This window comes from Lutra lutra, chromosome 1 (assembly GCF_902655055.1).
Source record: "Lutra lutra chromosome 1, mLutLut1.2, whole genome shotgun sequence".
Lineage (NCBI taxonomy): Eukaryota > Metazoa > Chordata > Mammalia > Carnivora > Mustelidae > Lutra > Lutra lutra.
In genome coordinates, this window is record NC_062278.1 from 90,631,787 (window position 1) to 90,775,965 (window position 144,179).

General features: G+C 33.1%; 1 protein-coding gene across 3 annotated transcripts; it reads right to left on the minus strand.

Moving 5' to 3' along the window:
* Window positions 1-13,520: 13,520 nt before the first annotated feature.
* SI (sucrase-isomaltase) lies at window positions 13,521-117,481 on the minus strand. 3 transcript variants are annotated; one of them, XM_047729540.1, is made up of 50 exons: window positions 117,354-117,461; window positions 115,059-115,105; window positions 114,492-114,609; window positions 113,105-113,247; window positions 107,763-107,880; window positions 107,360-107,469; window positions 106,274-106,425; window positions 104,702-104,873; window positions 102,957-103,056; window positions 101,692-101,804; window positions 98,974-99,099; window positions 97,697-97,828; window positions 97,489-97,608; window positions 95,716-95,829; window positions 90,332-90,416; window positions 89,272-89,389; window positions 87,722-87,893; window positions 83,930-84,046; window positions 81,842-81,996; window positions 80,896-80,980; window positions 80,058-80,114; window positions 78,174-78,298; window positions 70,027-70,115; window positions 66,846-66,895; window positions 65,946-66,116; window positions 63,539-63,694; window positions 61,055-61,261; window positions 58,239-58,393; window positions 56,199-56,367; window positions 54,321-54,417; window positions 54,114-54,226; window positions 53,901-54,026; window positions 51,988-52,116; window positions 51,141-51,251; window positions 48,849-48,911; window positions 45,184-45,300; window positions 37,096-37,183; window positions 36,038-36,176; window positions 30,857-30,990; window positions 29,800-29,834; window positions 29,598-29,714; window positions 26,267-26,415; window positions 24,192-24,276; window positions 24,050-24,106; window positions 23,322-23,446; window positions 20,212-20,300; window positions 17,730-17,779; window positions 17,354-17,521; window positions 13,807-14,102; window positions 13,521-13,755 (listed from the first exon to the last, which is right to left on the minus strand). In XM_047729540.1, exons 3-49 carry the CDS (start codon window positions 114,607-114,609, stop codon window positions 14,034-14,036), a joined length of 5,490 nt encoding a protein of 1,829 aa, XP_047585496.1. In that variant the 5' UTR covers window positions 115,059-115,105; window positions 117,354-117,461; the 3' UTR covers window positions 13,521-13,755; window positions 13,807-14,033. The 3 variants fall into 3 exon arrangements, with proteins under 3 accessions (XP_047585496.1, XP_047585490.1, XP_047585502.1); XM_047729534.1 differs by lacking the exon at window positions 115,059-115,105 and having other exon boundaries at window positions 117,354-117,481; XM_047729546.1 differs by lacking the exons at window positions 13,521-13,755; window positions 13,807-14,102; window positions 17,354-17,521; ... (7 more) ...; window positions 29,800-29,834; window positions 115,059-115,105 and having other exon boundaries at window positions 30,834-30,990; window positions 117,354-117,481.
* Window positions 117,482-144,179: the final 26,698 nt, after the last annotated feature.

Here is a 144,179-nt window from a genome sequence, read left to right on the forward strand (position 1 = left end):
CCAAGAGAATAGATAGAGGACAAGAATTGAGGAAAATGAAGAAGGCTGAATAGTTAGTGAGTTATTAGGGTGTTTCAGAAGAGCATAGACAATGGCTTATACTATGAGGGTAGTAAGAGAGATAAAAAAAAAACAGGAGACAGAGTCAAGAATGATTTAGGACGTAGAATTAGGATTATTAGGATTTGGTGACACATTAGAGCTTAGATATAAAAGAGAAGCCACTGTCAAAGATGACACCCAAATTTAAATTGTCACGAACTATTGGATGAGTGCTGGGGTCCTATTCTGAAATTAGGATTAGATGAAGAGCTAGTTTGGCAGTTAGAGTGGAGTTGGGGAAGTGTGCAAACTTATGAAGTTAGTTTTGAAAAATTTGCATTTGATATGTGTGAGATGTCCAAGGAGCTGCTAAAAAGGAAGGATTTGAATAAGTAGATATGAAGCCACAGATAGGACCTGGCCTTAAGCTGGAACAATAGACAAGCAGAGAAGTGGTGTCATCAGGGATCAACCAGGCTTCAACTGGGGACAACAAAATGTGCTGAGGAAATATTGAGGAGAAGTTGGAAATCTGGGCATCTGATGACTGTGAAGATGGAATGTGCTAAGACTCAGAGAAATGTTAGGAGGTGAGGCAAAGATCTGTGACAGGAAAAAGGAAAGAGTGAGCCTTTGAGGGATGTGGAATATTTCTAAGATTAATTTACAATTTTTGTTCTGCAGTATCACATATTGATTTTAGACACAATTTTATTTTCATATTCTCAAGGTTTGCCTTACAATGACTTTATATGTTGATAATAAATTTCACATTTTAACTAAATACACCAGAGGGAATATAAGGGTAAAAATAGGTAAATGCTATTGAATCTCATTATATTTCAAGAAAATTATTTTTCCAAATAACTATCACCTATTATGATTGTGACTTTTTTGCATATTACATCATATTTATGCATTTCAAGTATGAATATTACCCAAGCGCACTATATTTTTTAAACTTACTAATAAGAAATGAAATACCTACTAATAATAAGCAAAAAGATCACAGTGATAGTGGGGCCAAAGTACAGGAATATGTGTGTTCTTTTCCACTTAACCTATTTTATTGTAGTCTCATTTTTATTTATCTATTATTTAAATTTTTGTTAACATATAATGTATTATTTGTTTTAGGGGTACAAGTCTGTGATTCATCAGTCTTGCACAATTCACAGCACTCACCATAGCATATACCCTCCCCAATGTCCATCACCCAGCCACCCCATTCCTCCTACCCTTCTCCCCTTTAAAAGTAAAGTGTTTCACTACATACTGTTAATATTCATATCAAAAGTAAACCAATATGCAACTCCATAGTAAACAAAAAGCTACATCAAAGAGCCTTAGGATATTTACTAAAGTGACGTTAAAAAGCATGAATAACATATGTTACTGGAGGAAAAGCTTAACCAGGCATTTGGCAGGAACATAAGTCAGGAAGCCCAAGTGACGAAGAAAATAATTAACTGAGTGAAAGATTGATAATTTCAGTTTGTACACAATACGCTGAGTTTATTTATTTTTTATTATTTTTTTTTAATTTATTCGAGAGAGAGACAGAGTGAGAGAGCATGAGAGGAGACAGAGAGAGAAGCAGACTCCCCACGGAGCTGGGAGCCCGATGTGGGACTCGATCCCAGGACTCCGGGATCATGACCTGAGCTGAAGGCAGTCGCTTAACCAACTGAGCCACCCAGGTGCCCCAATATGCTGAGTTTAAAAGTGAACACACCTATATCCAGCTAGAGAATTTCCAGAATTATTGAAATACCTAAGACTATGAGAAGGAGCAATAAAATCAGACAAGAAGCAGAAGGAAAATTATTTTATTAAAGAACACATTTCAGGGGCGCCTGGGTGGCTCAGTGGGTTAAAGCCTCTGCCTTCAGCTCAGGTCATGATCTGAGGGTCCGGGTATCAAGCCCTGTATCGCGCTCTCTGCTCCGCAGGGAGCCTGCTTCCTCCCCTCTCTCTCTCTGCCTGCCTCTCTGCCTACTTGTGATCTCTCTCTCTCTGTCAAATAAATAAAATCTTAAAAAAAAATTAAAAAATAAAAGAACACATTTCAAAAAATTGTTCAAACTTTAATTAAGGACTTGGAACAGAAAGTACAATTTCACTAGGAGAAAATGTAAGAAGAAAAATATTTAAATTTTGAGAGAAAACTAAAGATGTATTTTGGAGCATAAAAAAATGAAACCTATCAATAAGTAACTACAAACCATAGTACTCAGTAACCATAAGATAATACATGTGCTCTCAAGAGAGATTACAAGAGGATTTATTTATTAGCTGATCACGTCAATCTCTGAAATCTAAGAGTTGTATATTGAAAAGCAGAACATATGTGATCAAATAAGATAATTAATTATAATAATTAATAATATTAATTTTGAAACATACATCTATAAAAAACTGAAATGACCCAAATACAAAAGCACCTCAAACTCCTCTTCAATTTGTCACCTGCTCAAAACATGAGTCTCCATATTTCCTACCTAGTTGAACCAAAAGAAGTCCGAGGGAGAGTCGTCAGTGCAGTGTCCATCTGCTCTTACATCTTTGTTGTAAGTGAAAACATGAACTTCACATAGACTAAGTTAAACATATTATGTTCCCTATGGACAGTATGATACAGATTAGTTTGCTCCTCCTTATTCTTGGATTTCTTCTCACCTAGCATGACTTTCTGAAATCTATGCAAGCAAACAAACAAAAACCATTGTCTCATTTTTTACTTATTAAAAATTCCATCTCTTTTTTCCTAATCTATCAATTTCCCAACTGCTATTTCTATTTATGTCACATGAAGACTAGCCATTTGAGTGTCCCAGTAATCAGAGGAAAATACATTAGATATGATTTAATTTCATGCTGTGTATGAAGGAGGAAACAGAAATGTGCACAATATTTATAAGCTCAGACTTAATTTCCACATGGTTGCCTCTTTTCTTTGTGTGTGTGTCATTCTCATGTTTTTAACTTCAAATTACTTAGGAAGATTACTAATAGATAATTAGAATACAAATTATCTTGCTAATAATGGAATCTTGCTTAATATATATAATGCCCTATACAATTTCTCCTAAATATAAATCCCAGTAAAAGGAATACTAAGAAGGCAATGAAGATTTTCAATGCCAGCAATGAGGCAAACAACAGAAAGGAGAAGCTGGAAGAAAGAACATAAAACTCACAGTTCTGGTAGCTTACCAATTTGCCACCCCTCCATGGAAAAACTGTATTTCTTCACCTCCTTAAATCTGTTCTGTGACTGTTTTTACTAATTGTATCACTTCCTGTCTCTTGGAGCTCTGAGCTTCCACATAAGAAATCCAAACAACTGAATTATAAGTCATCCATGAGGAAGAATAATGAGACACCACAAGTAAGTGAAGGTGTCATCTTGGATTTCCAGTCAATCGAGCCTTCAAATGACTCATGTTCCAATCTATATCTGGGCACCACATGGCACAACCAATGTAGGTTCATAAAACCATGAGATACTATTTTTTTTTAAATCACGAGATGTTGGGGTGATGAACAAACCAATGGACAACATCATGTTTTCCTTTGGGACTGAAACCAACTAATATAGAGAGAAGTTGGAACATGCAAGTCATGAGTAAGGAGAGGAAAATGAGAATTGGTAAGGTTAACCAAGGCTATACAACGTACTGGTATAGAGTGTGGTATCTAGAGTTAGATGGATTTTATCTCCAGTATTTACAATATATATATGACCTTGGGCAAGTTATTTAACTTTCTGTTCCTTGCTTTCCTCATTTATAAAATAAGGATGATGATATTACATACCTATTAATTATTAATGGAGAAAAATTAGGATTTATGAGTATCTCATACAAAGTAAAGGTTTTAACTATTAAGATAGCCTATGATCATACAACTATCATTGTGTAATACCAATGCCAAAACAGGGATTCTGACTTCAAAAAGTTCTTAACTTACTATACCAAGTTTGTCCTTGGTTTGCAGAAAATCTTTCAGAGTAGACTATGAATATTGACTTTACCTGTGTTGGCAAAAGAAAAAAAAAAAGGAAAAACTTTCAAGTATGCTGAGAAGGAAACAGAATCATGAAAGTTAAATTTGGGAACAATTTTTCTGAGGTGGTGATCATGGTAGATTATAGGGTTGAGAGATTGAAAGCTACTACAAAATAAGTATTTTAATGATACAAAGTTTGAGGAGATGAGATAACTAGGTGCTTGTTATTGCAAAGAAAAGAAGGGACAAGACTGGCAAATACTGTAGTACAGAAGGAAAAAAAAATACAGACAAGGCTGGAGGGGTGAGTTGGAAGAGATTGTAGACAAAAAATGGCATCAAGGTTTTCAAATATCTGAGAAAAGAACTGTGACCCATTCAATGAAAGAAAGTTAGGAAGGGTGTTTTGGGGGAGAAATGTGGGAATGTATGTGCTCTGTGTCCTGTAAACATCTTTCTCTTTTATGTTATGTGTTCAAATTTTAATTGTGTGAGTTTGAGAAGAACAAAGTACCTACCAGTCTGACCACTTGTGTAACTTAAAAGATGGTGGAGGTGGGAAAAGGGTGTATAAACAAATGTGTTTCTATGTATATATACAATATCCAGAATAGTTTATAAAAAAGCTAATACATTGCCTGGAGGGGAAATGAATAAATAGTGCCAGGTATTTGAGAGAGAAATTTCACAAGTTATGTGCTTTTTATTTTCAAGCCATATTACTATATAAAAGTGCATTAAATAAATAATAAAAAATATGTCCCAAAAGCAGATTCAAATTTGAGTTTTGGACTGAGCAGAAAAATGTGTGGGAGATAATGGATATGATAGTTGATATCACTGAGAGAATACTGAAACAGAAAGAATGGATAAGATCATCAAGACAAAGAATCATGAATGAGACCAGCATAAGACTATGACCTGAAAACACCAACATATTTGGAAATAATCCTTGTCCTAGATATAACAGTTCTGGTTAAGTAGACTTATGGATAAAGCCTTTTTCACATGAGACAGAGACTTGTTTAAAAATAAAATACCAGGGGGCTTCTGGGTAGCTGAGTCAGTTGGGCATCCAAATCAATTTTGGCTCAGGTCATGATCTCAAGGTAGTGAGAACTGAGCCCCGTGTGGGTCTTCATGCTCAGTGTGGAGTCTGCTGGAGATTCTCCCTCTCCCTCTCCTTTTGCCCTTCCCCCTGCTCACACTCTATCTCTAAATAAAGAAAGAAATAAATAATTTTAAAGAGAAATAAAATACAGGAACTAAATCAAAACCATCAAACATGTTTCTAATTATCTCATCTGTGAAGTCCTTCAATTTTTAAAGTTAACTATTGACAGGTATGTATATAAATACAAATAAAAAACTAAATGTAGAACTAAAATAATTTCCACAAAACTAAGTCACCTTTGGAACTAAAATTTTCCCAAGCAAAAGAACATTACCAGCACCCAAAAACCACATTTATATCCTTCTTATCACAATCCCCACAAAGGTTAGCACTATCATGGCTTCTATCACTAATTGATTGGTTTTGCCTGCTTTTGTATCTTTATATGCTTGGGTTTGTATTACATATTTACTTTTGTATATGGAGTTTTTAAATTTTATAGTAAAATCTACCTTTTTAAGTATGCAGTTTGCAACTTCTCAGAAATATATACCTCCATGTAACTGTCACAAAAATAAGGATATAGAACAATTTCATTGCCCCAAAGTAATTCCCTGTGTCTCTTTCTAATCAACTCCTTCCCCCTCCTCATGTCCCTGACAACTTTGGTCTGTCCTTTGTCTCAGCTTTGCTTTAGCAGAATTTCAAAGAAATGAATTTTAAATAATGTGAATTTGTTCGAGTTTCTATACTTAATATAATGCATTAGAGTTTCTTCCATGATTTTACAGATTTTACAAGTCTTAGTCATTTATTTCTTTTTTAATGTACACATAATTGATTTATGTATCATATAGTAGAGGTATATTTGGGTGTTTTCCAGACTTTGGCAATTATGAATAAAGTCACTGTAACATTTCCATATAGGCTTTCCTGTGCACACAAGTCTTAATTTAGCTTGGATAAATATGTAAGAGTTTGCTCGGTCACATGATAGGTGAACACTCAACTTTTAAAAAAACTCCAAACTGCTTTCCAAAGTATCTATACCATTTTGCCTTCTCAACATCAATGTTTAAGAGTTGTGGTTGCTCTTCATTCTTGTCTGTACTTGATGTTGTTAGTTTTAAATTTTGTTATTCTAATAAGTGTGTCATGGTATCTCATTTAGTTTTAAATGTGTTTCCCTAACGATTAATGATGTTGGGCATCTTTACAAGGGCTTCTTTGCCATCCATATACATCCTTTGGTGAAACATTGACGAAGTCTTTTATCTATTTTTTATTTTATTATTTTATTTTATTATTATTATTATTTTTTTTTTTTGAGAAAGACATTGAGTGGGATGGGGAGGGGCGGAGGGAGAGGGAAAGAGAGAATCCCAAGCCATCTCCATGCCCAGTGTGGAGCCAATTTCAATTTCAAATTAATGTAATACAGGAAGTCCTATTGGAACATGGAAAAAGAGAGAATTAATTTTGCTTCAAGGAGTAGAAAATCATGCCCATTAATTTGACAATGAAGCTTAACTATAACATAACAGGAATTTGTTAAGAGAATAAGACATAAAGAAACAGAATTCTGAGTAGTGAGGGAGGAAGAAACACAGTGAGTGTGAGAGATTAAGTTGAAATTAAACTTCTTTATAAAAAATAAGGTATTTCTTTCCAAAATGTTTAATTTCTGTCTGTTATTTTTTTAAAGATTTTTTATGTATTTATTTGACAGAGAGAGATAACAAGTAGGCAGAGAGGCAGACAGAGAGAGAGGAAAGCAGGCTCCTGGCTGAGCAGAGAGCCCAGTCCAAGGACCCTGAGATCATGACCTGAGCTGAAGGCAGAGGCTTAACCCACTGAGCCATCCAGGCACCTCAAAGCTTTGTCTGTTCTTTAGTAGAACTTTACATTCTTTTAAACTTTCAGTTGGAACCTTGCATATAACAGTAAGAGTTTGGGATTTTATTTGAAGGGGATCACTGGAGAAGTGTGATCAAGAAAATAAAATTATATTTGTAGTTTAGACTTTTACTATATTGTATGGTAATTGGAAAAGATTGGAGGAGATGAGGGGAGAAGCAAGAAAAGATATTTAGGAAGCTCTAAAAAATTGTTTCCAGATTAGAAACAATGGGGACTTGAACGAGAATAGAGGGGAGATAATAGACTGGAGAAGGATTTGAAATATCAAATATAAGGCTTTTTAATATATTGGTTATTTTATTTTGGATTACTACAAAGTAAGTCTCCTTTATGTAAACACCAAATTAATCTTCTTAGCCCCTTGAGTCAGATTTACAACATTGATTTTGTGAATCACTAGGGAAAATAGTGAATGTCATGTAGTTTCTACTTTACAACTTGTATGTTTTGAAACACAACCATTAGTCACTACTTAAGAACAATAAAGATAGCCAAGATTATGCAGCAGATACCACCCACTACATGTCACACCATTAAATGTTGGAAGCTGAATTTAAACTCATCTATTTAAAAAAAAAAGATTAAAAAAATAAACTCATCTGTTTGGCTCACAATTTTATATTCCTTAGGTAGCTAAATGCATAAGTCACATAAACTGTAACTAATATGGATGAAATGAAGATAGGGTAGAAGATTTAACCTGCTAAATCTTCCTCTTTCTGGAGAAGACTTTACAGAAAAGCCAGGGCTCTGTTGGCGGCTGCATTTCTAAATCATTCATCAATACTTCTCTGTATTTTGTATATTATCTCACTTGCAAGAACATTAACTAAATAAAGTTATTTTAAGTAGATAAATACTCATAATTTGAACATATGATATATCCTGTGAAGCAGGTTCTTTTTAATTTTTAATTTTTTATTAACATAAAATGTATTATTAGCCCCAGGTGTACAGGTCTGTGAATCACCAGGTTTACACACTTCACAGCACCATGAAACAGTTTTTAATTGCAGGATACTCATTTTGAACATTTTTTTTTTTTAGTGTCAATGATATGTGCTGGCTTTCTAAGCAGTGAAGAACTGATTGTCAGTACATGTTAAGTTTCTGTCTTCACCTGAAATTTGGTTCCAAATGCCAACATGATGTCTTATACAGTTTTATGTATAATTAGTATAATTAGTGCTGAGTAGATACTTGTTAACTGATTATCATAGAGCTTATAATAGTTTGTTGGGTATAGACATACTTGTCTTTTGTGTATGGTTTTTAAATCCATAGTGGATTCTTACTTGTCTCAGTTTGATAACATTCTGTTTGGCACATGGGTACCTCTAGGAGTGTAGCAGGCAAAATTTCAGATGACTTCCATAAGCATCACTTTCTAGAATTCACACTTTTGTGTAATTTCCTACCCTTGATAGGGACAGGGCATGTCAGTTATTCTAATCAGTGGACTATGGCAAGTTGATGAGACATAATTTCCTTGAGTATGGTATGTCACACTAGACCCCACCTTTACTAGCAGACTTGCTCCAGAGACTCTCCTTGCTGCACTAAGTTAAGTGGCAACGTAAAGGACGCATGCATAGTAAGGAACTGTGGGTAGTCACTGGGAAGTGAGGGTAATATCTAAAAGCTGAGGGTAGCCTGTAGCCGGCCATCACAAAAAAAAAAAAAGCAGGTCCTCAGTCCTGCTGGTGGAAGAAAATGAATTTTGCCAACAACCCAAGTGAGCTTGGAAATAATTCTTTCTCAGTCTAGTCTCAGGATGAGAACGTAACGCAGCCAACCTCTTGATTTCAGCCTTGTGAGACCTGAGCAGAGGAGCCAACTAAGCCAGGACCCATCTCCAGACTCTTGGAAACTATGAAATTATAAAACTGAATTCCTTTAAACTGCTAGATTTGTTACAAAGCACTAGAAAACTACTGTGGGAAAAGTTGTTTTGATATCCTGAAGTTTCCCAGAGTAAATCGGTTCCTCCTTGTCCAGACAGGAGAAAGTTAATGTCTGTGGAGGATATTATAAGGTGAAACAGCAGTGGTACAGAACAGAAACATAGATGGCCTCAGGTTGTTTAGGAGAGACAAATGTAGGCATCTCATTTTTATGTAAACAGCTGCAAGTAACTTATCATTCCCTCTTTTTTTTTAATTTTATTTTTTATAAACATATAATATATTTTTATCCCCAGGGGTACAGGTCTGTGAATCGCCAAGTTTACACACTTCACAGCACTCACCATAGCACATACCCTCCCCAATGTCCATAATCCCACCTCCCCTCCCAACCCCCCTCACCCCATCAACCCTCAGTTTGTTTTGTGAGATTAAGAGTCATTTATGGTTTGTCTCCCTCCCAATTCCATCTTGTTTCATTTACTTTTCTCCTACCCCCTTAACCCCCCATGTTGCATCTCCTCTCCCTCATATCAGGGAGATCATATGATAGTTGTCTTTCTCCGATTGACTTATTTCGCTAAGCATGATACCCTCTAGTTCCATCCATGTCGTCGCAAATGGCAAGATTTCATTTCTTTTGATGGCTGCATAGTATTCCATTGTGTATATATACCACATCTTCTTTATCCATTCGTCTGTTGATGGACATCTAGTACTCATGAAAGAAATTGAGGAAGACACAAAGAAATGGAAAAATGTTCCATGCTCCTGGATTGGAAGAATAAATATTGTGAAAATGTCTATGCTACCTAAAGCAATCTACACATTTAATGCAATTCCTATCAAAGTACCATCCATTTTTTTCAAAGAAATGGAACAAATAATCCTAAAATTTATATGGAACCAGAAAAGACCTCGAATAGCCAAAGCAATATTGAAAAAGAAAGCCAAAGTTGGTGGCATCACAATTCTGGACTTCAAGCTCTATTACAAAGCTGTCATCATCAAGACAGCATGGTACTGGCACAAAACAGACACATAGATCAATGGAACAGAATAGAGAGTCCAGAAATAGACCCTCAACTCTATGGTCAACTCATCTTCGACAAAGCAGGAAAGAATGTCCAATGGAAAAAAGACAGCCTCTTCAATAAATGGTGTTGGGAAAATTGGACAGCCACATGCAGAAAAATGAAATTGGATCATTTCCTTACACCACACATGAAAATAGACTCAAAATGGATGAAGGATCTCCATGTGAGAAAGGAATCCATCAAAATCCTTGAGGAGAACACAGGCAGCAACCTCTTCAACCTCAGCCGCAGCAACATCTTCCTAGGAACATCGCCAAAAGCAAGGGAAGCAAGGGCAAAAATGAACTATTGGGATTTTATCAAGATCAAAAGCTTTTGCACAGCAAAGGAAACAGTGAACAAAACCAAAAGACAACTGCCAGAATGGGAGAAGATATTTGCAAATGACATATCAGATAAAGGGCTAGTGTCCAAAATCTATAAAGAACTTAGCAAACTCAACACCCAAAGAACAAATAATCCAATCAAGAAATGGGCAGAAGACATGAACAGACATTTCTGCAAAGAAGACATCCAGATGGCCAACAGACACATGAAAAAGTGCTCCATATCACTTGGCATCAGGGAAATACAAATCAAAACCACAATGAGATATCACCTCACACCAGTCAGAATGGCTAAAATTAACAAGTCAGGAAATGACAGATGCTGGCGAGGATGCGGAGAAAGGGGAACCCTCCTACACTGTTGGTGGGAATGCAAGCTGGTGCAACCACTCTGGAAAACAGCATGGAGGTTGCTCAAAATGTTGAAAATAGAACTACCCTATGACCCAGCAATTGCACTGCTGGGTATTTACCCTAAAGATACAAATGTAGAGATCCAAAGGGGCACTTGCACCCGAATGTTTATAGCAGCAATGTCTACAATAGCCAAACTATGGAAAGAACTTATCATTCCCTCTTAAAATGTATACCTGGAAGCCTCCACAACCTCATATATGAAATATGACATTGAGAATAATTGCTGGAGTAATAGTTACATTACACAAGTTAGTTTTATATTTAAAGCTAACATATTTTGACTGGTTTCATCATGCAGTCAAAATTTCTTCTTACAAAGTGACTAAGGATCCCTAGAGAGTATCGTCCCTGAGAACTCTACTAGGACAGACACTATCTCCTCTTCTTTGTTAACCACAGTCAAAAGTGATGCCTTTTATATTACTGCATTTTTTTTTTTTTTTCTCTAGGAGGTGGAAGGTTTGGAACAGGACTACAGCCGCAACTGATTAAAAAAAAAAAAAAAAAAAAAAGCAAATCACTCATATTTTCATATTTGTCCGGAGAAGCAGGTAAGCAGGTGTTGGGTATTTTTGTGACTTAGAGAGTGTTTTTATTGTTTCCTATCCTCAAAAGTGATTATGGAGTAGTCTTGTTTTTATCTTGCTCCACTGTGGTTGGGTATCTGTGGAAACATTTATTTTCAGTAGAAAAACATCATGGCTTATTTTTTAGAGCTCCAAACCAACTCCAAGCTGATAGCAGTCCATGATTTTTTTTTTTTTTCTTTTCAACAACAAGCAGCCAATATGCTTGTATGTACCACTTTGTGCACCTCTGTAAAAGTATCTCAGGGTTGGAACTCTGAGTTGAAAGGGATACACAAATTTAATTTTACTGAACACTACATGATTGCCATTCAGAAATGGCTATGCTCATTTATAATCTCATCCTTGGTGACTGGATTCCTTGGCAGCACCTGATTTTATAATTTATATTCTGTTTATAAATTCTCCTCAATTTCTATTTCTTTACAGTAAACTTAATTTTTACTTTTTGTTGTTGTTATTATTATTATTGCCATTATTATCATTATTGTTGTTTTCCCTGGTCCTGGTAACCTGAGTTATGAATTGTCTTAATATTCCATAATAATAGTATTCTAACATTTTTCTTTTCTTTACCCTTTGGCCCTCCTTTCCCATTTCTCTCATCCCCCCAGTTGTCCCCCACCTCTGGCAACCATCAATCTGCTCACTACATCTATAAATTTTTTTGTGTGTTTGACTTTTTTTAAGGTCCACATGCAAGAAATTATATGATATTTGTCTTTCTCTGTATGATTTATTTTATTTAGTATAATGTCCTTGAGGTCCGACCATGTTGCCAAAAAATGGCAAATAAGATTTCATTGTTTTTTCATTGTTGACTAATATTCTGTGGTGTGTATATATCACAATTTCTTTATCCATTCATCCATCAATTGACACTTAAATTGTTTCCATATCCTGGCTATTGTAAATAGTGCTATAATGAACATGGATTGTATATATATTTTTGAGTTAATATTTTTGTTTTCTTAAGATAAATAAGCAGAGGGGCGCCTGGATGACTCAGTTGGTTAAGTGACTGCCTTCGGCTCAGGTCATGATCCTGGAGTCCCAGGATCGAGTCCCACATCAGGCTCCCTGCTCAGCAGGGAGTCTGCTTCTCCAACTGACCTCTCTCATGCTCTCTCTCATTCTCTCTCTCTATCAAATAAAGTCTTTAAAAAAAGATAAATAAGCAGAAATAGAATTGCTGTATCTTATTGTAGTTTTATTTTAAATTTTTTGAGGAACCTCTATATTGTTTTCCATAGTGACTACACCAATTTACATTCCCAGCAATAGAGCACAAGTATTCTCTTTTCTCCACATCTTCATCAACACTTACTATTTCTTGTCTTTTTTTAAATAATAACTATCATTATCTTTATTATTGTTTCACTAGTCCTTGTATTCTGAGCTATGAGTTGTCCTAAGGATTCCATTATGATATTTTTAAAATTTTAATTAGAAAAGAATTATATCAAGTTACAGATATTACTTAAGTAAATTCAAAGAAACCTAAGAGTTAAAAAAAAAAATGAATACTATTTTAGACCATGATTTAGAGCCTTCCAACCTACATGAATGTGCTAGAATGGTTTATTTAACCAAGTAAATAGAATAAAAGCTAATGTTGTTGTTTTTTGTTTGTTTGTTTGTTTGTTTTTTGTTTTGTTTTGTTTTTTTTCCAGTACATAAAACAAAGCTAAAAAAGAAATTTGGATTTCTGTTATGGACTGAATGCTTGAGTCCCTCCAAAATTCTTTGGCTGGACCTCTAATCTCTCGTATGATAGCTCTTGGAGATGACACATTTGGGAGGTAATTAGGTCATGAGAGTGAAACCCCTATGAACAGGATTAGTGCCTATAAGAAGAGACATCATGGAGCTTGTGCCCTTCACCATGTGAAGATACAAAGAGAAAATGGCCATCTGCAAAACCAGAAAGAGGGTCCTTACGAGACACCAAATCTGCTAGCACCTTGTTCAGGGCTTCCAAACCTCCAGAACGATAAGAAATAAATGTTTATTGCCTAGGCTACTCAGTCTATGAAAATTTGTTACAGCAATCTAAACTAGGACAATTTATTTTTGGAAAATAAAGAGAAATGTACACTTTCTATACTTATATGCATTTTATTTTCTGTTTTTTAATTACATGTACATACTAAGAAGTAATTAAATCTGATGACAACTATTGTTACATGACTTAAATTTACTAAACTTTGAAGAAAATATGGTATACAATTACACAAAAAATTCATTTACAAAAACACCTGTTTTAATTATGTCTTAGTGACACATGTATATATTTAGTAACTGGTTTACAGTTTTGGCTGATACTTAGCAAAGTAACTAGAACTCTTTAAATCCTATTTTTAGTATATGTGCTGCCGAAGCGAGCACATAGAACTCTTTAAATCCTAATAAATATGTTAAAAATTAGATCCAGAACACATTAACATAAAATTAGTATTAGTATTATTGTACACTGTGGAATAAGTTTAGATAGATGTTATGAAGTTCATATTTTATACAATATGAGAAACCAACAAAAAGGGAAAACTGTAAGTACAGAGAAACTTAAATCCAGGTGTTACTATCCCTTTGACAACTGGAATTGATGATGATCTTCATGACCAGCTGATTTGTATTGGTTCATCTAGAGTAACATTATTCACTGTCAGATCAATATTTAATATCTGAAAAGAAAGCAAAATGGTAATTATTGTTTAATCAGAGCAAGATTTTTTTTGTTTTTTTAACAAAGACTATTTCCATGTATAAATTTTCTCTAGTAGAAGTCTTTGTTTCTCTTTTTTTGATGAGTTCTTATTCTAGAATGTTCATAACTATTTCAGTAATAATGTCACCCAACCCACTCATAATACAGATAAAAATAAATCCCAGAGAGGTGGAATGGTTGTTAAAAGACTGTGAAAAACTAAAACTATTTACCAATTATCTTGATTTCTATTATTTTATTCTTTCTCCATATTCCTAAACATGGAATTATTTATAATTCTATTACATAAATCTCTATGCTTCCTGCCCTCAAATATTAGGACATATTTATACATAAAAATTAGACTGGAAATATGCTTCCTTTTGTGTCAATCCCAAAATGCTTTAGGATGCACAATAATTTCAGTTCTGTTGTGTTACTTTCTTTCACTGGACAGAATCTCAATTAGACTATGTAGGGACTAATTTTGGAGGTTACTGAGCAGCTCTAGCCAATCGTCTGTAATATTTTTATGATATGATGATTTCATTAGACCTTACCACTGCTTTTTCTCCAACACATTACATGATTTTTCTGTGTCTTAGCTCAGAAAATTTAGATTCAATCATCAAATATGCAAGAGAAGAGGAAGACAATCCACATTCCTTTACTGCTTACTGAAAACCAGGTACTCGCCTAGCGGCTTTATAAAACATATTCTTCACTAAAACACAAAATTCTAGGATTTATTTCCCACACTGTATAATAGAAGAGTTTAAAAGGTAAAATTAAATAATTTTTAAAAATGTATATTTGCCAGATTTGAAACTGATCCATCTTACACCAAAACCTAACCTAGTTTTTTTTTTTTTTAATATATATCAAAAGTGAAAAGGAACAAGTACATCAGATAGCTTCTAATAACTGTACAAGAGGCAACAAAACATAATTGTTGCTAGGAAAATGTTTTTAAAATTGTATTGATAGAGAGGTGCCTGGGTGGCTCAGTCAATTAAGTGTCTGGCTTCCACTCAGGTCATTTCATCTTGGGGTCCTGGGATTGAGGACACCATCGGGCTCCCTGTTCAGTGGGGAGTCTTCTTGTCCCTCTCCCCCTCCCCTTCCCCCTGTTCATGCTCTCCCTCTATCAAATAAGTAAATACAATATTTTCAAAAAATAAAATAAAATGGGGTGCCTGGGTGGCTCAGTGGGTTAAAGCCTCTACCTTCAGCTCAGGTCACAATCTCAGGGTCCTGGGATTGAGCCCCACATCTCTCTGCTCAGCGGAGAGCCTGCTTCCCCCTCTCTCTCTGCCTGCCTCTCTGCCTACTTGTGATCTCTGTCTGTCAAATAAATAAATAAAATCTTAAAAAAATAAAATAAAATTGCATTAATAAAGTAATTAAATCACGATTTGCATATAATTCCCACACTGATGGAGAAGGCCAACAGAACAAAGAAAGAAACTGACCACTCTCTACTTTTAGCATGTATCTATAAAAGTTTGAATCCCTAGGTACTCATAAGTATTTGTTCTATTAAATGAATTTAGAAGGAACTGCTCAATTGTTAGTAGTTAAAAATAATATTTACTTTTGGAATCAATGAGGTAATAAAATATTGTAAAAATTCCTTCTTAATATTTAAAATTCTTTGTGAATGTGTTTGGAAGCAGTGGAATGAACTTTCTTTATAAATTATGTGGAATGAACTTTCTTCATAAATTATGTGTTTTTATACCAAGCATCTGGTTAAAATGAACTTAAAATAATACTTGATATGTTTAAAATATCTTATTTGACATTGTTCACCTTAGTGTTTATTTTCATAGTAAAAATTACGAACCTTATTTTTACCAATGTAGTACTAAATAAGGAGCAAGAAAATATATATGTCAAATTGTCCTTTTTAATCTGATTGAACATTGGGCAGTTCAAAAACACTGATTGCTAATTGTGATAGGTAACCATTGACTATCTATTCCTGGAGAAATAACTTTCCCTTTGAAGGACTCAGTTTCTTGGTCTGCCACATGAGACCACTGGCTTAAATCAGTGATTCCCTTACTTTGTAATTTTAGAAACCAGTGAAATTTTAAAAAGAAGAAAAATGGGGATGAGGCACTGAGTTATCAACTTTTATTTTACCAAGGAAGGACATTAAGTATACAAAACTCTAATTTTCCAACCTGGATATAACTTAAAGAAATAAAAGAATTTTGATGCCAAAATAGCAATTAGAACATAGTTCTATATTAAAGGGGAAATAACATTTGCCTACAAAACACCAGTAACAATAGGGCAGTATTAAGTTTCAAGTGGATAGAATGATCTTCCAGGTGCTATTTACCTCTCACCTTTGTAAAATTCTATGAGGACATAATACTGTGGCTCAAGACAAAACCATTATTTTTTTAAGTTGAAGTCAGTCAAATAACTGACTGTTTTTAAGTTAGGTATTGGAAGTACTTGTTGATTAATGGCTAGTTATTTTTATTCAGTTCTAACACTAACAGGTAATACACACACACAATTTTAGTATTAGAGCCAGAGCCTTGTACTTGGATCATTTCTAACAGTTAGCTGTTGACTAGAATATATGTTCTTTGAAATCCACCTTTTTGGGACATGGATTCCAGAATTTAGAATTGGAAGGAGCTGAAGAGACTGTTCACTTGCATATTCTTACTGAGTTTGAAAGAAAAAGAAGGCTTAAAATTATTTGTCCAAAATAAAAGAACTAATTACTGGTAGCAATGTAAATTTAACATAAAAATTCCAATACCTTGTTTAATGTATGAATTATATCCTTGTATACCTGTATGTCAAATTATTCAAGTGCCAATAGACAATTCTATTAATCTTGCAAGGATTTCCAAACGTATTTTATCCAAGGTGTATTAAATACTTAAATGTAGACATTTTATATTAAAAAAAAATTGAGGCATTTTACCTTATAGGGATAACAATGACTTAGAGGCTTAATGTAAATTGAATCTTGCTTTGATTACATCAGGAAAATTGTAACACAGTTGCCACTAGATTGATTCATATGACAGGTTACTATGGATGATAATATGGAGATTAATTTGGAAGTTTAAGGAAAATAAATAAGCAACAGAGGTGATAGGTGACCCATAATTATGTTTCATTAGGGTCAGGAAATAGAAGACATCCATATAGATGTTTTAAAAACTCCATTATTTTTTTTTTTCTTATATCACTTACCTCCTTGTCTAGGTCTTCACTAAATTTAACTACTTCTCTATTTCCATTATATATAAGAATAACCTCATTAACAGCAGTCTTTCCTTTCCCCCATATGTTGATGAATCCAAGCCTCATTTCATTTTTGTTTATATAACCATTTTTCAGTATAGTGCTTGTCAAGGTATTCTATAAAGACAAAGACAAAGAAGTAATTTAAACCCTCACTTTCAAAAGCAATTAAATCTTTTAAAGCATACATCTGTTAACCAAAATGTATTTCATAGTAAGGCAAATTTTTATTCATATTTTTAAAATGAGGTATGTTATACAAAAATGTAAAATATGTAAATATAAAATATGGAACAAAACTTCAAATATTATTTAACTGACATACCTTATTTAAATTGAATTGTGCCAAGAAATATAAGCCTTTTTCATAGGTGTCTGTAGAGAGACAAAAAGATAATATATTTATATTTCCAAAGAAGAAAAATAATAAAAACTAGAGTAGTTTGGTTCTCTTTCCTAGTATAAAGTGTATCAAATACTATCAATGCATATCTAATTTTTCTCTAAGTTTATTTAACTTGTTCAAAAACTGTCCAAGGAGCACTTTAATATGAAGGATGAGTCCCCAGAGAGGTTCCTAGAAGAAAAGGGCAGGTTGGTGTGTGTGTATTTATTTGTTGGAGAGTAACGCTAAAGAGTGACAGGTCTAAAATCACCTTAACATGGCTCTGGCAGGGTGAAAAAAGTATATGAATAAACAGAATTGGGTGGTGATATTGGTGGACACTTACCGGCCATTTCAATGACTGACAATATAATAATATTTATAAAGCAAAATGAACATGATGGAAACTTACTCTAGTGTCATTTGGCAAAAATATTCAATTGCTGGGGATTATTAGAGATCTATTGAACTCAAACTGATAAAACATGGGTTTTATATTCATTTCTTTACCTAGTTATAATTTTACCATATTTAAAATCAATTTTTAAAATAATTTAACAGCTAAAATTTAAGTGCTTACTATTTGTCAACTTTTAAGTACTTTATCACACTGCTCTAAGAGGTATGTCCTTTTATTGTTCTCATGGTTGAAGAGGAATGTGAGCTCCAGAGAAGTTAAATAAATGGCTGAAAGTGAGTCAACTAATTATTAACAAAATCTGGAATAAAGTCCAAATTTCCCTGTGTTTATATGTAACACAAAGACTGTGTTTATATGTAAAACAAAACAAGCATAGGTAAGGCAGAAAGGCAAAAGTAAATTAAATGCATGACTGAAACAAGTGTTAAAATAACATTAAAAAAGTAACAAATTTTACTTTCCTTTTCAAACTTATACATGCCAGCATTTTGTTAAATAATTATTTTTAAAACTGCTTAATCTGTAACTAATTTTGCCTAATCTACAACTTTATTAGGTAGAATGGTCAAACTTTATTTAATATACACAAATTTTGAGATAATTTTATAATAGTCTCCCTTTATGTAGGGGTATACACTCTAAGATCCCCAAGCCCTGTATATACTAAGATTTTTCCTGTAATACTTATCTCTGATACAGTTTAATTTATAAATTAGGCACAGAAAGAGATTAAAAGTAACTAATACTAAAATAGAACAACTATAACAATATACTGTAATAAAAGTTATGTGAATGTGGTCTCTCACTCTCAAGATAGCTTACTGTGCTATGCTTATTCTTGTTGTGATGATGGGAGATAATAAAATGCCTAGTGTTTTAATTGATAGCAGTTGATTCTTCACCTTAAATCACAAGATACTAGGAAAATTTTGTTTTGTTTTTAAGAGTCTTGCTTTGATTGACTCATATGATTCTTGTATCAACCTTCCAATATACTTTATTTACTAGTAAATTGATACCCATTTCTTAGGGTTGCAAAATATTAACTATGATATACCTAAAAAGTTGAAAAATACATGTCTTGGCTAGTAATGAAAGATCTCTCTTCTGAAGATAGCTTATTTTCATTGCACTGAACTGCCCTGTGAGAACATCAGCTCCACACGGATGTTAGTTTTTATGACTGATGTTTGTTTGAAGAGAATGTTCAGAACTCCCATCTAGTAGAGTGACACTGTTAATGACAGTCAACAACCCTAATCCACAACTAGTGTTTACTTAACAGCATACTAATCACCTAAAGGTGATACCTGGGCTTCTCCCCAAATTAATGGAGATTAACTGGTCCTCAGGATCTGCATCTTCAATAAACTACCCTAAGTGATTCTGTGACAATGGTCAGCAAAGCACACAGGTCTGGGAGCCTAGCAGTTCTGTCTGGTCTTAAGAAATGACTTTATAACTCATATTACTCTATGACTATAGAGTAAACATAGATCTAGGTTTAAATCCTTAAACTCTTCATGTAAATAATATTGAATTAAAAAGACAAATAGGCATGAAGTACAGAGACCAAAGTCGAGTTTTGTTTCTAGGCTATCTCATGTTTTAGAGGTACCCTTTATGCATTGCCATGTGCACATGGAATGTGGCGTTTCAGTTCGGGTGACCTCACACATACTGAATGTCTCTCATGTGAATGGCATGAGTTACTTTCTGGGAGTAACAAATGATCAATATACATTCTCTGTCCATACATGTTTCTTAGTTATTCAGACATTTCCCGTAGGGATTAACTACATTTAGGGTAAGAGGAAAGTCTTTGATGTTTAGAACACTACGTTTTAAAAGTTGATTCAGCTAATTATTAAGCTACTTTAGCTCTGGATAATATTATTAGCCTTTCATTCAGCTTCCAAGGTACAAAAATAGATAACATAAAAGTAATGTGAGATAATATGTATGCCATCAATTACATTATCTATTAAATGGAACACTCACCGATACTCTCTCCATCATCCCAAAACAGAGATCCCTGTGCCGTCTGATTATTATCTGCAGCAACAATGAGCTTCATGTAATTTTGTCGACTAAAAAAAAATATATATAATTTTACCCATGTTTATAGAATACCAGATCTTTAGTTATGATATAGCAGCCATATGAACAACCAAAGGAAAATAAGTAAGAATATTAACAAGGAGAATACAAACTGTTTTCAACAGAGAAAATGAAATGCCTTCCCTTAATAATGAGTTACTGGGAATGACATAAACCATAAAATCCTTCATATTTAACAGAAAATATGCTTGCCTTTTGATCTCAAAAGATCACCTACTTAAAAGATCAAAAGGGGCTTCATTTATAATGGTTTAAACCATATTAAGTTAATTGATATACTTATTTAGTATTCTCTCTGCTAATCTGGCCACTGACCATTAAACATGAATATTTATATATTAATATTTAATATTAATTTAATATAATTATACTATATATTAATTAGCATTTATTATATTAATATACACTATTATATATAGCTACTATAGCATATATAATAGTGTTTTTTATCTGTTATAATTTAAGCTTTTCTTGCATTTCCATACACGAATCACTGAGTTATCATTGGAAATTATTAATAAGAATGTGAAGAGTAGAAAGTTATAATTTCTATCCTTGAAATGGGCAATACATCTCAAGCTGGTGCCTACACAGACCCATCTGTGAACTAAGATGTGCTTCCTTGCTAACTGTACAAATGACTTGGTTTGACAGCCTCATATTTTTAAGGAAGGATTTATCAGACAAATTATGCTTAGATATAATTGTCTTTCCCAATCACAAATGTTGAAATTTGTACTGCCATGTACTGCCCTAAAATATCCAGAACATTAAGTTCAAATCTCTACAGCAACTTGGTAAAGACATTATTATGTCTCAGCATGAATACATACATATATTTACATGTAATGTATATATTTCAAGTTCATAGTTAAACAGGGGTAAGAGATAAATATATATTAGCAACATTAAAAATCTGGTTTAACTCACAATTTTCCAACATATTTAAAACTTAAGATTAAAAAGTGTTTCACGGGGCGCCTGGGTGGCTCAGTGGGTTAAGCCGCTGCCTTCGGCTCAGGTCATGATCTCAGGGTCCTGGGATCGAGTCCCACATCGGGCTCTCTGCTCAGCAGGGAGCCTGCTTCCCTCTCTCTCTCTGCCTGCCTCTCTGTCTGCTTGTGATCTCTCTCTGTCAAATAAATAAAAATTTAAAAAAATCTTTAAAAAAATAAATAAAAAGTGTTTCACAATTTATATCTATCTATATATACCTGTATCTATCTATATACTTATCTATATACCTAGCCCTAATAACCTATTTACTGTACCCCTCTAAACAAGCACGCACACACACACACGCACGCACACACACACACACACACACACACACTGGCCTCTCTACTTTTCTCTTATAACAAAAGGATTCTTTGAGGTCCAATTTATAAATGTTCTCCTCCGTGAAGCCCTCATTTCTCAGATATAATTGTTTTTCTCCTCTTAAATTAATATCAGGGTAGAGTATTGAAAGAAATGGATCTGGATTGTTCTAGGAGATAGAAAAAGTCCATGCATGCCAAATAGGGCTGTCAGCATGTAGGTCACCAAATGAGTGGATGCAGCATGAGAAGAGAAGAATCAAGACTGAGTTCCCAAATCTGAATGTGTAAGCAGGAATTTAGACAATAGAAATAGACACTCTGGTAAAAGGATTCATTTTTACATCAGTCACATAAAACAGAGTAGAGCCATGATCCTTGGTAGATTGGATATAATGCTGAGTGAGAGGGAGAGAAAACGAGGTAAGGGTCCTAGGTCAAAGAAGAGAAGGTCTTAGCCAGATCATCAGTTATGAATGTTAATTTCTAGAAAATATGAATTAATATTAATTATCTTTCATCTTTATATGGGATGAGGCTGCTAAAAAACAGGTCTGGTTCTTCTGTGGGCAGCAGTGTACCTGTAGTTTGAAGAAGCAGTGATATTGTCAATGGATATCTACATTTTCATAGACTAGAGTGACTCTGGAAATATTTCACAGGACTGACAGAGGGAAGTAGAAAAGGGGAAGGGAAAAAGTGGAAGGAAAGGGAAGTCCTCTGAGCAATATTTGCTTAAAGTTTATAGAAAGTTCATTTAAGAAATCATGTTTCAATGAAGTAAGTAATATTTCTTTCCACATGTCGGAAGCATCAAAAATGAGTACTTAGATAAGGCAGCCACTCAAAATACAAGAGATTCATTTGTCAATATCTTTGCATATTTATACAGAAGACATGAAGTTTTAGTTGGTATTTTGATCTGGGAAACTTTCTTACTATTAGAAGGAATATCATGTTGGAAGACAATTTTTCATGAGTCTCAAATATCTTCATATCTTGCATAGGGGTAGGGATATACAAAGAGAGAGGGAGGAAGAGAATCTCAAGCAGACCCTCTGATGAGCACAGAGCCCTGTGTGGGGCTTGTTCCCACGACCCTGAGATCATGACCCCAGGAGAAATCAAGAGTTGGATACCCAACTGACTGAGCCACTCTAGTGCCCCTAAATTATATTTTAATGGATGTTTTTAAAGCAAACAGTATTGGAAGATAGGGCATTGTTTGTTTTTAAATTAATTAAAAAAAAAAAACTTTACTGGCCAGTATAATAAATCCCATTAAAAGCAAACAATGAAGAGGTTTGCTTACAGACCATTATAAAGGGCTGAGTACCTAAGCCTGGAGTTCCATAGCTATGACACAACCTCCTACATGTGCAGTTTCTGTCTAGGCCTAGTCCACCCCAGGTAATCCCCATGGGACTTCAGGGACAAGGAAGGACAAGGAAGGACAAGGACAAGGAAAACTGAAGCAAACATGAAATTCAAATCTCTTGCTATGCCACAAATAAGAAAGACGTTTGTCTCTTACCCAACATCCATGACACTGTGGCAGACAAACTTGTTCACTTGGAAATAGAGTAAAATCTCAGAACCTTCCCAGTTCTTGACAATTCTAGCAGGACATATCTCAAAATTAATCTGAGCTCTTGTAAATAGTTCACTTACCTGTGAAATGTGTTTTTATCAGGCTCCTGACATGGTAGGATGTGACCACCACGGACATGTAGGTTTATTGAATCTAAAGGAGTATAAAATGCATGAAACTGCCGTCTGACACCAATATCTTGGCCCTGGAAATGAGGAGGTTGGAAGAAAGAACATAAGTGGTAAGAAATGGAATCATCAGCAATATTGGTGTTTGATGTATCAAACAAAAATACTGATGTAAGTATATCAATTGATACACATACAAAAATTAATAAAAACTCAAACACGTATTTGGGAAATCATGTTACTTAAAGTATATACTTAGTTCTTAGTTATTAAGAGCTTTGAAAGTAATTCACCACCATTTGTTTTTGTGATAACCTCATGCAAAAAATGTGTGGGTTTTCAAGGGTCACAAAAGTTATTCCTGGCTTGTCATATACATTATTCTTGGAAGTACTATATAACCTTTAATGGTAATTTTGCATATTGATACAGGACAATGACCTTCTTGTGTACAATGTTATGTTTATTCAGTAAAATAAATCAATGACTCCATAATAAACTATGGCAGAATAAATTAACTCTCTTTCACTGTGTGTTAATTCGATACAGCTATAATTAGCAAGAAATATCTTACCTTTTTAAGTGTAAAGTAAACCAAATATGTCACCAATGAAAAGGCTAGTATAAAACTGTTACTCATATGTTTTTAGTCAATTCCCCAGAATTCCCTAACCACTTACCGTATGATAATCAAACCACCGGGCATCAGGAACATAGCCTACTACAGTTTCAACACTCTGGAATTTAAAGGTAACAGTCATTAAAAAAATATAGGTCAAGGAAAATAATATTTTGTGAACAAAAATGTATGATAGGACTTACAGGTTCCAACACAGCAGTAACCAGAAATGCTGGGCCCCACAAGAACTGCTTGAATATATCCCATGTTATCTTGTCATTAAAGAACCTTGACAGAATATTCACAAATAATTAAGTCAAAGAACTTCATTTCTCCTGAATATCATAAAATAATCATTCAAATCACATTTTGCTGTATAGACTTTCATGGACTGAAGTGAAAACCAAACTATAAACAAGTCAAAAACAATTCTATCATTTAAGATTTAATGTTCAATAAGTAGTACAATATTTTATAAGTTAATGTAGACTATAACCAAACGTCCTGACAAAATACAAGAATTTCTGTAAGGCCAACTGAATGAGAAATCTTTGAAGAGAATTCACAGAGGTACAAATATTAACTTTACCTTGTAGAAGTTCAACAAACTAGGAAACAAAAGTTATAAATACTCTGGAAGAGAATTGTGAGGAAAGTGTGCTATACGAAATCTTGATTCGGGGGGTGCCTGGGTGGCTCAGCCGGTTAAGTGTCTGCCTTCAGCTCAGGTCATGATCCCAAGGTCCTGGGATGGAGCCCTTATCAGCCTCCCTGTTTGGCAGGAAGCCTGCTTCTCCCTCTTCCTGCCACTTCTCCTGCTTGTGCTCTCTCCCTCTCTCTCGCTAGCTCTCTCTGCCAAATGAATTTAAAAAAAAAAATCTTAAAAAAAAATCTTGGTTCGGTAATTTAAAAAAATTTTGCTTCCCAGAGTTCATAGTAAGAAAAAAAAGAAAGAAAGAAATAGAAATGAGTGAAAGAATAAAAAAAGATTTTGCTTCTCTTACTTAAATTAGAGCTCACTGAATAGTGCATTTAATGTATTTCTGAATTTCAGGTACAAATGTTTGGAAACACCAAAATCTGTTCTTCATAGTTCCAAAATAGTCACTATTAAATGTCCACATTTTTTCTCTAACTGAAACAGAACTGCACATTTCAATTTGTTTGTTCTTTTGCTGTTGTTTCACTCTTCTACAAACAGATTCATGCCAAGGTGGACTGCTGAATTTACTGCTTCCTGGACTTTCCATAGGATAAAGGGCCGAGATGTTCTCAGTAGGACAAGAGTCTACAGAGTTTATAATAATGTTTCTGGTTGGGGATTCAGTTTAGAGCTTATACTCTGACTCTTCTGGGAAGTTAATAGGGAGAAGACAAAGGGGGGAAACTGTGGAAATAATAGAGGCAGATATTAATAGAAATTTACCAGAAATAAAGAATGGATTATGGTAGATAAATTAACAAAGTAACTGATGAATAATATAAATTTAGGAAAATCTGTTATTGTTTAAGATCCTGTTATCAGAACAGATGGCATATTGATCAACCTATTACTTTTGTCATTTTGCCTTGCATACTATTATTTAATTTAGTAAATATATGCTGTGTATTTTTACTGATTTATCAATTGTGCCATCTAACAAATCACCTCACTCAATTACTCTGGTAATATGGTATGTATGTGTGTGTGTGACATAAACAATAAGAGTTAGCTTGTATTTGCCTTAAAAATAGGACAGGCTACAATTTTTACAACTATGCTAGTAGAATAGAATTTTAAGATTTGATCATATATCAGTTTAAGCTTTAAGGAGTGAATCCAAAACAATTTTCTGAGCAAAATACTAGAACTGTTCTAGGGTATTCTATAACACATCTCCAAGAAAAAGTGAGATGATTTTCTTCAGTTAGGCATACATATATATGGTAGATTTACTTAATTGTTATGAACTTTAATTAATCAAATCATTGTGTAGAGATAATATTACTTGCCTCCATTTTTAAAATATTCAATATAATAGGGTATGTAAATCTAAACACTAGGTATATAGTAATTATAAAAAAGTATTACTTTTTAATAACTGATTAATGTTTCATTTTAATACCACTCTGTTTATTAATATTTATTTATGTAAATGTTTATTAACCCAAAATTTATATTAAAATAGCAATGAAAACATTTCCAATTTCAAATATTCTACACTTTATGAGATTACTGAGTAAATTAAATGAAATCTGTGCCTTTTTGGCAAAAAAAAAAAAAAGAATTTGCACTTACTCATGGAAAAGGGGTCGAATAACAGTGCCCCCATGAGCATGAATTTCATGCATCTGTGTATAGAAGTAAGGCAATAAAGTGTATCTAATATTTAGAATATTCCTTGACATTTCAGAAAAAGTTGCATTCCAGGAAGCAGGATCTTGTCTCTGAAACAAAGCAGAATGAAATAGTCATAAGCTCTTGTCCTTGTTTAAATCATAATTTTCAAATACATGTTTGGAGAATAAAAAGTAGAAAATAATATTCATCCATTGCATGTGGTATATAATTTCTTCACAAATATCACAAAACTCTTATGCAGTAATATTTCTATCTCATATGATGAAGAAAGAACATAATATTTTAATTAAAAAATGCAAATAGCTTGATTCAGTTTAGATGAACATATGTAAAGAGCAGTTCATATTTGAATAGGTAGCAAATACATTGTCAATCATGATGATAATCAGTGTAGGGATGAAAAGACTAGAAAAGAAATGAAATGCTGTACAAAAGCAGATTGAAATAGACATGCAGAGCTCATTTTGGTGACCCCCCCCACATTGTGTGTTCTCATGAGAAATGGATAAAATATGATATGAAAGTATTAATAGAATAGGAGAAAGAGAGGACCTAATTAATTCTGAATAAGAAAGAAGGGCATGCCCTAGTCTCCTCTGGAATATGCACTCAAGGTAAAAATGAAAATTGACACTGCAAAGATTAAAACCTGTTCAAAATGTTGTGTGGCACCTGGGTGACTTAGTCAGTTAAGCATCCAACGTTTTTTTTTTTTTAATAAAGATTTTATATATTTATTTGACAGAGAGAGAGCATGAGTAGAGGGAGGGTCAGATGGTAAGGGAGAAATAGGTTCTTTGCTAAGCACAGAGCCCTATGGGGCTCAATCCCAGGACCCTGGGATCGCGACCTGAGCCAAAGGCAGATACATAACCGACTGAGTCACACAGGGACTCCAAGCCTCCAACTCTTGATTGGGCTCAGGTCATGACCTCAGAGTCAAGGGATGGAGCCCCCCATTAGACTCTGAGCTGAGCATGTTGCCTGCTTAATACTCTGTCTCTCTCCCTTTGCCCCTCCCCCCACTTGCACAGCTCGCTCTTTCTCTCAAAAAAAACCCCAAAAAACAAAAAACGAAAAAACAAAAACAAAAACAAACAAACAAACAAAAACATGTTGCACTTACTGGTTAAGAAATAGTAGGGAAAGTGATTCGTATTTTACATTTTAATTTGTACTAGGGAAAAAGACTGCCACATAACTCCAGGGGACAATACTTTCAATTTTTTTTTGCTGGTATCAATAGGAATGATGGTATTAAGAACTGTGCCATATCCATACAGATGCCAACTTTTTTTAGATTTTGGTAGTAAGAAAGCTTGAATGATGACTGTTACCATTGTTACATGGAAAATAATGTTAAAATAGGCAAAACCTTGAAAGTAAAGTGGTTCAAAAACTAGTAAACTGTAACTGATCCTGTTGTTACTAATTCCAAAGTCAAAAAGAGGTAAAAATCATACCTGTTACTTACTGACCTCGCTGACAGTATTTCAATTTTAACAATACAGAAGAACTTAATTCTAAACTATGCATCCCTAAATTCAATTATACTACGTCATAATTGAACTTAAGTTGAGGCTTCTGTTCCATAGATTTTTATTTAAAAATACTTCCTCAGTTTTTCCTTCCTCCATTTCATCTTCTCCAAAACTCCAGCCACTTCCCATCTTGGAGATTTTCACTTACACTCTCTACCTGAATTCTCTCCCGTATCCTTTTATTGGTTTTGGTTGCTGTGCCTCACTCTCAAGTCTCCACTCTAAAGCTTAAGTCATTTCAAGCAAGAGGACCTTCCTAAGCACTCCTTCTAAAACTGAGTCCTCATAAATCCCTATCACCTTAGCTTTCACTATTTTCCCTCATATGCATTTATTTATACCTGGCTATACATACACACTTACATATACATATTTGCCTATTATCTCTATCCTGCCTACATTATATAAATCATGGGGCAGGGACTTTGTAAATATCAAATGGTAGACTCTTAATAAATACTTGTTGAATAAATTCCTGTGCAGGCTTTTATTGATTCATTTCACTCTTCCAATGTTACAGCTTCTTAAATTGCATTACTGACAGCAAGTTTTCCTGTTAAAGTATTCTTACTCCAACAAGTTATGTTATTGCCAAACTTTCTTCCAAAATGTAGTCCCATACTGCCTTCTATCCTTATACAGATTTTCATTTTTATTTTCATTTTCTAAAATATATCCTTCCCTCTAACATTTCCCAGGATGGACACAAAGATTTCATAGCATGTGATAAGCTCCACCACTCAGTTACTACTGCTAGAACCCATCCTTCAAAGACCAGCTCTGTCTGCTACTCTTCCATGAGGTGCATTTTGATAATTCGTCTTTTTTCTGCACTTCACTATAAGTCAATATCACAAAATTTAGCACTTAATTAGATATTGCCTCTAATTATTCATAAATTTCCATAACTTTTAATATTGTCACCTCTCTTTTCCAAAAATTTCTTTCAGACAATTTAGTAACATGGAGAGTTGTGCCACAACACAAGAATTAGCTCTCATAATTCCTTTTTCTTTTTTTTCCTCAGTTTCTCAACTCATTGTCTTAACATTTGCCTTTTAAATCTGCTCATTTTCATACACTGATACTAGTACTTCAAATGACTTTTCCCTGATTATTTAGTTTGAAGCTGTTTTTTTTTAATTGTTTTGTCTAAGTTGAAAGAAGTTCAAGAAGCAGGTTTTTTTCTCCCCTGACTATTCCAAAATTATACAGAACAGCAGTAAGTATGTCAGCTAATCAAGTTCTAAACTCCAAAGTATAAAGTAACCCAAATCAGAAATTCTGAAAGCAATGAGCTCAGATGCCCTAAGTAAATGTAAAGAGGTTCATACAAAGTATGCATTGAAAATCAGCCTGATAGGGTGAATTCTTTTTTTATTTGTGATGATTTTTGTTTATTATTATTATATTTAATTAGCTAACATATGGTACATCGTTAGTTTTTGATGTAGTGTTCAACGATTCATTAATTGTGTATAAGACCCAGTGCACATCACAACATATGCCCTCCCTAATACCCATCACCTTGTTACCCCATCCTCCCACTCCCATCTGTAACGCTCAGTTTTCCTGAGTCCAGAGTCTCTCATGGTTTGTCTCCTTCTCTGATTTCTTCCCGTTAAGTTTTCCCTCCCTTCTGCTATAGTGCAGAGGGTGAATTCTATTTAAAAACTTCCAAACTTAGTAGGGGTAAAGGAATGAGAGTAAATGTAGTAACTACATACCCTAGTAAAAGCAATGTTGTGATTTCTTGAGTACGGATAAAATGCTCCAAGATGCATCCAGCGGGCACAGAGCTCATATTCTGAATTGTTGAAGAAACCACAAATATCTGCTCCAGTCTAAAATATATTGTGATGTTTAATTTTAATGGTTTGTTTCTTAATCTTTATAAATTATAAAGATAAAAGGAATAGAAATACTTACATATGAGATTCCAAAGAGACTAAATTCCATCATACCTAAAAAAAATCAGGAAAAATCTTAGAAAGCTACTTTTTCAAATATTTTGATATTTGATTTTTTCTATTTATAAAGATGTCTTATTTCTAATAAACTAATCCAATGATACAGTTTTCAGATTATTAATATACCTTTCTATCATTTCCTCTTACACTATTCAAGTTTTTTATGTTATAGTGTTAATGACATTTATAAAAATAAGACACTATGCTTCTTTGTGACTTTCAAGGTGGTACATTTAGAGCACAAAATGGTTATAAGTACATTATAGTATGAGAAAAAAGTGGTAGTATTTTCCTCGGTTTACTTTTTTTAATAAACAGCTATCTATGTAATTATTTAACCACAGCTCTCATCATTTGAAAAAAAATCATCCTTATTAAATAAAATCATCTGAGACCTCTTCAGTAATATAGGATTCATGCCATATCCCAGCTCTCCTTTCAAAGTAGTATTTGTAAAACACTGATTGTTTTCCTTGAATCCTAATATAAACAGTAAAAAAATTTTTAAAACTAGATCTCAAACAGAAAATTATCCATTTCCCCTTTAAAATAATAATGTCTTATTTACTATTTACCCAACAATTGTCAAAAGACTCCTTAAAAATTTGGCTTGAAGTGTTCCATTCTTTAGCATCTATGAGTATTCTTATTCCCTAGAATCTAAAATTTCTACCCATTTCTATTCTTAGCTCTAGATGTTATCCTTCCCAGTTCCTGACCTTTCCCAGGGAACTGAGACCAAAAAGAATGAAATTATTTCCTCAAAATAAACTAGGTAGATATTATTAGTTTCTATAACGCATCCCAGATCCTACTTTCTAGTTCACTCTCTTTTCATCATGCTGTTTGTCATAAAATATGATGCAAAAAGTATGTTTCTCAAAAGAACTTATAAGGTATATCGAACTAGTACCTGCAAAAGTGAATACCTGCGAAAGTGAATACCTAGTTCCTGCAAAAGTGAATACCTAAAAGAAAACTCAATAGAGTAATGATATAGATGGTGACTCACATACCAATGATTGATTTGTCCAAATTGTCCCATTGTGCATAGTTGTCTCCAAACCAATGTCCTCCCCATTGTCCGCCAGTAGGATATGTGGAACGAGAAATAACAATTCCTCTTTTGCCAGTTGTCTTCTGCAATGCACTAAGATAGATGGAGAGTTTTCACATGAGGTATTTCCAGATATTTCTATTTATGAACACCTCATTAAAAAAAAAAAGTGTGTGTGTGTGTGTGTGTGTTTGTGGTGTTTTTGTTGTCTGTTACTAAAACTTGCTCTTTCCCTTCCAACATTTACTAGACTGACATGCCTAAGTAGCCTTTGTTTCTTTGTTCAATGAATACAAGTTAAGTCAACTACTGAAGTTATTAAATCAACTAAATAATTATAGCTTAAGTTTTTTTTTTTTTAATGACCTCATTTTATTCTATTTAACTGTGTTCTCTTGAATAAAGTTCTTGGCTCTAACTATTGATTGTTCCAATACTTCTCAATTATAACTTGTCAACACTTAATCTCCATATCACTCTACTGAGACTCTTTGACACAATACTCTCTATTTTAGAGAAGGTAGATTAAAGTGAGCAAGGTTTTTGGGGGTTTAAAATAAAACTAGTTGTTCTATTCCAAGTACAGAATCTAACCAAAGCCAGATTTCAAGAGAATGAATTTTACAAATTACCTCATATTTTTTTTCTTTTTACCCTTACTCAGTCTTTGAAGAGACTTCAATGACTTACTATTCATTTTAAAACATGTCTAGTGCTAAAAAAATATAGCACTACAGAACTACTTAGGAAAAAAATACTTCAAATAGCTAATTAGGCACACTTCACAATCATTTTGGACCACAGTGTTTGTCCTGATTTCTTTATACATAAAGTTTCTTCAGTGAGATCTTGAAATTCTTGAAGTTAGAGATAATTTCTTAATCTTTGTACTTTTTGCACCTAACACAGTGCTTGGGATAAACTAGAAGCTCAAGACATTTTTGTATTAATGAATATATCAAGTCAAAATTATAGGAAACTAAAAGTGTTTTCAATAGATGTAGGATGAAAAATTTAACCATCTATTAATAATAAAGACCACATTGTACTTGCTAATTTAAAATTTCCTACTTGCATGATATGTCCATCTTTAAAAAGATCATATAAGAAAACTATTTTCATTGCTTCATTTTCTACCATAAATATGAGGATATAGTCTATTTAGGAACATTAATATATTTAACATTCATCATGTATATTTGCTGACATTTAACAAGAAATGAATGATTATTTATATAGAGAATAAAAAACTGATGATCAATCTAAAAATATATGTGAAAATGTATATTCTAACGTTAGTTCATTCGCAAACAAAATTAATTTTAATTAACTAATACAAAAACTATTTATAAAGTTAAAGGTCCCAAATTCCTAATATATTCACATTCAAGAAATTTATATTTGGCTCAGGTCATGATCTCAGGGTCAGGTCATGATCTCAGGGTCCTGGGATCGAGCCCCACATCAGGCTCTTTGCTCAGTGGGGAGCCTGCTTCCCCCTCTCTCTCTGTCTGCCTCTCTGCCTACTTGTAATCTCTGTCAAATAAATAAATAAAATCTTAAAAAAAAGGATTTTATTTATTTATTTGACAGTGAGAGAGAGAGAGAGTACAAGCAGGGGGAAAGCCAGGGAGAGAGAGAAGCAAGCTTCTGCTGAGCAGAGAGCCCTACGTGGGGCTCGATCCCAGGGTCCTGGGATCATGACATGAGAAGAAGGCAGATGCTTAACTTACTGAGACACCCAGATGGCCCCATGAAATATACATTCTTAAAGAATTTCTTTTTTTCCTGCTGTATGCAACATTTTTTTTTTACTGAGGCTTTAAATCAATAACTGAACATATGCTTTGCTAGATTTCTGGTTGAGAAGAATTTTGTTAATTATTTTCATAATAATTTTCTCTTAAGGACCTGTTACATTAGAAGAATCTCCTCTGTAACCATTTGGAGAATATTAGGGAACAAAACTTTTGAGAAATCACTTGACTAGAGATATAATTTAAAAGTCCTACCACTATAAATATTTTCCAAATATTTTTGACATGTTCCAACTTTACAAATAGTTTAGTCATAATGAATATAGCTTAATTTTAAGAAACACTTTTCACCTGTAGGACAGCTTGTCCTCTGTTACCAGTTGATTTTGCAAAATCTAACATAGAAAGGATTTTAATGTTGTGTTATGGAAGTATTTTTATTCTGTGTTTATAGTTGTCTCCATTGGCATTTTTTAAAAGAATTTAAAAACTTCTAAAAATATCTTAAATTTTTGGGAAAAAATGTCTTTAGGAATATCTGAGAAAATAAATTGTATCTATTGATTTTTTTATTCCATTCAAAATTATGATTACAAAAATCTGGGGGATTTACTAAAAATCACATATTTAACACCAAAGCTCCCTTTTTTCCAGATGGAGATAAAGATTTTGTTTTTTCTACATCCCCTCTCATGAGAAATATATAATAATCTGTAAAGGCACTCAAGGTATTGTTGAAGTTGAAAATACAGAATATATAGATATAAAATACGTGGATAATTGTTTAGATTTTAAACACACAATTTGAAGTATTTTTTATAGTGTACTTATTCTTACATTAGAAGCATAGACTTTGTTTCAGTTCGACATTGAATTTTAAATAAGAGAAAGAGAGCTATTGAAGGCTGAAAGTTGTTGTATGGAAACTTCATTTGCCACTGATATCCAAGGTCCTTCCTCTAAAACTGCAGTTTCTTAAGCTGATTATTTATCTCCTGTTTCTGAGTCCATTCGTTGTATTCTTTCCTTGTTTTTTCTTGTTTGTGACATGTTTAGTAAAGAGGACAGTAGCAAAAACTAGTTGCATGTTAAACCTGCACCAGTTTTGAAAGACACAGACTACATCAAAAAAAAAAAAAAAAAAAAAGAACGATAAAATGCTATAGTTTGGATAACTTGAAGAAAAAAAAATTTGTTTTCAATCCTTTCACTTTTCTCCAATGATTAATAAAAAGTCCTTACTATACATCCTTCACTTCAATGTAAATGTAATTTATTTATACTGTTCTTTTACAGTTGTCAAGGGTTTTAAAGATATAGACTATATTTAATATCTGAAATTTCTGAAAGTTCAACATTTTTTTCTAATGTAACTGAAAAATTAAATATCAAGAAAATATCTAAAACATGAAAGTCTAGGGCTATGTGTAAATTGAGCTATTATATAACTCAACATTTAAAATTTATTACTCTGTATAATTTAAATAACAAATGTGGTTGAAACTTTTACTGAAAAATTTATGAATAGGAGCAAAATTAATACTATTAAAGAAATGTATATTATGACTTTAAATTAAAAAAATGTTCTTTGGAAGATTGTATCAATCTCTTTCTCATAATGTTTGTTATTTAAGAGTAAAATATATTTTACATATCCCTAAATTTTCCTAAATAACTTTGTATATCAACTATTTAGAAATTTACCTACATTTCCTTAAATTTATTAAGCATCCCACAGTGTGTTAGAGCCATGAAATGTGTTCCAGAAGTTCAATTTATTACCTCAGTGCAGAAATGATTTTTCAATTTCCCTTAAACTACATAGTTTCATCTCAAAATGTGTAAATTTTGCCACCAAGATTATCAGTCAATTCTCAGTAATTTTGTTCTTTTTAATATCTGTATTTTTATGATAAAATTTGGTTAGCTGAGGACAAAATGTGAGAATAACTGTGCTCCAAAACTATGTACCAAGATTTGTCCCAATTAAAAAAAAAAAAACTATGGAAGATCAGTGTGTTTACTCTTAAAAATTACATTTCATAGTCTTTCTACATGATTTTAGTGTCTCCCTACATTAGAATTTGTTGAACAAATCTGTGGTCATACATTCATGGAATAATATCCTAAATAATTCACCTCTTTTAGGTTGAGAAGTATGGTGCTAAGATAAGCATGTTTCACTAACTGAGGAAATATTACCCATACACTTTACTCCAGAATGCTTTTCATTCTTTTACCAACTCCAGTCATACACTAGACCTACATGCTCATTGGAATCACCTGGAAAATTTTTTAAAATTCAGATCTTAGGTATACTACAAACCAATTAAATCAATACATTAAAAAAAAAAAATCTCCAGGTGATTATACTGTGTAGTTAAGAGCCATTGACCTAGAGTTGCACTGTGTGATATGGTGTACACTGGTCACATGGGACTATTTAACTTAAATTTAAATTTGTTACAATTAAAAAAATTTAAAATTCCATTTCTGGGGATGACTGGGTGACTCAGTTGGTTAAGCATCCAACTCTTGACTTTAGCTCAGGTCATAATCTCAGGGTCATGAATTAAGTAAGCCCCACATCAGGGTCCATACCCGTAAGTCACCTTGAGATTCTCTCTCTCGCTCTCTCCTTATGCCCCTCCTTCCACTTGCACTCTATCTCAATTATATAAATAAACAAAATCTTAAAAAATAAAATACAATAAAATTCCATTTCTGAGTCACACTAGCTATATTGTTCAACAGCCTTATATGGATAGTAGATACCATATTGGACAACCCAGAATTATAAGACAATTCTATCATTACAAAAAAAAAGTCTTACTGGACAGTGCTAATGAAGACTTGATATTCAAAGAATGCTTTATGTTCCATCATCACTGGCCTCACATAAAAGTTTGTTTATTGTGGACATTAAATCAAGTTCACTTACACATATTCTATTGGTTATAATGGATTTAAACAACAGATTTAACCAAACTTTAATGTCTTAATTAATGACATCAATTATATATTATTTACTCATTTATTCATTCATAACCATTTATTGAGCACCTATTATTTATTAATCACTGTGCTATTATGAGCTAGTGAGGAATAAAATAACATTGTTCAGAATTGCTTTTGGAATGGGATGAAAATTTAAAACAATGATAAAATGATATAAATGAAGAGAAAGAAAAAGAAAGAGGTAGAGAGAGAAACACAATAATTCTAAGTGCCATAAAAAACAAAGTAAGTTACAGACAACATTGGGAAGGAAAGTGCTACCAGATAAGGTCAGCAAGGAAAAACTCTTGAAGTAGGTAAAACATTAAATCTAATATCTAGAAGATAGTAAAGAGGCAAAAAGGATAATTATGAACATTGCTTACTCATAACTAGGTTTCATTTGTGACCATCCATATAGATTATGAACATCGTAATGCAAAACAGATGATCCATCACTAAGAATCTGCTCGGTTTCCATACACATAGTTCTGAAATGTAATCCACTAGTTCTTTTTGTGAGTTCTGGGGAGAATCAATGGAAAAATATCAATATATTATAAAGTACCCTGCATGCAAATATGTAAATCATATCTATAAATTCTTGTGGCAAAAGCATTAATCATTGTTTTAAAATAATATTGATTTTTAATCATTTGCACACTTCATCTCTGTGAATTAAAAATGAAAAAAATCTGCAACTGTAAGTGACTATAGTTACAATTGTGACTGAAAAACATGAAAAATTTTAGTGTACTCAGCAACAAAAATGTTACCAATTAACATGAATTAATAAAAACCTGAAAAAAAGGTATTCCTAAAAGTCTACTATATTTTGAGACATACTGATTAAATAGACTTTTATTAAAAATCCATTTGGAAACACAAAGCCCTGGGGGTAAGAACTGGACAAGTGCTATAACAGCACTATTTTTTGATCCACTTTTTCTCAAATAAAGATGCATTTTTTTCAGAGCTTTGCCATAACTTTAGGTGTCAACAGTTTATGAACATGAGAGTATGAGGATGAATATTGAGTGACTGGACCCCTTTTATCTGGGTCAGGGACAACCAAAGAAATGCTATAAGTATTCTCTCATTTTTTTCCTAATGAAGAAAATTTTAAAAAGAAAACTCCATAAAAGTTTATTTTTTTAATTTTAAGAATTATTGAGAATTTTCAAATCTGAGAAGATTCGCAAGAAACTCAAAGTAACAATTTTAAGCATGCTTAGTTAGGAGTATGTTCATATAAATAAAACATGTTTCTTGATTTTTCTTCTAAAAATAATGTTAAATAGTTTTGGTAATGGGTTGAGTTATGATTCAATGTATAGACAGTTAGTGGGAATTACAAATGTGAAACCTATCCCCTACATTATAAGGTATATAAACCAGATTAATAAATACCAATAACATCAAAGGTATAGCAATAATATTGTACCTGGGAAGTAAGGTGGATAATTTAACTCTTTATTTCTGCATTGATTGCTAACTGTTCCATGTACAAAACTTGATGGTTCATTCATGTCCTTAAAGAGAGAAGAGTGAATTAAAATATTTAGAACATGTATTCTCAAAGGAAATAATTCAGAGAGCCAGTAAATTAAAGAAGCATATTTGAGCACATTCACTATTCTAAGGAGCAAAAATATAAGGCATCTCAATACTAAAAGATTTAATTTATCTGTTTTGTTTTTTTTTTTTTTTACATCTCATGACCCCTTTTGTAAAACACAAAATGCCCTATATTTCTCTATAGATAGAATATTAATAAAAAGTAAATTTTCTGTTTTCTAGACATAAAATTAAATTATAATGTGTATATTCTCCCATGTCCTTCTCTCCGCTCCTGCCCTAGAGCCTTCAATCAACTGCTTTTTTCAAAAAAGCAATTTTATGTGATTTTCTAAAATCAGAAAATACAGTTTACAAACAGAATATTTATTTCATTCTTTTTACTTTTATTTTTTTTTAAAGATTTTATTTATTTATTTGACAGAGAGAAATCACAAGTAAGCAGAGAGGCAGGCAGAGAGAGAGGAGGAAGCAGGCTCCCTGCCGAGCAGAAAGCCTGATGTGGGGCTCGAACCCAGGACCTGGGATCATGACCTGAGCCGAAGGCAGTGGCTTAACCCACTGAGCCACCCAGGCGCCCCTACTTTTATTTTTTTAAGTGTAGAATTTAGTGATCCATAACTCAACTACAACACGAGTGCTCATCACAAATGCCCTCCTTAATAGTCATCACTCATTTAAACCATCCCTCTGCCCACCTGCCCTCCAGCGACCCTAAGTTTGCTCTTTGCAGTGAAGTCTTATGGTTAGCCTCTCTTTTTTCCCACATATTCATCTGTTACATTTCTTAAATTTCACATATGAGTGAAATCATATGGTATTTGTCTTTCTCTGCCTGCCTTATTTCACTTAGCATAATAGTCTCTAGTTACATTCGTGTTTTTGTCAATGGCAAGATTACATTTTTTTTCTTTGTGGCTGAGTAATATTCCATTGTGTGTGTCTATATATATAGACACACACATACCACTTTATCCATTCATCAGCCAATGCACAACTGGGCTCTTTCCATTATTTGGCTATTGTTGATAATGGTGTTATAAATATTTGAGTGCATGTATCCCTTCAAATCAGTATTTCTGTATCCTTTGGGTAAATACTTAGTAATGCAATTGCTGGATCATAAGATAGGTCTATTTTTTAACTTTTTGAGGACTCTCATACTGTTTTCCAGCGTGGGTGCACCAGTTTGAATTCCCACCAACAGTGTAATAGGGTTCCCTTTTTTCCACATCCTCACCAACACCTGTTCTTTCCTATGTTGCTAATTTTAGACATTCTGACAGGTGTGAAGTAGTATCTCATTGTGGTTTTGATTTGTTGTTTCCTGATACCAAGTGATGTTGAGCATCTTTTCATGTGTCGTTAGCCATTTGTTTGTCTCTTTGGAAAAACGTCTGTGTCTTCTGCCCATTTCTCAACAGGGTTATTTGTTTTTGGGGTGTAGAGTTTGGTAACTTTGTTATATATTTTGGATACTAGCCTTTTATCTGATGAGACATTTGCAAATATCTTCTCTCATTCCATAGGCTGCCTTTTAATTTTGTTGATTGTTTACTTTGCTGTTCAGATGCTTTTTGTCTTGATGAAGTCCCAATAGTTCATTTTTGCTATTGTTTCCCTTGCTTCAAGTAAGAAGTTGCTATGTAAAACAGGTTGCTGTCTGCATTTTCCTCTAGAATTTTGATGGCTTCCTGTCTCACATTTATGTCTTTCATCCATTTTGAATTTATTTTTGTTCATGGTGTAAGAAAGTGGTCAAGTTTCATTCTGCATTTTGCTGTCCATTTTTCACAATTTCATTTTTTGAAGACTGGCTTTTTCCATTAGATATTCTTTCTTATTTTGTCAAAGATTAGTTGATCATGTATTTGCGTGTCCATTTCTGGGTTTTCTTCTGTTTTATTGATCTAAGAGTCTGTTTTTGTGCCAGTACCATACTGTTTTGGTAACTACAGCTTTATAATAGCTTAAAGTCCAGAATTTTGATGCCACCGTCTTTGGCTCTATTTTTCAACATTCTTTTGGCTGTTTGAGGTCTTTTCTTGTTCCATATAAATTTAGGATTGTTTGTTCTAGTTCTGTGAAATACGTTGGTGTTATTTTGATAGGGATTGCTTTAAAACTGCAGATTGCTTTTGGAAGTATAGATATTTTAATATTTGTTCCTCCAATCCATGAGCAGGAAATGTCTTTTCCATTTTTTTGTGTCTTCTTCGGTTTCTTTCAAAAGTTTTCTATAGTTTTCAGAGTACCGATCTTTTATCTTTTTGGTTAGGTTTATTCCTAGGTATCTTATGGTTTTTGGTGCAATTATAAATGGGTTTGATTCCTTGATTTCTCTTTCTTCTGCTTCATTATTTGTGCACAGAAATGCAACAGATTCCTGTACCTTGTTTTCGTATCCTGTGACTTTATTGAATTCATGAATAAGTTTTAGTAATTTTTTGATGAAGTCTCTCAGGTTTTCTACATAGAGTATGAAGTCATCTGCAAAGGGTAGAAGTTTGACTCCCTCTTTGCCAGTTTGGATGCCTTTTACTTCTTTTTTATCTTACTCCTGAGGCTAGGGTTTCCAGTGCTATATTAAATAAAAGTGGTGAAAGTGGATATCACTGCTTTATTTCTGACCTTAAAGGAATAACTCTCAGTTTTTGTTCATTGGGGATGTTATTGGCTATGGATTTTTCTTATATGGTCTTTATGATGTTGAGGTATTTTACCTCTATCCCTACTTTGTTGAGGGTCTTTATCAAGAACGGATGTTATACTTTGTTAATGTTTTTTTTCCCTGCATCTCTGGGGAGAATCATATGGTTCTTATCCTTTCTTTATCAATGTGGTGTAACACATTGATTGATTTGTGAATATTGAACCACCCTTGCAACCCAAGAATATTTCCCACATGATCACGGTGGATGATTCTCTTTATCTACTATTGGATTCAATTTACTAATATTTTGTTGTGAATTTTGCATCCATGTTCATCAGGGATATTGGTCTGTAATTTTCATTTTTAGTGGGGTCTTTGTCTGGTTTTGAAATCAAGGTAATCCTCACCTCATAGAATGAGTTTGGAAGTTTTTCATCCATTTCTGTTTTTTGGAATAGCTTCAGAAGAATAGATATTCGTCTTTAAATGCTTGGTAAAATTCTCCTGGGAAGCCACCTGGCCCTGGACTCTTGTTTGTTGGGAGATTTTTGATTACTGATTCAATTTCTTTGCTGGTTATCAGTCTTTTCAAAATTTCTATTTCTTCCTGTTTCAGTTTTAATACTTTATTTCTTTCTAGGAATTTATCCATTTCTTCCAAATTGTCCAATTTGTTGACATATAATTTCTCATGTAATTATTGTCTCTTATAATTATACTTCTGTGGTATTGTTCTGTTGGTTGTTGTTTTTCCTCTCTCATTTGTGATATTACTTATTTGAGTCCTTTGTCTTTTCTTTTTAATAAGTCTGGTTTCCCAATTTTATTATTTTTTTCAAAGAACCAGCTCCTGGTTTCGTCGATCTGTTCTGTTTTTTTGTTTGTTTCTTTGTTCGTTTTTATATTATTTATTTCTGCTCTAATATTTATTATTTCCCTTCTTCTGTTGGCTTTAGGCTTTATTGTTTTTCTTTTTCTAGCTCCTGTAGGTGTAAGGTTAGGTTTATATTTGAGACTTTTTTTGCTCCTTGAAGTAGGTTTGTACTGCTATATACTTTTCCTTTTATGACCACTTTTGCTGCATCCCAAAGCTTTTAGACAATCTTCTTTTCATTTTCATTTGTTTCCATGTATTTTTTGTTTATTTCTTCTTTAATTTCCTGGTTGACCCTTCATTGTTTAGCAAGATGTTCTTTGTCCTCCCTGTATTTGTGGTCTTCCCATTTTTTTTTCCTTGTGGTTGACTTCAAGTTTCATAGTGTTGTTGTCTGAAAATATCCATGGTATGATCTTAATCTTTTTTTTTTTTTAAAGATTTTATTTATTTGACAGAGAGAGATCACAAGTAGACAGAAAGGCAGGCAGAGAGAGAGAGAGAGAGGGAAGCAGGCTCCCTGCTGAGCAGAGAGCCCGATGCGGGACTCGATCCCAGGACCCTGAGATCATGACCTGAGCCGAAGGCAGCGGCTTAACCCACTGAGCCACCCAGGCGCCCCTGATCTTAATCTTTTTGTACTTGTTGAGGCTTGCTTTGTGACCTAATATGTGATCTATTCTGGAGAACATCCCATGTGCACTTAAAAAGAATGTGTGTTCTGCTGCTTTAGAATAAAATGTTCTGAATATATCTGTTATGTTCATCTGGTCAAGGGTGTCATTCAAAACCATTTCTTTGTTGGTTTTCTGCTTAGGTGATCTGTCCATTGCTGTAAGTGGGGTGTTAAAGTCTCTTACTATTATCGTATTATTATCAATGAGTTCCTTTATGTTTGTTATTGTTTTATATATACGGATGTTCCCAAGTTGAGGGTACAAGTATTTACAGTTGTTAGATCATCTTGTTGGATGAATTGTTTTATTATGATGTAATGCCCCTCCTCATCTCTTCTTACAGTCTTTGATTTATAGTTTAGTTTGTCTGATATAAGTATGGCTACTCTGGTTTTCTTCTTATGCTCATTTTCATAATAAATATTTCTTCATCCCCTCACTTTCAATCTGCAGATGTCTTTAATTCTAAAATCCAGCTAGCATATAGATGGGTCTTGTTTTGTTTGTTTGTTTGTTTTAATATTTTATTTATTTATTTGACAGACAGAGATCACAAGTAGGCAGAGAGACAGGCAGAGAGGGAGAGGGAAAAGCAGGCTCCCTGCCAAGCAGGAAGCCCAATGCAGGGCTCTATCCCCGGACCCTGGGATCATGACCTGAGCTGAAGGCAGAGTCTCAACCCACTGAGCCCCCCAGGTTTCACTGGGTCTTGTTTTTTTTTTTGGGGGGGGGTCTTGTTTTTTATTCATTTTGACACCCAATGTCTTTTGATTGGAGCACTTAGTCCAATTACAGAGTAATTACTGATAGATGTGAATTTAGTGCAATTTTATTACTTGTTTCATCATTGTTTCTGGAGATTTTTCTCAGGACCTCTCTAGTCTTTGTTGCTTTTCATCTTTCCCATTCAAACCCCCTTTGATATTTCTTACAGGGCTGATTTAGTGGTCACAAACTCCTCTAATTTTTGTTTGGGAAACTCTTTATCTCTCTTTCTATTCTGAATGACAGTCTTGCTGGATAGAGTATTTTCAGGGGCAGATTTTTCCCATTCAGCACATTGAATATATCATACCACTCTTTTCTGGCCTGACTAGTTTCTGTGGGTAGATTTGTTGCAAACCTTATTTGTCTTCCCTTGTAGGTTAAGGACTCTTTTTTCTCTTGCTGCTTTCAAGATTCTTTCCTTATCTGTGTATTTTGCAAATTTTACTATGCTATGTCTTGGCGCTAGCTGGTTTTTGTTGATTTTGATGGGAATTATCTATGCCTCCTGGAATTTAGAAGTCTTTTTGCTTCATAAATTAGAGAAGTTTTCAGCTATAATTTCCATAAATAAACCTGCCTCCTTTTTTTTCTTCTTCTGTGACTCCTATGATACAAATGTTATTATATACCATAGAGTCACTGAGTTCCCTAAGTCTACTTTCATGATCCAATACTTTTCTTTCCCTCTTCTTTTCAGCTTCATTATTTTTCATAATATTATATTCCATATCACTTATTCATTCCTCTGTTTCTTCCATCTTGTGGTCATTACATCCAGTTGGTTTTGAATCTCAGTTATTGCATTTTTAATTTCAGCCTGATTGGTTTTTAGCTCTTTTATCTCTGAGGTATAGTTGTCCCTGATGTCTTTTATTCTTTTCTCAAGCCCAGCTAGTATCCTTTTATTGTTGCTTTAAATTCTGGATTAGACATATTATTTGTATGTTTTGATTAGACCCCTGGCCCTAAGCCTTTGTTGTTCTTTCTTTTTGGGATGAATTTCTCCATTTTGTCATTTTGTCTAGCTTTCTGTCTTATTCTGTGTTTTATGATAGTCTGTTATGTTTCCTGTTCCTGAGAATAACAGATTTATGAAAAAGAAATCATATAATGTCCAGGGTCTTGTGTTCAGGAAGTTTCTCTGGTGTATGCTGCATACACTTTGCTGCTGTGTTATGACTGCTCTATCCCTCAAGTCAGTTCTCTGTGGAGTTTTTCCTTGCCTGCAGTGGGGAATGTTTAGACCTTGGCCAGAGTGTGGTGAGTTTTAACTAGGTGAGATTTGATCTGCTTGTAAAAAGAGACCTGATGGTATTTCCATTAGAACTGAAACTTTACAGAACTCTATGGTCAATAGACATGATGCAGGCAGGGGTTTGTGCTGGTCTTCTGGGGGAGGGGCCCACTGCATTGGTCCTTAGGCAAACTTGCCCAAGAAAAGCAGTACCAGTGGAATGCAGAGAGGATAGAACTTGGTGTAAGCAATGTAAGCAGTCATAGTTGGCGCTGTGCTATTTACTGAGGTTAGTTTATGCTGAGGGGCAGGGCAGGGAATTAGCACCAGCCAACTCCTTTGTCCCTAGAGAGGGGAGTTCTGCTCCCCTCTGCTGTCAGGGAGACCCTCTTGGAAGAGCGAATAATTTCTCCTCATGCGTTCTAAGCATTTTTTAAATTGTTGTTTCCATACTATCTGTGTCTGGGTTCTTGCCTGCCTGGAGAAGCACAGCGCACTTTGTGCTCTATTGCAGCCTGGATGACCGACTTTTAAAACTCCAAACTTTAGGGTCCTGTTGTGGTGGGTACCTACGCTAGTCTTCTCAGGGATGGTCTCAAAGGGCTGGGGTCAATGCAAGTTTAACCCAGAAGGGCAGAAGCAGGAGCATGGGATTTGGAGCTAAACATACTAAACAGCCAGTGTCTGGGCTGGCCACACTTAACAGGTATCCCTGTGCTACATTGAGGGGCACGAGGGTAAATGGTGCCTGCCAGCCCTTATGTCCTCAGAGAGGCAATATCACCCTTCTCAAATGTGTTCCAAGAAGAAGGAACAGCCTCTCCCAGTGGATCTTAGGCAATCCTGAGATCTCACCATCTGCCTCACGGTTATCTGCCTGACTTTTCTCCAGGGACAGGTCAGCACTCTTAGGATTCTATCCCAGACATACTGTGGACCTCTAAAACTCCAGTCTTTGAGCCCTGCTGGTTGCAAAAACTCATGGAAATCAAACCTTCTAATTTTTCTGGCCAATGGCTTTGGGAAAGTGTTCTTGTGTGATCCTGTATGCTCCTTTCTGTTTTGTCTCTCTCAGAAACCATAGCTCCCTCCCATCAACAGCACCTGTGATTGTTTCTCCCCCAAACCACATCTCTGCACCTCCTACCTTCCACAATGTAGCCTCTTCTCTACCTCTAGTTGTACAGTTTGTTCTGTCAGTCCTCAGATCAATTTCTTGGGTATTCAGAATGATTTGATATCTATCAAGTTGTGTTTGAAGGATGAGGCAAGCCTAAAGTCCTCCCAATATGCCACCATTTTAGCATCTCTCCCTCTTACTACCAACATTTTAAAGTTACATCTAAAATTAGGAGATTGTTTGAAAAGTAATTTGCTACGTTCATAAGAGATTATGATTTCTTGTACTAATGACTGACAGTTACATGAGATTCATTCCTACATTGAATAAAAATAAAATAAATGTTTATAAGCATTTATAAATAGTTATAAAGAGATGTTTTTTTGGTTCCCTGGTGAAGCTGAAACTTCAGAAAATAGCAGCTGTATATATAAAATGAATTGCTATCACTGTATTTTATAGTTCTATGAATATGGAAAGGCCTTTCCTTTCTATAGAAAAACGAGTGGGATATTTAAAAAAAATACTTTGTTGGAATTATTAGAATCTAGCAAGAATTCTGCATAATAACTACATAATAAATAAATCAATAATAACTTAAAATATATATTGCTTTACATTTACTTACAATCCACAAACCATCAAACCTCATCTGGTTATTGTAGAAATCTATAATTTCTCTTGCCCACCACTCTGCTGTGGCATTCCTGAAAAAGTCTGGAAAAGCTACATGAGCTCTGGAGGCCTGTAAAAACATGTAGAAAGTCAGAAGAGAGACCATGCATGTCTAAGACATTTACCTTTCAGATTCACAAGCTGTGCACAGGTGATAATGAAGGCAACCTGATCCCAAATTTAATTGCATGCATTTTTATTATGTTTCTCTAACCAAAACAATGAAGAGTAAAAAATTTAAAAAAAATAAAGAAAGAAAGAAAGAGAGAGAGAGAAATATACATGGAGACAGAAGGGAGAAGCCTTGGGGTCCTTACAGATTGTCAAAAAAAAAAAAAAAAAACAGGTTCACAAAACACAGATATATATTTTCTGTGCTTCTTAGACTAGTAGGGAATTTTTTTCCTTTGTATCCTGAGAGTCCTCTAATGTAGATTTACTTTTGTGGAGCATGATAGGAAAGGAAAAGGCCTTGGTTTAGTCTGTTTAATTGGATTAAAAAAATTGTTTATCCAGCTTTCTGCCCTTCCAGGATCACTATATTCCTTTACCACCCCAACCATTTGCCTTTCTCTCTCACACCTAGCCCTTCCCACCTCAGCAGAGAAGAAATTATTTACTTCTTTCCTTACCAAAAAATTCTTTACTTGTCAGCCTAGCCTACCTGTACATATTCTGAGATCAAATTCTGTGTGCTAACAAATGATTGACCTTCTGTAAATAAATAAATTGTCTGAAAAATATGGCATCACTTGCATGCTTTCCTATCATACTTTAAGTCTGTGTAATAACTTCCAGAATAGTCTTACCAGTGTATAGAGAAAATGAAAAGGTTAGGGAACATAGGGATTTACAAAACACATATGGTACTGGCACGAAAAGACCCATAGATCAATGGAATGGAATAGAGAACCTGGAAATGGACCTTCAATTCTATAGTTAACTAATCTTTGGCAAAGCAGGAAATAATATCCAATGGGGTCAGGGGGAAATAGTCTTTTCAACTAATGGTGTGGGGAAAATTGTACAGTCACTTGCAGAAGAATGAATCTGGACTACTTTCTCACACCATACACAAAAAATAAATTTAAAATAGATGAAAGACCTAAATGTGAAACTAGAATCCATCAAAAATCCTGGAGGAGAACACAAGCACAGCACCTTCTTGCTAGGCATATCTCCAAAGGCAAGAGAAACAAAAGCAAAAATGAACTATTGAGACTTCATCAAGATTAAAAAGCTTTTGCACAGCAAAGGAAACAGTCAACAAAATAAAAGGCAACCTATGGAATGGGAGAAGATATTTGCAAATGTCTCACCAGATAAAGAGCTAGTGTCCAAAATATATAAAGAACTTACCAAACTCAGCACCCCAAAAACCAAAAAACCAGTCAAGAAATAGCCAGAATACATGAACAGACATTTCTCCAAAGAAGACATACAAGTGACCAACAGATACATGAAAAGATTTTCAACATCACTTGGTATGAGGAACTACAAATCAAAACCACAATGAGATATCACTTCACCCTAGTCAGAATGGCTAAGATTAACAAGTTAGGAAACAACAGATGTTGTCAAGGATGCAGAGAAAAGGGAGCCCTCTTACATTGTTGTTGGGAATGCAAACTGGCGCAGCCACTCTGAAAACAGTATGGAGGTTCCTTAAAAAACTGAAACTAGAACAACCATATGACCCACCAATTGCACTACATGGTATTTATCCAAAGGGTACAAACACAGTGATTCAAGGGGACACATGTACCCAAACATTTATAACAGCAATCTCCACAATTACCAGAATATGGAAAGAGCCCAAATGTTCATTGAAAATGAATGGATAAAGAAGAGATGATGTACATATACAATGGAATATTCCTCAGATATCAGAAAGAATGAAATCTTGCCATTTCCAATGACATGGATAGAACTTGAAAACTTAAAAACTCCCAACAAATTAGGAATTAAGAAATACCTCAACATAATAAAGATGATATATTAAACACCCCAGCTAATATCATGCTCATTCAGAAAAAAAAAAACCTGTTTCTCTCTCTCTATCCCACACACATGTACATACACATACACTGTTAGAATTAATAAATTAAATAAATTTATGGAATGTAAAATCAATATGCAAATATCAGTTGCATTTTTATACACTAACAAGGAACTATCAGAAAAGTAAATTAGGAAAATAATCCAATTCACAACAGCAACCCAGATAATAAAGTACTTTGGAATAAAAGTAAGGAGGTGGAAGACTTGTACACTGGAAACTACAAAACTTTGCTGAAAGATATTGAAGAAGATACAGACAAATAGAAAGGCATTCCACGTTCATGGATTGGAAGAATTAGTATTGTGAAAATGTCTTAACTACCCAAAGCAATCTGTAGATTTAATGCAACCTCTATCAAAACCCCAATTCCATCTTTTACAGAAATATAAAAACAATTCTACAATTCATTTGGAATTACAAAGACCTTGAATAGCCAAAATCATCTTGAAAAAGTAGAGCAAAATTCGAGGAATCACACATCCTGATTTCAAAATATACTCCAAAGCCACAGTAACAAAAACAGTATGATACCAGCACAAAACACACATAGACTAATGGTGCCAAATAGAGAACATATAAATCAATCCATACATATATAGTCAACTGATCATTGACAAGGGTGCCAAAAATACACAATGGATAAAGGATAGTGTCTTCAACAAATGGTACTGGAAAAACAATATACATATGCAGAAGAATGAAATTGGACCCTTATCTTACATCATAACACAAAAATCAACTCAAAATGGAGTAAAGTCTTAAAGGTAACACATGAAATTGAAAAAACTTCTTGGAGAAACCAAAGGGAAAAAGCTTCATGACATTGGTCTTGGCAAAGATTTTATAAATATGACACCAAAAACACAGCCAACAAAAGCAAAAGTAAGCAGGTGAAGAAACAAAAAAGTTTCTTCACAGCAAAGGAAACAAGCAACAAAGAGAAAGGTAATCCACAGAATAAGAGAAAATATTTAAACACCATATATCAGATTATGTGTGAATCTCCAAAGTATATTAAAAAGTCTTACAACTCAATAGAAAGAAAGGAAGAAAGAAAGAAAGAAAGAAAGAAAGAAAGAAAGAAAGAAAGAAAGAAAGGACCCTAATAACATGCTTAAAATATAGGCTGAGTCTTGATAGACATTTCTCTGGAGAATGCATACAGATAGCCAACAAGTAGATGAAAAGATGCCTATATTCACTTATCTTCAGGGAAATGCAAAAAACACAATGAGATATCACTTCACACCTGTTAGGATGGTTATTATCCAAAAACAAAGACAAAAAGTTATGGAAAGGATATGGAGAAATTGGAATCCTTTTTCACGGTTGGTGAGAATGTGAAAGGGTGCAGCCACCTAGGAAAACTGCATAGATATTCCTCAAACAGTTAAAAATAGAAGTACCATATGATTTAAATATGGTCTGGTATAGAGAATTTAAAAATAAGCCATCAGTTTTTTGAAGAAAATACTCAAATTGAATTATTGGTCAAAGTGATCATTAAATCCAAGTGCTGAATTTCTTTGTTATGTAATCAGTCAATGTAAACTTACATTAACAGCTTCATCTTCTGTTAGACTTTCATCTATTGTTATATTGGGCAAATCTGGCCAAACCTACAGAGAAAGAAAAAATAGGAAAATCGTTGAAAATAATTTCAGTATAGTATGACTATGTTGTAAATAAAGTATAGTAGGGTTCTTAGGGTTCTAGAGGCATATTATTATTATATCTTGAGATCCCCAGACCAGTAATTTTTTCAATTTTTTTTTCAGTTTGTGTTTTGGTAAATGTAACATTTGCAAACCATTCTCATATTTCATATTAATTTCCTCTTTAATATGCCAAATATTAGTAGTAGGTAGTGATATTAAAACCAATGTATGTAACCAGGAGTTCTACTCAGAAATAATATGAAGGGGGCACCTACGTGGCTCAGTTGGTTAAGCAACTGCTTTTGGCTCAGGTCATGATCCTGGAGTTCTGGGATCGAGTATCGTATCAGAGTCCCAGCTTTGTGGGGAGTCTGCTTCTCCCTCTAACCTTCTTCCCTCTCATGCTCTCTCTCTCCCTCTCTCTCTCTCTCTCTCAAATAAATAAATAAAAGCTTTAAAAAAAAGAATATGAAGACACATACTAAATTTAATTTCATGTGGTATATTAAAACTATTTCTATAATTATTCCAGCATTAAAATCTGAAAACAATAAATATTTTTATTTAAAAGGAATTGAAGATCTGAGTTGGATGATGCCATGCTAAGGCAAACATCTTCTTTGTTTTCTCAATTAGTACTAAATACTCCTCTCTGTCTCTCCATATCCTCATCCCTATCCCTGCTTTCCCACCTACTAATGTTTTCCTCTACTCAACCACACAAACACACAACTTGAGACCAAATTCAATCATGCAGAAAGCTCTGAGAATTTGAATCTATGTTGTAAAGCCTACATAGTTTCATGTAAAAAAAAATGTACTTAATTCCTACAAGAGATTAGTTGTGGATGGGGAATAGTTCACTAAAGGAATGGAAAAGAAGATAGAAATCTGAGAAAATGTATAGACATTTAGAATGAGAAGGTAATACAAATGAAGGAAAAAAAAAAAAACCTTTCTATGGTCAATATGCCATACTCTATACTTTCATGTTTCTTAAAATGTTATGATTTGTCATTAAGTTATCATAGGATTTTTCTATTTTATGTTAATTTTTAGTTTTGAAATATTTTGACTCACAGAAAAGCTACAAACATTATACCTAGAGGTTTTTTTTTATATCCTTTATTCTGTAACATTAACAAATTTATAACCTCTTTAGAATCATCAAAACCAAGAAATAGGCATTGATACAATATTTAAGTAATCTAGAGGCCATGTGTGAATTTTACCACTGTTATCACTAATATGCTATTTTGGGTCCAAGAAGAAAAAAGGATTCTATATTATATTTCATCATGTCTCCCACAAAGGAATTCTGTTTTGTTTTTCATTCTAGTTAAGACTATTGGATTTTTAGTTTGTTCTTTTATAAGTAAGCCAAATCAGGATTTTTCTATAATACGTCAATATAACCAGGTCTGAATATTGTTGTTTAAATGAAATACAATAAATTATAATCCTTGTTCAAGTCAGGAATATAAGTATGGCTCTTAAAAATTGTCTTTTTAATTTTAATTTTATTTTTTTAAGATTTTATTTATTTATTTGACAGAGAGAGAGAGATCACAAGTAGGCAGAGAGGCAGGCAGAGAGAGACAGAGGAGGGAAGCAGGCTCCCCGCTGAGCAGAGAGCCCAATGCGGGGCTCGATCCCAGGACCCTGAGATCATGACCTGAGCCGAAGGCAGAGGCTTAACCCACTGAGCCACCCAGGTGCCCCTAAAAATTGTCTTTTTTATTAATGAAAGAAGTACAAATATTTAAATGACTTGCAGTGTAGAATAATGAACAACCATCTTATTAATCTTAATTTTATAATACACAAAAGAACACTGAAAAGAAATGTAAAAAGTAAATTAAAATTTTAAAAAATGCAAAAAAAATTACATATTGAAAAAATATATGTATCAGCTTTCCCTGTTCTATAATACACAAAGACATTCTAATAAATGCAATTTAAAAATTTAAAATGAAACAAATAGTAAACAAACATACAAATACATAAATTCTGTTTCTAATAATTTAAGTTGAAATCAAATTATATATTTTATTAGGTATTCAATCATTACATTTCTTTATTCTATATCTCTCCTTCTGAATATGTCTTTAAGTCTTATTTTTACTCAATAGAAACTTTTAGTGAAGTAACATTCTATACTTATTTTATTTCAAGATATCAGTTCAGTACCTTTGCCCAACAAATATCACTGGTATTAGGCCATTTGACAAAAACATCTTTCTCCATTCCTCTTTCAAATGCAGGATAAGGCTTTGTTTCATTTCCTGAAATTGCTGGATCCTAAAATTAAAATGAAATATACACCAGGTAACTCTGGAGTAAAAGTATGACCACTTAGGTCACAGTTATGAAACAAAATTTTCTATGACTACATTATCATTTTACTGTGCTCTCACACAGACTGGCAAATAGACTGACAGTATAAATTTCAGTGTTCTAGCTAGAGTGTCCTCTAAATTCCTTGGAAGGAAATTTTAAGAACTTCCAAAAATGTACTGGCTGTGATTTCAAGAGAGATTACTAACATTTTTTTGTTTGGTTTTTATTTCTCCCAGTGGGATTACTGGCTGCCTAGCTTGCTTCCTTTAATGTATTGATAAAATATTCTCCCCAGTGAATCACTAACCTGAAGTCAAATTTTTAAACATGACAAGCGTAAGAAGCAATCCCATAGAATGATTTGAGAATTGTATAGAAATGGAAAATCCATCATAACTTCGTGATAGCTTCTATAAATTGAGGTTAGTTTGTAGCTTCAGTGATTATTAGAAGACAGTTTGTCTTCGACTTCCAGATTCAGTCTTAGATCTCTAAGGATATATCAAACTGTAAAAGTAGCTTGGTAGCAGCCCATGTGAATAAAAGTCTTAAAGGAAGAAAGTTTTAGATTTAGGAAGAATTGAAAGTCATAGTCTTCCTATTTTGAAACACCTCCCTCCCACTTCATTCTAGGAGAGAAATTTTAATGAAATCAAGATAATAAGACTCAGATAAAATATAAAATATAAATACCGACCAGGATAATAATGTATCTCATTCCTTCCTGTCTTATTTTGTCAACAAACTGAGGAAGGTCACGGAAGTTTTCATCAATTGTAAAGTCTAGTTGCCTTTCCATGTAATCAATGTCTGTATATTGAACATCCTGAAAGATATAAAGATTGTGGCAGCGGGGTAAGAATCACAGGGGTCAGTGCATCTCATTCTGTCATCGTATAAAAGTAATAGCAATATGAAAGTTTAAATGCCTCTTCACTTAATCCTAAAGAGAATTAATCAAGTAACACAATGTTCAACAAATAAAACTAGTATATAAAGATCCAAAATAGTCTATAAGCAAGTTAATACAAATGTTCTGTTCGCTAAGAGTTCACTTAACAATTTTGATTTCTAAAAAAAAAAAAAAAAATTTTGATTTCTAAAAATTCTTTCAGATCAATATCTTTTGTTATGTAATTCCCAAAGGAAATAGGAAGACACAGGAGTAAAGGATTTGTGAGGCTATGAAATTATGTTAAATGCAATTTGGAATGTTGTACAATATATACAGAAATAGCTGTTTTTCTATTTCGGGAAACATAAAGCCAATGGGAATAATTTCAGATAACTCTAATATTGCCAAAAAGGAAAAAAGAATTATTGGTAAATCCATCAATTAAAAGATTCTTTTATTGGGACGCCTGGGTGGCTTAGTTGTTTAAGCGTCTCAGGTCATGATCCCACAGTCCTGGGATCGAGTCCCACATCAGGCTCCTTGCATAGCAGGGAGCCTACTTCTCCCTCTGCCTCTGCTGCCACTCTGCCTGCCTGTGCTCTCTCTCTGTCTCTCTCTCTCTGACAAATAAATAAATAAAATCTTTAAAAAAAAAAGATTAATTAAAAAAGATTCTTTTATTATCTACCAAAGTCTTTTTAGAATTAGAAACCAAGCTTAAATAACCAAACTATTGCTTAAAGTATTTACAAATATGTTTAATAAATGTATGACATTTACAAATATGTTTAAACTAATAAATGTTCGACTTTTCATGACATTGTTTAGATCTATATAACATATTTTTAAATTATTTTCTTTAATAGACAGTAACTCAATTTCTTCTTCTAGGTGTTATAAAAAGGACGGCTGATATAACGGACCTAATAACCTCCCTTTTTATAAAAAACAACACCCTTTTTTATAAAAAAATCACTTATATATTTCTGTATCATCTATTTATAGAATTAATTTCCTTATAATAATGTATTAAAAAATCACATACTTGATTCTACTACATGTACCAATGTCTTATAATGAGGCCCTTCTCTTTCTTCTTAGAATGAGTTCTTATATACCAAGTATTCTGGAATTCACTGTTTTAAGTACTCCTAGAATGACCCCTGGGATTCCTGAATCTTGTTAAAAAATGAAATCACAGGGATGATTATTTCTGGATACTCAGTAATATTTAGTTTCCTGAATATTGCAGGAAGAGGATCAAGTGCTCCAATTCTGTGTTCCAACATTACTACTATCACCTATTTCAGGGCAAAAATCACTAAGTTTCATATTTAATTTCTTCTCTGTAATTTGTCACTTCAGTTGATGAAGTAGGTTTCTGTGGACTCTAATTCTCATATTAAAAAATATGGGAAATACATCTGATTACTTAAGCAACCCAAAGTTTAGGAGAGAAAAACAAGTGCATAGTGAGTTGTTTAGTACAACTCGGGGCCATGGAACCAGAGAGAAAGGAGAAAAAGGAATGGTATTATCCCTTTTCCTTCATCTAATAAAGACACTTTATAAAAATCTCATAACCATGTCATTAGGTGCTACTAATAAAAACAAAGAATTATTGCCAAATGACTAATTTTAAAGTATGCATACTTATTTCATTTTGCTTTTATAGATAAAACATTTAACACTGTTTTTAAAATGGATATACATACATAGGGGATCTGAGCAGCCACCATATCATTATATACTTGCTCAACTTCTGAAGTATTTCTGTACCCATAACGACATAATTGGAATCCCAAAGCCCAGTAAGGTGGCATGACAGGTCGACCAATTACCTTTGGGGGGAAAAAAAAAAGTTATTTGTGAACTAAGAGAGTTACTTTATATCACAAAGAAAACTTAAAAAAAAAGTACAGTCATACTTCATGGTATTGTTGTGTTGCAATTTCTGGAGTTGGGCCCAAAAACATATAAAAGTCCAAGATTCCTCCAATTATACGGTAAGTCAGAGCAGGAGTTGGCTGAAATGTAACATCTGGAAATCCAAAATATGATTACATTTTTATCTATGTATTAGTTTACTGAAGAGTAATATAAAATACAAGAAATTCAACAAATGACTGTTTTACCCATTGCATTGCTGTTAAGTAAGAGAACTCCATGAGCGTAGCCTTCATCTTCCAGAGCCATGTAATAGGGATGAAATCCGTAGGAATTAAGTTTATGCTAAAATAAAAAATTAAATATAATTCATATTTAAGTAATAATAGCATAATATTTAAACAATAATAGCATATGAATTTTGTGAAGGTAATATTCAAATGCATTGTAAGATTGAGGCTATATGAATTTAAAGGTTCCTTCTTTAAAGGAACAGAACTATGCTTAAATTAAGCATAGTTTTAATGCTTAAAACTATGCTTAAAAGTTTTAAAACTTTGCTTAAAGTTTTAAACTATGCTTAAATTAAAATATTTCTCCTTTAGAAAAAAATTTCTTTATTATTTGAACCATCACTGCTTTAGAGGATACAAATGAATGTACAAATTTGTAACACCCACAAATTCTGTCATATTAACTGATGTAAAAAACCATTGGTATTGGTGTAGTTGGATTTCTTTCTACAAGTGTATCTTAATTCATTTATAAATTGGCACTTCTTTTTCAATAAAAAAAGTCCTAGAAATGTTGAAAATATTCAAACCTCTTGAGATCTTATATGGTAATACCTAAGTTTATATAATATTATATGATAATATTTTAAATGATATCTTGTTTACACAATAGTTTATAAACATTTAATTTCATTTTCAACTAGATCTTTTCATTTTTTGGAATAAAAAACCTATACTCAAGTTCATGAAAATGACTTCTCAAAAGTCACAAAACTTTTAAGTTGATGACCCCTAATCAAACTGACAATTTTAGGGGCACCTGTGTGACTCAGTCTGTTAAACCTCTCACTCTTGATTTTGGCTCAATCTCAGGGCCTGAGATAGAGCCCCGTATCAGGCTCTGTCCTGAGGGTGGAGCCTGCTTGGGGTTCTTTCTCTACCTCTCACTCTGCCCCACCTCCTCCCCACTCTTGCTTGTGTTGTCTCTAAAAAAACAACACACACATACACACACACAAAACTGACCTCTTTGACTCACACTGTATGTCAGTATTTGATCAGCATGTGGAAGAAGATTTATATTTTGAGTCAAGAATTATATTAACCTAATAATGTCAATACATTGTTGCATAGTTTTAAAGAAATACATTTTGTAAAACACTTTCAAGTCGATACAAATGAAAAGCAGACTTCATAATCCAAGTTTGAACAATTATGATACAAATAAAAGTTGTTTGAGCACCTAACAATAAAAAGTCATTGCAATAGTATATACATTTATAATCTTATACTGAATATATCCTTTAGATATAAGTCATGTGTAAAAAATCAAAATGAATTACTATTTTATTAAAATGTGTTTTTACATGATATACTAGGAATAATTATAATTAATATTAGTTGTGCAATGATTTATTCATGAAATGTACTCCATTAATAAGACAAAACATTGGGAAAAGTGATATAAGCATATAAAAACGTTTCTAAAGATGTATTTAGCTGTATGGCCTCATAAAAATGCACACCTGTAGCTGGGTATCATAAAGGAAAAATTTAGCATCAAATCAATATCAAAGAAGCAAAATTTTTTTTTTTCAAGGAGAACCCTGGTCAATTATTTCTAAAAGCTGTGAATAAAAGTAGATTTGGCAGGGGATTCTGAATCTGAATATTTGATTTATCACTGTAATCAAGGATGTTATCCATCCAATCTTCTGCTTTCACCTGTAATTTAAGATAGCTTTTTGTTTGCTTTTTAGAAAATCACTATTACAGGTCTAGGGCCCTTTGTCATTATTACTTCAGTACTCAAGTTTAGACCTACAGAAAAGTGGCCGAGATCCTAATCATGGTCTTAGTTGACTCACGGAGTAGTCAAATATTGATACCTACACCAGGGGGTTGGTCTCTTGTAAACATTCCCCAAGTATGCCAGTTCAGGTCTCTCTTAAATGCTGTATGTTCCACTTCCCCAAAACCATATATATATTCTGATGGCAGGCGAGTAGATATTTGAATAAACTGGTTATTAAAAGCAAATCCAGGCAGGTGAGAATCCCAACTGAAAAGAAAAGAAAACAATTCTAATAAATACAAAGTATTACCACAAATACTAATGGTAATTCTTTCTTAGGTGCTCTGAAAACCAGTAATATTTTTCTCTATGTACCTATTGTACTCAAATACCAAATGAAAATAATATCCCAATACATTTTTCTTTTGACTAAGTTAAAGAGTATCTAAAATGTGTTTCATTTATTTGGCATTATTAGTAAAATAAATTATAGATGAATATGATTATGGTTTATCTTTAGATATATATTGCTTTTTTAAAATAAAATTAATATGAAGTTATAAATAATATTGGCCTAGAAGTAAAATATGTCCCAGAAACAGAAAGTCCTCTGTTTTCCTGTTCCCTTGAGATAATCACGGTAAACTTTTTCTACATATGGATTAAGATGAAATCAGTATCAAAATAAACTATAAGGCATGGTGGATTTTTTTTTTTTAAGATTTTATTTATTTGACACAGAGAGAGAGTGATAGAGAGCACAAACATGAGGAATGGCAGGCAGAGGGAGAAGCAGACTCCCCACAGAGCAAGAAGCCCACTGCCCGATGCCATCCCAGGACCCTGGGATCATGACCTCAGCCAAAGGCAGATGCTTAACAGACTGAGCCACCCAGGTGTCCCATGATGAATATTTTAATTGCAAGCTCTCCCTAATTACTACTCCCAATCTTTTCTTCCTTTATTTTGTATTTATAAAAATGGGTGTTTTAAAATAAATCCTGAAGTAATGTGTTACAGAGAATGTATTGTATTTCTAGTCATTTGCAAGAATACAAAAGAGGAAGAAAAGAAATTGAAGTTGGAAGAAAAAAGAAACATACGAATTACAAAGAATTTAGGATGTATTCAGATTTTTATCTTAAGGATTTTGGAGAAGTATTTACGAAAAATAATGCTTTCCAAATAAAAATAAATAATGCCACTGCACCAGAATTTTTTTACAAAATGACTTCACTTCTTATTCTCCCAAACAAAAATATTATCATAACAAAATTTTTAAAGCAATATAGACATAATTTTCTTAATTATTTGTATCCATCCTGACAATACCTGAAAATATCCTGACAACATCTTCTAAAAAGTCTCATGGTAAGCTGAAATTACATGAAAGTATCTTTTAATATACTACAGTTTGTCTACAAAGCTCTACTGCTTACTAAAACAAAAATAATTTTTTTTAAGATTTTATTTATTTATTTGACAGAGAGAGATCACAAGTAGATGGAGAGGCAGGCAGAGAGAGAGAGAGAGAGGGAAGCAGGCTCCCTGCTGAGCAGAGAGCCCGATGCGGGCCTCGATCCCAGGACCCTGAGATCATGACCTGAGCCGAAGGCAGCGGCTTAACCCACTGAGACACCCAGGTGCCCCAAAAATAATTTTTTATATGTTTATTCATTGTAACATAAAAATACTGAGAGGTGTATGTGTATCAATTACCTTTCATCATTACCTGGCAGAGATAGTATTAACTTTATCAGATTTCAGAACTAATAAATTTCAATTTCAATTAATTTCTAATTAAATATTTACATAACATATTTCCAACTACTTTTTTTTGCTAATAGACTTTTCAAGAGGAGTCTTGGTTTTAGTTCTCAACTTGATTAGAAGAAAGAGCGTGATAATAATGAAATCAATCACATCCAAGATGAAGATGAAATTTTACTAATCCTTAGTGATAGTCCCATGAGTATGATAATTGTTCAGTTTTAAAATGTTAAAACAGGTCAAGTTATTTAATAAAATTAAAACATTTTTAGTGTGATGGCTAATACTCTAGCACAGTGAAAATAATCTAACTTGCCCTCTAACTTAAAATCAAAATATTCCTCATATCAAATAATTCAATGACTTACATAACTTTTCCTGTACTTCTCCTTCGAATCTGGATGCCAAAAGGATTTTCTTTGATTTCAACATCATAAAGTCTGTTTTCATAAGTACTTGTTGGTGTGGTTGGAATGTTTAAAGGTACTGGAACTTCATATCTCTTATTTTGGGGATCATAAATCTATTGCAGAAAAATAATGAAAATAAAAACCTTTCTCTCTTATTCTCTCTTATTGCTGAAATATCATGTAAATAATCATTAAATAATTTAAGTAATTGATCAGACAAGAATATTATAATTCTTGTTTATATAATTCTCAATTCTGTATCCATGGCTCATATATCTATATAGAAATCCACATACACATGTAATGAGATCAAGTTATGAATTATATTTTATCATTTTTGTCATCAATTTTTCCATACAAAAGAAATCTTCAAAAAAATTTTGGAGCTAAATGTTCTCATATATAGATACACAAAATTATTTACCACTTCATTGTTAGACTCAGAAGTTGTTTCAGTATTTTTTATCACATTTATGATCCTACAATGAATGTGAATGGTTATTTATGTTTATTCATTTCTTTATTTTTTAAATACATTTCTTAGAAGTGATAGGTCACAAAAAGTGTACTAAAATGTGTAGGGTCCTTGATATCTATTTTCCATAAATAGTTTACTAATTAATGTTCTTACCAAAATGTATATCCTACTACTATTTTATGTTAAACTAAAAGCATTTATTTTTCTAACTGTCATGTATTTCTGTGCTGATAAGGATGAACCTTTTTCTACATGATATTCAACATTTTGGTTTCCCATTTTTAAAATTTTCTTTTTGTTCCTTTTATTTTCAATTAATATAAGTATTTTAATATTTTTATCTCTAATTTTTATGTCTTCTGTTAAATGTTTGCTTATGGAGACTTACTATTTTTCTTGGTTGTGTAAATTGAAATTTCTTGCTTTTTGTCATGTATGTGGCAAATACTTAACCATTTTTTGCTTTTCTGATAATTGTTTATAGTGTTTGTTGATGTTGAAATATGTTAAATTTTCATGTAAGAAAATATATAGATTTTCATCTGTGGGGTTTATACCGTCGTATCTATGGTTTGAAAGGTTTTTACTAGGCAGATATAAGACAAAAATGTATCTAATTTTTTTTTTTCTGGGCTTATGTTTGATTGATATTGTATATATACAAGTACATCTTTTACACACACACACACACACATATTTTTTGTCATCTTTTTTCAATAAACTGTCAGGTATTTCTGGATGCAGTTTCATACTGTTTCAATTGCATAAGTTTTATCATCTCTTCTTTTCATGAATTTTAATTATTGCCATAGCCAAATGTTTACTTCTCCAGATGAACTTAAAGAAAATGAATTAACTTTAAAAGAGTTAGACTTACTTAAGATTTTTTTAATTTGCTTATTTTTTAATATACTTATTTAAAATCTACCAACACTTTTCTGGGGGGCTTCTGGGTAGCACATTTGCCTGGGTGTCTGACTCGGTTTGGGCTCAGGTCAGCGGAGACCTCAGGGTCCTAAGATCAACCCTGCATCTGGCTTCCCACTCAGCAGGACATCTGTTCAAGACTTTCTCTCCCTCTGCCCCCCTCCTTGACCTCACTCAATAGGCTCTCTCTCAGATAAATAAATAAATCTTAAAGAAACAAAACAAAAACTGTCAACATTTTTTAAGCCTTTTCTTATAAACAGTCAACTTGCTCCTATGATTTTTGATATTTTTGTTGTTTCTTTGATTGTTTTTCTCTCTAGATTTTGATAATGGGATTTGCCTCCATTTCTATTTTTAAATGGTGAATGATAACATATATTTTTTGGATATTATTTTACATCCAGTCATTTTTCTAATCTTCTTATCATTTTTAATAGTTTTTGTAGTGGATTCCCTTGGAGCTCTTAAGTAAAATGAGAACAAACTGTTGCCAGAGGGGAGGGGTGGAGGCATGGGCAAAGTGAGTGAAGGGGCGTGGGAGATATAGGCTTCCAGTTATAGAATGAATACATTAGGGGGATGAGAGCTACAGCTTAGGGAATGTAGTCAATAATTTTCTAATAAGGTTATACGGTAACAGGTGGTAGCTACACTTGTAGTGAGCATAGCATAAAGTATAGACTTGTCGGATTACTATCTTGTGCACCTCAAACCAATGTAACATTGTATGTCAGCTATACTTCAATTAAAAACTAACTGCTAAGTGTACTGTTGAAAGAATTTTTTTTTTCTTTTTATGTCTACTGCACTGGTCAGAAAATTCAGGCTGTTATTTAAAAATAATGGAAATAGTATCCTGTTTTGTTTATTTTTTAAAATTATTTATTTATATGAGAGAGAGAGTACAAAGGGGACAGAGAAAGAGGAAGCGGGGAGAAGCAGACTCCCTGATGAGCAAGGAGCCTGACCCAAGGCTCAATCTCAGCATCCTGGGATCATGACTTGAGCCTAAGGCTGATGCTTAACCAACCGAGTCAGCAGGCATCCGTGCTTTGTTTATCTTAATGTAACAATAAACACAGTCTGATTCTAAGTAACTTATATATTTAGCAAGAATTTGATTTTTTTTTAAATCACCACTACATGTTTAATTATATGCAAAATTGCAAAAGTAAGAAGCTTTATTTATGGTGCACGTAGGTATGAGCTGTGTAGGGGAAAAAAAAAAACCTTTATTTTTATAAAATCAAAATGTCTACAATTCAGTTACTAATCCTTAATATCACAAAACGGAAGCATCTAAATTATTCGGAATCATTTGTCTTGAGAGATGGGCCATTCATTGGGGTAGTTTATATCAACCGACCTTAAGCCGCAGCGCGTCATTTTTATGGTATTTCACCTCCACACGAAGAGTTGAGACGGGGTCCGAAGGTAGCTTTATTTGCGCTCTTGTAGGATTCAGCCGTAGGTCAGTTGTTATACCCGTTGATGAATACTGAGTTGAACTCACCAGATAAGGGTTGTATTGTCTAGGAAAGTAACAATCAGGTGCTCGGGAGCTAAGAGGAACCTAAAAAACAGAGTACATGTTCATTGCCAGAAATTGTAAACATTGTAATATTGAATGCTTTAAAAAAGGTAGACATATTTAATCACATGTTGCATAGCTTATCAATGTTATTATTTAACTATAAAATAAAATTATAATCATAACACAAATTATTATGCAACCTAAAATATTGTACACTAAAATCTTATATATAATATTTATATGTTGACTCTAAAGATAGACCAGTAGAGGAAAAGAATCAAATGTCATAGCTTTTCAACAGAATATAGAATGATTCTGTTTTAGAATGATTTGCAAAAATTAAGTATATTACGGGGGGCCTGGGTGGCCCAGTGGGTTAAAGCCTCTGCCTTTGGCTCAGGTCATGATCTCAGGGTCCTGGAATCGAGCCCTGCATCAGGCTCTCTGCTCAGCAGGGAGCCTGCTTTCTCCTCTCTCTCTGCCTGCCTCTCTGCCTACTTGTGATCTCTGTCTGTCAAATAAATAAATAAAATCTTTTAAAAAAATTAAGTATATTACTCATAAATCTTGATTCCATGCTTATTCTTATTCTTCATACTGACTATTGCCTTTTTCATGTAAAATGGCTCTACAACAACCCTCAGAAGGGCCTGTACTTAAAGTTCTTTTCTTGGGGAGCCTGGGTGGCTCAGCAGGTTAAACCTGTGCCTTCGCTCAGGTTGTGATCTCAGAATCCTGGGAGGAATCCTGGAATCGAGTCTGGCATTTGGCTTTCTGCTCAGCAGAGAGCCTGCTTCCCCTCTCTCTTTGCCTGTCTGTCTGCCTACTTGTGATCTCTCTCTGTCAAATAAATAAATAAAATCTTAAAATAAATAAGTAAATAAATAAATTCTTTTCTTTTACTTATAATGAAATTATATCATTTCTTATCTCATGACTGATCCTAATACTGGTCAATTACATCCTGACCAGTATTTAAATAGCAACTATGGCCAAAGATCAAAACTGATTGGTTTATATATAAGTGGAAGCTAATATCTAAGAAAAAGAACAATAAATGGTGGCATTAAGGGCTAGTTGCCTTGCTATAGTCCATTCTCCCATCTTTCTTATTTATTAAATTATTATATTGCTGGGAGAAACAATGTGCTCATCTAACTTGTCCCAGTCTCTTTTGAGGAAGTTATATATGACCTCCAAATCCTCCTTAAAAAAAAAGGGTATAAGCTGATTAAAATAGGATGTCTTTCCTCCTCCCACCTTTGGGCCTAGAATGAATACATAATGACAGAAGACATAATACAAACTTGAGGATAAAAAAGAAATGGTAAACATAAAACTTTGATGACATTGAGAGGCCAGTATATCAGACATGAGCCTCTTTTTTGTAGGGGAAAAATAAACGGTGTCTTGTTTAACCAAATCATCATTCTGTTGACTGGATGATCAAAACAACTGGCTAGAAATTACCCCTTATTGGAACTAATACACAGCCCATTAATTTCAGAAGATTTAATATCTTGAGACAATGCTTTTGAAAGACTGGCCTTAGTAAATTAAGCTAGTCGGCCATAGTCAATATCTAATATGAGTTCAACAAATAGTGAAATGGGGCACACTTTATTAAGCTAAGTAAGGCACACTATCTAAAGTGCTTGGAAAGCAACTTACACAACCATTTAGTCTGGCATTTACTAAACTATGTCTTCAGAGAATTTATTAAGATAAAAATAAATTGTCCGGGGGTGCCTGCGTGGCTCACTGGGTTAAAGCCTCTGCCTTCGGCTCAGGTCATATTCCCAGGGTCCTGGGATGGAGCCCCACATCGGACTCTCTGCTCAGCAGGGAGCCTGCCTCCTTCCTCCTCTCTCTCTGCCTACTTGTGATCTCTATCTGTCAAATAAATAAATAAAATCTTTAAAAAATAAATAAATAAATAAATAAACTAATAAATTGTCAGGGCATCTGGGTGGCTCAGTGGGTTAAGCCTCTGCCTTCAGCTCAGGTCATGATCTCAGAGTCCTGATATGGAGCCCTGCATCTGGCTCTCTGTTCAGTGGGGAACCTGCTTCCCCGTCTCTGCCTGCCACTCTGCCTACTTGTGATCTCTCGCTCTCTGTCAAATAAATAAATAAAATCTTTAAAAGAAATAAAATAAAAAATAAATAAATTGTCAAAGGCCTAATTGCAAATTCCAAATGTTTCTCTAGATGAATTTAGTTCTTATGCTATAGAATTAAAATTGTAATACATAATGCTTACATTGAGATATTTATGTAAAAGACATGCTATGAATTATAATAAAATTCTTAGTACCGGTTCCCATAAACAGCCACGTGCTTCACACTTTTCTTTAGTTGCAGGGTCTGCATCTGGATAACAAGTAAACCTTTCATTTACTGAGTAATTTTGATGCCATTGAACGGTAAAGTTCCTTCCAAGGTTAAAGTTGAGACCATAAATTAGGAGTTTCTGAAGACGAAGAAATATTAAAAAAATATTTGTGAAAACTAGATGACTTAAAAGTACTTAATATTTATAAAATGCAGCAATCACAGCAATTCTTCAAATCAAATCATTGGTATTTTAATAGGATACTTAAAGAACAGATAAGAAAAGAGAAAATATGTCATGCCACTGAAATGGCTACAACTTCAAGACAAAAAAAAATATGAGAAATCATAGAATACCAATGAAAAGATTATTGCTAAATCCAGGCATGAGTCAGTTCTGCCATTTAATGCTTATGCTTCTTTGGGACAATTGCCTATCCTTTACTATCTTCCATTTCCTCCGCCTGTGAAATGGGGGTGATTGCTTCTACTACAGGGGGTTGCTATACAGGAAGAATGACAAATGAAATTTAAAGCACTTAACACAATGCCTAGGGCAGATTAAGTGTGAAATAAATATTAGTTCCCTCAAGGGAGGGAAATTAATGACTTAGGTTTATATAGAGGACCCCAGAGTCAGAAGTGGGAAATACCTATTTCTTCAATTATGTCTCTAATTTGAGACACCGCTTACAATCTTTGAGGGACTAGTTAGGAGATAACATGGCATGATGCAAAACATGGCGTGGTGTGTGTGTGTGTGTTCTAACACATAATGATTTTTATTATTAGGATATTGCAAAGTTAAGTTTGTTGTCTATATACCTTGAGAATACTATAGGCAAAATTTATCCCAGACTTCCATCCTCATTAGCTTACTTTTTGATATCAACTTACTTTCATACCTCTACATGCAGGACTGAAAATTCATATAAAGATCAGTCTAAGCACAGCAGAATTAATAAGGGGTATCTATTAAAGTCTGTGTAAATCTGGGGCACCTGGGTAGCCCAGTGGGTTAAAGCCTCTGCCTTCGGCTCAGGTCATGATCTCAGGGTCCTGGGATCGAGCCCCGCATGGGGCTCTCTGCTCAGCGGGGAGCCTGCTTCCTGCTCTCTCTCTGCCTGCCTCTGCCTACTTGTGATCTCTGTCTTTCAAATAAATAAATCTTTAAAAAAAAAAAAATAAAAAAAATAAAGTCTGTGTAAATCTTACATAAGCATAAATACAAACACAGAAATAAGTTAAAATTGCAAAAAACAAATAAAATGATTTTTGTTTTATACTCTTTTTGTAATCTCTGTTAGAGTCATAAAGTTCTCAATAAGCTTGTATTATTTAGTTTATATTAATTAATTATTATAGTCCTAGGAATATAAAAATTATAGTATATTTACTAAATAAAAATAATTAGCCAATACATATTTTTATAAAAATGTGGATGGAAGAACTCTGGACCAGAGGTTTAGGAATTAGAAAAAAAAAATACTTTAAGGGAATATTCTATATCTCAAGTGATTTAGAATTTATGCTGATGTTACCAATAATTTAGGGTATATATGAATGGTGGGAAAAAAGTCAATAAAAATAATTTCAATGCTTTAAATTATTGTGATCTATATTTTAAGTACAGTAATTTATTACCCAAAGCAACAATTTAAGTGTTACATTTTATAGATAAGGAAACTGAGATAATAAATTAATTTGATATCTTTAAATGTACACATTGCAAGGCTGAAATTCAAGCCCTATCCTAAGACTCCTTTTCCCTCCGTAGTACACATCTTGAGATTTTATTTTGAAGTAATCTCTATACCCAACATGGGGCTCAAACTCACAACCCTGAGACCAAGGATACTACATGCTTTCCTTACTGAGGCAGCCAGGTGCCTCTCTGGAACACAACTTAAAAGAGACAAAAATTACAATTTCCTTAGAAACAAAGAGTGTAAACAAAATTTCAAAGAAAAAAATACAAGATATATCAAGGATAGTGATAGTTCTTGAAAGGAGAAGCAGAAGGAATGAGTGAAGAAAGGGATTCAATCAATATCTTAAAGAGTACTAAATGAGAAGCTAAAGAATTTAGAACCTTTATTATATGCAACAGGTGAGTAAGTTCAAGTTCAGGGTAGGAAATACCATTAAAAATATTAAGAAGATGTATATAAGTGATATCCAAGATAAAATGAAATAAAGAGAAGTAGCAAAGAGTCCTTTTAATGTTGATATCTGAAATGGGAATGACCTAAAATGGAATATTAATAGCAAAAGGGGGGGAAAAAAGTAATATGAAGAAAAAAATGTCACAAAACCAGAGACTGAATGGTTACATAATGTTAAATGTGAGAATATATGACAGCTAAAATATTTTAAAATTTTTAATTTACCTGGTCAGAAGCAGTATAAGTAAAATTGTAGTGATCTTTTATTGGCTGATTATCTTCCACCACTGTAACTTGTGTAACAGAGTCTGTCAACCCAAGGATTTTTATAGTCTCAAAAGCTAAAGTGGTTCCTTCCTGGTATGATGAATGTGTGCATAAAATATCTAATTTGTTCTGAAAAGAAGAATATAAAAATATATATTAAGTAGAAGGTCAATGGATAAAACCTGAAATAATACAGGTATAAAACAAAGAACCAATCACTATCCCTCCATTCCCACCAGTTCTCCAAATCTAAGTAATATATGTAGATATACTCATTAACGACTCTTCATTTTTTGTGTATATGTCATAAAATTTATTTTCAGAGATAACCTGAATTAACCATGATGCAACTCATATATATCTCTTCTCATTCTAGCATTAATGTTGATGAGGAATAACAGCTTTGGCAACAAAGAATATATGAAGAAATCCAACACCTACAAAAACTATTGCTATTAATTATTAAAACTTAGCCTTATGTGTAGATTTTTCATCCTCACTCAAAATCCATAACAATTATTGTTGTGACTGATATAGTAAAGCATTTTCAAATATGTTGACATTATTTTCCTAGGTCCTGCTGCTTAAACCAGACATACCCATTTAAGATGTTTGAAGATTTTTGTGCATCAATTTCATCATCACAAACTTCCATTACATTTAAATACAAAAATTTAAGATAACAATGTATTTATAATGTAACAACTTAAATTTTAAAATTTAACAATTTATTTAATTTCTTTCTGTTGAAATCTGAAGGTAAATGTAAGCATCCTTCCAAAAGAAATCCATGATAAAGGCATAACGCAGACATTAGCAAGATACATGTTCAGCTGTGTGTCCAAAGAGAATACTTACATTAGAAACTGAAAAAGTATATAAAATGTAGTTGCCATTTTGTATGGTATCTAAAATGGGGGAAAAAACAGAGTTATCAGATCAAAATATAATTCTTTATTGCTAATTTCTCTATTTTTATGGTTATACAACTCTTAAGAAATTTAAAATAAAAGGTACTGTTAATGGGCAACTGAGTGGCTCAGTTGGTTAAGCATCCCACTCTTGGCTTCAGCTCAGGTCATGATCTCAGGGTTCTGAGATTGAGCCCTCAGTCAGGCTCTGAGCTCATTGGGGAGTCCACTTCTCTCCTCCCTCTCATTCTGCCCTTTCCCCTGCTTGCACATACTCTCATGTAGTCTCTCTCTTTCAAATAAATAAATAAATCTTTTTTAAAAATTATTTTTAATTAAATTAATTAATTTATTTGATAGAGATCATAGGTAGGTAGAGAGGCAAGCAGAGAGAGAGGGGGGAAGCAGACTCCCTGCTGAGCAGATAGTCTGATGTGGAACTTGATTCAAGGACCCTGAGGTCATAACCTGAGCCGAAGGCAGAGGCTTAACCCACTGAGCCACCCAGTCACCCCTTAAAAATTATTTAAAAAAATATTGTTTATTAATGAAACAAATTAAAAAGTTTATCTTTTCAAATTAAAGTCTTTAACACTTATATGCAAAAGAATCTTAATAGTTTATTATCCCAGTAAGTAAAGGTAATGAATATATATGTGCCTAGCTTAATTTTTCAAAGATGGATTAAATATTCCTGGAAATTAAGAGAAAAAAAACTTACAATAAAATGTACATAATTGTAAATTCATTATTGAAAAATATTTTATCTCTTTCTAGTAAACCATGTAACATTAAGTTTATCTTTGGAAGATATGGCACATCACAATTTTATTTTGCACCTTTAATTTTTTTCATTGTTAGAGGAAATAAGGTGAACCTGGAGATATGTTAAAGACAGAAATAAACTTTAATGAGGAAAGTGGAAGAAGACAATGATTTTCTACACTGTCTAAGTAAGAGAACTTTTTATTAACATGTTTCTTTAACAGAGAAACTGAAGATTATGGCTAAAATAATTTGAAAGACAGTGAAAAAAGTAAAAGGAATCTGAGAATTTATATATATATTTTCAACAATATTAATTTGCCTAAAATTTTAATCCTAATTAATGAAATAAAAATCATACCATGAATTGAAGGTCATTTTACTGTTCATTTGTTTACTTACAGATTGATTATTTAGAAAATTTTGATTTTAACTTTTCAAAGCACATAACTATAGAAATACCATATTTGATAACTGATTAATCATATCTCCATATTTTTAAACATTTTCCTAGATGAAAGTAAATTATCAATATATATTTTTTATATAGAAAGAAATATATTTGGGTATATTTATATAATTTGAGGAATAAGAATAACCTTAAAATCAAGCCCCACATGCTATCAAGGCAAGTATGATCTCAATAGCATTCTTGAATTGATGATCACAAATAATTTAATTCAGCAGGAATCCAATCTTAAGGAACCTCTGTGTGGTAAATGTTTGGAACATATTCTCATGGAAAATCTTACCCCAGTATGCTCAGGTTCTAAGGTATTTGAAACAGAGCAAGAAGGCTAGCGTTAGAGTAAAATGAGAAAAGGAGAGCAGTAGTGGATAAATGTGTGTGTGCACACATACATGCAAAAATACAGATTATGGTGAGTGATCTAGGTCCTGGTAAAGACTATGACTTCTAACTGAATAAAATATAAAATAATTAGAAGGTTTGAGCAGAAGTGTGGTGATTTGAAATCGTATTTTAAAAGGATTACTCCATGAAATAAGACAAAAGGAGAGAGGGAGACAAACAATAAGATAACTTTATGTCAGGAAACAAACTGAGGGTTGCTGAAGTAGATGGGGTGGCTGTGTGATGGACATTGGGGATCATATGTACTATGGTGAGTGCTGGGAACTGTGTAAGAATGATGAATCACAGACCTGTACCCCTGAAATAAATAATACATTATATATTAATAAAACTAAATAAATTTTTAAATAAATAAATAAATAAATAAAAGGATTACTGCACCTACTGGATTGTAAATAGAATGTAAAAGGGGTTCAACAAGAACTACAGACAGACCAGTCAAGGAGCTATTATAAGTATTAAAATGAAAGATAGTAATGACAGTGATGAACTGACAAGAGAACCCAGGTGAAGGTAGAACTAAGAGAAATTCCTAGGCTGTGAGAAAAAATGACCAAATAAATTTTTTGGCATTTTGGAGAGATGAAATCAACTGACAAGGGAAGACTGTAGGTGAAGCAGATATATCATGGTGATCTATATTTTCAAAAATAAGCCTTAAAAAACATGAATTTTTTAATAGATTCCATATTTTCAATTTATTTGAGGGCACACCAATGCAGACACTATTTCTTGAAGTGAGTTTAGAGATATTTAGATGTTCCATACACATACAAAGACATACGGGATATTCTTTAGTACATCTGAGAAGTAGTGAGTTAAAATATAAACTAACCTATAATTTTTTGTACATACAAATACAAAACAAATACCTAAGAATCTTCTATTAAAAAAATAGGTTTAAAAAAACCTAACAAATTTATGAGGGTAATTATAATTAACTAAATCTAAACAGATAAATTTAGTATGGCATAATTACATATTAGAAAAAATGGCTTTTTTTATTCTCCTGGGTACTGAATCCTCAAATTTGGGGCTTATGAAATAAAATTAAGTACACTGTTAATTAAAGTAAATAATAATTTAATTATTTTAACATTAAACAAAATTTTAAATGTTAGGGTTTTTTTTACAGTAATAAAATTTTAGTTTTTAACTACTACAATCACTTAAGAGAGTTGAAAATATGATAAAATTTGCATATTTGTGAATTTATTAACTACTCTAATTAAAAGAATCTAATAAAGATATATATACATGTCAAAAACTCTTACAATGAACCTATAAAAATATTGTCATTCAATATTTATAATTTAAATAATGATTTTAATTTCACAAAGTAAACTAATACCTTAAGATAGATAAAAATAGGAATTAAAAAATAAAACTTGTGACATTTTTTAAATAGATGCAATGTTATATCAATAAAAAGGCAAATTGTCCCATCATCAAAATGAACCTTTTAAAAGTCTATCACATTGAAACTTACTTTTAGTTTCTCCATCATCCCAGAAAAAGTCTCCTTTTGCTGTGTTATCTTCATCTAATGCAACTATAAGTCCTAGAGGCTTCTTTCGGCTGTTAAATAAGTTTGGGCGTATATGTAATTCAAAATAAATTTATAATAGTAAAATATCTTACAAATAAGTCAATTTCAACCCAGCAGATCTGTAGATGTTCTACTTTCATGTGAGAATATTGATATCAATGAAATTCATGTCTGTATTTATTATTTTTCCATGAGAGAAATAATTTATATACTTATAAAATAAATGAAAGAAAGAAATTTAATAAATATAATATGGAACTTCTTGGAGGCAAGATACCAACAAAATTGAAACAGTATAATGATACTTCAATTCAAGCAAGAAAATTTAAATATACTTTATGAATGCAGAATACATTTAACATATATTTGCACATCTAAATTAACTCTACCTTGCAATTTATCAAGGCTACATCTTATATACATAATAAAGAAAGGTACAATATAAACACATTTTACTGCTTAGTAGAATATCTATTAACCTTACAGATGAGGCTAATTCTATTATGAGAAATGAGACATGATGAATACAATTTTCTCTGTTCCTGTAGGTTTTTAAATCTAGGAAGAGCCTGAGGCAGATATATAGAATATATTCTCTCTAGATAGAATATATTCTATATAGAGCAGTTGAGTCCAGGCAACTGCTCTATATAGAATATATTCCATCCTGCATGCTCACCAAAGTATATGCTGCTCTGGTTCAATACAGCTCCAGAATATAACTAATTTTTGGAGAACACAGTCACAGAACAATTACAGTCTGAAAATAATCAATTATATAATGCCAAAATAATGAAGTTACTAGCACACATTCATTCACTCATGTATTTGTTCCTTCAATAAATATTTAGCAAAAATAGAGAGCATATATTGGGCCGGACATTTACTATTGGCTTGGGGAGTACAGCAGGAAAAAGCCAAGTCCCTCCCTTAATGGAGTTTATAAAGGGAGTGGACACATTACATACACGATAAAGTACACAATATAATTCCAGATATTCTTAATGTTATGAGGAAAACACAGCAGGATAAGAAATAGAATGTAACTATCCCTTGGGGTGTTAACAGAATATGGGGGAATTTGTGCATTCAATATAACCCCTTCTGTGCTCTTGTACCCAGAATGAATGCTGCAAGATGGAGCACAAGAATTTTCAAGTATCCTCTTTTCTCCTAAATATTTCTGCAAGTTATTCCTACTGAACAATTTAGTTTCTGTCTCATTCTTTCCAGACAAAATTATCCACTTCATTTATCATTAAAGTAAAACATTTTAGCAGAAAGAAAAACATTGTGACATTTATGTATTGATAATCCAAGTATATAACTGACACTATCAACAATTATGTAACTTACTTTACTTTTTCATATTTTTATTAAGAATGAGCAACTAACTTTAATTATATATGTCCTATAGAGAATGCAGCACATTTTTGGCATACAAAAAAATTATGATCTAATTACTTTCATTTTTTAAATAAAAGAATTTGTAATAATGCTACATAATTTGAATCTTTTTTGTTGTTGTTGTTGTTGTTGTTTTTTGTTTTTGGGACCTCAAGAATTTTTATTTTTAATAAATATCTCACTTACTTTTTTTGTTGTTGTTATTTTTTATAAACATATATTTTTATCCCCAGGGGTACAGGTCTGCGAATCACCGGGTCTACACACTTCACAGCACTCACCATAGCACACACCCTCCCCAATATCCATAACCGCACCCCCCTCTCCCAACCCCCCTCCCCCCATCAACCCTCAGTTTGTTTTGTGAGATTAAGAGTCACTTATGGTTTGTCTCCCTCCCAATCCCATCTTGTTTCATTTACTCTTCTACTACCCCCTTCGCCCCCCATGTCGCATCTCCTCTCCCTCTTATCACAGAGATCACATGATAGTTGTCTTTCTCCAACTGACTTATTTCGCTAAGCATGATACCCTCTAGTTCCATCCACGTCGTCGCAAATGGCAAGATTTCATTTCTTTGGATGGCTGCATAGTATTCCATTGTGTATATATACCACATCTTCTTTATCCATTCATCTGTTGATGGACATCTACGTTCTTTCCATAGTTTGGCTATTGTAGACATTGCTGCTATAAACATTCGGGTGCATGTGCCCCTGCAGATCACTAAGTTTGTATATTTAGGGTAAATACCCAGCAGTGCAATTGCTGGGTCATAGGGTAGTTCTATTTTCAACATTTTGAGGAACCTCCATGCTGTTTTCCAGAGTGGTTGCAACAGCTTGCATTCCCACCAACAGTGTAGGAGGGTTCCCCTTTCTCCGCATCCTCGCCAGCATCTGTCATTTCCTGACTTGTTAATTTTAGCCATTCTGACTGGTGTGAGGTGATATCTCATGGTGGTTTTGATTTGTATTTCCCTGATGCCAAGTGATATGGAGCACTTTTTCATGTGTCTGTTGGCCATCTGGATGTCTTCTTGGCAGAAATGTCTATTCATGTCCTCTGCCCATTTCTTGATTGGATTATTTGTTCTTTGGGTGTTGAGTTTGCTAAGTTCTTTATAGATTTTGGACACTAGCCCTTTATCTGATATGTCATTTGCAAATATCTTCTCCCATTCTGGCAGTTGTCTTTTGGTTTTGTTCACTGTTTCCTTTGCTGTGCAAAAGCTTTTGATCTTGATAAAATCCCAATAGTTCATTTTTGCCCTAGCTTCCCTTGACTTTGGTGATGTTCCTAGGAAGATGTTGCTGCGGCTGAGGTCGAAGAGGTTGCTGCCTGTGTTCTCCTCAAGGATTTTGATGGATTCCTTTCTCACATTGAGATCCTTCATCCATTTTGAGTCTATTTTCATGTGTGGTGTAAGGAAATGATCCAATTTCATTTTTCTGCATGTGGCTGTCCAATTTTCCCAACACCATTTATTGAAGAGGCTGTCTTTTTTTCCATTGGACAGTCTTTCCTGCTTTGTCGAAGATGAGTTGACCATAGAGTTGAGGGTCTATTTCTGGGCTCTCTATTCTGTTTCATTGATCTATGTGTCTATTTTTGTGCCAGTACCATGCTGTCTTGATGATGACAGCTATGTAATAGAGCTTGAAGTCCGGAATTGTGATGCCACCAACTTTGGCTTTCTTTTTCAATATTGCTTTGGCTATTCGAGGTCTTTTCTGGTTCCATATAAATTTTAGGATTATTTGTTCCATTTCTTTGAAAAAAATGGATGGTACTTTGATAGGAATTGCATTAAATGTGTAGATTGCTTTAGGTAGCATAGACATTTTCACAATATTTATCCTTCCAATCCAGGAGCATGGAACATTCTTCCATTTCTTTGTGTCTTCCTCAATTTCTTTTGTGAGTACTTTATAGTTTTCTGTGTATAGATTCTTAGTCTCTTTGGTTAGGTTTATTCCTAGGTATCTTATAGTTTTGGGTGCAATTGTAAATGGGATGGACTCCTTAATTTCTCTTTCTTCTGTCTTGTTGTTGGTATAGAGAAATGCAACTGATTTCTGTGCATTGATTTTGTATCCTGACACTTTACTGAATTCCTGTACAAGTTCTAGCAGTTTTGGAGTGGAGTCTTTTGGGTTTTCCACGTATAGTATCATATCATCTGCAAAGAGTGATAGTTTGACTTCTTCTTTGCCGATTTGGATGCCTTTAATTTCCTTTTGTTGTCTGATTGCTGAGGCTAGGACTTCTAGTACTATGTTGAATAGCAGTGGTGATAACGGACATCCCTGCCGTGTTCCTGACCTTAGCGGAAAAGCTTTCCGTTTTTCTCCATTGAGAATGATATTTGCGGTGGGTTTTTCATAGATGGCTTTGATAATATTGAGGTATGTGCCCTCTATCCCTACACTTTGAAGAATTTTGATCAGGAAGGGATGCTGTACTTTGTCAAATGCTTTTTCAGCATTTATAGAGAGTATCATATGGTTCTTGTTCTTTCTTTTATTAATGTGTTGTATCACATTGATTGATTTGTGGATGTTGAACCAAACTTGCAGCCCTGGAATAAATCCCACTTGGTCGTGGTGAATAATCCTTTTAATGTACTGTTGAATCCTATTGGCTAGTATTTTGGCGAGAATATTTGCATCTGTGTTCATCAAGGATATTGGTCTGTAGTTCTCTTTTTTGATGGGATCCTTGTCTGGTTTTGGGATCAAGGTGATGCTGGCCTCATAAAATGAGTTTGGAAGTTTTCCTTCTATTTCTATTTTTTGGAACAGTTTCAGGAGAATAGGAATTAGTTCTTCTTTAAATGTTTGGTAGAATTCCCCCGGGAAGCCTTCTGGCCCCGGGCTTTTGTTTGTTTGGAGATTTTTGATGACTGTTTCAATCTCCTTACTGGTTATGGGTCTGTTCAGGCTTTCTATTTCTTCCTGGTTCAGGTGTGGTAGTTTATATGTCTCTAGGAATGCATCCATTTCTTCCAGATTGTCAAATTTGTTGGCGTAGAGTTGCTCATAGTATGTTCTTATAATTGTCTGTATTTCTTTGGTGTTCGTTGTGATCTCTCCTCTTTCATTCATGATTTTATTTATTTGGGTCCTTTCTCTTTTCTTTTTGATAAGTCTGGCCAGGGGTTTATCAATCTTATTAATTCTTTCAAAGAACCAGCTCCTAGTTTCGTTGATTTGTTCTATTGTTTTTTTGGTTTCTATTTCATTGATTTCTGCTCTGATCTTTATGATTTCTCTTCTCCTGCTGGGTTTAGGGTTTCTTTGTTGTTCTTTCTCCAGCTCCTTTAGGTGTAGGGTTAGGTTGTGTACCTGCGACCTTTCTTGTTTCTTGAGAAAGGCTTGTACCGCTATATATTTTCCTCTCAGGACTGCCTTTGTTGTGTCCCACAGATTCTGTACCATTTTGTTTTCATTATCATTTGTTTCCATGAATTTTTTCAATTCTTCTTTAATTTCCTGGTTGACCCATTCATTCTTTAGAAGGATGCTGTAGTCTCCATGTATTTGGGTTCTTTACAAATTTCCTCTTGTGATTGAGTTCTAGCTTCAGAACATTGTGGTCTGAAAATATGCAGGGAATGATCGCAATCTTTTGATACCGGTTGAGACTTGATTTAGGACCAAGAATGTGATCTATTCTGGAGAATGTTCCATGTGCACTAGAGAAGAATGTGTATTCTGTTGCTTTGGGATGAAATGTTCTGAATATATCTCTGATGTCCATCTGGTCCAGTGTGTCATTTAAGGCCTTTTTTTCCTTGTTGATCTTTTGCTTGGATGATCTGTCCATTTCAGTGAGGGGAGTGTTAAAGTCCCCTACTATTATTGTATTATTGTCGATGTGTTTCTTTGATTTTGTTATTAATTGGTTTATATAGTTGGCTGCTCCCACGTTAGGGGCATAGATATTTAAAATTGTTAGATCTTCTTGTTGGACAGTTCCTTTGAGTATGATATAGTGTCCTTCCTCATCTCTTATTATAGTCTTTGGCTTAAAATCTAATTGATCTGATATAAGGATTGCCACTCCTGCTTTCTTCTGATGTCCATTAGCATGGTAAATTGTTTTCCACCCCCTCACTTTAAACTTAGATGTGTCTTCGGGTTTAAGATGAGTTTCTTGTAGGCAACATATAGATGGGTTTTGTTTTTTTATCCATTCTGATACCCTGTGTCTTTTGATTGGGGCATTTAGCCCATTAACATTCAGGGTAAGTATTGAGAGATATGAATTTAGTGCCATTGTATTGCCTGTAAGGTGACTGTTATTGTATATTGTCTCTGTTCCTTTCTGATCTACTACTTTTACGGTCTGTCTTTGCTTAGAGGACCCCTTTCAATATTTCCTGTAGAGCTGGTTTGGTATTTGCAAATTCTTTCAGTTTTTGTTTGTCCTGGAAGCTTTTAATCTCTCCTTCTATTTTCAATGATAGCCTAGCTGGATATAGTATTCTTGGCTGCATGTTTTTCTCATTTAGTACTCTGAATATATCATGCCAGCTCTTTCTGGCCTGCCAGGTCTCTGTGGATAAGTCTGCTGCCAATCTAATATTTTTACCATTGTATGTTACAGACTTCTTTTCCCAGGCTGCTTTCGGGATCTTTTCTTTGTCACTAAGACTTGTAAATTTTACTATTAGGTGACGGGGTGTGGACCTATTCTTATTGATTTTGAGGGGGGTTCTCTGAACCTCATGGATTTTGATGCTTGTTCCCTTTGCCATATTGGGGAAATTCTCTCCAGTAATTCTCTCCAACATACCTTCTGCTCCCCTCTCTGTTTCCTCTTCTTCTGGAATCCCAATTATTCTAATGTTGTTTCGTCTTATGGTGTCACTTATCTCTCGAATTCTCCCCTCGTGGTCCAGTAGCTGTTTGTCCCTCTTTTGCTCAGCTTCTTTATTCTCTGTCATTTGGTCTTCTATATCGCTAATTCTTTCTTCTGCCTCATTTATCCTAGCAGTGAGAGCCTCCATTTTTGATTGCACCTCATTAATAGCTTTTTTGATTTCAACTTGGTTAGATTTTAGTTCTTTTATTTCTCCAGAAAGGGCTTTTATATCTCCCGAGAGGGTTGCTTTAATATCTTCCATGCCTTTTTCAAGCCAGGCTAGAACCGTGAGAATCGTCATTCTGAACTCTGTATCAGACATGTTACCAATGTCTGTATTGATTAGGTCCCTAGCCTTTGGTACTGCTTCTTGTTCTTTTTTTTGTTGTGAATTTTCCCGCCTTGTCATTTTGTCCAGATAAGAGTATATGAAGGAGCAAGTAAAATACTAAAAGGGTGGCAACAACCCCAGGAAAATATGCTTTAGCCAAATCAGAAGAGATCCCAAATCGTGAGGGGGGAGATAAGGGATAAAAAGGGCTCAGAAAGAAAAAAAAAAACTATTAAAAAAAGAAAGCCAATAAAGAAAAAATATAAAAGGAAAAAAAAATATATATATATATTAGATAAACTATTTAAAAAACGTTAAAAAAGAAAACGGTAAAAGTTAAAAAAAATTAGCAGAAGAAGAGAAAAAAAATTGAAAAAGAAAAAAAAATTAAATTAACTGCAAGGCTAAAGAATCATGTGGAGAAAGCCATGAGTTCCATGCTTTGCTTTCTTCTCCTCTGGAATTCCGCCGCTCTCCTTGGTATTGAAACTACACTCCTGGGTAGGTGAACTTGGTCCTGGCTGGGTTTCTCGTTGATCTTCTGGGGGAGGGGCCTGTTGTAGTGATTCTCAAGCGTCTTTGCCCCAGGCGGAGTTGCACCGCCCTTACCCAGGGCCGGGATGAGTAATCCGCTCGGGTTTGCTTTCGGGAGCTTTTGTTCCCTGAGCACTTTCCGTAGAGTTCTGGAAGACGGGAATGAAGATGGCGGCCTCCCGGTGTCCGGCCCGGAGGAGCCGAGAGCCCGGGGCCCCACTCCTCAGTGCGCCCTCAGAGAACAGCGCCCAATGACTCCCGTCACCCTGGCCTCTGGCCGCGCTCCGAGCTGACCGAGTCTGTGACCGGTTCAAGGTAACCCCAAGCTGAGAGTCACTCCTCAGCTCTGTCTCTGTAGCCGGCTTCCCCATTCTAATACCTGTGAGCTCTGCGACACTCAGACACCCCCGATCCTTCTGTGACCCTGTGGGACCTGAGCCTGCGCTGATCCTGCCTGGGCTTCACCCCAGTTAAGCCTTGGAGCGATGTCCCTCAGTGGAACAGACTTTTAAAAGTCCTGATTTTTTGCTCCGTTGCTCCGCCGCTCGCCGGGAGCCGGCCCCTCCCCCTGCGGTCTATCTTCCCGTCGCTTTGGATTCACTTCTCCGCCAGTCCTACCTTTCAGATAGTGGTTCATTTTCTGTTTCTGGAATTGCTGTTCTTCTTCTCTTCAATCTCCTGTTGGACTTGTAGGTGTTTGCAATCTTTAGATAAGCTATTTAGCTGATCTCCCGCTACCTGAAGTAGTCTCAGCCTGCTACTTCTCCGCCATCTTGACTCCTCCCCCAATTTGAATCTTTTTATACATGATTATATTTAAGAATCCCCTTCATACATCAAATATCTTCTGGTGAAAAAAACTAAACAGTAATCTTTGATTCTAAATAAAATATTAATTAAAACTTGAATTATATTTCAGATTTCAGTTAATGATTTTTCATTTTACCTTGCAGTTGTAGTTACATCAGGTTGTTGAATGGGGATAATATAACCTCCTCTAAGATGTAATCCTATTTTGTCTCCTGGAAGGTACATATTAACTTGCTTTTTTTTCCATGACCTCTTTGCACCCTAATATTTGGAAGTTAAAAAGATTTTTTAATATTAGTGAAGACATTAATCCCATTTCACAAGAATTCAATTTTACATATAGAAATAATTTTTACTGTGAGAAATTCATGTCATCTAAATGAATATTAATATGCTCTTTTCTAACTTTGAAAAAAATTCTTATTTTTCAGTTTACTGAACAAAGCAGGAGAAAAATAGATTCACTTTTTCAAAAAAATTAAAAATCAATTTAGACAAATCAATTTCCCCTTTACAATAATTAACATTCTTAATTAGTCCTGTTTTTATTCTTTGTTTTGGTTTAAAATTAAGTGTATCTTTAAAAAGCTTTTAAAGATGTTATTCAGGGGTGCCTGGGTGGCTCAGGGGGTTAAAGCCTCTGCCTTCAGCTCAGGTCATGATCCCAGGGTCCTGGGATGGAGCCCCACATCGGGCTCTGTGCTCAGTGGAGAGCCTGCTTCCCTTCCTCTCTCTCTGCCTGCCTCTCTGCCTGCTTGTGATCTCTGTCTGTCAAATAAATAAATAACATCTTTAAAAAAAATAAAGATGTTATTCATTTATTTGACAGACAGAGATCACAAGTAGGCAGAGAGGCAGGCAGAGAGAGAGAGGAGGAAGCAGGCTCCCTGCTGAGCAGAGAGACCAATGTGGAGCTCCATCCCAGGACCCTGGGATCATGACCAGGGCTGAAGGCAGAGGCTTTAACCCCCTGAGCCACCCAGGAGCCCCTTTAAAAAGCTTTTAAAAATCTTTGTTTCAGGGCATGAGGGTGGCTCAGAGGGTTAAGCATCTGCCTCTGGCTCAGGTCATGATCTCAGGGTCCCGGAATCAAGCCCCGAGTTGGCATCCCTGCTCAGCCGGGAGTCTACTTCTCCCTCTCCCTCTGCCTCTCTCCCTACTCCTGCTCTCTCTCTCTCCCTTTCATTTTCTCTCTCGAATAAATAAATAAAATATTTTTAAAAATATTTTATTTATTTATTTGACAAGGAGAAATACAGCAAGAGAGGAAATACAAGCAGGGGGAGTGGGACAAGGAGATGCAGGCTTTCCGTGGAGCTAGGAGCCGGATGTGGGCTTGATCCCAGGACTCTGGGATCATGACCAGTGCTGAAGGCAGATGCTTAATGACTGATCCACTCAGGTGCCCAAATAAAATATATTTTTTTAAAAGTAAAATAAAATAAAATAAAAATCATTGTTTCTATAAAAATATAAGTGATATGCAAAATAATGCCTTTTAAAATAAATACTTCTCAAAGGTCTTAGTCAATTAAAAAATATGTTGCATATGAATGTTACAATGTTGTCTTTTAAAGGTTGAAATGAAAATCTTTCCCAAACATTTGAATGTGCCATATTAAAAAAAAAAAAAAATTGGTTACCACTAGCTCAATACTCAATTCTTCTGCCAATAAGATAAATATACAAAGTAGGAAAAACATCAAAATAAGTCATCACTCCTTCCTAAAATCACTCCTGAGTTTTATTTCCACAATTTAAAAATGAGTAATATAACTTTATACTAAAGAATGTAACTTTATATTAATCACATGCAAGAAACATATACTTGCTCATATGCAACAAAACATGTATACCTGCACAAATTTTGCAGATTATTCAAATTGGAATTATTCTTTTTTTTATAATGATAACAAAAATGCTGAAAACAGATATGCTATGTGTTGGGAATTAAGTTTCCACATACAGATGTTTGACAGTATAATACTTGTCAGTCTATTACTATATTAAGGTTACTTACAGTTTCATAATCATACCAAGTAGCATTAGGGATATATGCACTCACTGTATCGGCTCCCTAAATAAAGCAAGATAATTTTTATTTATTTTTATTTCTTTAATACTTATCAGAAAAGTCTCATATCAAATAGTAAATTGGGTTTTAATAGTTAAGAAAAAAGCTTCCTTTGTACTCTTCCACTATAATACTTCCTATAAATAATAATCAAAAGGCTATTTTACTAGTTTTATATAATAATATAAATCACATCAAAAGTGAAGTTGAAATTAATTTAAGTAGCAAATTAAAAAAAGCATTTGTATTGTTATAATCTACATGGTAATTGCAAATGTGTACACATTCATTTCTGTATATTTCCATAGGCTTTAGAGACTCCTAAATAATAGGTAAAATGCCAAAATCTCACTCTATTATATTTTTAATACTTAATATTTAATATTTTCATATGATCAGCTGGCTTTCCAGTTCCCCTTTATTTACAATTTAACAAAACTTCAATGTCTATTGAGATATGTCTATGTCTAATAAAATGAGAATTCATTGTTATTACTATAAGATTGATTTGGTTCCATAAATAAAGCTTTCTTTTTTAAAAGAATATTAATTTTACATAATTTTCTTCTCTGCAATTACATATTATATATTTGAAAAACATATATCTACTTAACATTTTTATAATTTTTCAGAATTTCTTCCATATTTTAGAATTCAACATTTATCAGTTTGAAACAGTCAGGTAGAGTAACATTTATTACTAAGTCTTTTTTATAATTTTGTGTGAATTTGGTTACAAGGTATCCTTTAAAAGCAATAACTTAATTAAAATTGTAAAACCTACCTCTTTCAAGACAGGAGTAATAAGTAATGCGGGGCCCCATAAGAACTGAGTGTCCTCACTCCAGGTATTCATATCCTCATAAAACCTAAAATGACAATTTGCTTTGTAATGACAATTTACAATATAAAGATAAAAAATAAGTTTATCAAATTCTCTGGTTTATCATTTCAGTTTTTTCATGGGAATGATTATTAGCTTTAATTTTACTTGTTTCACATCTCATTTTGAACTATGGTTCTTATATCCTTATAGTTCATCTGACACTCAAGAGAAGTAAGGAAGGAAGGAAGGGAAAGAGAGAAAAAAAGAGGGAAAAGGGGAGGAAATTAGTTCAACTGGGCTCAAAAAAATTTATCAGAGATGATAAGTTTACTTATTATTTATAATAAATAAGTATTCTGTTTAATACAATTTCTCTAAGATAAATTTGTAAAGTACCAGAAATCTTTCATATTCTACTTTCTTCCCTTTAAATTTTTCATTATAAATTCCTGTTTTAACCTGATTTGAAAGGGTCTTCAAGTCATTTCTTGGGGAAAGGTCCTGCTTTGCTCAAGATATACAAAGACAGAAACAATTAATTGCTCTGTAACAATACCATACTCTTGATCTACAGTTAGATGATTTTGACAATACATACTTAACATGTCTTCAGTAACTGCTTGTTAAAGCATACTAATATAATTTCTGTAATACAGCCTAAGTTCTATTCAATTCCCACATTTCTAGTTTAATCTTCTCCAATCATTAAATTAATTATATTTATTTACTGCATCATTCCATAGTTCACCAAATGCTTTATATAAATCATTTGACATCATAATTACTCTCTACTTGACATCATAATTTGTCAAATCTATTTGACATCATAATTACTCTCCATTAATTTTTCAATATATATCTGAAAATAGTTTGAAAAATTAAAATTCCTCAGCATGGTACTCACTCATGAAGAACTGGCCTTGCTACAGTTTCTCCAAACATATGGGCTTTGTAAAACAGAGTATAGAGGAAAGGTAATAATGTATAGCGAATATTCAAATAATGCCTTGATGAATTAACCAAAAGAGAATTCTGCCCAAAAAATGCTGGATCCTGATGCTATGGAATAAAAAGAGACATTGAAATAAAAAAGCTAAAATAATGAATGAAAATTGAAGGAGATGCATTTAATCTATTTGAAAAGCAAATCACATATATTTTAGCTTGTTTATAAAAATTTGAAATTGTTCCACTTTCTTTGCCAAAGAATATAAGTATTTTTATTTTTTATGTTTTCATTTGGATGTATGTTTTAATTAAACTCTTTTATACTAGACATCTTTCATTTACATTTTACATTTTTCATTTACATATAGTTACCTATAGTTAGAGATGAAGATATATTTTAACAAAGAATTTTTTACCTATATTATTTGTGGTAGATTGAATTATTGCCTCCAATGTTCATGTTCCCTTGTACACACAACCTTCACTGTGTAATTCTGCAGTTGCTACCACTAAAGGTGGAGTGTACTTCCCCACCTCTTAACTTCATGCTCAAGTGAATGATATTCTCCGCGCAGTGGAATCTTAGTACATGTGACACACTCATGTAAAGGCTTAAAATGTGATTGCCTGGGGACTTGCTGCCTTGTGCCTTGTTGTTGCCATTTGAAGAAAAAGCCCAGGTACGTAGTCTACTGGCCCAGAGATACAGGGAACAGGCTGCCTGGCCAGCACAAAGGCTTGTAACTTGAAGGACAGCCTTCCTGCTGAGCTCAAGCTGGATCAGTGGATCTGCCTCAATGGGTAGCAAAATTAACTAGCTACCATCTCCTGCCTCCCTGGATTCATCATCATTTTATCCTGAAGATATTTCCCTTTGGTTGCCCGTAGCTAATCAATGAGCATGGTGGGGTACTATTCAGGCCCATTACTGAAATATACAGGACATTTCCAATGCTCAACTTTGCCTTGAGGACTCACTACCGCTGAGTGAAAACCCTTAGAATTGGGCTTCAGTATGTTATTCTCCCTGAAAACCCTCCTTCCTTGCCTTCATCTTCACAGATTCAGATTGTGATATGAAGGCTTTCTTCATTTTTTCCTGCTCCCTCCCCTTTATCCTTTCACAAGTATTTCACCAATAAATCTCTAACATATTTGTCTTGGCATCTGCTTTTGGGAGACTTAAATGAACACACAGTGTAATGTAATTCATATCAGCATTTTCCATGAGCACAAATTTCTTGAAAGCACTATTCAGGTGGATTAGGAAAAGACTAATCCTCAATTTATACCTTTTACTACTGTTCTGTTATGCCTCCTTCCAGGTAGAGCTCTGCCCATTGTTTAATCAAAACTCTTCTCAAACAGAATTAATGGCTCTATATGTAACCAGTGTGTGAACAGTGAATAATTTCTCAACCAACATGCACTTGATCGATTTAATGGTTTCACCTAATTTCCTCATTTCCTCTGAGAAATATGTCTCTGAGAGCCCAGAACATGCCGAATTCATAGGGGTAGTAGAACAGCTCAGAATGTCCTTGTACTTCTGCTCCCACTAGTTCAGATGCATGTTAGTTTAATTTTTCCCAACCTATCAGTTCAGTTTTATTTATTATACAAAGATTCTGGACTCAAACTACTTTTCAAGTCTCTTGAATTTCTTGTTTCTTTAATAGAACAAAAGCTGGAAATCCTTAATATTACATTATATTTTTTATGAAAGTTACTTGGAACTTACATTGTTAGAATCAGGACTCAAAAAGTTTTGGCTTAATTTCAATATTAAATTATTTTAAAGTGATGTAACACACTTGTATATGCTTTAGGCTTAAATAAAATATGGTGTGACATCATTACCTTTCATGATTTCCTTATTTCACCATTTTTTAATACATAAAATATATGCCTTGAGAAGAGGACTTCTAACTCTTCTTTATGCTGCAAACTTTCAGACTATATCTTCTATGGATATAAATTTAAGTACATTGCTAAAACAAGAATTATGTCTTATTTAAAAACATGGAGAACAAGAGGCATTTACCTCATATATATCACCATTATGGTTCCTGGAAAATGGATAAAATGCCCCAAGTTGCATCCACCTTCTGCAAAGCTCTTCTGTGGTATTAGCCACAAACCCACAGATGTCCGCTCCAACCTAAGTAACAAATATATCTATTATTCATAGGGTAAAGAGACTCAAATTTGCCCAGAGCATCACATTTTAAGCCTCAACAGATTAATTTACATTATTTAGCAATCTTTTTGTTTGACTATCTTCATGTATTCTTCCTTAACATAGTTTTATATTTTCCATTTTTGTTATGGAATTATTTTACACTATTTTTTACATTATTTTACACTTTTTTTCATTGCCTCTTTATACATTGTTAGTCTTATGTACTTTCTTCCTTTGATCTAATCATTGTTAACTCAATATACAATGTGAAATTGTATTATTAAAATGTGTTATTTCTTAATCAATGAATCACCCCATGATTTTTTTTCTTTTATAATATATTACTATAATAGTAAAATAGTAAAAAATGTTGCCTAACATGCAGTCATATAAAATTTCATTCTTCTTCCTTCAAGAACCCTCCAAAAAAAACTACTATTCTTTTCTTTTTTTTTTTTTAATATTTTGTTTATTTATTTGACAGAGAGAGAGAGATCACAAGTAGGCAGAGAGCCAGGCAGAGAGAGAGGGGGAAGCAGGCTCCCTGCTGAGCAGAGAGCCCTATGCGGGGCTCGATCCCAGGACCCTGAGAACATGACCCGAGCCGAAGGCAGAGGCTTAACCCACTAACTCACCCAGGCGCCCCCAAAACTACTATTCTTAATTTGGTATGTTTATATTCATTTAAATTTTTACAAACATTTCTTTTTTTTCCTAAATAGTATGTAAGTACCCATAAACAATATATAGTATTATGTTATATATTTATTAACTTTATGTAAATGGTATATTGTATGAATGACACAGCATTTCATTTTTTTCTCAAAACATTATTTTTATGAGATTCACTTGTGTTAAATGTAAACATTTAGTTCTAGTTCTCTATAATATAGGATCTCATAACTATGAAAAATGCTCCTGTTAAGTTTTATATATAGGTTTCTTTGTGAATATTTAAAAAAAAAACTTAACTATTCTTCTATGGTATTATATATATAAATATTTTCAAGATTATTTTCTTGGCTTATTGGAAATACACATTGTTTAATCAAAACTGGTTGTAACCATTTGTAAACACAATGACAGTACATGAAAATTTCCATTATTCTGTTTCTTCCCAATTACTGTTATTTTCAGACTTTAAAAAAATATATATATTTTTTCCCAAACTTTTTACTTGCATTTCTCTGATTACTATGGAAGTTGAGAACTTTTTCATATTTTTACTGAGTCCATATGGGTTTCTCTTCCTACAGAATTACCTATTTATATCCTTTCCTAATTTTCTATTGTTTTTACCTTCTACAGGTTTCTAGAAGGTATTTTAAATTGAGTATTATTCATTTGCTGTCTATTTAAAATAACTTTATAAAAGATTTTATTTATTTATTTGACAGACAGAGATCACAAGTAGGCAGAGAGCCGGGCTGGGGGGAGGCAGGCTCCCTGCTGAGCAGAGAGCCTGATGCCTGATGGGTGGCTCTATCCCAGGACCCTGGGATCATGACCTAAGCAAAAGGCAGAAGCTCTAAACCACTCAGCCACCCAGGTACCCCTAAAATAGTCTTTTAATGAACAAATTTTTTTTTTCACTTTGTTGTAGTCAAATTTGTTTCTTTATTATTTGTGCCTTCTGTGATCTGTTTAAGAAATTATTCCCCTAACCTAACATCACAGAATTATTCATATTTTCTTCTGATATATCTAAGGTTTACTTTTCACACATAAGTCTTTAATCCATCTAAGACTGATTTTTGTGTAGGGCGTGAGGCATGGACCCATTTCTTTTTAAATGGGTAATCAATTTTTCATATGAATATTTGATACTTCCTCAATGATCTATAGTGATAGTGCTATCAGTAATTGTATTTCATTAATGCATGGGCCTGTATCTTATTTTGCCATATTATTCTATTTGAATATACAGAGACAAATATCATTGTGTTTATGACTACTTTATGGGATAGGGTAAATCCTTATGCTCTTTTCTACTTGCATTGTCTTCCAAATGAAGTTTAAGTAATCTTTGATGCTCCCCAAATTCACTTTATAGTTTAAATTGGAATATCACTGAACCTGGATATAGTTTGGGAAGAATATGTATTTATAATATGCTAAGTCTTATTATCTATGAACATGACATATATTTATTTAGTTATTTAAAATTTTCTTTAAAAAATCTTATATTTAGTTTTAATATTTACTCCTAGATATTTTATATTAATTACTTGCTATAATAAATAACACCTTATCTTAAAATACATTATAAGATTGCTTATGTTTTTCTTCTTTTTCAGACAAAACTACTGAAAATGCTCTATTTTATTTAAATTTTCAAAATCGCCTTTGTAATTTCATTTTGTTAATTTTTCTCTAGAAACTTTGTTTTCATTGCCTTAATCTCTTCTCTTAATTGCCTATTTCTTTCTTTAGGTTTATTCTGTTTTTCTTTTTTCCATTTTCTTAATTCACTTTACTCATTAATATTCAGCATATCTTTGTTTTTAATCTAAGCAGATATCCCACACTTTTGATATGAAGCATAATTGTGAGCATTCAGTTCCAAGGATTCCCCCCCATTTCCATTCAGTTTACTTTTTGACTCACAAATCATTTGATAAAGTGTTTTTTAATTTCCAAAGTCAAGAGTCTCTGTGTGTGTGTGTGGGTGTGTGAAGTTTTTGTTAGGGTTTTTGTTTGGTTGGTTTTTGGTTTTCATTTTGTTTTGTGTATACAAAAGAAAGAATAAGTGATCACTGTAATTTCCTAACACATTTTACATTATTTCTTTTTATGTAGTAGCCTTCTTTGGTGTTGAATATCAACATGGCATACTTTTTTTGCTTGATTTAGAAATATCAGATTTTTTATATTTAGAGTTGTCTAGCATACATTTTTTCTGTTCTTAAAATCTTGAGACTTCATCTTTATTTTTTATCTTTTATTTTACTATCTTTTTTTTTTTTTAAAGATTTTATTTATTTATTTGACAGACAGAGATCATAGGTAGAGAGGCAGGCAGAGAGAGAGAGGGAAGCAGGCTCCCTGCTGAGCAGAGAGCCCGATGTGGGACTCGATCCCAGGACCCTGAGATCATGACCTGAGCCGAAGGCAGCGGCTTAACCCACTGAGCCACCCAGGCGCCCTACTTTACTATCTTTTAAATAGAGGAAATAGCTTTATTGTTTTTTAACGTAAACTGACAATCTAGTATTTTAAATATATTTAGACATTTGACATTTACTTTTTTTACTAATGTATTTGGATTTCTCCCTATCATCGTATCTGGTACATTATATATATTTGCAAGCTTTTTCTATGCTCTGTTTATATTGATATTTCTTATATGTATTTTTTTGATTTACTTGAATTTTATTTATTCTGTTTTCTCATTTTAATGGCTTGAATATTATAGTCATTTTCTTATAATTCTAATTTTTTTCTTATAAATTCTAATTTTTTCTTATTTTTCTTATAAATTCTAATTTTTCTAATTTCTAATTCTAATTTTTCTTATAAATTCCCTAAGAATAAGGATTGAACTTTTCCTGCAATATACCTTAGTCATTATATTGAAAATCATTAAGATGATAATATTACAAAAGTAAGAGTAATTCACATATTTTATAAATAACACTGTATGAAATATCTTACCAATGGTATTCCAAACAAGTTGAACTCCAGCATTCCTGCAATAGACCATTCCATTTGTTCCCATGAAGCAGTATTATCTCCTAACCAATGTGCAGCATAACGTCCAGATCCAGCAAAAGTTGACCGGGTGAGAATAAAGCTTCTCTTATTGGGAAAAACTTTTTCTATGGCTCTAAAAATAAAAGTAAATTAATAAGATTTATTTTTATATAAATATAAATATTTTATCAATCTTTCATACCAGTTTTTATTTATCTGTCAATATTTATTTATGTAAATATTGCAATCAAACAGAGAAAGGAAACCTATTAGAAGTGGTTCAGACTTTGGTTTTCTTTATCAAATTAAATGAACATGTTTTTTGTATCCATTCAACATTTGTTTTTAACATATATGGTCTATACTCATTGAAATTCCTCTATAACATAAGATTTCATAAACTGAATTTGAACTCTGTATGACTTTTTGTGACACAGTAATGTTGATGATATATTAATATCTGTATTTTCAAATAATAGCGTGTGATGTTGGGATAACTGTTATATATTTGAGAGGCATTTTAGTTTGTTTCCTGAAGCTTACCATCCACAACCACTAGTATTATTCATCTCACCTCTACTGGTATTGGAGTATTAATGATAATTTTTTCCATTAATGGGAAATATTCAAGAAAAGATACAAGTGTTTGATTTAGTAGATAAGATTATCCAGACTACCTTAGTAAAAATATAATGTTATCTTAAAGTGGCTATTCTATATTATTATCTTTACAATATTGAACTATAGTATTGCTTTTTGTTTCTAGAATTTATATATTTATACATTTCAATATGTAATGATCTACTGAGTTTAAAAGTAAAGTAAACACTATGAAGACAGTGTATAAAAGTGTATAATATCATGGCATGTTTTGGATTAGACAGATGTAGGTTTGAATTAAACTTGATCATGTTTACTTAATTATGAGAAAATTTAAAATGTATTGAGATCAGGATCTGGGTTTTATTGGCAATTGCATTACAGGTCTTTATATAATGCTTGGAAAATCGTAGGCAATCAAGTTATGATCGTCCCCTTTCTTTTTTTTTTAAACTTGTTTTTTTTATATACAAGTGACACACTGCCTTAGAAAAATTACTTTGGGAGATACTACCTAGAAAACTACATTTTAATTGAGACCTTTGATTTTGAAAAATAAAGACTTATCTAGAAACACCTCTCTCCTATGCCAATTGTGAAGTTCATGCTTAGAAAACCATTATGTTCAGAGATAACGAACTGAGTCAAAACTTTGAAGCATAATTTAAATCTATGAATTAAAAAAGAATCACAGTTAAACACATACATCACGTAGTTCTTGATTAACTAAGATCCACGTTCATGAAGTTTAGTAAGAGTACTGGTGTTTTTAATGCCCTAATTTTTTACCATGAAAATACTATCCTTCTTTGTTTTCTTATTCTCATTATTTTCCAACTATATTAGGAAATTATAACATATATTTCTACACATTAAATATGAAAGAGGTTTCTGAATGAAATTGCACCTACTTCTCTGTGGCGATAGCCATGCTGTACCCATAGAGGCTGTGAACATCATAATGCTTCCCCCAGTATAGCACAGTGTCCATGCAAATTGTTTTGGAATACAGGAGTTTGTCAAGAATATCTTAGAAAAATATATAAGAAATTATTTTAAGACACATTTTGCCATTGTGAACTTCATAATCCTTAAATTATGTGCTATGTAAGATGATATTTAGTTTGAAAAAAAATGAAAGACAAATGAAGATAAGTTCTAATTAGGTCTCCACCCTCTATTCCTGTTGATTAACTGTAAGGTTTGCACTTACAGTAACAAATATTCAGTTTCCAAATTATAGTACTAAATAAACCCATAGAAAAAATACATTTAAATATATAGATATATGCATACCCATTTGTATTATACATTATATAAATATACACACGTTTTAAAGCTTTATTGCTTAGTTCATTTAAAATTTAACTTATACACATATATATCTTTCACAATTACAAACCATGTAAATCTCTGCTTTTCAGAAAAGTTTTTATTGTGCTTTCATTTGCAGGCATATGTGATACTTCCATAATTATTGTCATCTTTCTTCAAATGTACTTACTGCTATTGCCCTAAGAGCAAATCCCTTCCTTTGGTTAATATTTTTTACTTATTTTTAATGGTGAAAAACCCATTTTTTAGAATATGTGAGATGTAACTATTCACATTAGGTTATTTCTAAAAACTACATAGACTTACAGCATAGTGCCCACAGAAAGAATCTGATCACTTATATTGTAATTTCAAACAAATTTCGTTTCCTTTCATTAATTTTTTAATCATGGCAGTTTATCAGTGATAAAAAAGTCAATATGCTATACCAAAATTTAAAATCATACTCCTTTTCTTAAGTATAAAAATTTAGGTCCAAAAGTAAAACAAAAACAAACAAACCAACAAAAAAACATTGATTTCAGGGTCTCAAGATTGTATCAAAATTTGTGATTTAGAAATATATGCTAGGATTTACCACTCAACAAGGAAAATTATTCTCAGCTAATGGTAAATAAATAACAAAATAAAACTTACCAGGAGTAAAAGGTGGATAATTTAGGTTGTTGCTTTCACATCCATTCTTTGAACCATGAACAAAGCTGGAAACTTCATTCATGTCCTGAATGGATATAATATGAACAGCAGACTTTAAGTAATAACAGAAGTATCTTAGATGGGATTCAGGGGTTGTATACAACCAAAATGTTTTTAATTTACCTAGTTTTAATTATACTTATAAAACAATAATTGTAAGTATTAAGCAACTGTCTTCTCTAAATAGTTATATCAGTCTTCTCACTGAGTCCACCATTGTCCATATTTCTAGCATATTCATTTATCCAACATGGTTGCTCATCTCAGTGGACATTTATCTAATTTCTATGATGTGCTTTGCTGACTACTAGGCACAGCACATTTTGCATACTCCTCAATTCCTACACTCTCAGAAGAGAATGAAAGTAAAACAAGGTAAATAGCATTTTGGTATTCTAATGAAAATAGTTACAACCTTAATGAATCTCAATGAACCCTAAGGCAGCTGGACCACATTATAAGAACCAGTAACCTAAACATCTCTTAGAGGCCAAGTTGTGTTCACAGATTTTTTTTTTTTTTTTGCTATGCAAACTGAGGCTCCAATATTGTCTTGTCACATACTAGTTCTCTGGCTGTAATTTTAAATAAGGCCTTTGAATGAAACAGATAATGTATATAAAATCATTTATCACACTACACAAACTCAAGAAATTATGAATTTCTTCTCCTTTGTTAATTGCATTGAAGGACTTCTACACATTTTTTAAAAAGATTTTATTTATTTACTTGACAGAGATCACAAGTAGGCAGAGAGGCAGGCAGAGAAGCCGGTGGGGGGTGGGGAGGAGAGCAGACTCCCCGCTGTGCGGAGAGCCAGATGCCAGGCTCAATCCCAGGTCCCTGAAATCATGACCTGAGCTGAAGGCAGAGGCTTAACCCACTGAGCCACCCAGACACCCCTACACATTTTTGAAGTGTATTTTCCACATCTGTGTGATATGCAGTCTCTGCTCTCACACAGCTTCACACTCAGTCAAGTCCCTTGCTAATTTTATTTTCCTCAGAAGAAATATATTTTCTTCATTACTCTTCCCTTCTGCCATTCACATCATGCTTAGATGGAATTAATGTGAAAAATTAAGGTTGTTCAAGGGAGGAACAAAATAAATTTCTCATTGTGGTAACAGATATTAAAAGGTAAATGTTTCCATTCCCCAAATATTTTCCTAATAATAATAAAGAAGAAAAATTATGTAGTTATTCTAAAGCATTGGGGTTATTTTATTGAAATTACCTGGGATATTCACTTTTGTTTTCCTATGTCCAGTAAAACTAATACAAAGAGAAACTATGGTTACACAGCCAATAATTTTAGGTGAACTTAAGTGTATTTTCTTCACAAATCCATGAATTACATTAAATTTAAAAACAACTTCAACTGCTGAAATTCATAATTGGGAATTGAGTTGCATTATTTTAAACTTTAAGACTCTTTCTAAACTGTTTAACTCCTTTTGTATATAATTATTCTTGAGAAAATAGGCAAAATATTTACTATGAAATTTATGTTTTTCTATTTGAATTATGTATTTGCAAATTTGTAATAAAATTCACAAGATCTTCCAGGATTCACTCCAAATAGACAATATTTACAAAATTTAATAAACAATTTTTAAGAAAAATTAATTTATTTCAAACGAAAATTGATCAAAAATATTTGTTGAATCATCAATATTACACCCTATGTTCACTAAGTAGAATTTAAATAAAAACTTTAAAAAATAAAAATAAATAAAATATCTGTTTTAACATACAACCATGTAAACAAGATTACATAAAATATATTATTTCACCAGTTCACAATATAAAGGGAAAGAGTCTTGTGTACTCAAAAAACCAAATATATTAACCTCTAAAGAAAAAAAATAAAAACTTTTATGATTTTAACCATATTTTACAACAAATAAAATATTTGCCATTTGATTATTTATTTTTAAAATATCCTGTCAAGGGGCACCTGGGTAGCTCAGTGGGTTAAGCCCCTGCCTTTGGCTCAGGTCATGATCTCGGGGTCCTGGGATCAAGTCCCGCATCGGGCTCTCTGCTCAGCAGGGAGCCTGCTTCCTCCTCTCTCTCTCTCTCTCTCTGCCTGCCTTTCTGCCTACTTGTGATTTCTGTCTGTCAAATAAATAAATAAAATCTTTCAAAAAAAAATTCTGTCAACTTGGCAAAATTTTATTATGAATATATTAAACATACTACACATAATGTAATAGAATTTATTTGTATCTCTTTAATGTATATTGTATATATGTATTTTTGAAAATTCTGGAAACATTTTTCTCTAACTTACACACATTATTTGAGTGATGCTACATGTATTTAATATCATGTAAAAATAAACTCAATTAGTATTTTTAACATTACAACCTGCACATTCAAAGCAGTGGAAGGCATAAGGAAAAGGCCTCGATGAATTGACAGTAATAAGTATACCTATAGATATTCAGATGTCATTCAAATTATCCCAAATCAAGTAATGACCATTCCTAGGAATTGTCAACAGCATTTTTAGGGATATTTATGAAGGTTTTCTTTAAAGTCAATTGAAAATTGCATATAAATGTTTGGTGGCTAATAAAAACTTTTAAAAAATCTTGGGGCGCCTGCGTGGTTCAGTGGATTAAAGCCTCTGCCTTTGGCTCAGGTCATGATCCCAGCATCCTGGGATCGAGCCCTGCATCGGACTCTCTGCTTAGCAGGGAGCCTGCTTCCCCCTCTCTCTCTGCCTGCCTCTCTGCCTACTTGTGATCTCTGTCAAATAAATAAATAAAATATTTTTTAAAAATCTGTTGGCATTTCATAGCTCCACATGTGAACTCAATCTAAATAAAAATAGCCAAATTTTTCAAATAATTTTTAAAATAACTCAATTATTGTAATATTCCTATAAAATGTAGAGAGAATATAATCAAATAAGCCCCAGTTATTTGGATATATGAATTGTTGGAATACATCTTCTTATCGAATTTCAAGTTTCCTAGTACTATATATAAAATTACTGAGCTTCTTTATGGAAGAATTCCATTTATTAGATTTTTAAGAATGAAATCATAACATGACCATTACAATGTGTATATTTATTCAGAAAAAAAGATCTTTGAATTTTAAAAATATTGATTAATGCTTTTATTTTGAAATCACAGCTTCAGTCTTAATTATACCCAATGCATTAGGCTCTTATTTCTCAAGTATTAGATTTTTTCAAGAATGATGCAAAAAAAGATAATTCAAGTTTATGTTTGTATGCAAAAAGATAATTCAAGTATACACTTATATGCAAAAATCTATTTTTCAATGACTGTTGAGCTCATACCATTTTCTGAAGTGATTTTAATATTTAAACTTTAAATTCAAAACATTAGCTTGGACTTTAAATTAGAAATCAAGAAAACTTTAACACTATTTTAAAATTTGACCTAAAAATAAAATTTCAGCAGTTAAATAACAATTCTTTTTTACTGTATGTTCATTCTATCAGAAGAAATAATCTGAAGAAAGTGAAAGAATTAAGGACACAATTTAGCAGTAGGATTTGGCAGTTATTCAAGTAAGAGCTGAAAGTGGTATAACCACTGCTTATGCATCATATAAATTAATTCAGTGATTAGTGAGCTTTGAAATCATACTGGTTACCATGTGTTTTGTTTTTTTAAGCTTAGTCAAATGTTTATGTATTAGTATGAGAACAATTCTGCTATTCTCAGATGCTCTTCCTAGTCCCATCCCCTCCCTCTCTTTGATGATGAATCGAGTGTGTGTCTTCAGTATGAAGTATTCTCTATGTACAGCACAGTCAGATTCTCTTTTACTATTCCTAAAGTGTCACTTATGCTGTAGCTCTTCTCTAATGGACTCAAACTGTTTCCTAAGCAAAAACAAAAACAATAACAAAATAAAACAAACAAGTAAAAAATACCCAGAAACTTTTAATTTATATAATACATTGAAATTAGGACTGGAATTAAAAACAAAACTTAAAAAAAGAAAAAAAAAAACTTCAAGAATGGAATGCAAAATTTTGTTATTTCTATCTGCAGCTAGGTATTATTGTGATCTCACTAATTTTGTGTCAAATAACTAAAGCCTCTCCATCTTCATTCTATTCATCATAAATAATTCTGAGGATTATGCTAACCTCTAACTCAGTTCCATGTTGTTAGCTGAAAACGTCATTTTCCTCTTTGTATTCTCCACAACATACCTGATGTATTGATGGTGCAAAGTAACCACTTGTAAACTAAGTAACTGATTTAAAAAATAATCATTGAATAAAAATGAGCTATTCATGAAAGTAGAGATATTGTGTAACCAAATAACCAAAGAAAAGTATAGCTATCCCTAGGACATCCATTACCTCCTTCCAAAATTCTGTGCAGTTATAATACCTTTGAACAAAAACCCTGATGATATCTGTGTTTAGTTTATTAGACTTTTTTTTTTTTTCTGAAACACAGAATCCTGGGATCACGCCACTAAATCATTGACTATCATTCAGTATCATTCTATAAAATAAACCCAGAAGCAAGCAATCAATAGTTATAGAGAAAACTTCATTCAAAGAAACTTTTAAACATTAGCATTTTCCTTTAATAACTTTACCAGAAACCTAGGATTTTGGTTGTTGCTGTTGTTGTTTATCTTGTGATAATACACTTAGCCTATTACAATTTTGCTTCATTCTATCCCATGAATTCCAAAAAAAAAAAAAGTGTCTAAAGGCTGAGTGCTTATTTATTATTATAGTCCATATTGCTGTAATCGCTTGAATACTGTAGACCAAAATAAATATTTTTAGAATTGCACTACTTATCTCCAAATCTTATTGTTTTCAAACATAAATTATGAATCATAAAAATATAGCACCTTAGTGACAAAAATGAAATTGATTCTTCAGTGTGTTACTGAAGAAGAAAACTCTCAATTTACAGTTTTTAGTTTTAATTCTTTTCTAACTCAGAAACACAACAGATATGAATTTATACATGCTAGAAAAATATTTTGTTTTTATTTCATGTTCAATACATAACAAACTAGGGGCGCTTGGGTGGCTAGGTGGGTTGGGCCTCTGCCTTCGGCTCAGGTCATGATCTCAGGGTCCTGGGATCGAGTCCCGCATCGGCCTCTCTGCTTGTTAGGGAGCCTGCTTTCTCCTCTCTCTCTCTGCCTGCCTGTCTACCTACTTGTGATCTCTCTCTGTCAAATAAATAAATAAAATCTTAAAAAAAATACATAACAAACTATACCTTGTCAAATTAACAATTATTTTATAGAAAAATATTTCTGTTAAGTTTCCAAAATTGCTTAAAATAGCTACTTACAATCCAAAGTCCATCATATTTCACTTCTTGATAGAAAATGTTGCACTCATCTGCCCACCAATCTATGCAGCTCGGATTAGTAAAATCAGGGAATACCGTTAATCCTGGCCATACCTAAAAGAATAGATCATATGAAAAAAGAAAAATAAGTAAGTAATAATACAAAGTTAATGAGTGCAAAATAGTAAAAAATATTAAAGTTACAATACTGAACTTCTTTAGGTACCTGTGATCCACGTACCATCTATATTTATAATAATCTTAGGCCTGCTTTAAAATGCATTTAAGTGACAGTAGAGAGAGACCATAAAACATTTAAAAAGGCAAAAATATAACAGCATGGAAAGAGGCTGTTCTTTTGACTGCAACTAAGTTTTTTTCTCAGCATTCTAATAGTTTAGGTTAAAAACAAATAAAAATTATGTAATATATTCATTGTTTGATAAAAGAAAGCATACTATTTAATTTCCAAAGACATTTGTTTCCAAGAAATTCAAGTAAAAATGTCTTTGTATATTTATTTTTTTAATAAATGAGAATATGGCATTTGTTCCAATCATTTTTATAATTATTAGCTCATTTAATCTTTACTAAAACTTAGAAGAGAGGTATTATGTTTTAATCATCACTTTACAGATGAGTTATTTACTATAATTAAACCCACCTTACAGATGAAAGGAGTGATAAACAGAGAAATTAAATACATTTAAGATCATACCACTAATATATGACACAGAAGGAATTCAAACACAGCAATAACATATCTGAGTCCATGCTATTAAACACTATACATACTATGTTGTCTCTTTATGATTTATGCTTCTTCAAATTGTCTACTTATTACTTAAAATAATGATAGGCAAGAGAAATTCAATTTCAGATGAACTGAAATAAATCATACTGTTTTATATACAAATTATGCATATTGACTAACTGATCCACCCATATCAAGAACAGATCTTAATAAAGTATATTCTGTAAGATATTAGTAGGCATTATGAGGAAGAAATTCAGCTTTTATCTCCTGATGGAGCTCATAATTATTTGAATAAGACTTTCATCAGAAATTTTTACTTTGATGAATGTAATAGAATGTGATTAGGATATTCTTCATTATTGTAAATAATGCTATAATACACATGTTTTTTTATAAATTGACATTATCTCTTATTTTATTTCCTTTGATTAAATTACAGAAGTGGAATTACCAAGTCAATATATCTAGACCTTACAGTTTTTGATATATTTTATAAGGTTGTCTCCAAAAGTATGTTTATTCTGGTTAAAATTATGCATTTGGGATATAATCTGTTTCCTAACTCTGTTTTTATTAGCTTTGTGACATCAGGAAAGTTACTAGGCCTTTTTCAAATTCACTTTTTCACCTATCAAGTAATAATTCTAATCATAGCTACCTAATTATTTTATTGTGAGGATTAAACATAAATCATAAAATTTAATACCCAACATAAAAGTACTCAATTTATATAAGCAACTAATTTACCTCAAATTATTAGAATTTTTTAATCCAAATTATATTTTGTTAGTTTTGTTTTAATTATATATAGCACAGAAAATTACCTGCCTTCTTACAAGATCTGTTTTAGAGATCATTGAAATATTTCCTGTCTAAAATTTCTTTACATGATTAAAATACCAAGTCCAGATTTGAAACCAACTACGCACACACCCACACACACACACACACACTTATAAAAACATTGCACAACAGAAAATCGTAACAATACAACTTTAATGAATATCATAATTTACCTCTCCAATAACTGCTGTAGTCCCATCTGATTCATTTACCCACACATTTTTTGCATTTCCCCTATCATAGGTCTCATATGCTGCTCCATTGGTAAGCTTATCTATTGAAATTGCAGGGTCCTAATAATAGAAAGAAGAAACTATAGAAAATCTATTAAATTACAGAAGTGTGAATACTAAAAACATATTAAATATATAATGTTATTACCAAGATGATGACATATTTCTGTCCATGGTTATGTAAATCTTGAACAAATTCAGGGAGCCCCTGAAATGTAACTTTATCATAAGTAAAGTCTTTCTTGGCTTCCATATAGTCAATATCAGTGACCTGTGTATCCTGAAATTAAGTAGAGTATATTTTAATAAGTAGTATTGAAAGAACTCTAATAACTTCAACTTTTAAGTCCAATGAATTAGTATTATAAATTTATTGATTAAAAAGTAAATGTACTTAGATCCCTTCTATTTCATTAAAAACGGTGTTGTAATTATTTATAAAAGTAATTTTTCTAGGGGTGCCTGGGTGCCTCAGTGGGTTAAAGCCTCTGCCTTCGGCTCAGGTCATGATCTCAGGGTCCTGGGATCAAGACCCACATCAGGCTCTCTGCTCAGCAGGGAGCCTGCTTCCTCCTCTCTCTCTGCCTGCCTCTCTGACTACTTGTAATCTCTGTCAGATAAATAAATAAAATCTTTAAAAAAAAGTAATTTTTCTAGTTCTAAAGTACAAAAGCATTAAATAATTATTCACACTTGTTTCAGTGATGGTCACTGGATAATTACTATGTTTTACATATGGGAATCATTGTATAGAAAACAAAACAAAGGGGCACCTAGATGGCTCATTCAATTAAGCATTCTGCCTTCTACTCAGGTCATGGTCCTGGAGTCTCAGGATGGAGCCCCAAGTTGTAAGACTCCTTACTAAGCAGAGAATCTGCTTCTCCCTCTGACCCTCCTCCCTCTCATTCTCTCTCTCTCTCTCAAATAAATAAAATCTTTAAAAAAAAAAAAAGAAAAGAAAAGAAAACAAACATATTACGTAAAATACTTTAAATTTTTTTAAAGATTTTTGTTTGTTTATTTGAGGAAGGGAGAGACTCTGAAGCCGACCCCGTATGGAGCACAGAGGCTGACATGGGGCTCAATCCCACAGTTGTGAGATCAGGACCTGATCTGAAAACAGGAGTCTGACACTTAACCAACTGAGCCACCAAGATGCCCCTAAGTAATTTTTACCTTTAAAAGTCTATCGTCTGTAAAAAACAGTCTATATTAAAAAACTGAATGTGATGTTCACAGTTAACTTGTATCTATTCTAGTATAACTCATAATCAGTTCTTAGAATTTCAATAAGACCTGGTCTTATGTATGGATTTGGAAAATGCTTTATCATTAAAATGCAGCTTAGTAATCCATATATTTATTATTGTGTGATAATATTTAACTTGGTGTATATTCCCACAAACCCTTCATCCCACTTACAAATGGTATGCCAGCATCCCGGTTTCTTTGTACCACTTCTTTCAGTACATCAAGTGACTTATAATTCCAGCGACTCAGTTGGAATCCAAGACTCCAATATGCTGGCATTGCTGGTCGTCCAATGAGCTTGAAGTAAATGGATATTTGATTAATTTTAATAAAGAGCATTAAAATTGTTATTAATATGATTCTTATCCTGTTATCACTAGTATTTACTTAAGTTAAATTACATATTTTGAACAAAAATTTAGTGTTACCTGAATTCTGTGTCCTGCATATTCTGTTAGAACTTTATGTTTTGTCACTCACCTTTGTTTATTTTGTGTTGAAAAATTAGAAAGTTAGCTCTTAAGAAAGCAGCATTTGCAAAGGTATATTTTTCCCAGCATGGAAAGTTAAAAAAGAGAATATAAAAATAGCATCAAAGAGAAAAAGAAAATTGTCCCAGCACACTCTCACTTCCTGTAGCAACAGAATGAATGAATGAGTGAATAAATGGTCCTCATGTTAGAAAAAATGTTTAAAACTAGATAACTTATATCCCCTTATATTTTCATGCTTATTTTTCTCCTTTTCAAAATATTAATATTTTTAAATATTAATAAAATATGTTCCATAAGTCTCCAAGCCACTTATTTTATCAAGTACACTTATGTCATTCACATGCAGGGCTTCTCCCCCATGGGCCAAATAGAGTCTCTTCTCCTCTCACTCTCTGTGATGCAAAGAATCTGGTGCTCAGTGCACACCAGCAACAGCATACCAGTGTGTCATCCTAACAAAGGATACGATTTTACATATGGAAATATGGGTGTAACTAATAGTAATTATTTTCACTGAGTATTAGGTTATATAAAGCTTGTAATATAAGCTTTATTGGCATGTTTTTTTAATTAGGTGCATATATGTATATTTCATGATTTCTCTATCACATATGTCTAAAAAACCACAATGTAACATTTTAAAAAAATTACTTATATTGGGTTATAATCTACTCATTAAACATTAAATTTATTTTAAAAATAAATTAGTATCAAAACTAAAAAAATTAGCATTTTTAAACTCATTTCATAAACACTTCATGTTTCACAGAATTTCACTAAAGATTTGGACGTGTAATTAAAATGTCTTCGTGTATTATACATGTATATGACATAATTTGTTTTTAATAAAAGTGTACAAAATATTATTATATATCATATTAATTCATATATTATTTATCTTATACTTTATATATAAGCATTGTTTTTAAAACTATTTGGTCAGTCAAATGAAGTAAATTTTAAATTTTAAAATATTAAGACAGCTTGTGGGTTAGCTTATACAGAAAAAAATTTGTTTTTCTTCAAACAAGAATTAAAGTTTCTTACTCTCTACATAACTTAAACCTCACTTAGATGCCACAGTAATTAATTGCACTGTATTCTATCTACACCATAATTGTATGTTATTGCTCAAATTTAAGCCTCTGCAAGGCTACTCATAAAATGATGTAAGCAAGCATGACACTATACTTTATGTATGCTGCATTCATACATCATGCATAGCTCAAACTCAACTACTGCTGACCACAGACTTCACTTAGTATGTAGTAGAGAACAATTCCAGCTAATAACTCACAAAGCCGATGTCAAATTCTTTCAAAAATGTGCTATCCACTGTTTAGATGTTGTAGTAACCATACCCAAAGTCTACATAAAGCTCAGCCTAACATTGTAATTATGATTTAGTATTACAGACTATAAATTTTGTGTGGTTTTCTGAAACTCATATTTATTAATAGCAATTTGGGAATTATTAGACACTGTAAATTATTTACTTGTGTAAAACCCTACCTACTCTCATTTCACATTTTTGGACCCTAATTAAAGAAAGTTTTTTTATAGTAATTACCTCTCCTGTAAAATCATTTTAACAAATGGGAATTGTATGTCAAAGCTATATCAATAAAACAAGATTTTTAAAAAATGGAATAATCCTTAAATCTTATGCTTACTTTTCCATACTAACACCAGGAATTATATAAACCAATAGTCACAAGAGAACAATTGTATAAAAGAATTATATAGAAAAAAATACAGAATTATATTTTAGAAGCAGTCTCAAGGTAAGCACTGGATTGGTTACCTCTCTAAGACCCATCTTGGACTTAGGTTCATGAACACATTACTTAATAGGAAAGCAAAATTTGCTTAGACAGAAGATATAAGACTTCAAACTATATATCAGAATCTGCCCTTCTATGCCTAAGCATCAGATCCAATTTTCTTGGAGTTTACCTACTGTGCATTAACAGCAAATTTCACTAGGCTTACTTATAACTCACTTGCCTTTAGGATTTTTATCAAAGGGGTGTACAACCTATACATCCATTGCCTATCCTCAGCCTTGAAGATAAGATACTTCCCTTTGCTTTATCCCATAAAAGTAGGTCATGAATAAGTAAAGATTTACTATGCAACATTTCAAAGAAATCCAGCTCCTGAACTCAGCTGTCTAGAAGCAAGAAACCATTTGATATCAGGAATATAGACATTTAATATATGCATAAGCTTCATGGTATTGGAAAAAACAAAATCCACCTACCCATGCCTGAAAAATGGTAAGATTTAAAAATACATTTAGCTAAGAGGGCCCAGATATCTTACATAAAATTAGACATGAGATGAAAGAAATGTATAGTAGAAAATAATTTTATAAAATAGATGTAGAATATACCTCTTGATACTGTTGAACTACTTGCTCTGGTGTATCTCCTAGAAAGATGTAAAAGTCCAGAATTCCACCAATAACTCTGTAAGTTATTATTGGAGTAGGCTGGATGAAAATTTCTACAAATAAAATTAAAAGAGCATATATAAGTAATAAAAATATACACAGTGATAAAATAATTGCAGTGCTTCATATTAACCATATATTTTTACACAGATTTCTAAATAAGGTAAAATAAGATACTGAAAATAGGAAGAATATAGGAGAAAAAGAATGCCACCAAATACGAGGTTTATGATAGGATATCCCAGATGTTTCTTCTTACAGATGTTGTCATAATCTTTCCCTGAATCCCCTGCATAGCAAGAGATCAGTCCTTTTACAACAAAAATAATTTTTTTCTAAAATTGCATTTCAATTAGTTGTTGTAATTGAAGATTCTCTGAAAGATCATATTATCACATGTTAATATCTAAGAAAAAACTATAAAAGTGTTTATTTTTTTTCCCAATGTAGACAATAATTGCCTTGATAATCATATAATATATTGTTCTTTCTGGGACATGGTTTAATTTTGTAGCTTTTAATTATCACTGATTTATCTGTTAAACATTAGTATTGCATGCACAACGTTTAAAAAATATTTTACATTGGGCACCTGGGTAGCTCAGAGGGTTAAGCCTCTGCCTTTGGCTCAGGTCAAGATCCCAGCATCCTGGGATCCAGCCCCGCATTGGGCTCTCTGCTCAGCAGGGAGACTGCTTCCTCCTCTCTCTCTCTGCCTGCCTCTCTGCCTATTTGTGATCTCCGTCTGTCAAATGAATAAATAAAATATTAAAAAAATATATTCTACATTACTTGAATTATGATAAACTAAAAAATTAATCTTCCTTCTTTCTCTCCATATATGGACGTTTCTCTTTTGTATTGTAGTGGTATATTAACTTATCTTAACAAGTGAGGCTGTGGAGATAGGAATAGGCCTTTTCATGGTTGTGTTTTTCCCTTCAGTTTTGCTCTGAAGGGAAAAGAAAGTACCTGAATGTCACAACACAGTACACTCTCCCCAAAATAGAAGTACTGATATGCAAAATTCCATTGTCATGGAATTTTGAAATGACTATGAAACCTGCTTGTAATAATTTCACATAGCAAATCATGAACAATAGAGTTTACTCTGACATACAATATCTGTGACTGAAATAAGAGGGCAGTTCTAACATTTCAAGATAAACTTCATTTAAATATATTATCAGATAAATTACTCTTACCCATTGCATTGCTGTTCATTAAGAAAACACCAAATGACTTTCCAGAATTATCTTCAATGCACATGAAGAATGTTTGATGGCCATATAAATTATTATTATTCTGTAAGGCAAAAATTTAAAGATTAACTTTTAAGGTATATTTAAAATTTAAAAACTATATATTTAAAATGGCCTTTATCTATTATAATTTGTTTCTGTAATTTACTTCTCATATCTCTATACTAATTTTCTCCACTATACTTAACATATGAAACCCTATAGCAAAAAATTAACTTATTTTGATTAATGTGTTAATACATAAAATATATGACATAATATATTCATCAGACTATGAATAGATTACTTATCTTTATGTTTTATTATGATTGAGAATGTTTTAATAAGGTAATGATAAGAAAATGGCACATTTATTCATTATGCCCCATGTATGCCCAAGGCACTTCAGGAAATTCCAAGGTGATGTCCATCCTCATAGAACTTCTGCAATATGTTTGTGAAGAGCTAATGAGTACATGAAATAGTTGAGACCAATTGAAAATACACTTGAAAGGTAAAAGAAAACAGTTCCTGGCTGGATATGGAAGTTCAAAGGAAAGAATATATGGAAAATAGTTATGAAGTTCTTAACCTAGTGTTTACTAAGTATTCATTACAGATAGTGATGCTATAAAAAAAGATTGGTAGAATCATTATTAGTAATTCATTAGTAGTAGTTCTCTATCAAATGAAGCTCTTTAAAGCAACAATCCTTTTATTCATTTTTGGGAATGAAATGATTAGCACTGACATTTTTATAAAGTCACTAAGATTTGACTCAAAGCAATCATAAATCAATAAATATAAATGTCTTAATGACAGGGTCTTTGTCCAGAAGAATCTCATATTTTAGAAGTATAAACAAATATATACACAAATACTAACCTGACATGATTGTCATACCAAAATATAAATAAAGGGTTAGAAAGTAAAGACTAATTCTGCATGTAAGAGTTTGGGAGAAGTTCTTGGGAAATTAAACTTCAAATTAGCTCTTAGTGACTTATTGTACAAATGATAAAGAACCTCATGTTTCAGTATTTAAAAAGGGAACTGTTCCCCTGTGCAAGTATTTAAGCCTATGGGATAAGATCATACATTATGGAAGAGGAATAAACAGGCATAGATGTACAATATAATGTCCAATGGATAGGAAGACACCATATCATACAAAGTGATATAGAACAGTTAGTATTTAGAATGATTCTAGTGCAATGACTAGCTGTGGATAGTTTTTAGTTTGTTTGTTTTTGTTTTTGTTTTTGTTTTTGTTTTTAAGTAAGCTCCATGTCCAGCATAGAGCCCAACATGGCGCTTAAACTCACAACTGTGAGATCAAAACCTGAGCTGAGATCAGGAGTCAGATGCTCAAACGCTCAACCAACTGAATCACCCAGGTGCCCTGCCATGGATAAGCTTAAGCATAAGAATGACTGAAAAGGAAATGATGAAATATAAGAATCAGAATCAAAAGGAAATATTCATAAATTAGATACACCTATTGAAGCATTCATAAAATCCGTTGGTTACTTTTTGAATTAATTTAGGACTTTACTGTAAATCCTCAGCCCTTAAGTAAACAAGCTGCTGGATTAAGTATCATTGACATCAAATAAATTATGGTTTCAAGTAGATGAAAATTATCATCTGATCCAATATAGTTTATTTATTAAAAATATTATTTATTAAAAAAAAAGATTGTTCCTTACATCACCAGGAAGTTGATCACGGGTAAAAATTGGCCATGTTTTCCAGTTTAAATCATGACGAAATCTCTTATGAATATGTTCCCCAATACCATAGATATATTCACTGGGAAGTTTGGTTGAGATCTGTAAATACTGATCAGAGTATACCAGGGGACCAATGCTGGTGTCAAACCTGTACAATAAAATAAATAAATTATCTAGAAACACAAATGTCCTATGAAAGAAGGATCTATGTAATCATCCAGAATATTTCATTTTGAATATGTCAATCTTGAGCTGTAATCATTTCTTGGGAATATACAAATTACATCATAAACAGAATTTGTTAATTCCATTGACACAATTTGTTGCATCATCACCAATATGAATCTTTGTACACATTCCTTCTTTGAATCTCCATCACAAACTTAAAGCATAACTACCATTATCAATTCCATTTTACAAATAACACAATTAGGAAAAATCCATTCATGTTTTCTAAGGTGACAAACTGTTAAGTGTGGAGCCAGATTTCAAACCCAATTCTGCCTTGCTCCAGAGACACAGTTTCAAAATACAGTACCATACTGGATTTCACACCTCCAACATATATATTAAGATTAAATTCAAAATGATTTTTCTAAAATGAAAAAGACTGTATATTTGATGAATATCAAACATATACTATAAGAAATGTTAAGTGGTATTTAATACTTTCATCATTTAACATAATGTTAATTGCAAATTCTTAAACTATATTTAAGGAAAGTAATTGTTAAAATTTGATATTGACAAAACTGCTTAATTAACCATCTTAGAGACATAGAGCATTTGTCTCAAGAATTACTAAATCCCTTGCCACAAATATCCCCCAAAACACCTTCATAATGTAGGCATTCATACAATATTTAATTTAATATATATATACACATGTTTCATACATATGTGTGTGTGCATATACACACACACATACATGTATAGTCCTTTAAAGTCCTTTAAAGTCCTTTAATATTGCTATGGGAATGGGGCGCCTGGGTGGCTCAGTGGGTTAAGCCGCTGCCTTCGGCTCAGGTCATGATCTCAGGGTCCTGGGATCGAGTCCCGCATCGGGCTCTCTGCTCAGCCTCTCTCTCTGCCTGCCTCTCCGTCTACTTGTGATCTCTCTCTGTCAAATAAATAAATAAAATCTTTAAAAAAAATATTGCTATGGGAATTAGCCCCTTTCTGAATAGTAACTATTTGATCCTATAAACTGGCAACAGAATATAATAAGCAATGGGGAAAGGACACAATAGGAGTTCTAGCTATGTAAAAATGTAGGCAATGCGAAAATTCTATCAGTGATGCTCTTTACCTTCACCTTTGGTTGGCCCTAATTTGTACATTTTCATTCACCTTCTCATAGTTTTCATCCACAGGAAATAAAACCCTTTTTCCATTATAATTTCTGAAAGTATATATACTCACTCTCTTTGGGGAGGAAAATTATTTTTCCTGAAAATGCCTTAAAAATAAGATTTTCCTAATTCTATGATGATAGAATAAAACTGACCAGTTATTTAACCTTATAGAAATGTAAAATAAGATACTTACAAAATTCTCCTATTGCTTTTTCTAATAACTTTGATGCTAAATGGATTTTCTGTAACCTGCACCTCATATAATGTATCAGAAGCTGCAGTTCCAGTAAATTCTCCTACAAACTGATGAGGAACTTCATATCTTCTATTACTTGGATCAGTAATCTGCAAAGATTTAAAGAAATTAGCATTATTTGATTCAAAATCATTTTTTCACTTTCCATTTCTGAAATAAGGATCAAATGCAAGTTCTGAATAAAAATTACTAAATTTAATAATTTAATAGAGGAGCTATTAATTTAGTCATAATTTTAACATTGTTGAATGGTTATATGCAGAATTGTATCAATTGTCAAAGAGTATAGAATTGGTTATAAAAGTAATATATATAATATATAAAGATTTTTATTGATAGATTAAGAAATACAGGGAAATTAATGATACTATTACTAAATATTTATTCTTTAATACTAATAATTTTGTGAATTTAATTACTCTTATTGCTTTTCAGTGTTCATCCCCTTAGAAATTCCATGAAGATTTTATATTTTGCTAAAAAAAAAACCTATTAACACCTGTGAAATTGCTTTAAAGAAGTATTATACAAAGGATATGGTGTTGTTTTCCACTTCCTAATCCAAAAGATCATACAAATAAACTACTTGCTTAAAAAACAGCAGGAATTGGTTTCTTTAAAATCATGAATAAAAGTGATACAAGTAAAAAGAACTAGTAAGTAAAAGTCCCATTTATACAGCACAGTTAATGTGTTTCTCAAATTTTGAACTAATTCTTCATCATAGTCTGTTGTTGAAATAATAAAAATTAATTAAGTTTATTGAGGGTTTATTCTTCTAAATACACTATATCTAATATTTTACATAGACTATACTATGATATTCTTCAAAAATAACTGGTGGATGAACTCTTCCTATTTTACATTTCAGTAAACAGTCTCAGGGAAATGGAATAACTAGTCCAATTAGTCCTTTGCTTTGGAATAAATATTTCTTAAGAGGGAAAATGCCTGAGTAATATGAAGGGAGTGCTCATTGCTGCCTTTCATGATTAACTCCTCTTTATAAATAAAAAATCAAACCTTAAACCTGAAACGATTGCATGTCTGATTTTGAGCTGTGAAGAGAACACTAGAAACATCATTTCCAAATAGTGTAGGTGAAGATATCCTGTTTAATGTGGCTTCAAGTCCTTAAAGGAAGAAAAAAGTTGGCATGAGTGATGATTTTATTTATAAAGATTAATAATTATTAATTAATTTTATAATCATATTACCCTTATCACAAATAATGACTTCTTTTATTATATGGAAGATATAATTATGCAAAAAATGAATCCTGGATATAAGCAATTTAAACATTCTTGTGTACAAACTTCCCATTTGATTCTATTAAGAGATTTTTCCAAAGAAAATTTTAAAATGTATTTTTTGTTTTCCACTTAAAATATATTATATTGGGTCACCATGATAGAACATTTCTCACCAGTACTTGTTGTTGTCACTTTGTCAGCATTATAGCCATGGTTATCTGCGAAGAAGCACCAAGGAATAATAGAGTCATTCCACGGCTTCCAGCAGCAACCTCGCATGGCACAAACTGCCTGGTGAAACATTTATGAAGGAATCCTAGGATTAGTACTATCATCATGTGTCAGTCGTTATTTTTTAAACATTCATTCATTCCAGTAAATGTTTGAATTAAACGTTTGAAAAACAAGTTTCTCTCTTTAAGAATATAATATGTTGAAATATCACCTATTTTCTTGTCCCTTTCCCTTGGCAGAAATATCAATTGAATTAATTACACTCTACCAGCGATTGATGCTCTGAGTTGTGATTTATCAAATTAACATGCTAATACACACTACTATAAACCTATGGTTTTTCTTTGTTTAAATTTACTTTTTTTAAAGATTTTATTTATTTATTTATTTTGTTTTTGACACAGAGATAAAGAGCACAAGCAGGGGGAGCAGCAGGCAGAAGGAGAGGGAGTGGGAGAGGCAGGCTCCCGCTGAGCAGGGATCCTGAGTGGGACTCCATCCCAGGACCCTGGGATCATGACGTGGTTCCAAGCTTAACAGACTGAGCTACCCAGGTGTCCCAACTTTTTTAATTTTGGGGAGTATATTACTCAAAGCAATCTACAGGTTCAATATCAACCATGTCAAAGTACTAATATTTTTCACAGACCTAGAACAAATAATAATACAATTTGTATGGAACCACAAAGGACCAAGAGAAGCCAAAGTAATCTTGAGAAACAAAAACAAAGCTGAAGGTATCACAATCCCAGAGTTCAAGATATACTACGAAGCCTATATATATATATATATATATATATATATATATATATATATTTAAGTTTCTGTCCTGGGCGCCTGGATGGTTCAGCTGATTAAACACAGGACTCTTGATTCCAGTTCAGGTCATGATCTCTGGGTTGTGGATCAGGCTCCGCCCTCAGCGTGCAGATTCTGCTCCTCCCTCTCCTCTCCTCTTTTTTCCTCTCCCCTCCTCTCCTCTCCTCTCTCCCTCCACCAAGTAGATAAATAAATAAAATCTTTAAAAAATAATAAATAAAAGTTCCTGCCCTATGAGTAATTATAATCTGGTATCATGTAGTCAACCCAGAAGAATTGGAATATTTTTTGTGTATCAATTATGTATCAAGCTGAAAGTGAGGCTATAGAGATGAAGACATGCCCTGAATTCAAGCCTACATAAAATGCTTAAGGCAGTTATTTCCAGACACTTATTAGTTGAGTATTTAAGTAAACTAGTTAAACTAATTCATGTGCCCAGTGTCACAACTAGTTGTAGACATTACATCTAATGAATAACGCAAAACACTGAACTCTTGAGTAGTTTTTATGATCTGTATGGAAAGATTGTGTGAAGTGGAAAAAATTATATATGCTTATATAAAAAGTGGAGCCACATAATGCTGTCTTTTATCATTGGTATAATTAAAAATCTACTTAATATTTGAATTTAGTAGTATGACACACTTTCATAATTCGAACATCTGTGGGATTTTTTTTCTTGGTTATTTGCCTTGAAAAGAAGTTTAAAGCCTACATTTTTAGTAGCTGACATGTTAACTTCTCTCCTACTTTAACGTCAAATTAAAGTGGCTTTAGATATACAAACACAGGCACACACATGTATACACATACTTACATGTACATTGCAAATAGAAGTACAATTGGATCTGACATTTTGGAGGGTCATTATCTATCAGAATATAAAATATGTGTGACTTCTATCAGGCAATTAACCCTCTAGTTATAGAAATACTCCCAGAATTACAAAGAGATAGTTATGTAAAAATTTTTAGTCTTTTTATTTATCTTTTTTATTTTTTAAAGATTTTATTTATGTATTTAACAGACAGAGAGAGAGCACAAACAGGGGGAGTGGCAGGCAGAGGGAGAAGTAGGGACCCTGATGTGAGACTTGATCCCAGGACCCTGGGATCATGACCTGAGCCAAAGGCAAACACTTAACCGACTGAGCCACCGAGGCACCCTAGAGTAGTCTTTCTAAAAGAATTTTGAAAATGTTAGTATAAAACAAAAAGGTAGAATTAGATGTAGATATACTGATTTTGTAAGGTATAAAGGTGTTAAGAAAAAAGAAGTAAATTATAATCATATTTTGCTTAAGTAAAAAATGCACAGTAAAATGGAGTTACATGGAATTCTTCCAAACATATTGTATTGGATTCCTAGGTCTGCATAACAGCCATAAACAGGGTTGTCTGAATCAACAGAAATTTATTCTCTCACCATTCTGGAGTCAAGAAATCCTACTTCAAAGTGTAGCAGAACCATACTCCCTCTAAGGCTCTAAGGAAGACAGCTTCCTTATCTGTTCCTAGCTTCTGATAGTTCCTGGTAATCCAGGATTTCTTGATTTGAAGATACCTTACTCCAATTTCTACTTCCATCTTCACACCAGCTTTCTTCCCTGTAGTTCTCTGTATGTCATCCCCTTCTCTTATGACACCAGCCATTGTATTTGAGGCCCACCCTAATAACCTCATTTAACATTTAATTACATCTGCAAAGATCCTATTTCCAAATAAAGTCATATTCTAAGACTACAAGTAGACATGAATTTTTTGGAAGACATCACTCACACCACTATATATATATATATATATATATATATATATATATATATACCAAAATATTAGTTCAAAAATGTATATCCTCATTGCTGCTTATTTATTTATTTATTTATTTATTTATTTATTTATTTATTTTTAAGATTTTATTTATTTATTTGACAGACAGAGATCACAAGTAGACGGAGAGGAAGGCAGAGAGAGAGAGAGGGAAGCAGGCTTCTTGCTGAGCAGAGAGCCCGACGTGGGACTCGATCCCAGGACCCTGAGATCATGACCTGAGCTGAAGGAAGCGGCTTAACCCACTGAGCCACCCAGGCGCCCCTCTCATTGCTGCTTTTAAAATATAAATAATTTTGGTTTATTTCATATAGATTTTGATACTTGTTATTTATGTTTAGTCATTCTGCCTATTTTTCAAGATTTCTGGTATTTTCCCTTATTATTTTAATTCTTAATCTATTTTTTAAATTTTTGTTTAAATTCCAGTTAGTTAAGATACAATGAGTATAATATTAGTTTCAAGTGTACAATATAGTGATTCAACATTTCCATACAGCACCTGGTGTTCTTCACAATTACCCTCCTTAAACCCCATCACCTATTTAAACCATCACTCCACCCACCTCCCTTCTGGTAAACCATCAGTCTGTTCTCTCTCTATAGCTAAGAATCTGTTTCTTGGTTTGTCTTTCTTTTTTTTTCCTCTTTGCTCATTTGTTTTGTTTCTTAAATTCCACATATGACTGAATTTCAATTTTCTTTCTTCTTAATTTGAAAAAAACAAAAAGTAAAACATATTAAATATCCATCAGTAGATGAAAACTTTGATAGATAAAAACACATTTTTTACATTTTTTATTTTATTATATGTATGTGAGTATGCATATAGAAATATATGTAATAATAAGTATATTAATATATAGTGGATTGACTGTATTATTGACTGAATTGTGCCCCCCCCACAATTCATATGTAGGAAGCCCTAACCCTCTAATCCCCAATGTGACTATATTTGGAGACAGGGTATTTAAGGAGGTTAATTAAGGTTAAATGAAGTCATATTCTGGGGTGCAAATTTGATAGGACTGGTGTCCTCATAAAAAGAAGAGACTTTGGACATGGTCACATACACACTCCATCTCTCTATCTGGGCATGCACAGAGGAAAAATCATGTGAAGATATGAGAATGCAGCTGTTTACAAGCCAGGAAAAGTCTCACTAGAAACCAACCTTGATGGCATCTTGACTTCTAGCCTCCACAGCACTGAGAACATAAATGTCTTATTGTTTAAGTCACACAGCTTGGCATTTTATTATAGAAGTCCAGGCTGACTAATAAACTCTGGTTATAATTATAGCTACTCTTAAATTAAGCTCACCTTCTTTTCTTAAATGACAAATACATGTTAGCTGAAATTTGTTAAATTCATAAGTTTAATTTGTTTCACATTGAAAACACTATTTAGCAACCTGACAGGCTGACATTAAAAATAGTAGGCATCAAAACCTTAACCAATTGGCTTTGAAATGTTGTTTCCCTTTAAGCTTTTAGCAGCCCATATTGTTCCTAATGGAATTTTATGTTAAACTGCCATTGTTTCCTAAAGAGAATATCTGGCCAATTATCTTAACATGTCACAGTAAACACTATTTATCTAGCTGTTTTATCAGTAGGTAGGCTATAAGGACTTACTATTCCTAAAGTTGTCCTAAGAAAAATCTCATTGTTTTTCAACTTTTCATAGCAAATTAACCAGAAAATTATGTGTTAACTATGAGGTAACAATGGTAGGATAAGGCTAATAGAAATTTTATAGTTAATTTTTCTTGTAATGGAGGGAGTAAGATTCAGATATGTCTATTTTAGATTTAATATGTATTAGATATGCATATTACATGCATATAATAACACATAATATACTGAATATGCATATTACATTATAATACATATATAATGTATAATATTTAAAATGCACTGATTAATATATATTTATATTATATAAATATCATAGTATGTTATAGATTGCATACAATATGTAGATATTATAAAATGTGAAGACACACATTCACACACACAAACCCTCATTGACCTTTATTTCCACATAGATTATGAAGACCAAGGAAGAGTCAACTTTGGGTTACATGAAGCTATTAAGTCACCCTTAATTTTCTTGATTTAAGCTTCCTCTCCTAAACTACTAAATAATTAAAAAAAATAATAATAATTTTCCAAAGTATGAGTATCACTTTATTTTCCAGACACATCTTAATGTCATCATTATAAATAATTTTATGGAGCATTCATATTTTCTCTCAAATGTTCTATACCATCAAAGGTTAGGTTTTTTTAAGAAGTAGATTTGCGAGGACAGAATTTCATAAAGATTTTAAAATTAACAATAGCTTGTTAAGCATGGAAAAATGCTTAACGAAAAAAATTAACTTGTCAATTTATTCAATAGAAATACAGAAAAGCAAGCTCATCAATTTCAATTATCTCTCATCTCTTTATATGGAGCTACAAAAAAGATAAGTGCAGTATAAATGATTACTAGATATTTAAAAATATGGAATTTTTCCAATACTGAGCAATTATCTTAATCTAATTATTATATATATACGTGTGTGTGTGTGTGTGTGTGTGTGTGTGTGTGTATTCATAAAAATATTAAAGTCTTTTGTGGCAGACCTGTGTGGGAAATTGCTCTGGAATGCAGTTTATTCTCTCGTTGATACGATCATTTAGCTCACTTGGACATTTAGCATCACTTGGACCAGGATACACAGTGGTTGTACGAGTGGTAGGTGGAGTTAAAGTAGAATTACTAATTTCTAGGAAAGAAAGAGGTTGGTAAAATAAAACATGGTGTTAAATTATTTTTTTTTCAGATTTGGGGGATAACAAATACATTGCATTGAAAGAACAAATGAATTTATACATATAATAAAAATAAAAATAAGTTTTACACTAATAAATGACCCACAAATTCAAGTCCTAGTCACCAAAGGAAAATATCCAAATGATATTTAAAAACTGTGCAGAGCCCTATTGACTGTTTCTGCAGAAAAACAAAATATTTTCACAGAAGGTCTTGAGGTAGATTCAAAAGGAAGCAAAATGTTCATTCTACCACATTTATGAAAAAATGTGTTTTATAGATGAAGAAAAAGATGGAAATATATGGATGGGAAAGGAATATAGAGAAGGAGACAAGAATTAGAGCAGACAAGGGAAAAGTAGGAGAAAAACAATACTTTGAAGTGAACAGAAGAGAAAGCAAGGACTGCAAAGAAAAACAAATTCCAATTCTGTATAATAACTTTCCAGCAATCAGATATAGGTAAAATAAAATGATTGTGTCACAATGTAGTGAGCTTTCAGTTTACTAGGAGCAGGTAAAACAAATGACTAATAACAGTTGAAAACTAACTATTGTTAGAGTAGAAGGTAATTTGTAACAGTGTTTCTAATTCTGATTTGGTCCAGAAAGAACGATTGAAAAAAGAGGTTAGGTGGATCAGAGTAGTATGCATTTACTCTAAATTAGGACAGAAATATTCAGGGAAAGAAAGATAAATGCTTCAAGCTTTGTTTCACCTTCCCTCTACCTGTTTTTGTTATAAATTCTCTCTCTTACTTAGAGAGAGAGAGAGACTAAAATAAAGAGGGAATTCCCCCAGATTTTCCACTCTGCCCCCCATACTTTTGCAAGTATTTCAAGGCCAAAGCAAAAACCCAGGTTTTCCTATTAATTAGAAGAACCTCACTAAAAACAGATGATTATTTCACCTTCCATTAACACCTTGATCCTTTGGCTCTTCACAATTGTTTAGACAACACAATGTGGGGAAGGTCATTAATGTCAAAGTGCATAGATTGCTTAATTAGAACAGCTCTTCATTGAAATAACTGTAATATAATGGATAGAAAGATTTGGGATAATTATGTAACTTACTTGAAATCTTTCTTCACATTTTTCATTTCATGTAGATTACTTTTGAAAATCCATAACTATTATGGAGTAAATTTTATTTAACTTCAACTATAACATGCAAGTATTTTTAACATCACTTACCTTCAACAGCAGGTGTCTTAGTTGCTAAAACAGCAATTAGGGCAATAGCTATTATAGTAACTATAGCAAAAAGGACAATCAGAGAGATTTCTAATCCAGTAAATTTTTTCTTTGCCATCTAAAGAAAGAAAAGAAATATACATTTAAAATGTAAAATATATAACTACAGTAAGCCACTGTCATTATGGTAAGAGTATTTACATTCCACTTTTTTACCTAAGTAAACACAGGCAGAACTAGAGACAGTTGTTTCTAATCTAAAACAATAAACATTGGCAAAATGTAAACAACACATGTAATTTTTAATAAAGAGAGTGAATTGATGATACACATTATTGTGGTAACTAAGATGAAACATAAAGGGAAGAAAAGATCTCCAAGGAGATGTCCTTGCTCTCTCATGTTAGAACCTTTCTCAAGTAAAAGAAATATGACACCTACCCTGTGTCCCCTAACTCTCACTATTTTTTTAAAGAGATAATGTTATCTGCATTTTGCTCATTAGAAACTTCAGCCTTAGAGGAAATAAGCTATTATCTCAAAATCAAAAGTTCTAGTTCCTCCTACCTTAAATTCTGTTCCTCGAACACTAACACTGCTTTCTTATAACAATACTGTGGAAAAGAATATAAATATATGAGAATACAAATATAAAATATTATGAAAAATGATATAGGTATATAGTATATATTTGGGAGTTGTCACTTCAAAAAAAGATTTGAATTAAATCATCTTCAAGTTCCTCCCTCACAATATAAGTATGATATACTAAACTCTCATATCAAATATATGTATTTATTTTCTCATAATATTATGTGAGTTAGCATACAGAGGATACCTAAATATAGATTAGGAAAAGATTTCTTCCAGTAATTATCTTAAACTTGTTTAATTTAGTTTGACCATATATTTCTCATCTCTTGTGCTCTTCAAGTTTCCCTCACTTTTGTGTATTCTATGATTTTTATACAAATCTTAATTCAATGGCATATACCCAGATAGGAATTTAGAGTTTCAATGGTAAATGCTTTAATAAATTGCTCACTTCATTTTTTTGAGTTTTTATTTAAATTCTAGTTAACATACAATATAATATTAGTTTCAGGTGTACAATATAATGATTATAAGTTGCTGATCTTAAATTTTTTTTTTTTTTTGGTCTCTCACATTAACCCCTTCTCCTGTAATTATCTGGGATAGTTCATATATACAGTTGCCCCAACCTAAACACTTTCCCTCTTTTGTATCTTTCTACAACATTCAGTCACTCAAAAGCCCTGTTGGTTCTATCTCCAAAATACTTTCAGAATTATACCTTCATCCTATCTCCACCACTGTAACATCTTTCTTGGGTAACATGTCTTCTTAAGTATATGCTATTTAATCTTTCTTCAATCCTTCCACATTTGCTCTTCTAAGTTAGCCCTAATTTATGCCCAGTTCAAATGCCATATTCTTGGTGAGTCCTTTCCTACCACTCTTAGAGGCAGTGTTAATCAATCCTTTTTTTCCATTTTACCACACCACATAACATATCTATTGTCCTTATTAATATATATGTTAATATCCTTAATTGGATTATTATTTTTTTAAAGATTTATTTATTTATTGAGAGGGAGAGTGGGAGGAAGGGGCAGAGGGAGAGGGAGAGAGAGACTTAAGCACCCTATTCTGAGCTCAGAGCCTCACAAGGGAAACAATTTCACAACCCGAGATCACAATTTGAGCCAAAACCGAGAGTCTGACACTTAAACAACTGTGCCACCTAGGCACCCCAGAATTTTTATACTCTTAATGCAATATAGTTCAGAAGTAGTGCAGAGCCTGACAACAAGTAAGCACAAGCTCACTTTTTAAAAAAATATACTTTATGAATGAAAGTTTAAAGATTAGCATCCAATCAGTATATGATTTCCTATTACACATATTAAGCTGTTTATTGCATCTCTAAAGAACCTAAATGTAAACTGGATCTAATCAAAATGACAGGCAATATATGAAGCCATTAAGAAAATGAAACTGAATTGCTCAATGTTATGTGAGAAAGAACACAATTGCATTCAATGTTTAACTTTAAACAAGTTTGTCTCACTCAAAGTATTATTTAACTTTGGTATCAAGAAGTCAATAAGGATTATGCCTTTCTATTTTTAAGAAAAGTCTAAAAGTGTAAATGCATATTCTTATGAAGCAAACCTTCTTTTACCTTGAAGAATTAGAACAAAGTTAATGTATTAAAATTAAATTGCTCATGTGAGTACTCATAAACAATCAGTACTAAAATTGTTCATATGCTGTAGGTGGTAATTTCAGTGATCACATTTTTTACCACAGTAGTTTCAAGCAAAAAATTTTGGAGGAAATTATATATTGATGTCCTTTTTGTATATATTTATTTTCAAAATAAGTAACAGTTTATTAGATGGTTACTTGATTACTGACCTTAAAAAGATTTGCTAGAAAAGATTAAATGTTTTATAACAGTTGTATTCTATTCTGCCTATATATATTTTCTTAAATAAAATACATTAACTCATACTTAGAATACTTGTACATTTCAAAATATTTTTTAATCTTTTTTCCTATATGAAGAAATTAAATAAAGATGATTTGAGTCAACTAAGTCTGACAAAAATTATAATGAAGAGGTGGGCAAAGAAAAGATTCTCATATCTTAAAAAAATTTAAAAATATTTTCTCCTTTTTTAGTACAAGAGATATATATTTAAATTGGCAAATGAAAGTTATCTTTTCTATTTTAAGCAAGTGTTGATAAACAGGAATATTGCTAACATGAATTAAAATAATAAATAATTATTTGGAAACATGAAAGAAATGAAGAAATATGATCAATCAACTTACCTTATTTCATAGCCTGTTCTGTTCACTATGTTGTACCAAAGTTGGGTAAGGCTCCCAAAGCAGTGATCATGAAAACTGCTCAGCTATATACTGAGCTACCCATAAACTTTTATTGCATCTTTACCAGCCTGTCAGTATTTAATAAACTTCTGTTAAACATGCAGTGGGAAAAGACTTAGCCCTGAAAATAGTTGCATAAATATTTCTGTTTAGAAATCCAAGTTAATTAATAATTCTGCCCTCAGATAGTCTTTGATTTCTGATACCTATGAACTAGTCCAAGAATATAAAAATATTTATTTATTCTGTCTTTTTTTCTTCAAAATTTTCTTTCATTATTTAGACATTGTTTGAAAATTGTTTTACCTAATTATGTGACATTAAAACTGTCATTGAAAAGTAGGAACATTGGTAAGCTAGAATCTGAAAAACATTTGCAGGAATTAACAATTAGAAGATAATATTTAGTAGAAGATATATAAGATAGATATAAAATAGAAGATAATATAAAAAGTAATGATTAAATAAAAGTTATTTCCTGTGTCTCATTATTAACTTTAAGGATGAAGAACTGAGCAAATCCATTAGAATAAAATATAAAAGTAGAGATATATAAAAAAGCAATCCAGAAATAAAATCAACATTTTATTTATATTTATTTAGAACACAAATTTAATTATCAAAAAATATACTAAACACCATTTCATACAGTAAAAATTATAGTACCAATTACATTACTGGTTTAAGTCAGTGTAGTGTTTAAGATCAAAGAATTTTATAGAAGAATCCTAGGTACAAATTCCAGCTGTACTACATATTCCTAAGAAACTGAGGGCAAATTTGTGAATGTTTTTAAGAGTAAGTCTCTTTTCAGACAGGAAATAGAAATATTTACCTATAGAGCAATTATGAGATCAACCCTAAAACTGAAGTTAGATGTTTTCCCTGCAATTTAAGTTTTCTGATTGGTTCAAAATAAAGTAACTAATTAGCAATTTGTCCACCTTTTTTTTCTCTTTTAAGAGTGAGATAAAAAAAAAAAAAAGATCAAACACTCCAGTTTCTCACCTCCTTGAACTAAAACTGCAAATCTGTCAAGTTTTAATTAATAATCTTTTAGATTTTCTTTTATGTGTAGAAGTGTTTGTCCTCTTGATTTAAAAAGCTTTACAAGATTTGAAATTTTTATGCCTTCTATTTCATTTTCAGGTTTCCATGCCTGGTGCTGTGAGAGGGCCTTTGCTTTGAACAATTTTCTTTGCGCCCTTTGGTCCATACTCCTCCCACCTTAACTCTGGTTCCACTCATTAACTTTAAGATCAGGGAAGTAATGTACTCATGAATTGCTTAGAGGTAAATTCGGACAAAACTACAATATAAAGGTATTTAATTATACACATACCAAACTTATATATAGTAATGAAAAAAATGTGTCAACTTAAAACATATTGCTTTTACCTAAAAGTAATTGTGAGTTTAATTTTTTTTTACTTAATATAAAAACTGTATAAAAATTTAAAATGGCATGAAGTAAATTAACAAAAATTGAGTTAGGTAGGCAATAGACCAAAAAAGTTGTAAACACCAGCAATGACATTGAACTACACTTAGTGACTGACACTTTTACTAAACAGAAGAAATTAGTGTTCAACTATTCTCTTTATGGAAATTGCTCTCTTTAGACTTTGTAATGTGAATTTCAGAATTTTGAACATATGGTAGTTAAATCATACACATCAAACATCCACTTTGGGTTAAAAGTTATATAATTTATAATCCAATTTACAATTTCACCTAAAACAATAAGATACCTAGGAATAAATCTAACCAAAGAGGTGAAAGACATGTACTCTGAAAACTAAAACACTTATCAAAGAAATTGAAGATGACACAATGAAATGGAAAAAATTCCACACTTATGGACTGGGAGAACAAATATTGTTAAAATGTCTATACTATCCAAAGCAATCTTCACAATTAATGCAATCCCTATCAAAATACAAACAGCATATTTCACAGAGCTAGAGCAAATAATCCTAAAATTAGTATTGAACCACAAAAGACCCTAAATAGCCAAAGCAATCTTGAAAAAGAAAAGCAAAGATTAAGGCATGACAATTCTGAACAGCAAGCTATATTACAAAGCTGTAGTCATCAAGACAGTATGATACTGGCATAAAAACAGACACACGGATCAATGGAACTGAAGAAAAAAATAAATAAGCCCACAATTATATGGTCAATTAACCTTTGATAAAGCAGGAAAGAATATCCAATGGGAAAAAGTCAGTCTCTTCAACAAGTGGTGTTGGGAACACTGGACAGAAACATGCAAAAGAATAAAATTGGACCACTTTCTTATACCAAACACAAAAACATATTCAAGATGTATTAAAAATCTAAGTATGACACTTGAAATCATAAAAATTCTATAGGAGAACACAGACAATAACCTCCTTGACACTGAGCATAACAACTTCTTTCTAGATATGTCTCCAGAGGCAAGAAAAACAAAAGTAAAAATACACAATTGGGACTTCTTCAAGATAAGAAGCTTCTGCACAGCAAGGAAAATGATCAGCAAAACAAAAAACCAATCGACAGAATAGGAGAAGATATTTTCAAATGACATATCTGGTAAAGGGTTAGTGTCAGGCTTGGCCTGCAAACCCTGAGATGGTAAATGAAAAGATTACTCCAGACACCTTAGTAGGAGAAAGGAGAGGGCCTGGGGACCAGATATTCTAGTGGCAAAAGGTCCTAAGCAAGATTCTGCCTCCACCTTTATTGTGAATGTTATCAATACAACAAGGGAATAAGAGAAACAAGAAAGGATGTGAAGCTGTAATAATCAAGACAGTGGCATAGGGAGTATCCTGTGACTAGAACAAGCTGTGCTCATGAAGGGAGTACAAACAGGGAGTACCAGACCTCCAAAGAAATGTTTCTTCTAAGTCATGCATTTACTCCCTGGATGAATGCCCTGAGCCACAATGAGAATCTGGCTGTTTTCAGACCAGAAACCATAAACTGCCCAGTTTTCTGGATACTCCTTTGCTTTTCAACTAGTCTCATCCAGGGCTTGTGTTTACTAAATCTTTTCTGGCTAGGCACTATGAATTTCCACAGGTTAGTGCCCCAAATCTCTAAAGAACATCAAACTCAATACCTAAAAAGTAAATAATACAGTTAAGAAATCGGCAGAAGACAAATGAGAAGATCTAACAATTGTAAATATTTATGCTCCCAACATGGGAGCAGCTAAATATATAAATGAATTAATAACAAACTTAAAGAAACTCATTGATAATAATACAGTAATAGTAAGGGACTTTAACACCCTACTTAAAGCAATGGACAGATCATCTGAGCAGATCAAGGAAACAATATCTTTCAATGACACACTGAACCAGATGGACTTAATAGATATATTCAGAATATTTCATCCTAAACCAGAAGAATGCCATTTTTTTTAAGTGTACGTGGAACATTCTCCAGAACAGAACACATACTGGGTCACAAATCAGGCCTCAACCTTACAAAAAGATTAAGATCATACCATGAATATTTTCTAAAGACATGAACAGAAATTTTTTCAAAGAAGACATATAAATGGCTAACAGACATGTGAAAAAATGCTCAACATCACAAATCACAGGGAAATACAAACCAAAACCACAATGAGTAATGCCTCATACTTGTCAGAATGACTAAAATAAATAGCTCAAGACAGAACAAGTGTCTGTGAGGGTGAGGAGAAAGGGGAACCCTTTTGCACTGTTGGAAATGCAAACTGGTGCAGCCACTGTGGAGATTCTGCAAAACATTAAAAATAGAACTACACTATGACCCAGCAATTGCATTACTAGGTATTTATACAAAGGATTAAAAAAATGTTGATTTGAAGAGGCTCATGCACCCCAATATTTATAGCAGCACTATCAACAACAGCCTAATTTGGCTGTCCATATACTGATGAATGGATAAAGAGGTGTATAATAGGATATTACTTATCCATCAAAAAGAATGAAATTTTGCCATTTACAACAATGTGGATGGAACTAGAGTGTACTATGCTAAGCAAAATAATTCAGTTAGAGAAAGACAAATACTGTATGATTTCAATCATATGTGGAATTTAAGAAACAAAACAGATGAACATAAGGGAAGGGAAGGAAAAATAAAATAAGATAAAATAGAGAAGGAGACAAACTGGAAGAGGCTCTTAACTATAGAGAACAAATTGAGATTTGCTGCAGTGGAGGTGGGTGGGGAATGGACTAAATGGATGATGGGCAATGAGGAGGGCATTTGTTGGGATAAGTACTGAGTGTTATTTGTAAGTGACGATTCACTGAACTCTATTCCTAAAACCAAGACTATCCTATATGTTAACTAACTTGAATTAAATTTAAAAAAATAAAGAAAAGAAAAATGTTTTTTTTTATTTTGCCTTCACCTATTCCTTACCAACATTTATGTAGATCTGAGTTTTTGATTTTTATTATTTTCTTTCTCTCTAAAGAATTTCTTTTAGCATTTCTTGCAAGTTGTGTCTATTTCAACATATTCCTTCAACTTGTATTTATCTGAGAAAACATTTTTCTTTCACTCTTGAACAACAATTTTTGGTTGGAACAAAATTCAAGGTTGGCAATTTCTTCACTTTCAACACCTTAAATATTTCACTCTACTATCTTTTTGCTTACATTGTTTCTGAGAAGTTGGTTGTAATTCTTATCTTTGCTTCTATATAAGTAATTTGTTTTTAAACCATGGCTTCTTCCAAAGTGTGTGTGTGTGTGTGTGTGTGTGTGTGTGTGTGTGTGTGTGTGTTTAGTTTCTTTTTTCCTCTTAGTTTCCTATAGTTGGAAAATGATATTCATGGATGTGGGGTTTTTTGATAACTTATTCAACTCAGTTTTATGACCTTCCTGGATCTATGGTTTAGTTTCTGACATTAATTTGGGGAAACTCTAGCCATTATTGTTTGAAATATTTCTTGTGTTCTTTTCTTTCTTTTTTCTCCTTCATTATGAGTATGTTATTCCTCTGTAGTTTTCCTACAGTCTTTTTGAATATCCTGTTCTATTTTTTTTTTCCCCACACTCTTCTTGTTTTTCAGTTTGTATAGTTTCTATTAGGATACCCTCAAGCCAAGAGATTCTTGCTTGGGCCATTTACTACCTATCAACAAACCCATAAAGCCATCCTTCATTCTGTTACAGTGTTTTTCATCTCTAGAAATTATTTATGGTTCTTCCTCAGGCTACCCATTCCTTTTCTACAATTATCTATATGATTTTGCATGCTTTCAGGTTTATCCATTGGAGACATAGCTTTCTAATATGTTTGTTATATTCCAGGTCTGATAGTTCCAACATTCCTGCCATATCTGATTCTCTATTTGAGAATATCAAATTGAATTGAATAGAGTAAGAAATAGAGAAAAAAATGAAGAAATTTCTTCAAACTGGGCTTTTATTTATTTTTTTGGCTTTTATTAATTCTTATAATTTTTTCTTGACAGCTGGATGTCATGTATTTAGAATAAAGAAAACACTAATGTAAACAGTCTTTTATTAACTTTTTGGTAATGTATAGGGAGAAGGGAAGAATTCTACAATGCCATGAGAAGGTCTCAGTCTTTTAGTGCTTCTTGACTGTTAACTTCACACATGCTCCTAGTTTTTTAGGCTCTCCACCTTGGGTCTTCAGTGGGACAAAATATGCAAAGGCCACGTTCCCGGAGGTAAAACTAAAAAAAAAGTGTGGAAGCCCTCGATGACTGTGCCCCCAGTTATTATCTCTCAGACTTGTCCACATTGAGATCCCATCAATTCATCAGCTATAGTTGAGGTTTCCATACCTTGGCACTAGTTCCCATAGAGCTTTTGCTTAATTAGCAACTTCCAGTTTCCTCCATGGCTGACTAAAACCTACATTTTTTTCTACATATTAATTTTCATCAAACTCCATACTATTATAATAATAAAATAGAGAGTATATCAAGGGTTGAGGTTCATAGGAAGAAATGTATTGAGATCATTTTTTCTGGCAATACTGTGCTACATTCTTAGAGAAACAATATTTCCCTCATTAATGTAAGGTTGCTAATACATCTGGGAAGTGTGATGAAATTGTCATGGGTATGACATTTACTTTGAATATTTTTACTGAAACCTTCAAAATAAGGTAAAATCATATATGCTTGAAGCTTCTTAAGTGAACCATCAAGTTTTATTTATTCTTATTCTAGAAAAAAAAAGTATGGGGAATACTTGTAACTTGATTTAACTTTTCTCTTACCATTTAGAATAAGAACCAAATTCCACAACTACAATGTAACCAAAGTATCATTTTTTAAATATAAACATGTTTTTTTTTAAGATTTTTTTTATTTATTTGACAGACAGAGATCACAAGTAGGCAGAGAGGCAGACAGATAGAGAGAGAGGAGGAAGCAGGCTCCCTGCAGAGCAGAGAGCCCGATGTGGGGCTCGATCCCAGGACACTGGGACCATGACCTGAGCCGAAGGCAGAGGTTTTAACCCACTGAGCCACCCAGGTGCCCCTTAAATATAAACATGTTTTAAAATAAGAAATATACAGAGTGACTTTCTGTGTCCTTTATCTTGTCTTCTTTTCTTAGAAAGGCATAAAGAAATAATTTCATTCCATGTTATTTTAATTCATTAAAAATGTATTTTTCTCACTTAAGTGGCTAATATTATATAATCTAGGCAATTGCAGCAAATTCTGACACACAATTTGTAAATTTTTTAAAAAAAATTTAAAAAAAACTTCAAAACAAAAACCAATCATAATTTAAGAAAGTAATCCAAATCAAAACATATGACAATGGAATTTAAGAAGCAAAGTGATTGGAAAATAAAATACAATAGGATCTGATTATCATTGGACATGATAATGCTGTAGATTTTTAAGGATGAATCTTCATTTTGCAGATGGTTTTGTTTGCTTGATTTTCATTTTCTTGTTTTAATACTTTCTCCTCTTAACTTCTGGTATCTCATGCTCTATATTAAAAAAAAATAAGAAAGTGACTGAGTCTTATTCTCTATTTATTTTGTAATTTTAATTGCAATGGAAAGACATTGAGGTGTTTTGTGTTTGGAGTTGTAGCCAATTAAATGTTTTGTCTATTACTTTGTATTTGATTTATTTAAATTATTTTTTTCAGTGTTCCAAAATCCATTTTTTATGTGCCACACAAAGTGCTCCATGCAATATGTGCCCTCCATAATACCTACCACCAGGCTCACCCAACCTCTCATCCCTCTCCCCTTCAAAACCCTCAGTTTGTTTCTCAGAGTCCACTCTCTCGTGGTTCCTCTCTCGCTCCAATTTCCCCAACTTCCTTCTCCTCTCCATCTCCCCGTGTCCTCTGTGTTATTTCTTATGCTCCACAAATAAGTGAAACCATATGATAATTGGCTTTCTCTGCTTGACTTATTTCACTCAGCATAATCTCTTCCAGTCCCACCCATGTTGATACAAAAGTTGGGTATCCATCCTTTCTCATGGAGGCATACTATTCCATTGTATATATGAATCATATCTTCTATATCCATTCGTCCATTGAAGGGCATCTTGGTTCTTTCTGCAATTTGGCAACTGTGGCCATTGCTGCTTTGAACATTGGGGTACAGATGACCCTTCTTTTCATTGCATCTCTATCTTTGGGATAGGTACCCAGTAGTGCAATTGCAGGGTCATAGGGTAGTTCGATTTTTAATTTTTTGAGGAACTTCCACAGTGTTTTCTGAAGTGGCTGCACCAATTTTCATTCCCACCAATGGTGTAAGAGGGTTCCCCTTTCTCCACATCCTCTCCAACACTTGTTGTTTACTGTCTTGTTGATTTTGGCCATTCTAATTGGTGTAAGGTGGTATCTCAGTGTGGTTTTAATTTTAATTTCCCTGATGGTTAATGATGATGACCATTTTTTTCATGTGTCTGTTAGCCATTTATATGTCTTCATTGGAGAAGTGTTTGTTCATGTCTTCTGCCCATTTTTTTGACATGATTATCTGGTTGTAGGGTGTTGAGTTTCAGAAGTTCCTTATAGATCTAGGATATCAACCCTTTGTCTGTAGTGTCATTTTGAGAATATCTTCTCCCATTCCATGGGTTGCTTCTTTGTTTTGTTGACTGTTTCCTTTGCTGTGCAGAAGCTTTTGATCTTGATGAAGTTCCATAAGTTCATTTTCACTTTTGTTTCCTTTGCCTTTGGAGACATATCTTGAAAGAAATTGTTTTAGTTGATGTCAAAGAGGTTACTGCCTATGTTCTCTATGATTTTGATAGATTCCTGCCTCACATTGAGGTCTTTTCTCCATTTCGAGTTTATCTTTATGTATGCTGTAAGAAAATGGTTGAGTTTCATTCTTCTACACATATCCAGTTTTCCCAGTACCATTTAATGAAGAGACTGTCTTTTCCTCTGTATATATTTTTTTCCTGCTTTGTCGAAGATTATTTGACCATAGAATTGAGAGTCCATATCTGGGCTCTCTAATCTGTTCCACTGGTCTATATGTCTGTTTTTGTGTCAATACCATGCTCTCCTGGTGATCACAGCTTTGTAGTAAAGGTTGAAATCAGGCAAGATGATGCCTCCAGTTTTGTTTTTCTTTTTCAACATTTCCTTAGCAATTTGGGGTCTCTTCTTGTTCCATACATATTTTGGGATTGTTTGTTCTAGCTCTTTGAAAAATGCCAGTGGAATTTTGATTGGGATGGCATTGAAAGTAGAGATGGCTCTAGGCAGTATAGGCATTGTTACAAATGTTTACTCTTCTGATCCGTGAGCATGGAATGCTCTTTCATCTTTTTGTGTCTTCTTCAATTTCTTTCATGAGTGTTCTGTAGTTCCTCAAGTACAGATCCTTTACTTCTTTGTTTAGTTTTATTCCCAGGTATCTTATGGTTCTTGGTGCTATAGTAAATGGAATTGATTCTCTAAGTTCCCTTTCTATATTTTCATTTTTAGTATATAAGAAAGCAACTGATTTCTGTACAATGATTTATTATCTTGCCATATTACTGAATTGCTATATGAGTTCTAGTTGTTTGGGGGGTGTAGTTTTGAGTTTTCCATATAAAGTATGATGTCATCTGCAAAGAGAGAGAGTTTGACTTCTTCTTTGCCAATTTAAATATCTTTTATTTCTTTTTGTTATCTAATTGCTGTTGCTAGGACTTCTAGTACTATGTTGAACAACAGTGGCAAGAGTGGACATCATTGTCGTGTTCCTGATCTCAATGGGAAGGCTGTCAGCTTTTCCCCATTGAGGTTGATATTCACTGTGGATTTTTCATAGATGGATTTTATGAAGTTGATGAATGTCCCCTCTATTCCTATACTTTGAATCATTTTAATCAGGAATGGATGCTGTATCTTGTCAAATGCTTTTTCTGCATCAATTGAGAGGACCATATGGTTCTTCTCTCTTCCCTTATTGATTTGTTCTTTCACATTGATGGATTTGCGAATGTTGAACCACCCTTGCATCCCATGGATGAATCCCACCAGGTCATGGTGGATAATCTTTTTAATGTACTGTTGGATCCTATTAGCTAGGATCTTGTTGAGAATCTTGGCAACCATATTCATCAGGGATATTGGTCTGAAATTCTCCTTATTGGTGGGGTCTTTGCCTGGTTTGGGGATCAGGGTATGCTGGCTTCATAAAAAGAGTCTGAAAGTTTTCCTTCTGTTTCTATCTTTTGAAACAGCTTCAGGAGAATTGGTATTGTTTCTTCTTTCAACGTCTGGTAGAATTCTCCAGGGAATCCATAAGGTCCTGGGCTCTTGTTTTTTGGGAGGTTTTTTAATCACTGCTTCAATCTCACTACTAGATATTGGTGTATTCAGGTTGTCAATTTCTTCCTGATTCAGTTTTGGAAGTTTATAGGTCTCCAGGAATACATTCATTTTGTCTAGGTTGCTTAACTTATTGGCATACAACTGTTGATAATAATTTTGATAATTGTTTCTATTTCCTTGGCATTGGTGGCAATCTCTTCCTTTTCATTCATAATTTTATTGATTTGGAACCTCTCTCTTTTCTTTTGGATTAGTTTGGCCAGTGGTTTATCGATCTTATTGATTCTTTCAAAAAACCAGCTCCTAGTTTCATTGATGTGTTCTACTATATCTCTAGTTTCTATCTCATTGATCTCTGCTCTAATCTTGATAATTTCCCTTCTTGTGTGTGGGGTTGACTTAATTTGTTGTTGAATCTCCAGTTCTTGAAGGTATAAAGACAACTGGTGTATTTTGGATTTTTCAACTTTTTTGAGGGAGTCTTGGGTGGTTCTGTATTTCCCTCTTGGGACCGCCTTTGTTGTATCCCATTGTTTTGGACTGAAGTGTCATCATTCTCATTGGTTTCCATGAATTCTTTAAGTTCTTCTTTGATTTCATGGTTGATCCAAACATTCTTAAGCAAGATGGTCTTTAGATTCCAAGTGTTTTTATTACTTCCAAACTTTTTCTTGTGGTTGAGTTCCAGTTTCAAAGCATTGTAGTCTGAGAATATGCAGGAAATAATCTCAGTCTTTTGGTATCAGTTGAGCCCTGATTTGTGACCCAGTATGTGGTCTATTCTGGAGAAAGTTCCATGTGCACTTGAGAAGAATAAGTATTCTGTTGTTTTAGGATAGAGTGTTCTGTATATATTTATGAGGTTCATCTGGTCCAATGTGTCATTCAATGCTCTTGTTTATTTTCTGCTTGGATGATCTGTCTATGACTGAGAGTGGCATGTTAAGATCCCCTACTATTAAATTATTCATATCAATATGATCTTTATCTTGATTAACAGTTGTCTTATGTATTTGGCTCTTCCCATTTTGGGGACATAAATATTTACAATTGTTAGATCTTCTTGGTGGATAGACCCTTTAAGAATGATGTAGTGTCCTTTATCTCTGACTACAGTCTTTAGTTTACAATCTAATTTATCTGATATGAAAATTGCTATGTCAGCTTTCTTTTGAGACCCATTGGCATGAAAGATGCTTCTCCATCCCTTCACTTTTAGTGTGGATGTAACCTTAGGTTCCAAATGGGTCTCTTGTAGACAGCATATGGATGGGTCCTGTCGTTTTATCCTATCTGCAACCCTGTGCCATTTCATGGGAGCATTTAGGCCGTTCACATTGAGAGTGATTATTTAAAGATATGTTTTTATTGACATCATGTTGCCTGTGAAGTCCTTGTTTCTATAGGTTCTCTCTGTCAATTTATGTTCTATGACCCTCCTGGGTTGTCTCTTCTTTTATAGAAACCCCCCCCCCCTTATTATTTCTTGTAGTGCCAGCTTGGTGGTCACATACTCTTTTAAACATTCCCAGTCTTGGAAGTTCTGTATCCCTCCTTCCATTCTGAATGTCAGCCTTGCTGGATAAAGTATTCTTGGCTGCATGTTTTTCTCATTTAGTTTTGCCAGCCCTTTCTGGCTTGTCAGGTTTGTGTGGACAGGTCTGACATTATTCTGATGGACCTTCCTCTGTATGTAAGGTATCTCTTCTCCCTAGCTGCTCTCAAAAGCTCTTGTCTAAAATTATGATCCATCAGTCTTACAATCAACTGTCTCAGGGCCTTTCTAGATTTGCTGATCTTGGGGGGTGATCTTTCTGCCTCTAGCACAGGAACACTGGTTCCATCCCCAGAATGGGAAAATATTCATGGAGAATTTGTTCTCCACTAGTAGATATAATTATGTCTTCTAGTCTTCTTTCTTTTTCCTCCCCCTCAGGAATCCCAACAATTCTGACATTGCAACATTTTCATGGCATCATTTATTTCCCTAATTCTGTTTTCATGGCTTCTAAGCTGTTTGTTCTAGGCCTTCTCCTGATCCTTTTTCTCTATCAGTTTATCCTCTAGATCACTAATTCTAACTTCTGCCTCAGTTACCCTAGCTGTTAGAGCATTTAGATTAGATTGGATTTCACTGATAGCATTTTTAACTTCTTCCCAGGTGGTTTTCACTTCTGCCCTAATTGATTCCATGTGGCCACTAATGGTTTTCTCCACCCTAGTAATTGCTTGGATAATTTTTGCCCACAATTCCCTTTCTGACATTCTGCTTATGTCCATATCCAATAGCTCTGATGGAGAGGGCAGAATCTAAATTTTTCCTCTATTGTGTGTTCCTCCTCCTAGTCATTTTAGTGAGAGCTGGTTGAGGGAATGTGTAGCTGAATATATCAACCACGATCCAGGCAAGGTGCATCTGGAATGCTTCTGAGCAATTGGAAGTCACCAAAAAGAAAGAAAAAAGAAAAAAAAAAAAGAGAGAGAGAGAAAAATGAGAGAAGACCCAGCCAGAATGGGCCCCAAAGGTAAGATTTATAAGCTATACAAACAAAAATGGACACACACACACACACAAAAAGATAGATAGATAAAAGTAAATGACAAGAAAAAAAGAACCCAGACAAAATGAACCCCAAGTATATGTATAAGATTTATATAATACCAGAACAAAAACAAATACACAGGAACACTGAAAGAAGAAAAAGTTGGGAGGGTGGTTATAAATCCTTCATGTGGGTGAGGAAGGTTATTTTGATTCTTCCTGGGTGTGTCTTGATATCTTTGTTAAAGGACTCAACTTCCTAGAGATAAAGGGAGATTAAAACTGGTTTGTATATAGGGGTAGTACTGATTAGGGAGAGAGGATTACCTTGAAGCTTATATCTATATGTATATTTTTAAAAAATGAAAGAAAAAAAACAGTATATGTAGGAAAAAAGTTCAAGTTAAAAAGTTATTATGGAATATGTTGTATTAAACCTCTAGTTATAATGGCAAGTAGATTAAAAAAAAACAAAACAAGAATAATGAGAACAAATTAAAAATATAAGTTGAATCTATGAAATATATAGGTTTTAGGGCACTACCTGGAGCATAATATATTGTTTTCCCCTGATATTGGGGTTTTACAGGTTTTTTTTCTTTTTTTTTTTTAGTTTTTTTTTAAATCTTTTTAAAATTTTTATTTATTTTTAATTTTTATTTTATTTTTTTTTTCATTTTTTAAAAATTTATCTTCAGCATAACAGTATTGATTGTTTTTGCACAACACCCAGTGCTCCATGAAATCTGTGCCCTCTCTAATACCCACCACCTGGTTCCCCCAACCTCCCACCCCCCACCTCTTCAAACCCTTCAGATTGTTTTTCAGAGTCCATAGTCTCTCTTTGTTCACCTCCCCTTCCAATTTTGCCCAACTCCCTTCTCCTAACTCCCCATGTCCTCCATGCTATTTGTTATGCTCCACAAATAACTGAAACCATATGATAATTGACTCTCTCAGCTTGACTTATTTCACTCAGCATAATCTCTTACAGTCCCGTCCATGTTGATACAAAAGTTGGGTATTCATCCTTCCTGATGGAGGCATAATACTCCATAGTGTATATGGACCACATCTTCCTTATCCATTTGTCCATTGAAGGGCATCTTGGTTCTTTCCCCAGTTTGGCGACCGTGGCCATTGCTGCTATAAACATTGGGGTACAGATGGCCCTTCTTTTCACTACATCTGTATCTTTGGGGTAAATACCCAGTAGTGCAATTGCAGGGTTATAGGGAACGACAAACCATTGGCCACACTAATCCAAAAGAAAAGAGAGAAAGCCCAAATTAATAAAATTATGAATGAAAAAGGAGAGATCACAACTAACACCAAGGAAGTACAAACAATCATCAGAAGTTATTATCAACAGTTATATGCCAATAAGCTAAGCAACCTAGATGAAATGGATGCATTCCTGGAAAACTATAAACTCCCAAAATTGAACCAGGAAGAAATCGACAACCTAAATAGACCAATAGCTAGTAACGAGATTGAAGCAGTGATCAAAAACCTCCCAAAAAACAAGAGCCCAGGACCTGATGGAATCCCTGGGGAATTCTACCAGACTTTCAAAGAAGAAATAACACCTATTCTCCTGAAGCTGTTTCAAAAAATTGAAGCAGAAGGAAAACTTCCAGACTCTTTCTATGAAGCCAACATTACCCTGATCCCCAAACCAGGCAAAGACCCTACCAGAAAGGAGAATTTCAGATCAATAACACTGATAAATATGGACGCTAAGATTCTCAACAAGATCCTAGCAAACAGGATCCAACAGCACATTAAAAAGATTATCCACCATGACCAAGTGGGATTCATTCCTGGTCTACAAGGATGGTTCAACATTCGCAAATCAATCAATGTGATAGAACAAATTAATATGAGAAGAGAGAAGAACCATATGGTCCTCTCAATTGATGCAGAAAAAGCATTTGACAAAATCCAGCATCCATTCCTGATTAAAACGCTTCAAAGTATAGGGATAGAGGGAACATTCCTGAACTTCATCAAATCTATCTGTGAAAAACCCACAGCAAATATCATCCTCAATGGGAAAAAGCTTGTAGCCTTCCCATTGAGATCAGGAACATGACAAGGATGCCCACTCTCACCACTCTTGTTCAACATAGTATCAGAAGTCCTAGCAACAGCAATCAGACAACAAAGAGAGATAAAAGGTATCCAAATTGGCAAGGAAGAAGTCAAACTCTCTCTCTTCGCAGATGACATGATTCTTTATATGGAAAACCCAAAAGTCTACACCCCAAACTACTAGAACTCATTCAGCAATTCAGTAATGGGGTTTTACAGTTTTATGGAGACCCTGTTATTGTTGTCTTCTCATTCTTTTCACTAGCTTTCTGGGGGAGGGGTCTGCCTCGTTGTTTTTCAGTCAGTCTTGCCTGGGTTTGAGTCCTCCTGCTCAACAGGCTGAGCTCTGTGGAAACCGGTTTTTCAGGCTTTTGTTCTCTGGAGGTTTTCTTTTGCAGCTTTTTGCAGCTTTTTTGAGATTTAGTGGAAAGCAAACTGCACCCAGACCTCCACTTCAGAGAGAAGCTTCATTCTTCTTCCTTCTGGGTGGTCCAGAACACACATTCTTCCCCTCTGAAAACTCGGCTGAGAGCCATGTGACCTCCCACAAGCAGAGCACATCCCCAGCCACCATCTCAGAGGTCACCTGAAGCCACCTGCACCCCTGTGCTCTGCACCCCTGTGCCAAAACCACGAGTGATACTGGTCCAGGGAGCCCACTTCTGGTGGCTGCCTTTGCCAGAACTGTTGTCTGGGGTTGTTCCTTCAAGTCTGTGCTGGGAGCATTCAGACCCTTGGCCGGTCCTAGAGACCATCAGCTGGTGCCTGCATGGAGCACTCTCAGGTGCTGGTGGGGAACACGATTCAGACCCTGGTCGCACTGTGAGCACAGAGTGCAAAAGGCTGTGGTTCTTCAGAGTGCCCACAAGTCTCCCTCAAGCTGCACAACCCTGGGGGCTCCAGGACCAGGAACTGGAGGCTCCGCCACCTCAGTCTCTCTGGCACGGATGGTCCCCGGCCGTGGCTGTCCTGGGTCTGTGGGCTTAGGCCCGTGCCTGTGACTGCCTGATTCCACCAGTTGCCCTTTTAGATCTTTTTGAGAGCTTTTAACCAGACTCCAAGTCAATGTTGGTCCCCAATCACAGGGCACTTTTGTATTGGGTATTACTTTCCAGTGGGTTGCTTCTGGTGGCTCCCTCCTCCTTCTGCTTATCCTCTGATATCAGTCTGATTATCCCCAGTACACCTCACCTGTCCACTGGCATCTTCTGCCCCCATAGAGATCCAGAATTGTATAATCCTACATCTCAGTCAGTTTAATGGGTGTTCAGAGTGTTCTGGTAGATAATTAGCTCACTTTGGGGTACTGGTTGAAAGGGGGTCTCCTACTTCTCTGCCATCCTGCCCCTCCTCCTGATTTATTTCAATTATTTTAATTAAAGTGTTTAAGACAAAGAAGACTAAATAGTATGTAACTTACCATTTGGTTATTTTTTTAATTTATATTTGCATCCTTCATACTGGAGAACCCCATGTCTGTCACATAGAAGGAAATCAATAAATTTTAGATGAAGTTAAGTAATAAAATCTACAAAACCCCAAAGAAGAAAATAATATATTCTCTCTGCTGTTAGAAAGGTTATCCTGCCAAAACCTGTAAGGAGAAATTTATTTCTCTCATTTAGCTTATTAAACCTGGACAGACTGCTATCTGTAAGAAATGTAAGTCAACATTTTTAGAAATAAACTCACTTCACCTTATTTACAAGAATTTTATGCTATATAACACAGTTCTGATATTTAAATCCTACTACTTCTTAGAGCTCAAGTCTGATAATCTATTATGAAAACTTTTTTTTAACTTTTCCACACCTCTTTTCTTACCCTAGCTGTTAGCAATTTCTGTTATTTCTGAAACTCCATATGGTACCTTATGTTCTTCTCTCATGTCTTTATTTTCTAATTTATTTTATAAATATTTGCATACAGTTGCCAATAGTCTTACTAAGAATCCTTCAATGTTCCAAACCACTTAGAATATGGCCTCATACTAGTTAGCTTGTGGCCCATCAAATAGTAAATACTCAGTAAATATCACTGAATACATTGGAAAGTAGCCCTATTTATTTGTTATGTATAACTCTCTCAGTAATAACAAAAGAACTTAAGAGATCTTATATAAATCTATAAGACATCACAGAATATAATTTTTACAATTAGTGAATGGCAATAAGACAATAAATATAATTAGAATAAATCAGGATTGATGATAATGTCAAATTCCCTGAATATTTAAGATCAATGACCATAAAATTTGTTCTATGCTCTCTTGTAGCCTATACCAAATGAAATCAGAATTATGTATTTTCCAGTGTTTATTAGATAAAATAAAGCCATATGTTCAGGAAGTTTACACCAATTTCTTATACTTAAAGTATAGATGTATTTATTTCAGATGCATTTTTGTGTAGGACTAAGGTAATCAAAGTCACATCACATTGTTTAGATTTTCTAAGGCAATGAGATTCATTGGTTTGTTTTTTCTACTTCTCAGTATACGCTGAATGAAAAAATGAAAAAGTTTAATATAATTAATCTTAATCCATAAATAATATAAAAACCTCATGACATTTCAAAAACTAAATTTTTGCTTATCTGCCTTAATCCAAGTATATATTTTAGAATGCCTAACTTTCCTGTTTTCAATTTTTGACCCAACTACACCTTTTGATAAGTATTGACACCCCAAACCACTTGTGTATTACAATCTACACCTCTGGGCATCCTAGATGAAAAAACATTCTGAGTAATCATAAACTGAGATACCAAATGCTACTGGACAATAACTTTCAATTTAGTTTGAGCAGCATTGTTATTTCTATTGGTAAAGCCATGTTTGTGCAACTACTGCATTTGGGTATTTTCCTAAATTTTACCCACTCTTTTAAATAAAAATAGTGGAAAATGGAAAAAAAAAGTTCTCTTATTAGTTACAACAAAGTATAAGTTTCCTATAATCAGGATACCCTTAGGTATGATCAAAGTTGCAAAGATTTCCCTCAATCTGACGCTCAATGAATTTCAGTAAAACAATTGTTCTTTCAAATGTGAATATGTACAAAATCCCAGTAATAAAAGTATTGAATCTAAAAAACAAAATGTTATTTGGGGTCTTTTAAAATGGTTTAGCTGTCTGGAAACAGAAATCATTTATAACCAGAAAATTGACGTTAGTTCATATTATCAGGACTACATTTTCAGTCTTAAAATAGGATACTCTCTGTATTTACTAAATTGAAAAAAACTGTATGCATTCTCAGAGTATCAATGCCTCACTAAATTCTCCACTTGAAGAGAATTAATTGGCAATGACATTGGTTACACTCCCCAAGAAGCACCTCCAGTGCTGTTTTCTGTTGCATGTACTTGAATCGTCAGCTGAAAGATGGTTCCTTGATAACTTCTTGCAAAAGCAAATGAGCTGACAAGAATGTAACTGAATTCCACTCTCCTGTGCATTTCTTGTTTTTTGTTTTTTTTCATCTCAGAAGTGAAGGGTTGATAGAGTTGAGTGGCAATAATTCAACCACATATAGCCCAAAAAATTTCGTGTGTGTGTGTGTGTGTGTGTGTGTGTGTGTGTTAAAAAAAAAAATTCAAGTACTCAGATTCTAGATCTGAATTTTTCTTCTTACATAGCAATCAATTTTTTCTTCTCTTTTAAAACAGACATTTTGGGAGAATATGAGGCAAGTATGCTAGAAAACAAATTCATTAGAATATATATATTCAACTAATTATTAGATAGGAAAGATGCCTAAAATATTACATTGAGTCAAGTAACTTTATTATGAGAAAGAGAAATATTAAGAATTTGTGTTAAACTAGGAAATAGTCAAAGTTATTAATAGACATAAAAAATAAATATATATGTATATATACTAGTACCCTAATCTTAAAATTATTTCAGCAACCTAAAAATAATTAATCATGAATGAAACATGTGATTATATCAATCTTCATGGTATTCACATTTCAATGACACAACTTGTCTTATGAACAAGCATTGAATATAAATATGGTGTCTAATAATAACTGCTAAATAAAAATCTCTAAGATGGAACCATCAGGGAGTCTAGGTGGCTCAGTCAGTTAAGCAGTCTGCCTTCAGCTCAGGTCATGATCCCGGGGTAATGGGATCAAGCCCAGGGTCAGACTCCCTGCTCAGTGGGGAACCTGATTCTCCCTCTCCCTTTACTCCTCTCTCCAGTTTGTGCTTTCTCATATTCTCTCTCTTTTTCTCTCAAATGAATAAAGAAAATCTTACAAAAAAAAAAAAGATGGAATCATCTGCATTCAGTATAGCTTTTTGTCAGAAATTGGTATACAAACCAATAAATGTATTTTCAGTTATAATTTAGGGCTATGAAACCAACACATTCTCTGTAGTTTAAAGTTTCCCTTGGGCTTTTTCATAAAGTGGACATTTCTAAAAAATAAACATACATTTCTGTTCCTCAAAGACTTCTTATACTATCTATACTGTATACTATACTATCTCTTAGATACAGTATTTGGGGTGAAAATCATGTTAGGAAAAAAAATGTACCTACCTGATCTATAAATGAAGTATTTATTTGTACCAGTATAGTAATTAAAATATAATTATGTTTACATCTTTGTTTTCCAAATAGAATTTTGAGGAGTCACAATATTTACTTTCAGAAAGTGGGATCTTCATATTTTTCATGGTTGTCAAGGCAATATTGAGCTAGATCTTAAAAGTTAGAACAGAAAAAAGGAATATTTTTATTGACTTTCAATATTACTTTGGAGCTCTGTTCTTTCTTAACATCCCATCCCTCAGAGATCTCATCCTTCATCTTTCATCTCTATACTGAAAACTGATAAATTTGTTTTTCTAGTTTATATGCTCACCTAAACTACAGTGTGCCTCTCTAGTGTACATTTTTTCTTGTTTCATCTTCTCACCTAAACTGCAATATGCCTTACACTCTACTGTACATCTTTACTTGAATGAACTTGCATCCTTCAAAGTCAAATTAAATTCAGAATTTTTCCTGTCAAATTTCTCCTAAAATGTTTCAAGATATTTTAGTATCACCTAAAATTTCTATTGTAACCATCCTCAAAATCTACCCAGCATCTTTCATGATTCAGGTTTTGCATGAAGCATTTTGATAATCTCAGATCTAAAAGATTTTTCTTTTATCAGAATTTCTATAAATTGCAAAAAAAACCTTTAAAGGTAGAATAGATCTTATTTTGCTCCCTCTTGATTTCAGGTGTGTGGGACATAGCTATCAATAATATGTGTTGGGGCGCCTGGGTGGCTCAGTGGGTTAAAGCCTCTGCCTTCAGCTCAGGTCATGATCCCAGGGTCCTGGGATCAAGCCCCGCATCGGGCTCTCTGCTCAGTGGGGAGCCTGCTTCCTCCTCTCTCTCTGCCTGCCTCTCTGCCTGCTTGTGATCTCTGTCTGTCAAATAAATAAATAAAATATTTTTAAAAAAAGTTGGAAAATTTAAAAAATAAAAAATAATATGTGTTGAAGTGCACCTGGGTGGCTCAGTTGGTTAAGTGTCTGCCTTCAATTCAGGTCATGATCTCAGGGTTCTGGGATTGAGCCCCAAGTTGGGATCCCTACTCTAGGGAGTCTGCTTCTCCCTCTCCCTCTGCATCTCCCTCTCATTTTCTCTACCTCTCTCTCAAATAAATAAAATCTTTAAAAAATAGTATTGCTAAAAGACTTACCTAGGTTATCTTTTTTCTTACCAAACCGTGCTAATAGAATTTATAATTCCCATTTTATAGATGATTCATTGAGTCTGAGAATAACGTTTATGCTAAAAATCACAAAGCAAGATTTGGGTTTAATTCTACTCTGATTTATAACTTGAAAAAATTTATAGATCATATGTTTTCTCCTAATATATCAAAGAATATTTTATTTTTCTCTAAATTATATTCCACTCTGAAAATAGAGCACATACTTAAATTAACTGTGGGTTGACTGGTAAGCTAATGAACATGATTCTTGAAAAACTGAAACTAGTCTATTTGATGACAAGTAAAGCAACCCCAGCTTGCAAGGATAAAATCATTGTCCGTATATGAATATAATGGGTTATTTATAGTCACAATTAAAACCTATTGAATCATAGATAATATGCGCAGAGCAATAAAACCTAAAATTAAAAGGCAGGTTTCTAAATGTCAACATATGAAAAGTATGTAAAACAAAATATTGGAGATGGTATTGAAAAGGACATCATGATTAATTTTCAATTGTGTATAATACCTATTTTACTTTTTAATCTTATCATTTTAGCAGAGCATCAAGCTTGGGAAACACTGAAGGTCCTTCAATACAGTCTTTACCATAAATATATATTGACTTAAAAAATAATAGTATTAACATCTCAAAACTCTTCATAGTGAAGGGATAAAACCCCATGGCATGGAATATAAGGATTGTCCCTTAGGACAGAGGGGAGCAGGGAGTCTCTTTCCCTGCTCTTAGCAGCTACTTGAACCAAAAGAAATGATTCACTGGGAAGCAGTAGAGTTATGGGTCTAGGAGTGTTGTCAACATCCTAAGCACGTAATTCTTAGGCTTTATTCGTGGCTGTTTCCTAGCACTGCTTACCATCCTTGGGTTTTCTACACTTTTCCTGAACTTTCAATTGATAGTAAGAGTGAAAGTTTGCACTTGATTAAGGAGTTATACAAAAATTAGGCTGATAATTTTAGTAGGCATCCATATATCCTGAATATAAAAAATTAAGAAAAAATAGGCTCAGCAATAAGACAACAAAAAGAAATAAAAGACATACGAATTGACAAAGAAGAAATCAAACTCTCACTCTTTGCAGATGATATGATACTTTATGTTGAAAACCCAAAAGACTCCATTCCAAAACTGCTAGAACTCATACAGGAATTCAGTAAAGTGGCAGGATATAAAATCAATGCTAGAAATCAGTTTCATTTCTATACACCAAGACAGAAGAAAGAGAAATTAAGGAGTCAATCCCATTTACAATTGCACCCAAAACCATAAGATAACTAGGCATATACCTAACCAAAGAGGCAAAGAATCTGTACTCGGGAAACTATAAAGTACTCATGAAAGAAATTGAAGAAGACACAAAGAAATGGATAAACATTCCATGCTCATGGATTGAAAGAAGAAAAACTGTGAAAATGTCTATGCTACCTAGAGCAATCTACACGTTTAAAGCAATCCCTTTCAATATATCATCAACTCTTTTCAAAGAAATGGGACAAAAATCCTCAAATTTATATGGAGCAGAAAAGACCAGAGGAATGTTGAAAAAGAAAACCAAAGTTGGCGTCAACACAATTCCAGACTTCAAGCTCTGTTACAAAGCTGTAGTCAAGACAGTATGGTACTGCACAAAAACAGACATGAAGATCAGTGGAATAGAATAGAGAACCTAAAAATAGACCCTTAACTCTATGGTCAACTAATCTTCAACAAAGCAGGAAAGAATGTCCAGTGGAAAAAAGACAGCCTCTTCAACAAATGGTATTGTGAAAATTGGACATCCACATGCAGAAGAATGAAATTGGACCATTTCCTTACACCGCACATAAAAACAGACTCAACATGGATGAAAGACCTCAATGTGAGAAAGGAATCCATCAAAATCCTTGAACAGAACACAGACAGCAACTCAGCCACAGCAACTTCTTCCTAGAAACATTGCCAAAGGCCAAGGAAACAGGGCAAAAATGAACTATTGGGACTTCATCAAGATAAAAAGCTTTTGCACAGCAAAGGAAATAGTCAACAAAGCCAAAAGACAACCAACAGAATAGGAGAAGATATTTGCAAATGACATATCAGATAAAGAGCTAGTAAACAAAATCTATATAGAACTAATCAAACTCAACACCCAAAGAAAAAAGAATCCAATCAAGAAATGGGCAGAAGTCATGTACAGACATTTCTGCAAAGAAGACATCCAGATGTCCAACAGACACATGAAAAAGTGCTCCACATCACTCAGCATCAGGGAAATACAAATCAAAACTACAGTGTGATACCACCACACACCAGTCAGGATGGCTAAAATTAACCGGTCAGGAAATGACAGGTGTTAACGAGGATGTAGAGAAAGGGTAACCCTCCTACACTGTTGGTGGGGATGCAAGCTGGTGTAGCCACTCTGGAAAACAGTATGGAGGCTCCTCAAAAGTTGAAAATAGAGCTATCCTATGATCCAGCAATCTCACTACTGGGTATTTATCCTAAAGATACAAATGTAGAGATCTGAAGAGGCCATTGCACCTGAATGTTTATAGCAGCAATGTCCACAATAGCCAAACCTATGGAAAGAACCTAGATGTCCATCAACAGATGAATGGATAAAGAAGATACGATATATATATATATATATATATATATATATATATATATATATATATGATGGAATACTATGCAGCCATCAAAAGAAATGAAATCTTGCCATTTGCAACAACATGGATGGAACTAGAGGGTATTGTGCTGAGTGAGATAAGTCAATCAGAGAAAGATAATTATTATACACTCTCTCTGATATGAAGAACTTGAAAGGTAGGATGGGGCTCATGGGGGGAAGGGAGGGAAAAAGAAAATAAGATGGGACCGTGGAGGGACACAAACCAAAGGAGACTCTTAGTCAAGAACTGACGGCTAGTGGGTCATGAGGGGAAGGGCAGGGGTGATAGCGTGGCTGGGTGATGGACACTGGGAAGAGTATGTGCTATGGTAAGAACTGACAATTCACAGACTTGTGTAGCACTGACAATTCACTGACCTGTACCCTGGAAATAAATAATATATTATATGTTAATAAAAATTTTAAAAATTAAGAAAATAACCACTAGAATCTCCTCAAAATATTAGACAGTGAAAAGTCATTTAATCCATATGATGATAAACAAAATGTGCTCTAACTTCTCAAAGTGTCATCAGAAAAACTAATAGAAAATGTTACGTGATTACCATTTATTATGTATTAACTTATATTGATAATATCTTAAGTTGGTAATCCATATAGGAAACCAATCCTCTACTCAACATTTAAATCAACAGGACAGTGTATTCTCAGGCCATTTCCAGTGACTGTTTCCATTGGTCTCAGCAACTTTAGATACTAAAATCTCACTTACAGACTATTAAGCCATAATGGGGAAAAGAGACCTTGCAAAGTTTTGGCTTTTAACCTCCTAGGGCACTAGAAGTTGAGAACAACAGCAGTCCATACAAATATCCCTCTGTTGAGGAGGAGGCTTTCCAATAATGAAAACTTATTTCAGTATCAAAGTTTCAGGAATTTGGAGGGATTATCAGATCTACATTTATACCATTTATACATTTATACATTTATACCATTGCCATGACAATACAACTAAAATGTCAAGTGACTTTATCATAATACTAATGACACTTCAATACAATTACCAGTTTATTTGGTTGCATCAATTAGAATCTAATTGTTCACTTATCTAATTTCTGATCAGTTAGAATCTCTATGTGACATCACATCTGCCTTATTCTTTGTGGTACTCCTCAATAACAGAATGCATTATATAAACATTTTTTAAATTAATGATAAAATCACTCCTATTCAACAGAGCAACTGTATTTGTGTGTGTGTGTGTGTTTTAGATATTTATCTTTGGTTTTATATTTGGAGTCAAAACTTAGCTCATTTCTTTCTTTTTTTATAAGTGAAGTATAATTAACATTGAGGTTAATATTAGTTTCAGGTGTGAAATATAATGTTTCAACAATTCTATACATTACTCACTATTCAACAAAATAAGTGTATTCTTAATCCCCTGTATATATTTCACCCATCACCCCACTCACCTCTCCTCTGGCAACCATCAGTGTGATCTCTGTACTTAAGAGTTTGGTTTTTTTGTTTGTTTGTTTGGTTGGTTGGTTGGTTTTGTTTTGCTTTTGTTTGTTTTTTGATTTGTCTCATTTTCCTTCTTTTCTTTTGCCTCCTGAATTCCACATGTAAGTTAAGTCATATGGTAGTTCTCTTTCTCTGGCTTACTTATTTCACTTAGCATTATACTCTTCAGGTCCATTCATGCTGTTGCATATGGCAAGATCACATTCTTTTTTATGGATTAGTAATATTCTATTGTGTGTGTGTGTGTGTGTGTGTGTGTGTGTGTGTGTGTGTGTATTCTTTATTCATTCATCTAGGGATAAACACTTGGATTACTTCCATTCTTGACTATTGTCTGCCTGCTTGTGATCTCTGTCAAATAAATAAAATCTAAAAACAAAAAAACAAATACAAAAAAAAAACTTTTTTATGTAAGTTTTATCAGAGAACTATGAAAATTATCTCTTCATTCTGCTTTATTGGTATACAATATTATTTTGATGGGATTGGGGAATCCAAGGTGCATAAGAGAAGAAACAAATATTTACTGTTTAATATATCTCACTTAATTTTAAGCTATTATTCAATAGTTTTGTTTTATTTCTGAAAATTAGAACAATTTCTCTATTTCAGTCTTGAAAAACAAGAAAATCACTAGAGTCCACAAACTAAATTTGAAGAAAAAATGTTTGAAAACTTCTTAACATTAAGAAAAGAAATAGATACCCAGATTCAAGATTCCCAATGACCTCCAAGTAAAATGACCTGAAAAAGATTCACACAAAAATACATTAATGGAATTGTCAAAATTCAAAAACAAAGAGAAAGTTTTGAAAGCAGCAAGGAAAAAAAGTAATTAATTTCACATTCAGGGAGCCCTCAGAAGACTAGCAGTAGTTTCCAGGCAGAAATCTTGCCCGTCAGAATGATATATTTAATATGATGAAAGAAAAAATAAATCATCCTTCAAAATGAAGAAATTTTGACTGAAAATATAAAACCAAATAAATTAAAGTAGAAGTTCATTATTACCTGATTGATCTTACAAGGAAAGTTAGAAGAAATCCTTTAAGTAGGAAAAAAAAAAAAAGAAAAAGGGGGGGCACTAGAAAACAACATAAAAAGCATATGAAAGTATACAGCTTACTGGTAAAGATAAATATAAAGACAAATAGAACTGTAATACTGTAGCAGTGGTATACAAACATTTAATTCTGCTACAGAGACTGATATAAAAAATAACTAGAACTTAAAAAATACAATACTGGGAAGACATTCTATATTCAAGAATTGGAAGACTTAACGTGTTTAAATTGTCCATATTATTCAAAGTGATCTTGAGATTCAATGAAATACTATCAATACCAGAGGGAATTTTTTTTGCATAAATGGGCAAAATAATCATAAATCTTACACAGAAAAAAAGACATCAAATAGAAAATAAGATTGAGAAAGAAAATCAAAGCTGGAGTTTTTAAACATTCTGACACAAATGAAACTCTGTTATCTTGGACAAATCCTAAACTGTTAATGTTTCTTCTAAGCCTTTAATATTACTAAAATGAGTATATATAAGAACAAAATTTCATAAGTGAAATTACAGTTCTAAATAAGGTCAAATTGTGTTATATGCCTTCCTTTAATTTACCATGTGTGTTCTCTAAACTTTATTTGAATTTGCCATATGTTTAAATAAAGTGTTACAGATAAGATGGGAAGAAGATACATGCTTACATGTTACAGCATTTTCCTTTTTACTAATAACTTAGGAATAACATTAAAAAACAGTTAATTTACTGGTTAATTATTGTCAGAAAATTTAACTTAATATTGAGTTATGCTGAAATTAAAATAGTTGACATTTGACATGTTTGAGACTCCAAGGTTAATGCATTCAACTGCTTCAGGGATATTTTGCTGCTAACCTCTTTCTCTCAATCCATAGATTAAGTACAATTAATAATAAAAAATCTTCAAGGGGTCACTTATATTTGAAATAAAATTACTAAAAATTAATACAAATGTTTATGTCAAAATAATTTCTTTACTACTTTAAAATTCATAATCCTGAGTCATAGAAAAGTACTGATTCCAATTCTTGAAAAGTTTTGTTGGAATAATAAATTCAATGAGAAGAAACTACTGAAGTCCTCATCAAATCAAAAGTAGACTATTTCTCCATTTAACAAGGGTTTGTTAATTCCTTTATTATCAGGCCTGTTCTTCCATTTCCTTCACATATGGAATTCACCTGAGTATAACACAGATGTCCCCTTCCCCCACCCCCAAAGATATATATATATATATATATACATATATATATATATATATATATATGATAATAATAGAAGAAGAAGAAGAAGAAGAAGAAGAAGAAGAAGAAGAAGAAGAAGAAGAAGAAGAAGAAGAAAAATTCTCACTTATTTGAGAATTCAAATAGAAATTAATGAATCCAGACTTTCAG

Excerpts from the sequence above, each read along its gene's own strand:
- SI (XM_047729534.1), bottom strand. The coding sequence starts at position 114,609 with ATGGCAAAGAAAAAATTTACTGGATTAGAAATCTCTCTGATTGTCCTT. Across the intron at positions 66,896-70,026 it reads GGATGATGGAGAAACTAAAA|ATACCATACAAAATGGCAAC; the intron begins GTAAGTTTCAAT and ends CCCCCATTTTAG. Across the intron at positions 37,184-45,183 it reads GGTTTGATGGTTTGTGGATT|GACATGAATGAACCATCAAG; the intron begins GTAAGTAAATGT and ends TCTCTCTTTAAG.